This window comes from Oncorhynchus clarkii, chromosome 7 (assembly GCF_045791955.1).
Source record: "Oncorhynchus clarkii lewisi isolate Uvic-CL-2024 chromosome 7, UVic_Ocla_1.0, whole genome shotgun sequence".
In the NCBI taxonomy this organism is placed as follows: Eukaryota; Metazoa; Chordata; class Actinopteri; order Salmoniformes; family Salmonidae; genus Oncorhynchus; species Oncorhynchus clarkii.
Genome location: NC_092153.1, coordinates 55,240,423 through 55,384,601, shown reverse-complemented (window position 1 = coordinate 55,384,601; position 144,179 = coordinate 55,240,423). Strand labels below are relative to the sequence as shown.

The following is a 144,179-nucleotide window of genomic DNA, read 5'->3' as shown; positions in this document are numbered from 1 at the left end:
CCCCCTCTACTGCTGCAGGCCGGCATGGAGGAACGCTACATGACCATGGTGCTGGGTGAGGCAACACTCTATGACCATATTGTCATTCTTGAATGACTGTAGTGTGAACACTGTATGACCATGGTTTGAATAAATTATTTGTTCTTCAGCTCTGAAGTAGATCTCCTTCTCTTCCTTCCTGTTCTCTCTCTCTCTCTCTCTCTCTCTCTGTCTCTCTCTCTCTCTCTCTCTCTCACTCACTCACTCACTCACTCACTCACTCACTCACTCACTCACTCACTCACTCACTCACTCAGGAGTGGGTCCAGTTCTGGGTTTGATCTTCGTGCCCATGATCGGTTTGTATAGTGACTCGTGGCGTGGACGTTTCGGGCGGCGGCGGCCATTCATCTGGCTCCTTTGTGTGGGGATTCTGCTGGGCCTGCAGGTGATGCCCCAGGCCTCTCACCTAGCTGCCTTGCTCTACCCACAGCACCCCCGCTGGCTGGAGAGGGTCCTGCTGGCAGGGTCAGCCTGTCTGCTGGAGTTCTCTGGGCAGGTAGAGCAGAAAATATATTGTTAAATAGTATAAATACACTAGTGCTGTATCTGTATCTGGGTTAGGCCATTATTGTAAATATAAATTTGTTCTTAACTGACTTGCCTAGTTAAAAAAAGGTTAAATAAAAAAAACAAATCTGATTGAGTTGGAGTGAAGTAGTTTATGGGCTTGTAATTGCTGTAGTTTACCTGAATTTTGCTTAGATAGCATTGTGATATAGATGTTTCTGACTATATTTGAATTCTTTATTTGAATTCAAACGGTCTTTTTTGCTCCTTACTGTGTGTGTGTGTGTGTGTGTGTGTGTGTGTGTGTGACTGCGTGCGTGCGTGCGTGCATGCAGTGTTTATAGAAGCTAAATGACTGTTGTGATCCACAGGCCTGTTTCACTCCACTGGAAGCTCTGATCTCAGACCAGTTCCCAGGAGAGGAGGAGAGCAGAAGGGCCTTCTCTGTCTACTCACTGATGATCAGCCTGGGAGGATGCCTGGGGTAAGGGACCTCTCTGTCTCTATCTATTGCTCTCACTCGCTCTCTCTCTCTATTCCCTAAAGATCAGCCCCAGGTGATGCCTGGGGCAGGGTAACTCTCTCCATCTCTCTGAGATAGTGAATTGGACAGAGATCATATCATAAAAGAGACCAAGTCCTCCTGTGATATCCCTCTCTCTCTCATCCTAGGTACCTGCTGCCAGCCCTGGACTGGAGCCATGCCCCGACAGCAGCCTACCTGGGCGGCCAGGAGGCCTTCATCTATGCCCTGCTCACCCTCATCTTCCTCACCTGCCTCCTCAGCACAGTCTTCATCTCAGAGGAAAGATACACCAGAGGGGGAGAGACAACTAGGAAGGATCTTAGTGTTAGCTCCAGCCTGAGCCGATACTGTGCACACTCCTTGCTGCCGCGGCCTCAGTGTGTGCGGCTGGCGGTGGGGCGGAGTGTGTCGCTGTGTGTGTCGGCGCTGCCACGCATGTACAGTGTGTGTATGCACGTGCCGGCAGTCATACGCAGGCTGTTTGTAGCCGAACTGTTCAGCTGGATGGCTCTGATGAGCTTCATGCTGTTCTACACAGACTTTATGGGAGTGGGGCTGTACCGGGGAGTACCCAACGCTACACCTGGAACACAGGAGAGACTACGATACGATGAAGGTAGGATGGACAGACTTTTACTTGATTATTATCTTTTCATTTACAGCAATGTTTGCAGCAAATTTGTCTTCTCCTTTTTTCCTTTTCACTCCTTATCTTAAACCCTTTTAACATTTTCATATTAGATTGTCAATGCATCCATTTCAATACACTCATACACCTACTTTCCCCCGTATCTCCCCAGGTGTGCGCATGGCGAGTGTGGGTCTATTCCTGCAGTGCCTGACCTCAGTGGTCTGCTCCATCCTGATGGAGCGTTGGATAGTGTTGCTAGGCACCCGGGCTGTGTATGTTAGCAGTGTGGTCCTGCTAGCGTTAGCTACAGCTGTGATGAGTTTCTCAAAGAGTGTAGTGATGATCACTGTCATGGCCGCAGCTACTGGATATACCTTCTGTGTGCTGCAGGTCCTGCCCTACACCCTGCTGTGTCTGTACCACTCTGACAGACAGGTGAGACAGATTACCACTACATGTTCTGACAGGGAAGTGATCACAGTAGATAAACCCAATCCCACCCTCTTCTCTCTATCGCTCTCTCTTCTCCATCTCTCTGTCTTTTACTCCCATCTCTCTCTTTCTTTCTTTCTTTCTTTCTTTCTTTCTTTCTTCCTTCCTTTCAGGTCTTCTTCTCCAGTTCCAAATCCAGACCTTCTCACCCAGGAGATAGTGATGACCACATCCACTCCAAGCCCCTTGTTCCCCCTGACTCCGTCCACATCCATGGCAACAGGTATCCAGAGGGGGTCAATCTCCCCGGGGCTCCCCTTCTCTCTTCCTCCTCCACCTCCCCCCACGTGTCCCACATACCCCTGCCTCAGAGAGGGATGTGTCTAGACATGGCTATCCTAGACAGTGCCTACCTGCTTTCACAGGTAAACACTAAAGCTAGGTTCTACAGGTCAGACCAGTTGACCAGTGAACAGACGAGTGTGTGTTATTTGCCTCAACAATAATGGTTATTCTATTGTGTTCTGTTCTCTGGCCAGGTGCTGCCTGCTCTGTGTCTGGGCTCCATAGTGCAGCAGTCTCACAATGTCAGTGCCTATATGGCCTCTGCCTGCTCCCTCAGCATCATGGCCATGCTCTGCTCCACCTGTGTCGTCTTCACACGCAGTGACCTCCACAAGCTCACAGGGTCAAAGGACAGCGCTCCAACACTGACGGGGCTAAAGAGTTAACCCATTGTGGATGTATCTGTGTTGTGGAATTGCAGATTTCTATTGGATTTTGTCTTTCCATTATCATTGAATGGAATCCGGAATCCTGTAGAATCCGGTATGGAATCCTGTAGATTGCAAAATATGCCATCTGACTCCTCAAATGCATCAGGGGTTAAAGAGCCAAGGGTGGATGATTGCAGTCCTGATATCAGCACCTCTAAGACTGACTGAAAGGACAGGTACTTCTTGTTTAGTGTGCTGGCACAACCTAGAGAGTAGGTAAATCCTGGGAAACACTGTAATGGACAGTAAAATAGTTTTCCTTCCTAGATTGGTCACCACAGATGCTTCAAGATATCAGGGGGAATACTGAGACAGGCTACTATTCCTCTGACACAATAAAGGAGGATAAAGTGATACTGCTTATTGCCATGTCTGAAATGTATTATGTTTGCTATTGGTTACTGCAATCTAACATGTTTCAAAGTACACTTTGTTCACTGCTATAACTAAAATGTTGCATGATTGCTATCTAAGGCCATGAAAGTATTCTGAAGTCTGTTGTGCATTTGTGTACAGTAAGTTTACTAGATGTATATATGAACGTATGTATTTATGTGAGCCCCAGGGCCGGAGGGAAAGTTGGGGTATGACTCCCACTCTGCTATTTGCATTGGGGTTGAGGGGTAAGGAGGAGAGGTGATGTGTTTTTGTGTGTGTTTTCTCCCTCATGTTTCCATGGTAATGATAAATCCTAGTGTGTGTGTGTTTGGGGGGTCAGGGGACTCCGCTCAGTGTGTCTGATCCAATGACGTATATAAATCCTCGACTGACGATGCTATGTATTGGCCATTGAGAGGCTTTGAAGCCAGTAGGCCATATTGGCATTCCCCAGTAGGAGCAGTCCTCCATAGAAATGAATGGAATTCTACAGTATTTCAATTAAATGTTTCAAGGACAAAATTACATTACATTTAAGTATTTTGTTGTCGTACTGGGGACAGTAATATTAGTACCAAAAAAAACTTTACGGTAAATGTTTTATATATTTTTTCATTTTTTATCTTTGTTTAGTGCACATAATATATTTAAAAGTATGCATTCAGGTGTCTGTAATAGAATAAACATGTCAATTGAGGAGTGCCATGATGGCTGCCCGGTGGCTTCTATACAGCACCAGGGTTTTTAAACATCATTGGTCTGATCTGATCCTGCTGTGCTCTGTTGCTAGGGAAACTATCTGGATCCACTCTCATAAGGAGTGCCATATGTAACATAGTACAGTTAAATACAGTACAATATGAAGATAGGCTAAATCTGCTTCTCTAATAGAAATCACCAATCACACTTGTAGGTGACTTTGGCTAGCGTAAAAACAAGTCATCGGGTCTAACGGTTGTCTCGCACCGAACTGTGCATGAAAACTCGTCAGTTTGTCACTTTTATGAGGTTGGAGGAATAACGTGTAACTATTTAAGACATTGGCTCGACTCTGTTGTGGCTTTAGATTTTTTTTAAATGAACAACTAAGAAATTACCTCTACCTTTTCAAACCCCTGCCTAGTCTCTTGTCTGTTTTGCAAGTGTTCCCGGAAGTCTCTTGATGTTGAGCTTCTGGGTTTAAAATCTCTGTGGTACAGTACTAGCAGAGACTCCTCTTCAATCTCACTTGTCTGTCATGTACAGTTGAAGTCATACATACACCTTATCCAAATACATTTAAACTCAGTTTTTCACAATTTCTGACATTTAATCCTAGAAAACAATACCTGTCTTAGGTCAGTCACCACTTTATTTTAAGAATGTGAAATGTCAGAATAATAGTAGAGAGATTGATTTATTTCAGCTTCTATTTCTTTCATCACATTCCCAGTGGGTCAAAAGTTTACATACACTGTAACGGTCGTTGGTGGAAGAAGGTGAGGACCAAGGTGCAGCGTGGTATGTGTCCATATTTATTCAAATGAACACAGAAATAACAAAAATATCAAAGAGAAACGACCGAAAACAGAAAATAATCACCCACCAAACACAATAGCAAACAGGCTACCTAAATATGGTTCTCAATCAGGGACAACGATTGACAGCTGCCTCTGATTGAGAACCATACCAGGCCAAACACAGAAATAGCAAACCATAGAAAAACTAACATAGACAACCCACCCAACTCACGCCCTGACCATACTAAAACAAAGACATAACAAAAGAACTAAGGTCAGAACGTGACAGTACCCCCCCCCCCCCCCCCCAAAGGTGCGGACTCCGGCCGCAAAACCTGAACTTATAGGGGAGGGTCTGGGTGGGTGTCTGGACCCCAATCCACCATAGTCTTTCTCCGCCTCTTTACCCGCCTCCATGGCCTCTTAAGAGTGACGACCCTCGCCGCCGACCTCGGACTGGGGACCCAAGCCACGGGTCCCGACTGGAGGGGAGACTCCGGCAGCACCAGACAGGCGGGAGACTCCGGCAGCTCCGGAGAGAAGGGCAATTCCGGCAGCTCCTGGCTGACTGACGGCTCTGGCAGCTCCTGACTGACTGACAACTCTGGCAGCTCCTGGCTGACGGGAGACTCTGGCAGCTCCTGGCTGACGGGAGACTGGCAGCTCCGGACAGACGGGAGCTCCGGACAGATTTTCTACTGAGTTAGGCCTCTCTTCCTTTTCCTCTCTGCTGTCATTCAGAAACTCATTCCAGAGTCTGCCCGCCAGCTGGAAATCTTTGCCAATGGGTGTACGTGTGTGTGTAGGTTACCTGCCACCCCCATCTGAAGCATAGGTTACTGTAGCCTACTGATGACATTACAAGTGTAGACAAAATCAGAAATTAGGGAAAGATGTTTAAATAGAATGGATTGACCTTATCGACGCTAGGTAAGGATGGGTATCATGTTTCATATTCGATTTTTTAACTACAAAAATATATTTTTTTTTATTCTAGTGCTGCTCTGCACACACAAGCTTCCCAGCTAGCACAGAACGTTATTGTAACATTACCTAAAGGTTCTTCTTTGCATTTTTGAAAAATAAGCCCCCCAACAATAAACCAAAATTCTGGGAAAGTTATTTTTACTAAGAACCAAAGGAGAAACTTAAGGGAATGTTGCTTTTTTGGTAAGTTAGTAACAAATTGTTTTCTGAGAAAGTTCAAATAACCTCATTAAATAACGTTATTATTCATGTGAATTAGAACTTTTATGTAGGTCAAATGTAATTTGTGGTTCCCGTTTGATCTTTGGAAGAAAAAAAGTTCTGGGAACGTTCTGGGAATGTTCCGTATCGAAGTTCCATTGGATCAAACTGCTGAAAGAGGAGATAAAGTGTGTGGAGGTGAGTGTCCATCATTTCGTAAATAGCTTGCTAGTTTTCCCCCCCCCCCCCAAAAAAAAAACATGATTTGAACTCTACTTTACAATTTATTTACAATACAAACGGTCATGTGACACCTTGGTCACCATAGCAAATGTTGACGGTTGGGGAAATGGCTGCTAGGCAGTTGAGCTTGTTTCAAGTACTGCTAATATTAGTATTTGTACAGATAAGGAGTCAGAGAAACATACAAATCTACCACGTGTTTATATTAACATGTTAGGGGATAATACAGTTATTTTTGAACGTGTATGTAGATTTCTTTTTTTTATGCATAAGTTAGCTAGCTTAGCTAGCATGTTCTCCAGCTGCATTGGCTGCTAGCTAGGTCTGACCATAAAACTATTTTCAAAACTTATTTCCATGGAGAGTGACAATTGAGGTCTGATAAACCTCTTGCTATGTCATAAATTGGGTTATAATTTGAGTATTTTGAAACGGATGGCGATAGATTTGACCTGTTGATTGACTAGGCTACATGGCTAGTACCTGACGATGGTAACCAAGTCACATGACCCATCATGTAAATACAGTGCATTTGGAGAGTATTCAGACCCCTTGATTTTTTCCACATTTTGTAACGTTACAGCCTTATTCTAAAATGTATTACATTGTTTTTTTCCCTATTAATCTACATACAATACCCCATAGTGAGAAAAGCAAAAACAAGTTTTATACATTTTGCCAATTTATTTTAAAATAAAACTGAAATTTGTTCCTACAATCCGGTCTTTATAACTACCCTTATGTATGTTTTCTACAGAAGAGTGCCAACTTAACTTTTAAAAAGTTAATACAAATCAAATCTAATGGATTTGTTGCATGCGCCGAATACAACAAGTGTGTAGATTGTACCGTAAAATGCTTACTTATGAGCCCATTCCCGGCAATGCAGTTAAAAAGTAAGATAATTAACAATAAATATTAAGTAAAATAGTTAGACAATAAAATAACAATAACAAGGCTATATACAGGCTATATACAAGGAGTACCGGTAATGAGTTAGTGTACTGAAGTAAGAGGTACTTGTGTTAATTTATTGAGGTAATATGTACATGTAGGTTTGGTTAGGTGATTGAAGTACTATGGACATCTAGCTATGGGTAAAAAGCAGAATGTCTGGGTAGCCGTTTGATTAACTGCTTGGCAGTTTTATGGCTTTGGGGTAGAATCTGTTCAAAAGCACTTAGGTCCCAGATTTGGGACTCGGGTACCAGTACCGCTTATACCGCTGATTGAGTGTAGTCTGGCCCAGGAGTGTGAAGGTGAACGGAAAGGCACTGGAGCGACGACCCGCCCTTGCTGTCTCTGCCTGGCCAGTTCCCCTCTCGCCACAGGGATTCTCTGCCTCTAACACTAATACAGAGTCTGAGTCACTGATTTACTGGTGCTCTTCCATGCTGTCCCCAGGAGGGGTGCGTCACTTGAGTAGGTTGACTCCTGTACGGATTGGCGCCCCCCCTTGGGTTGTGCCGTGGCGGAGATCTTTGTGGGCTATACTCGGCCTTGTCTCAGGATGGTAAGGTGGTGGTTAAAGATATCCCTCTAGTGGTGTGGGGGCTGTGCGTTGGCAAAGTGGGTGGGGTTATATCCTGACTGTTTGGCCCTGTCCGGGGGTATCGTCGGACGGGGCCACGGTGTCTCCCGACCCTTCCTGTCTCAGCCTCCAGTGTTTATGCTGCAGTAGTTTATGTGTCGGGGAGCTAGGGTCAGTCTGTTATATCTGGAGTATTTCTCCTGTCTTATCCGGTGTCCTGTGTGAATTTAAGTAGGCTCTCTCTAATTCTTTCTCTCTGTCTTTCTATCTTTCTTTCTCTCTCTCTCTCAGAGGACCTGAGCCCTAGGGCCATGCCTCACGACTACCTGGCCTGATGACTCCTTGCTGTCCCCAGTCCACCTGGCCGTGCTGATGCTCCAATTTCAACTGTTCTGCTTGCGGCTATGGAACTCTGACCTGTTCACCGGACGTGCTACCTGTCCCAGACCTGTTGTTTTCAACTCTCTAGAGACAGCAGGAGCAGTAGAGATACTCTGAATGATCGGCTATGAAAAGCCAACTGATATGTACTCCTGATGTGCTGAACTGTTGCACCCTCAACAACCACTGTGATTATTATTATTTGACCCTGCTGGTCATCTATGAATATTTGAACATCTTGGCCATGTTCTGTTATAATCTCCACCTGGCACAGCCAGAAAAGGACTGGCCACCCCTCATAGCCTGGTTCCTCTCTAGGTTTCTTCCTAAGTTCTGGCCTTTCTAGTGATTTTTTCCTAGTAACTGTGCTTCTACACCTCCATTGCTTGCTGTTTGGGTTTTATGCTGGGTTTCTGTATAGCACTTTGTGACATCAGATGACGTAAGAAGGGCTTTATAAATACATTTGATTGATTGATTGCTTACCGTGCAGAAGCAGAGAGAACAGACTGTAACTTGGATGGCTGGAGTCTTCCTCTGACACCGCCTGGTATAGAGGTCCTGGATGACAGGGAGCTCGTGCCCCAGTAATGTACTGAGCCGTATGCACTACCCTCTGTAGTGCCTTGCTGTTGGATGCGAGCAGTTGCCATACCAAGCGGTGATGCAGCCATTCAAGATGCTCTCAATGGTGCCGACAGGGCAGGAGATGCTGTGTGGATAAAGTTGAAGTCAGGTCAAAGGAAGGGAGGGCATTGATGAATGAGAAACAAACCGGGTGGTCTCGAGCACATCTCTGTCCCTTAGGTAATAGTTACAAGAGAGAGAAATAATTAATGGCAGCACATCCAAGATCACAAAGTACATCAGCTACAGTATTCTAAACCTGGCACTTAAAAAAAATTATAATTGTGAGATTTGATAGTCAGGAGTCTGTGTCGACTCCAAACTGCCTTTGTTCCATTAATCTGTACTTTCTCCTGAAGTGTTCATTCAGCACTCCAACTGAAGATGGGCACTCAAACTGAAGATGGCGCCGAAAGACATGGTAGCTTTGCTTCTAGCTCCTAAGCAACTTTGAAGTTTTTAACCTAGAACATTTTTTATTTCACAGAGTAATGGCTCTCTCTGGATATACTGTCCCCGTGCATACAGCCAGCTGGGTTCTCAGGACATTGCGCAGACAGGAATAAGGAACTCTCTGGGAAGAAGTAAGGCGGTGGTGTATGTTTCATGATCACCTACTCATGGTGTGATTGTGATAATCTACAGGAACTCAAGTCCTTTTGTTCACCCGAATATCTCACAATAAAATGTTGATCGTATTACCTACCAAGAGAATTCTCTTTGGTAATAGTCACAGCCGTGTGTATTCCCCCTCAAGCCGATTCCACGACGGCCCTCAAGGAACTACACTGGACTTTGTTCAAACTGGAAACCATGTATCCTGAGGCCGCATTTATTGTAACTGGGGATTTTAACAAAGCAAATTTTGGGAAAACACTACCGAAGTTCTATCAAGACATTGCCTGTAGCACTCGCACTACAAAAACTCTCAAACATTGTTACTCTCCCTTCCAGGACAGCTACAAGGCCCACCACCGCCCTCTCTTCGGCAAATCAGATCACAACTCCATTCTGCTCCTCCCTTCCTATAGGAAGAAACTCAAACAGGAAGTACCCTTGCTAAGGTATATTTAGAATCCATGCTTCAAGATTGTTTCAATCACATGGACTAGGATATGTTCTGGGTTGCCTCAGAGAATAACACTGACGTATACACAGACACAGTGACTGAGTTCATCAGGATGTGTATAGGGGATGTTGTGTCCACTGTGACTATTAAAACCTACCCAAACCAAAAAACGTGGATAGATGGCAGCACTCGCGCAAAACTGAAAGCACGAACCACTGCATTTAACCACGGCAAGGTGACTGGAAATATGGTCAGATACAAACAGTGTAATCATTCCCTCTGTAAGGCAATCAAACAGGCAAAACGTTAGTACAGAGACAAAATGGAGTTGCAATTCAACGGCTCAGACAAGAGATGTATGTGGCAGGGTCTACAGACAATCACGGATTACAAGGGAAAACCAGCCAAGTCGCAGACACCGACGTCTTGCTCCCGGACAAGCTAAACACCTTTGCCCGCTTTGAGGATAGCACAGTGCCACCAACACGGTCCGCTCCCAAGGACTGTGGGCTCTCGTTCTCCATGGCCAATGTAAGTAAGACATTTAAGCGTGTTAACCTTCGCAAGGCTGCAGGTCCAGATGGCATCCCTAGCCACGTCCTCAGAGCATCCACAGACCAGCGGGCTGGAGTGTTTACGGACATATTCAATCTCTCCCTATTGTATTCTGCTGTCCCCACTTGCTTCAAGGTGTCCACCATTGTTTCTATACCCAAGAAGGCAAAGACAACTGAACTAAATGACTATCGCTCTGTAGCACTCGTGTCATCATAAAGTGCTTTGAGAGGCTAGTTAAGGATCATAACACCTCCACCTTACCTGACAGCCTAGACCAGGCCTGGGCAATTCCAGTCCTCAGGGGCCTGATTGGTGTCATGCTTTTCCCCCATCGCTAGCAAACCCAGCTGATTTAAACTAATTGCATTCTAAACTGAATATCATGATTAGTTGATCATTGGAGTCAGGTGTGTTAGCTGGGGCTGGGGCAAAAGTGTGACACCAATCAGGCCCCCGAGGACAGGAGTTGCCCAGGCCTGCCCTGCCCTAGACCCACTTCAATTTGCATACCGCCCCAATAGATCCACAGATGATGCAATCGCCATTGCACTGCACACTGCCCTCTCCCATCTGGACAAGAGGAATACCTATGTAAGAATGCTGTTCATTGATTATAGCTCAGCCTTCAACAGCATAGTACCCTCCAAGCTCATCATTAAGTTTGGGGCCCTGGGTCTGAACCCCGCTCTCTGCAACTGTGACCTGGACTTCCTGACAGGCCACCCTCAGGTGGTGAAGGTAGGAAACAACACCTCCACTACACTGATCCTCAACACAGGGGCCTCACAAGGGTGCGTGCTCAGCCCCCTCCTGTACTCCCTGTTAACCGATGCGAGAGTGGCCACTCATTCCTCCAACTCAATCATCAAGTTTGCAGATAACACAACAGTAATAGGTCTGATTAGCAATGATGAGACAGCCTACAGGGAGGAGGTGATGGCCCTGGTGTAGTGGTGTCAGGAAAATTACCTCTACCTCAACGTCAACAAAATTAAGGAGACAACCGAGAGAGCAGGCCGCTATTCAGATCGACGGGACCGCAGTGGAAAAGGTGAAAACGTTAAAGTTTCTCGGCATATACATCAATGATAATCTGAAATGGTCCACCCACACCGACAGTGTGGTGAAGAAGGCACAACAGCGCTTCTCAACCTTAGGAGGCTGAAGAAATTTGGCTTTGTCCCTAAGACCCTTACAAACTTTTACAGATGTACAATTGAGAGCATCCTGTCGGGCTGTATCACCACCTGGTACGGCAACTGCACCACCCGCAACCACAGATCTCTCCAGAGGGTGGACAGTTTAATAATAAAATGTGTGTAATTTTACCCCCTTTTTTGTGATCTTGTCTCATCGCTGCAACTCCCCAACGGGCTCGGGGGAGGCAAGGATCGAGTCATCCGTCCGAAACATGACCCGCCAAGCTGCACTTCTTAACACCACTCTCGCTTAACTTCTTATGGCTGCAGGGGCAGTATTGAGTAGCTTGGATGAAAGGTGCCCATATCAAACGGCCTGCTCCTCAGTCATAGTTGCTAATATTTGCATATTATTGTTAGAATTGGATAGAAAACACTCTAAAGTTTCTAAAACTGTTTGAATTATGTCTGTGAGTATAACATAACTCATATAGCAGGCAAAAACCTGAGAAATTCCACTTCCTGATTTTTTTTTCTGGAGGTGGCAGATTTTCAACCAAGCTCTCATTGAACTTACAGTGAGATATGTATGAGTTTTCACTTCCTACGCCTTCCACTAGATGTCAACAGTCAATAGAACTTTGTCTGATGACTCTAATGTGAAGGGGGGTCGAATGAGACAGGAAATCATCACCACTGCCATGGACCATGTTTCACCAGGTGCGTTCACAGGGGAAGGACTTGCGTTCCACCGCTCATCTGAAGTCATTCTAATTCTCCGGTTGGAACATTATTCAAGATATATGTAAACAACATTCTAAAGATTGATTCAGTACATCGTTTGACATGTTTCTACTGACTATTACGGAACTATTTGACATATCGTCACGTTATAGTGGACGCGCTTTGTGACTTTGGAATTGTTTACCAAACGCGCTAACCAAAGTAGCTAATTGGACAAAAATAACGGACATTTTCGAACAAATCAAGCATTTATTGTGGACCTGGGATTTCTAGGAATGCATTCTGATGAAGTTCATCAAAGGTAAGGAAACATTTATCATGTATTTTCTGGTTTTTGTTGACTCCAACGTGGAGGCTAATTTGGCTACTGTTCTCAGTGCCGTCTCAGATTATTGCATGGGTTGCTTTTTCCGTAAATCTGAAATCTGACACAGCGGTTGCATTAAGGAGAGGTATATCTATAATTCCATGTGTATAACTTGTATTAACATCTTATGATGAGTATTTCTGTTGAAACGATGTGGCTATGCAAAATCACTTGATGTTTTTGGAACTAGTGAATCTAACGCGCCAATGTAAACTCAGATTTTTTTATATGAATATTAAACAAAAATATCAAACAAAACATGTATGTATTGTGTAACATGAAGTCCTATGAGTGTCATCTGATGAAGATAATTCAAGGTTAGTGATTAATATTATCTTTATTTCTGCTTTTTGTGAATGCTATATTTTCCTGGAAAATGGCTGTGCTTATTGTGGTTTGGTGGAGACCTAACACAATCATTTGTAGTGCTTTCGCTGAAAAGCCTATTTGTATTCGGACACTTTGGTGGGATTAACAACGAGAATAGCTTTACAATTATATGTTTTAGGAAGTGTAATTATGAGATTTCTGTGGTTTGAATTTGGTGCCCTCTATTTTCACTGGTAGTTGTCATATTGATCCCGGTATTGGGATTGCAGCCATAACAAGTTAACCCAGAAGCACCAATGTGTCAGAGGAAACACTGCTCAACTGACGACGGAAGTCAAACTACAGGCACCCAGCCCGCCATGAGTCGCTAGAGCTAGGTAAGGCACCCCCGGCCAAACCCTCCCCTAACTTAGACAATGCTGGATCAATTGTGCGCCTCCCTATGAGACTCCTGGTCACGGCTGGTTGTGACACAGTCTGGGTTTGAACCCCAGGCTTTAGTGACACCCCAAGAATGCGATGCAGTGCCTGAGTTCGCTGCGCCACTTGGGGATGCCCAAGATTCTACCTTTATTTGTATGAGTTCCCGATATGTTTGTATGTTAAGACCTACTGCATAAAAGTATCATGGACACTATTTAACTTGGATAATCACAGATCAAAGCCAAATTTCGCAGTGTATTTTGGTGATGTAATGCTGAGATTATTATTCACTAAGAATAGAAAACATTTAAATAAATGTTACTGTTAACTATACCCTTTGTACTCGACATAAAGTTATTACAGTATTCCAAACAACCGTGCTGATGAAGCTGGAAACAATAATCTAGAACCAAGTGGAACTACTGGCAATTCAGCGACAGCTGCTAGCCGCTGGAGCGCAAGACCTGCAAAACGGAGTCCTGCATAGATCTTGTAGGACCAAGGAGGAGGTAGAGGACCTTGCAAGAGTCTGAAAGAGGCCATCACAAGACATAAAGAGATGGTATATATCTTAATCTTTGAAAATGTTCCAAGAACTTCCCACAGCAATCTGTTGTAAATCACAGTATTCAGGATGATGGGATAACTGCCTCTCAATTTAGTCTGTCATTTTAGATCCATTACTTCCATTCCCTGGGGAGAAGGAGAGAGAAGCGTTTTTTTTCCCAGGACCTGGTGATTTGCGGGTTAATAACCAGTAGAATCAATACTAACCTAAACTGAGTATACAAAACATTAAGAACTTCTTCCTAATATTAAGCTGAACCCTGCCCCCCCCCCCCCCCCCCCCCCTCTCAACCCCTTTTGCCCCCAGGACAGCCTCAATCCATCAGGGCATGAACTCTACAAGGTGTCAAAAGCTTTCCACGTAGATTCTGGTCTATCTTTCCACAGGGATGCTGGTCCATGTTGACTCCAATGCTTCTTTCCCACAGTTGTATCAAGTTGGCTCGATGTCCTTGGGGTGGGGGACTATTCTTGATACAAACAGGAAACTGTTGAGCGTGGAAAAACCCAGCGTTGCAGTTCCTGATACAAACCGGTGTACCTAGCATCTACTACCATACCCCGTTCAAAGGCACTTACATTTTCTGTCTTGCCCATTCACCCTCTGAATGGCGCACGTACACAATCCATGTCTCAAGGCTTAAAAATCCTTCTTTAACCCATCTCCTCCCCTTCATCTACACTGATTTGAGTGATATCAATAAAACACTGAAATATCACAGGATTCAGACCCTTTCAGTACTTTGTTGAAGCACCTTTGGCAGCGATTATAGCCATGAGTCTTCTTGGGTATGACGCTACAAGCTTGGCACACCTGTATTTGGGGAGTTCTCTCATTCTTCTCTGCATATCCCCTCAAGCTCTGTCAGGTTGGACGGAGAGTGTTGCTGCAAAGCTTTTTTCACGTCTCTCCAGAGATGTTCGATCGGGTTCAAGTCCGGGCTCTGGCTGGGCCATTCAAGGTTTTCAGAGACTTGTCCCGAAGCCACTCCTGCGTTGTCTTGGCTGTGTGCTTATGGTTGTTGTCCTGTTGGAAGGTGAACCTTTGCCCCAGTCTGAGGCCCTGTGTGCTCTGGAACAGTTTTTCATCGAGGATATCTCTTTACTTTGCTACGTTCATCTTTGCCTTGATCCTGACTAGTCTCCCAGTCCCTGCAGCTGAAAAACATCCCCACTGCATGATGCTGCCACCACGATGCTTCACTGTAGGGATGGTGCCAGGTTTCCTCTAGACATGGTGCTTGGCAATCAGGCCAAAGATAATCTAGTTTCTCATGGTCTGAGAGTCTTTTGGTGCCTTTTGGCAAAGCGGGCTGTCATGTGCCTTTTACTGAGGAGTGGCTTCTGTCTGGCCACTCTGCCATAAAGGCCCAATTGGTGATGTGCTGCAGAGATGACTGTCCTTCTGGAAGGTTCTCCCATCTCCGCAGAGGAACTCTAGAGCTCAGTCAGAGTGACCATAGGGTTTTTGGTCACCTCCCTGACCAAGGCCCTTCTCCCCCGATTGCTCAGTTTGGCCGGGCTGCCAACTCTAAGAAGAGTCTTGGTGGTTCCAAACTTCTTCCTGAATGATGGAGGCCATTGTGTTCTTGGGGATCTTCAATGCTGCAGAAATGTTTTGGTACTCTTCCCCAGATCTGTGCCTCGACACAATCCTGTCTCGGTGCTCTACGGGCAATTCCTTCGACCTCATGGCTTGTTTTTTGCTCTGACATGCACTGTCAACTGTGGGACATTATATAGACAGGTGTGTGCCTTTCCAAAACATGTCCAATCAATTGAATTTTACCTAAGGCTCAAACGTTTTTGATAATATATTGGATTGTTTTATTTATTTTATGATTTTAAACCGTTTGTAATTGTATCAAGGGAAAGGTTAAATTGTTACACAAGGTAATAGCAGGTTGTAGTGCCTTACATAATTTCATTTTTATTTGCAAGCTTCTCTCTCCTTCCTTTTATCTTGTGAATAAAATATTTTAAACATCAAACATTCGTTTTCATATGTAAACTAAATTATTTGAGTTTGATTGTCCGTTATGTTTGATACAGAAGTTATTCATAAGGACTCGGCTGGAATCAGATTACACCCCCCAAATCCACACCAACACAATGAAGGGATTAAAAACACAGCAGACTGGATCATTGTGGCCAATATCCTGAATCTCCAGCAGAGGTCCCCGTTGTATCGCTAAAACACTCCCAAACATGATAATGGGAGTAGGCTCTTGTCTTGCAATGTGGTCTCAGTGCATTTCATATTATTCTGTACGTATATCCGTTAGTATGATCTATTTAGTATGATCTGTTATGTTTGATGTGGTATGTATTAATGTGTGGATGTCCATCATCCATTTCATATGATATGTTATGAATTACAATTCGTATATGTTTGAATTGTAATTTGTACAATTTGCTAGGGATTTGAAAAAGTTAAATATGTTACAAATAGGAAACAATTATGATATGTTATGAATTCCAATTTGTTGTGGCTAACGTTAGCTAGGTGACTAATGCTAACATTAGCTAGCGCTAATCAAATCCAATGTATTGGTCACATACATGGTTAGCAGATATTAATGCGAGTGTATCGAAATGCTTGTGCTTCTAGTTCCGACCGTGCAGTAATATCTAACAAGTAATCTAACAATTTCACAACTACCTTATACACACAAGTGTAAAGGAATGAATAAGAATATGTAACTATAAATATATGGATTAGCGATGGATATGTGGCATAGGCAAGACGCAGTAGATGGTATAGAGTACAGTATATACATATGAGATGAGTAACGAAGGCCATGTAAACATTATATAAAGTGGCATTGTTTAAAGTGACTAGTGATACATTTATTACATCCCATTTTTAATCATTAAAGTGGCTAGAGATTTGAGTCATTATTTTGGCAGCAGCCACTCAATGTTAGTGATGGCTGTTTAACAGTCTGATGGCCTTCAGATAGAAGCTGTTTTTCCCTCTCTTGGTCCCAGCTTTGATGCACCTGTACTGACCTCGCCTTCTGGATGATAGCGGGGTGAACAGGTAGTGGCTTGGGTGGTTGTTGTCCTTGATGATATTTTTGGCCTTCCTGAGACATCGGGTGGTGTAGATGTCCTGGAGAGCAGGTATTTTGCACCCGGTGATGCGTTGTGTAGACCTCATTACCCTCTGGAGAGCCTTACGGTTGTGGGCAGAGCAGCTGCCGTACCAGTTGATTATACAGCCCGACAGGATGCTCTCGATTGTGCATCTGTAAAAGTTTGTGAGTGTTTTTGGTGACAAGTCGAATATCTTCAGCCTCCTGAGGTTGAAGAAGCGCTGTTGCTCCTTCTTCACCACGCTGTCTGTGTGGGTGGACCATTTCAGTTTGTCTGTGATGTGTACGCCGAGGAACCTAAAACGTTCCACATTCTCCACTACTGTCCCGTTGATGTGGATAGAGGGGTGCTCCCTCTGCTGTTTCCTGAAGTCCACGATCATCTCCTTTGTTTTGTTGACGTTGAGTGTCGGGTTATATTCCACACTCCGAGGGCCCTCACCTCCTCCCTGTAGGCCGTCTCGTCTTGTTGGAAATCAAGCCTACCACTGTAGTATCGTCTGCAAACTTGATGATTGAGTTGGATGCGTGCATGGCCAAGCAGTCATGGGTGAACAGGGAGTACAGGAGAGGGCTGAGAACGCACCCTTGTGGGGTCCCAGTGTTGAGGATTCACGGGTGGAGATGTTGTTTCCTACCCTCACCACCTGGGGCGGCCCGTCAGAAAGTCCAGGACCCAGTTGCACAGGGCGTGGTTCAGACCCAGGGTCTCGAGCTTAATGATGAGTTTGGAGGGTACTATTGCGATTGCGTCGTCTGTGGACCTATTGGTCGCAGTAAGCAAATTGGAGTGGGTCTAGGGTGTCAGGTAGGGTGGAGGTGATATGACACTTGACTAGTCTCTCAATGCACTTCATGATGACGAAAGTGAGTGCTAGTTGAATTGATAGTCATTTAGCTCAGTTACCTTAGCTTTCTTGGGAACAGGAACAAATGTGGCCCTCTTGAAGTATGTGGGAACAGCAGACTGGGATAGGGATTGATTGAATATGTCCATAACACACCAGCCAGCTGGTCTGTGCATGCTCTGAGGACTCGGCTAGGGATGCCGTCTGGGTCGGCAGCCTTGAGAGGGTTAACACATTTAAATGTTTTACTCACGTTGGCTGTGGTGAAGGAGAGCCCGCAGGTTTTGGTAGTGGGCCATGTCAGTGGCACTGTGTTGTCCTCAAAGCAAGCAAAGAAGTTGTTTAGGTTGTCTGGGAGCAAGACGTCGGTGTCTACGACGGGGCTGGTTTTCTTTTTGTAATCCATGATTGACTGTAGACCCTGCCACATATGTCTCGTGTCTGAGCCGTTGAATTGCAACTCTACTTTGTCTCTATACTGATGCTTAGCTTGTTTGATTGCCTTGCGGAGGGAATAGCTACACTGTTTGTATTCCGTCATGTTTCCGGTCGCCTTGCCATGATTAAAAGCAGTGGTTTGCGCTTTCAGTTTTGCGTGAATGCTGCCATCCATCCACTGTTTCTGGTTGGGGAAGGTTTTAATAGTCACCGTGGTTACAACATCACCGATGCACTTGCTAATAAACTCGCTCACCGAATCAGCGGAAACATCAATGTTGTTGTCTGGGGCCATCCGGAACATATCCCAGTCCACGTGATCGAAGTAGTCTTGAAGCATGGAATCATATTGGTCGGACCAGCGTTGAACAGACCTGAGCATGGGCGTTTCCTGTTTTAGTTTCTGTCTATAGTCTGGGAGCAACAAAATGGAGTCGTGGTCAGATTTGCCAAAAGGAGGGCGAGATAAAATTTAGGGAGCCTTGTTTTCAGATTAGCTTTGTTAAAATCCCCAGCTACAATAAATGCAGCCTCAGGATATGTGGTTTCCAGTTTACATAGAGTCCAATGAAGTTCTTTCAGGGCCGTTGAGGTGTCTGCTTGGGGGGATATACACGGCTGTGATTATAATTAAAGAGAATTCTCTTGGTAGATAATGCAGTCGGCATTTGATTGTAAGGACTTCAGTTCCTGTATGTTGTTGTGATCACACCACGACTCGTTAATCATAAGGCATACATCCCCGCCCTTCTTCTTACCAGAGTGATGTTTGTTTCTGTCCGTGTGATGCGTGAAGAAACCGGGTGGCTTTACCGACTCTGATAACATATCCCGAGTGAGCCATGTTCCGTGAAACAGAGAATGTTACAATCTCTGATGTCTCTCTGGAAGGCAACCCTTGCTCGAATTACGTCTACCTTGTTGTCAAGGGACTGGACATTGGCGAGTAGTATACTCGGGAGTGGTGAGCGATGTGCCCGTCTACGGAGCCTGTCCAGAAGACCGCTCCGTCTGCGCCGCCATTGTTTTGGGTCGCCTACTGGGATCCGATCCATTGTCCTGGGTGGTGGTCCAAACTGAGGATCCGCTTTGGGAAAGTCGTATTCCTGGTCGTAATTTTGGTAAGTTGATGTTGCTCTTATATCCAATAGGTCTTCCCGGCTGTATGTAATAAGACTTAAGATTTCCTGGGGTAACAGTGTAAGAAATAATTCATAAAAAAACTAAATACTGCATAGTTTCCTAATGTAACAGTATAACTTTAGTCCGTCCCCTCGCCGGGCTCGAACCAGGGACCCCCCGCACACATCAACAACAGTTACCCATCACTCCACAAAAGCCGCAGCCCTTGCAGAGCAAGGGGAACCACTACTTCAAGGTCTCAAAGCGAGTGATGTCACCTGATTGAAACGCTATTAGCGCGCACCACCGCTAACTATCTAGCCATTTCACATCGGTTACACTCACCCCCCTTTTCCGCAGCAACCAGTGATCCGGGTCATGGCACCAATGTAACAGTATAACTTTAGTCCGTCCCCTCGCCGGGCTCGAACCAGGGACCCTCTGCACACATCAACAACAGTCACCCACAAAGCAGCGTTACCCATCACTCCACAAAAGCCACGGCCCTTGCAGAGCAAGGGGAACCACTACTTCAAGGTCTCAAAGCGAGTGATGTCACCCGAATGAAATGCTATTAGCGCGCACCACCGCTAACTATCTAGCCATCTCACATCGCGATTGAAACGCACCACCGCTAACTAGCTAGAACGTGAAGCGAGGCGACCATCTCTGTCGGCGCCGTGTTGGCTCTAGGAGTTAGGGTTAGGGGACGGGTTAGATAAAAGGGTTATGGTTATGTGAAGGGTTAGCTAACAGCTAATTGAATTGCAAAGTAGCAAAAAGGTAGTAAGTAGCTGCAAAGTTGCTAATTAGCTAAAATGCTAAAATTGTCTGTGATGAGATTTGAACATGCAATCTTTGGCATGCTAGTCATTTGCTTTATACACCCCCACCCACCCCGAGGGTTTCTAGATGTTTGCTTCATACACCCACCCACTCACACCAACCAACCACCCTCCTTTCCTTTATACCTAAGTAACCTTCTTATTTATGTAACCATACCAAACGTGACATATAATAATTTGAGTATCCCGGATTTACATTAACTATGTTATGTCTAGTCTATGAGACCAGTCTGAGTCTAATGTTTATACATGTGCTCCCCGCAGGGCTGACAGACACTCCAACATTTGGTTAACCATGAAAAAGGCTATAATTCTTAATCCTAATTAAGCAATGCATAGGCTATAATTTAACAAAATGTCCATCGTACCACCTGCTGCAGTTCAAAACTCTGCCATCTTGTCAGTTCATGACACATGGTTTCTGAATGAGCCACGTTGTATGTACGATTTCATTTTGAAAACACTGGATACATAACTGTGGTGGCGTTAATTCTAATTTTCCCGGTGCCATAGGGACAGTCGGCCTCGATTAATGACGTTTCCAAAATATTGGGGGAAAAACAGCGTCCATCAAGCGGAAACCAATTAAATCTCTTGTTTTAGGGCGAGCCTCCGTAACCTTAGCCAACCAAACAGCCGGAATTGGATCCTTGCCTCTGAGCGTACAGAAATGCAGTCATGTGATGGGCTCATTAAGAATGCCAACATGGAGCCTTGGCAATGACGGGATCTCTCTCTCTGCAACAATAACACGACGGACAAAAACTTCGAGGACGGTGTATTTCGAAAACTCTTAATATATTTCATGATAATAGACGGTAAGTTCGCCATTACTAATGTTAGTTGTTCTTTTCGTTTGCGCTGGATGCTTAGATTTGTATTTATAGAACCCTCCGAACTTGAGACTCGTGAATTCCTGTCTGGCTGTTGCAGTCAGGTGGCTTGCCATGCGCCTCGCCTGCCCATGCGCTGAGTTTAAAAGCAGTTGAAGTTTTAAATAATACTGTTTGCTGACGCCGAATAACGTTTATCGATTGTATAACATGATTCACTTTGGTGTAATTACGCACTTATTACAGTCCTGCACCATGTTGTTTAGCGCCTGAGACACATATGGGCGTCATGTGGGAAGTGTTTACGCTGGAGGCGTCATTGTGCACAATGTATCCATTTAATTATCCCGCGTGTTGCTTTATTATTATGATGGTCGAATTAATGAAATCAAATGACACATTAGGTTTATTATTTTTAATTTGATGATAGATATATTTGCTCTGTTTTAGCACATGTGTTTAGGCCTTGATACCATTCGGATTAGATGTTTGGCCTAATCATTTGTTGATTGTTAGCTTTCAGCCTATTATTACCTAGCTCTGGAGAACCCAATGGGGGTATACACATTTTACAGCCGGCCCCACTTTTGAGTTCTCAGTTGATGGTATGGACCACAGCTGGCTCCGTGTGAACACTACAATCCCAACACTCTGTCTAAACGCAAGTATGCTTCACTTGCAGTATGGTTTTGGAAACCTTTGGAACTTAACGTTAGTATAAACGAGAAATAATCTTTCAAATCCAAAAGATACACGTTTATGCTGTTTTCACACACCACCTTGGCTGACACATCCTCTCACCTTGCACTCGCATTTCCATTGGACCATTCCACATTTCCGCTGTTCCTTCAAATACAGCTAGGTGCAACTTTCCTAAACAGCATATCAGTATTAAATATTGCATTCTTATTCATGTTTAACCGTTCACATTTTTAACTACGCTATCCCTCACATTTTCTGTGCAGGTGTAGTGAGAAGCGTGGTTCTCTGCTCAACTCTCCTGTGTATCTGGACTGTATCAATGGTGTCGTTACGCAGCAGAGCGCTGGTCTCTGATAATGACCTCTTTAGGGACAGTGTTCGTCTGATCTCCCTGGAGCTTGAGGAGGGAGAGGGCAGTGAGGGGAGGAGCGAGGGGGATAGCTTTGCCTCCGGTTACAGCCCAGATGCTGGGGACATTGGTGCTCGGCTCAGCTTCAGCCCTGGAGAGGAGGAAGAGGAGGAGGATGATTTTACCCCCATAGAGCGGGATAGGGAGAAGCGAGAAGAAGGCATGCTGCAGGACCCCAGGCTGCCTGACTTCAGCCCCCGCCTGCCCTCGCCCTTCTCTCCCACCCTTGAGGACATCGAGGAGTTCCTCAGGGAGAAGATGGAGCTAGTGAGAGAGGGGGTTCTCTTCTCTAGTGAACCCATGGAGGAGCCTGCTCCCTCCCCTTCCAGCTCCATTGAACATACTCTCTCCTCCCCAGGAGGACAAAGTGACCCAGGGACCAGCGCTGCCCTGTCACCCCCCAACCCACAAACCCCCAACATCCCTCACACCCACAGCTCAGCAGCCCCGTGCCCCTCCCCGTCCTCCTCTAACCCCTCAGTGCTCCTGGGAGCACCCTTGGTACTCCAGGTCCAGTCACTGCCGCTGGCCCAGCCTCTCCCCCAGACAGGCTCTACTCCTGGGCCGTCCAGTGGGCTGAGACTGGCCCACCTGGTCTTGGGGCTCCACGGAGGGCAGAACTTTACCCTGCTTGCCTCACAGGTGCCCTCTGCCCCAGCCACCCTTCTCAACGTAGCCAGCATGGATGCCGGAGTTCCAGACCAGAAGTACGTGAAGATTGCCCCTCTACCGATCACCGTGAGGATTGCCGGGGGGCTTGCTGGGGCAACGGTGGTTGGGGGTCACAGTGGAGGGGCCGTGGTGAAAGCTGTGGCCCCACATAAGGTGAACAGACCCCCTCCTACAGAGACGCTGAGGGTGCACAAGTGTTCTCATCCAGGCTGTGAGAAGATGTACACCAAGAGCAGCCATCTGAAGGCCCACTTCCGCAGACACACCGGAGAGAAGCCCTACACCTGCAGCTGGCCTGACTGTGGCTGGAGGTGGGTTATATCATAACATTACTAGTCAACATGCAGAAAACACAGGAAGCGTAGGTTTGTTTAGTTCATTATCATATAGGCTAGTTATTAACATGTGATAGGATAATTAAACAGAGAGAAGAAAGCCTGTAATGACTAGTTCAAAATGAAGTGGGTGTAATGATGACAGTAGAAAAAATGCTCTATACCCCTTGTTAGGATGTTGACACAGTATTCCACTGTAATTATTTTGCAAAGCTTAGCATAAAGAAAAATCATATATGTCTGTGGAGGTAGGGAGTAGAGCTTTTATAAGACAATAGAGGCTCTGCAAATATGAGATATTATAACACGCTCACAGTTTCTAATATCCCTATAAGCAACTGCAGTGAGCTTCCTAAGGGAAGTGTTAGGGTTATTGAGGTAGTTGGAGGATGTGAAAGGATATGCTTATAATGTTTGTACACTGAGTTTACAAAACATTAGAAACACCCGGTCTTACCATGACATAGACTGACCAGGTTAATCTAGGTGAAAGCTATGATCCCTTATTTATGTCATTTGTTAAATCCACTTCAATCTGTGTAGATAAAGGGGAGGAGACGTGTTAAAGAAAGATTTTCAAGCCTTGAGACATGGATTGTGTAAGTGTGCCATTTGGAGTGAATGGGCAAGACAATAGATTTATGTGCCTTTGAACATGGTATTTTAGTAGGTGCCAGGCGCACCAGTTTAAGTGTGTCAAGAATTGCAACACTGCTGGATTTTTCACACGCAACAGTTTCCCGTGTGTATTAAGAGTGGTCAGCCACCCAAAGTACATCCAGCCAACTTGACACAACTGTGGGAAGCATTGGAGTCCACATCGGCCAGCATGTTGACTCCCTGTGGAATGCTTTCGACACCTTGTGGAGTCCATGCCCCAATGAACTAAGGCTGTTCTCAGGACATAAGGGGTGCAACTCAATATTAGGAAGGTGTTCCTAATGTTTTGTACACTCAGTGTATATTGTAAATACTGTTTGACCCACCATTTAGTGTTCCTATTTCCCTCAGAGTTGAGTCTGAGCGCTAGTCTGGGGGCTATCAAACAGTGGGAATTACCGGCCTCCTGACACACTTAGCTGTGACCGACTGAATGTTTAACTCAAACATTTCGAATTCAGAGAAATTATCAAAACACCAACTTGTTTTATCGCAGGGCTTTGGGTGTTGACCTGTGCTCCTCTGTCTCTGTAGGTTCTCTCGTTCTGATGAGCTGTCTCGTCACCGGCGCTCCCACTCCGGGGTCAAGCCTTACGAGTGCTCTCTGTGTGAGAAGAAGTTTGCCCGCAGCGACCACCTCTCCAAACACACCAAGGTGCACCGCAGCCCCCGGCCTGGCAAAAACATCAGAACTACCGTCTGACCCAGCCAGCCCAGTCTGGATCCTGATGCCACCCACCCACCTTCACTCATCCTTAACCCTGTTACAGCACTTGACCAGGACGGCAGAATTATAAGAACCTACATCCAGAATTCAGAGCAGCCTGGTCCCCTACCTTTACCCTGGCTGTGCTTGCCCAGCCCAACCCAGCTCAGTACAATCTCAACCTCACCACGGGCTGACAGACTCATGAGACTCATCCACCCAGCCCTACCCCGGGGAGGCCTTGCCAGAGAGTCTGGGTCCTCATCAGGACTCTGGTGCTATAGAAGCAGTCCTGGGCCAGAATGTAGGGCAGGGTTTCCCAAACTTGGTCCTGGGGCCCCCCCTGGGTAGATGTTTTGGTTTTTGCCCTAGCACTACACAGCTGATTAAAATAATCAAAGCTTTATGATGAGTTAGTTAGTTTAATCAGCTGTGTAGTAATAGGGCAATAACCAAAATGTGCACCCAGAGGGGCCCCCAGGACCCTGGAATAGGGCACTGAATCTGATTCAGACCCTAACCGGCCTCTGCCGCCTCCCCTCCCTCCTGCAACCGGAGCGGATGAGGGCTTGTCCTGGTGCTACACAGTGAGCTAACAGGTAAGGGCCATTTCAGGGATGTGATTGTTCAGCTTAAAGAAGAAGTTCACTTTATTTGAACCAAATCTGTATTTTGAATGTAAATGGCATGTTGTAAAAGTGCCCAGACACATGATACTGTGTCATTCTAAACTTTATCCGCAACGTTATATTCAATTTTGTGCGACTGAAGCGGTTTCCCCTCTGCAGATGTGCTGCTTCTCCGTGTGGAGAAGTCTTGTGGGCTACACAGAGAATTATCGCTCGAGTAGCACAAAATGGAATATAATGTTACAGATAAAGTTCTCAATGACACATCTAAAGACCTGCATCACTATACTGAGTGATCACTATACTGAGTTTCTAAAATGATGTATTTTGGTGTTTTTGGAGCCTTTGATCATGTTTAACTGCAGAATGAGCATGAGGAAGTATATCGCTGGTGGTGTAAGTTTCTCAAAAACAATTGATTGTAAAAAAGTGTCTGGGTACTTCTATAACATGCTATTTACACTACAGTTCAGAAGTTTGGGGTCACTTAAATTTCCTTGTTTTTTGTCCATTTTAAAATAACATCAAATTGATCAGAAATACAGTGTAGACATTGTTAATGTTGTAAATGACTATTGTAGCTGGAAATGGCAGATTTTATTTTAATGGAATATCTACATAGGTGTACAGAGGCCCATTATCAGCAACCATCACTCCTGTGTTCCAATGGCACGTTAGGTTAGCTAATCCAAGTTTATAATTTTAAAAGGCTAATTGATCATTAGAAAACCCTTTTGCAATTATGTTAGCACAGCTGAAAAATCTTGTCACGATTTAAAGAAGCAATTAAACTGGCCTTCTTTAGACTAGTTGAGTATCTGGAGCATCAACATTTTGTGGATTCGATTACAGGCTCAAAATGGCCAGAAACAAAGCACCTTCTTCTGAAACTCGTCAGTCTATTCTTGTTCTGAGAAATGAAGGCTATTCCATGTGAGAAATTGCCAAGAAACTGAAGATCTCGTGCAACCCTGTGTACTACTCCCTTCATAGAACAGCACAAACGGGCTCTAGCCAGAATAGAAAGAGGAGTGGGAGTCCTCAACTGTCAGCTTCATTAAATAGTACCCGCTAATGATCAATTAGCCTTTTAAAGTAATAAACTTAGATAAGCTAACACAATGTGCCATTGGAACACAGGAGTGATGGTCGCTGATAATGGGCCTCTGTAAGCCTATGTAGAAATTCCATAAAAAATCTGCCGTTTCCAGCTACAATAGTCATTTATAACATTAACAATGTTGACACTGTATTTCTGATCAATTTGATGTTATTTTAATGGACAAAAAAATGTTTTTCTTTCAAAAACAAGGAAATGTCTAAGTGACCCCAAACTTTTGAATGGTAGTGTACATACAGATTTGGTTAAATAAAGTGAACTTCTCCTTTAAAGCGGATTTCAGGCCTTTAGGCTAAATCGCATCCTGCTCAGCCCCCCCGCCATACATATACACACACCTCGTTACCCTGAGCAGATGACAAATTTGTTACAGGCAGTTGCTCACGGTATAACACTCTTTTAAATGTAATTTAATTGTGTTTAAAACCCTATATTGTCACACATTCTATTCTACATATTTTATTGTTCTATGAATCTGCTTCTTGAGTTACTCTCTTCAAAACAGTTTTAGAGGGCAATGTACCGTAAATAACCCAGCTCATTCTAGCCTGTAATCTGTGCTATTAGCCCAGATGAAAGTACTGTGTTGATATGTGAGTTTAGAGATTCGCTCAGAGAACAGGTGATGAGTCTAAATCTCTTAAATATCCCCTCCTGCTCCCCACGGTGCTAAACTTCTGTCCCAATCACATCCCTACCTGACCCTACAAGGGCCAATCCAGTACTTTTACCACCGCTTCCCTGACCTCGTGCCTCTTCCCACTCCACTAAAGACCTCGGGGCTGCAGACTGGTGTCTGTTGGTTTTCACCATGGTACTTCACTGTTCCATTATGTAATAACTGGTTCGTTAAGAGTCCACTCACACCCACCTGGTTTCCCAGGTTTGCATCAGATGCTGATTGAAGGGTAAGAGAGACTGAGTGAAAACCAGCAGAAATCACAGCCCTCCTGGTCCATGCTCTTAAACGACTGGAATGAGTTAAAAATATATATTGCCAAACCTAAAGTCCTATTTGACTTTTGTCACCTTTTTGTGCTATCTGCTCACACACTGTATGATGTAGAACCTATAAGCTATTTTACTTGATTTCTGTCTTTAAAATCAATGTTGAAATTACAAAAGTGACTCGGCTTTACAATGCAAAGTAACCAATTTTGTAAGGAACTGCTTAGTCATTTACAGTAGTAGAGGTTAGTATGTTAGGCCAGCAAGCAAAGCTAATCATTTACAGTATAGTAGCCTACTGTATCTGAAAAGAGCAGCTGATCTTTGTCCAATCTGTATCCGTCAAATATCACATTTACATGTACAGAACATGTAGGAGCTCCTATCCTGAGACACCCCCCCCCCCCCCTCCCAGTCAGTATATTAAGCTATCCAGGGGTGTCTGTGCTTGATTCTCTCATGTAGCGTATCTTGGTGAACCTGTAGAATGTTATTGAGGGGTTATCAGGTCAACCAGACAGGAATGAATTATGAGACCCACTCTAACATTAATGAGTTAACCCATCACATCCCATCAAGATGAGCCCTTTGTTCTCAAGTGCACTTACTGTATGTTAGCAGGAGGTGCAGCAGGAGGGGGTTTAGCATGGATAAATGCTATGCCAAGGACTGGAGGGCTCTTATGGGTATGTAAGATGTAACTATGGGTTTGAGTTTAAAATTGTAAAAGGTGCTTTTTCAACAGGCTACTGCACTTAGGAAATCATATAGAGAACTATGGACTTTTCAGGGTAGCAGTCTTGGCCAATATCCCTTGAGGGAACTGTACTCACATTTGCCACCCATCACATTGGTTCAGAACTTTTGGTAAAAACACACGTTGTGTTGCCTTTGGATGGGTCAACTCAGAATTGAGCACTTCATCAACAGCATCACTGGTAATCATCACCTTCAAATGGCCTATTAAACAGTTTGTTCTTTGAGCATGACTAGTTCGAATAGATCACAACCACACAATCCCACTCAGAAGTCTGATCCAGCTGTGTGTCCATGGCTGGTCTAGTCCCTCTGATTCAGTCCTGTTGTGTGTTCCCCTTCCTGCCTTACCTTTAACCATGGGGTTCTCTCTCCCAATAACTATATCATCCAAAGTATACACACACTCAAATGTACTGTATATTTGCTGAAATACAGGTTCTATTTTTTCAAATACCAGAAAAGCTATTTTCCTATGTATGATAATAAAGGATAAGAAAATTGAAGCATCATCCTCGTCGTTATTTGAGTCATCATGGCTTATGTTTTGTGGATTTCAAGACACAAAATGATCTATGCTTTCATTGGAAAGATCCAAAGATTGTAAAAGTGTTTATTTTTCTTTTCTCCAAACAATGGTGAGGATTGTGGCAGTGGGTAGGTGTTGGCAAAGCAACCACAGCGGTAGGCCATTCCTACAAGACTGCCTGGGAAGAGAATGCCGTAGGCTCCAGTACTGTGAATGATGGCATATTTCTACCATTGATTCCGCTGTTACAGTGTGAAGGAATGTGGGTGTTCAATATTAGAGAGAGAGAGGAATTCTCTCTGCACTTCAGAAGCCAGCCTGCCTGTAAAACTGGAATGTCTGGCTCTGTGTGGAGCTGAGTTGTTCTGGGAATGTCTGGGTTGCATTTCATTTTTTCTTTTTTAAATAGCATCCCCTGCCCTTTTTCATTCCCCTTTACAAACCTGATATATCTGGGTAGCTGTAAGCCTCCATCACTCACCCTAGGGCTTTTGTCAATTGGTTTTGCTTAACTCATGCGTCCTCTCTCCTCCGTCCTCTGGCCTCTTTTTGGAAAAAGGTCAAAAAGTCGAGGAGAGGGAAAGTATGTGAAAATGCGCTTGAATGAAATGAGACTCCTCCAACACAATAGCCATCATTAGCCAAATTATGTTTACAGGGTGGAATCCCAAATTTATGGTTATCAAAACAAATGCAGCTAATTGTGCATTTTTGTTTTGATATTAGGATAAGTAGCATATCATTTTTAAATGTTAGCATGTTTTTCTACTTCGAGAAACAATAGTTGATTGAAAAGTGGGTCAGAGAGGAAGTCCCAACTCTGCCAAAAGTCTGTATTTTCCAGCAGGTGCCATTTATTTTCCTTTGCTAACCAAGCGAGGAGTTTTTGTATAGCGGTCAATAAGTGTCGAATTTGGTCAACAAGAAATGTAATGGCTTATTTGCTCGAATATAAGTTTCGTAATGCTTAGGTTGTTAAGAGTGTACTGATATATGTAGGACATGTGGCCAGGGGCACAACTTTGGTTTTAAAAGTGGGGGGTGGGCATAACCTGGCGGGGAGTTTGGGGATCCTCGCTCAGACTTTCCTTGGACATCTAATGCTAATTTCCTGCACTTCTACACAATCTAATATGACCCTTTTGCGGTCATTTTTGTTGTAAACAAGAATATAATATGTTTTTCTAAACACATACATAAATGTGGATGCTACCATGATTACAGTACCTTCGGAAAGTATTCAGACAACTTACAGCCTTATTTTATTCTAAAATCATTTTTTTTAAAACATCCTCAGTAATCTACACACAATACCCCATAATGACAAAGCGAAAAAAGATTGTTTGAAATTTTTGCTAATTTATGACTAATAAAAAACAGAAATACCTTATTTACATAAACTGTTCAAAAGTTTGGGGCCACTTAGAAATTAACTTGTTTTTGAAAGAAAAGCCTTTTTATGTTCCTTAAAATAACATCAAATTGATCAGAAATACAGTGTAGACATTGTTAATGTTGTAAATTACTGTTGTAGGGAAGGGTACAAAAAAATGTCTGCAGCATTGAAGGTCCCCAAGAACACAGTGCCTCCATCATTCTTAAATGGAAGAAGTTTGGAACCACCAAGTCTCTTCCTAGAGCTGGCTAAAACTGAGCAATCGGGGGAGAAGGGCCTTGGCCAGGGAAGTGACCAAGAACCCAATGGTCAGTCTGACAGAGCTTTGGAGTTCCTCTGTGGAGATGGAAGAACCTTCCAGAAGGACAACCATCTCTGCAGCACTCCACCAATCAGGTCTTTATGTTAGAGTGGCCAGATGGAAGCTACTGCTCAGTAAAAGGCACATGATAGCCCATTTTGAGTTTGCCAAAAAGCACCTAAAGACTCTTAGACCATGAGAAACAAGATTCTCTGGTCTGATGAAAAACAGATTTGGCCTGAATGCCAAGCGACACATCTGGAGGAAACCTGGCACCATTCCTATGGTGAAGCATGGTGGTGGCAGCATCATGCTGTGGAGATGTTTTTCAGTGGCAGGTACTGGGAGACTAGTCAGGATCGAGGCAAAGATGAATATAGCAAATTATAGAGAGATCCTTGATGAAAACCTGCTCCAGAGCGTTCAGGACCTCAGACTGAACCCAATCTAACATCTTTGGAGAGACCTGAAAATATGTACAGGAACGCTCCCCATCCAAATTGACAGAGCTTGAGAGGATCTGCAGAGAAGAATGGAAGAAACTCCCCAAATTCAGGTGTTCTAAGCTTGTAGTGTCATAACCAAGAAGACTCAATGCTCTAATCGCTGGCAAAGGTGTTTCAACAAATTACTGAGTAAAGGGTCTGAATACTTATGTTAATGTGTTAACCTGTTTTTGCTTTGTCTTTATGGGGTGTTGTGTGTAGATTGATGAAGAAAAATAATATTGAATATATTTTAGAATAAGGCTGTAATGTAATGTAATGTGGAAAAAGTCCAGGGGTCTGAATACTTTCCGAAGGCACTGTTTAGACAATCCTGAATAAATCATGAGTGCGAAAGTTCTAGTTCTAGACGCACAAATGTCATACCCCATCAAAAATGCTATCCTCCCCTGTTATTGTAATGGTGATAGGTTAGCATGTCTTGGGGATATGATATTTGTGCGTCTAACTTTCTCACTGATTATCATTCAGGATTATCCATAATCATGGTAGGATCCACATTAATGTAGAAGTGTTTAGAAAAATATGATATTCTTATTTACAATAAATGTGACTCCAAAATGACAATACATTATTTACCATTCATTTCTACTGGGCACAAAATAACCAAAAAAACAAACAGCAAATGCATCCAACAAATGTGTGGAGTCTCAAGCTTGATGTAGTCATTGTGTGCTATGAATGTGGGACCAAATACTTTTTACTACTTTTAATACACATACAAGTGAATTTGGCCCAATACTTTTGGTCCCTTAAAATGGGCGGGGACTATTTACAACAAGTGCTCTAATTTCTAAACGGTTCACCCAATATGGATAAAAATACTCCCTCAAATTTAAGCTGACAGTCTGAACTTAAACTTCATTGTCATTGTTCGATTTAAAATCCAAACTTAGACTATCGAGCCAAAATAATTTTAAAAATCCCAATAATTATGGAGGGCACTGTAATTCATATAGGCCTAATAGTACTGTATAGCTTTTTTAAAACTTGTGCACACTATATAGCTGGATTGCCCTGTCCTGCCCCTAGGGATCCACCACCCTGCAGCGCCCCAACTCAGCACACCCCACTCAGCTATAGGATCTTAGAGAAATATTCATTTCAGGATTCAGGTGTATTAGGCCAAGGCCAGAGTGACAACAAACAGTATGGCAGACCCCCAAAGCCAGGACCGAGTAGCCCAGCAGCTAGGGATTGCCTAAATAGGCATCACCCCTGATGTAGGCATGTTTTCAAAACAGACTCCTTTTGTTGTACAGTATTCCATATATGGCATCCAGACCAGTGGAGGCTGCTGGGGGGAGAACGGCTCACAATAATGGCTGGAATGGAGTAAATGGAATGGCATCAAGCACACGGAAACCATGTATTTGATACTGTTCCACCTATTTCCCTCAGGCCATTACCACGAGCCCGTCCTCCCCAATTAAGGTGCCACCAACCCCCTATAAATGCTAGGTTACACAGTTTCTTCTGATAAGTCTCCAGCATCAACATTTACAAGCAAACACAAATAGGAAGAAGGGAGAATCTGTAGACGTGCTGCGATAAAATAACATAGAACATGTGTAACATACTCTACCAGAATTCAGCCAGCCTTCACAAGAGCATAACATACGTATGCAAATATGTCCCCTTTTGTGTTTTACACCTCCTGCAGAGGAATTACATTTCTGAGTCCATGATATTCATATTATCTTCTATGGATGGTCTTAAACTGCAGTAATTTATGTCTGAGATTATATGAACATAACTGAGCATTCCAACATACAGTGGGGCAAAAAAGTATTTAGTCAGCCACTAATTGTGGCTGACTAAAGATTGCAGATTCAGTCTTCCCAGCCTGGTGCAGGTCTACAATTTTGTTTCTGGTGTCCTTTGACAGCTCCTTGGTCTTGGCCATAGTGGAGTTTGGAGTGTGACTGTTTGAGGTTGTGGACAGGTGTCTTTTATACTGATAACAAGTTCAAACAGGTGCCATTAATACAGGTAACGAGTGGAGGACTCTTAAATAAGAAGTAACAGGTCTGTGAGAGCCAGAAATCTTGCTTGTTTGTAGGTGACCAAATACTTATTTTCCACCATAATTTGCAAATAAATTCATTAAAAATCCTACAATGTGATTTTCTGATTTTTTTTTCTCATTTTGTCTGTCATAGTTGAAGTGTACCTATGATGAAAATTACAGGCCTATCTCATCTTTTTAAGTGGGAGAACTTGCACAATTGGTGGCTGACTAAATACTTTTTTGCCCCACTGTATCTGTATCCATTCAGTATCCTCAACTGTCTCCCAGGTCTTCCTCACATTTTTTGTTTTACATGTTTTGTGTCATTGGGAAAAGCCTCTATCAACGCTTTATACAGTTTGGAAATCAACTTTTGTCAGACTGCCTTAAAACATTTTCAATCTTTGAAGCTTCTGGCTTGTTCAGTGTTTGCTGCACAGAGAGAATAAAGTGTTGCACCTGCAAAAGTTCACCTCAGCGCCATCACAGACTGGTATTTCCTGGTTGCCTGACCCTGCTGAGTTCCCTGTCACCATCTGATCCTGCTCAGATGAGGCATGCCAAAGAATTTTCTTGGTGTACATTTATACTAGCTAACGTTAGCCAACTTTTGGCTAGCTCTATTGGTACATCAATTGGCTAAAATTAGTCAAGTTCATTTACTTCTGTTGAAACAGGACAAAACATTTCCATACACACAGTTGTTAGATACTGCTACCTGACATATAGCTAGAGGCTAGAGCTGAACTGGCTGTGGTAGCTACTAGCTAGCAAACTAGTTAATTCACTTCATACAAAACTTCAGTCGACAGGGGATAAAACATGCAACACATTAGCTAATGTTACATGTCAGTTACACTACTAACTTAGCACTGGGAATAAAACTTTTTTTTTCTGTTATGTCAAACAGCAATTACCTTGCCAGCTACATCAGTCAAATAAAAGTGGCCAGTTTTTTTCTGCTTGCTTTTGCAAGTCAGAGAAAAGCACAACACACACAGACAACAGCTGCCATTCGCACGGTCTGCACAACGCATCACCAGGGGCAAAGTACCTGCCCTCCAGGACACCCACAACACCCGATGTCACAGGAAGGCCAAAAAGATCATCAAGGACAACAACCACCCAAGCCACTACCTGTTCACCCCGCTACCATCCAGAAGGTGAGGTCAGTACAGGTGCATCAAAGCTGGGACCGAGAGAGTGAAAAACAGCTTCTATCTCAAGGCCATCATAATCAAATCAAATTAGTCACATTTCTTGTTACTTTTATTTTTTATTCTTATCCGTATTTATTTTTAACTGCGTTGTTGGTTAGGGGCCCATAAGTAAGCATTTCACTGTAAGGACTACACCTGTTGTATTTGGCGCATGTGACTAATACAGCAGCGCCGAATACAACAGTGAAATGCTTACTTACGAGCCCCTAACCAATAAATGCAGTTTAAAAGAATACGGATAAGAATAAGAAATAAAAGTAGCAGGTAATTTAAGAGCATCAGACTGTTAAACAGCCATCACTAGCACAGAGAGGCTGCTGTCTACATGCAAACTTTAAGTCGTTGGCCACTTAAATACTGCTCTACCAAGCAAAAAGGCAGTAACTGCTCATTTGGCCAAAACTGAATACATGCTTGATCATGTGGACAAGTATCCTGCCTCTGTTGTATTGTGTTTTGGAGAAAATTGGGGTCATGTTAGCAGTAACTGCATAAAGTTAGTGTGAAACTAAGGTAAATAAAATACATTTTTCTCAGTTCCACACTATGAGCAGTTACTGCCTTTTTGCTTGGTAGGGCAGAATAAATGGAACACTAGTCACTTTAATAATTACACTTTAATAATGTTTACATATATTGCATTACTCATCTCATATGTATATACTGTATTCTTACTATCTATTGCATCTTAGCTTCATGAATGGGGCTCAGGTCCTCCGAGAGAGAGAAAGAAAGAGAGAATTAGAGAGAGCATATGTGGGATGGCCAGTCCTCTTCTGGCTGTGCCGGGTGGAGATTATAACAGAACATGGCCAAGATGTTCAAATGTTCATAAATTACCAGCATGGTCAAATAATATTAAGGCAGAACAGTTGAAACTGGAGCAGCAGCACAGCCAGGTGGACTGGGGACAGCAAGGAGTCATCATGTCAGGTAGTCCTGGGGCATGGTCCTAGGGCTCAGGTCCTCCGAGAGAGAGAAAGCGAGAAGGAGAGAATTAGAGAACGCACACCTAGATTCACACAGGACACCGAATAGGACAGGAGAAGTACTCCAGATATAACAAACTGACCCTAGCCCCCGACACATAAACTACTACTGCAGCATAAATACTGGAGGCTGAGACAGGAGGGGTCAGGAGACACTGTGGCCCATTCCGATGACATCCCCGGACAGGGCCAAACAGGAAGGATATAACCCCACCCACTTTGCCAAAGCACAGCCCCCACACCACTAGAGGGATATCTTCAACCACCAACTTACCATCCTGAGACAAGGCTGAGTATAGCCCACAAAGACCTCCGCCACGGCACAACCCAAAGGGGGGGGGGGGGTGCCAACCCAGACAGGATGACCACATCAGTGACTCAACCCACTCAGGTGACGCACCCCCTCCAGGGACGGCATGAGAGAGCCCCAGTAATACCTGCCTCTGTCCTCGTGGTCCAAGATCCAGCCGGCTGATACCGCCAAACAGCCTCACCGCTCTGAGGTGGCCGCATTTTTTTTAACACAGTGCAATGACAAAACTGGGTGGGGGAACAAAATACAATTTCAGAATGTGGTGGGGTCATGTCCCCCTTGTCCCCAGTGAAAGTTGTGCCCCTGCAAATGACAGCTTTGTGAAAAAGCACTTTATATCAGAGTTGTCTTGAGATGACTATGCATATTTATGACACAAGGCAAGTAGTAAGCATCTCTCTCCATTGATTGCAGGTGGTTGACGTCAACAACCCACATCAAATATTGAAAATGTATTACAATAATTAGAGGTAGCCTATCCACCAATCCAAAGAGAGAAATAGGTAGGAGCTTGACAGCCCACCGTGCTGCTTTGTTGACAACGGCTCACATTGTTAGGGTGGAGAGACAAGTATCTTGTCAGTATACCCATGATCTTTGAGGGGGTGTGGCAAATTTCAAAACTCTTCCCCGAAAGACCACTTAACTGTGGAGGAGGATGAAACCAAGATTTGGAGGGGGCAGAGCACAGACTTTTGTCTAAATTGACAAAATGCCCTAGTTCCCGGCATATTGCTCTCACCTATCCAGTCTTTTCACATCTGTGAAGGGAAGTGAACAAGAGTAATTCCAGTTACCAAAAACCTGCACATCTTTAAAGGCCCAGTGCAGTCAAAAATGTGATTTCCTATGGTTTATATATATTTCCACTATGAGGTTGGTACAATAGTGTGAAATTGTGAAAATGATGATAATGGAGCATCTATTAGCAACATGGTGACATTCAACCATACGTTTCAACCGGAATATAGCAAAGAGGATTCAAAACAAAGCGATTTAGCTAACGTTAGAAACTCAGCTACAGCTGATGCCAGCACCAAGAGGGCAGATGACAAATATGTCATGACTGGAGTTGGGCAGTTAGTTAGCCTGGCGCCTGCTAACTTGTTCGCAAACATGTGTAACATCAGCAGCTGTGACTAATTTGACTAGCTAGCTATTCAACATCATTGACGAGGGTTGACATTGATTATGACCATGGACGAATTTCAATCTCACAGAATTATAGGCATGATGCAAGATAGGATTCCCAACAGATGTAAATAACAAGTATTGGCATACCTTTTCTTTGACATAAAGTAATCCAACAATATGTGCACCGCCATCATGTCTATTTCCAGTCTTCTCACTCATCGATTGAGACAGGTCTCTGTCATTATGACATGCAACACTTTGGGATGGACACCCAGCTGTCTCGATCAATGAGAGAAGACTTGAAATAGACAAGATGTCAGCAAAGATCTTTGGGTAAATCAAACGATCTGGTGTAACAATCAGTAGCTACAGTTCTCTGCACTTGTGTGTCTCTACACCTGAGACACAATCGGACACACTGAAGTACACTTTTCATATTACACTAAACAAAAATATAAACTCAACATGTAAAGTGTTGGTCCCATGTTTCATGAGCTGAAATTAAAGAACTCAGAAATGTTCCTTATGTTCAAAAAGCTAATTTCTCTCAAATTTTGTGCACAAGTTGGTTTACATTACTGTTAGTGAACATTTCTCCTTTGTGAAGATAATCCATCCACCTGACAGGTGTGGCATATCAAGAAGCAGATTAAACAGCATGATCATTACACAGGTGCACCTTTTGCTGGGGGCAGGCATACGCTACGGACAATGAACACAATTGTATTTTATCGGTGGCAATTTGAATGCACAGAAATACTATGACGAGATCCTGAGACCCATTGTGAGGCCCATTTTTTAAAGATATCTGTGACCAACAGATGCTTATCTGTATAGTCAGTCATGTGAAATCCATAGATTAGGGCCTAATTGACTGACGTCCTCATATGAATTGCAACTCAGTAAAATCTTTGAAATTGTTACATGTTGCATTTATATTTTTGTTCAGTATTGTCACGCACTGGCCATAGAGAGGCTTTTTATTCTCTATTTTGGTTAGGCCAGGGTGTGACTAGGGTGGGCGTTCTATGTTCTTTTTTCTATGTTTTTGTATTTCTTTGTTTTTGGCCGGGTATGGTTCTCAATCAGGGACAGCTGTCGGTTGTTGTCTCTGATTGAGAACCATACTTAGGTAGCTCTTGCCCACATGGGTTTTGTGGGTAGTTGTTTTGTGTTTCTGCACCTGTTTTGGTTCATTCGCTTGTTATTTTGTTTTGTGTTCAGTTGAAATAAAAATAACATGAACACTTACCACACTGCGCATTGGTCCGATCCTTCATACTCCTCGTCAGAAGAGGAGGAAAATCGTTATTTTTGCATCTTACTTTTACCATATAACATTCATGTTGAATACCCAGTTCTCTTGAGTTAGCATTAAATATGTACACTTCCCTGTATTTTAGAATTTGATAAACATTCCTTGGATATCAGAATGTCTAGCATCTGTTTGACGCTACAGAACCCTGTACAGCTTACATAAATATATTCTGTGAATAGTGCAGACAAATTTTTAAGATTGACATTAAAGATCCATATTTATTTTATGGTGGTTCTAAATCATGTCTCTCCAATCCTGTTCCTGGAGAGCTACCTTCCTGTGTGTTTTCACTCCAACCCTAAGGTAGCACACCAGATTCTAATAATTAGCAAGTTAGTTACAACAGGCGTTGGAGTGAGGGGCAAAGCAAATAGTCTGGGTAGCCATTTTACTAGATGTTCAAGAGTCTTATGGCTTGGGGGTAGAAGCTGTTCAGAAGCATCTTAGATCTAGACTTGGCGCTCCGGTACCGCTTGCCGTGCGGTAGCAGAGAGAACAGTCTATGACTAGAGTGGCTGGAGTCTCTGACAATTTTTAGGGCCTTCCTCTGACACCGCCTGGTATAGAGGTCCTGGATGGCAGGAAGCTTGGCCCCAGTGATGTACTGGGCCGTACACACTACGCTCTGTAGTGCCTTGCGGTCGGAGGCCGAGCAGTTGCCATACCAGGCAGTGATGCAACCAGTCAGGATGCTCTCGATGGTGAAGCTGTAGAACTTTTTGAGGATCTGAGGACCCATGTCAAATCTTTTCAGTCTCCTGAGGGGGGATAGGTTTTGTCGTGCCCGCTTCACTACTGTCTTGGTGTGCTTGGACCATGTTAGTTTGTTGGACACAAGGAATCAGACGCTCTCAACCTGCTCCACTGCAGCCCCGTTGATGAGAATGGAGGCGTGCTCGGTCCTCTTTTTCCTGTAGTCCACAATCATCTCCTTTGTCTTGATCACATTGAGGGAGAGGTTGTTGTCCTGGCACCCCACGGCCAGGTCTCTGACCTCCTCCCTATAGGCTGTCTCGTTGTTGTCGTGATCAGGCCTACCACTGTTATGTCAACGGCAAATTGAATGATGGTGTTGGAGTCGTGCCTGGCCGTGCAGTCATGAGTGAACAGGGAGTACAGGAGGGGGCTGAGCACACACCCCTGAGGGGCCCGTGTTGAGGATCAGCGTGGCGGATGTCTTGTTACCTACCCTTACTACCTGGGGGTGGCCCGTCAGGAAGTCCCGGATCCAGTTGCAGAGGGAGATGTTTAGTCCCAGGGTCCTTAGCTTCTTGATGAGCTTAGAGGGCACTATGGTGTTGAACGCTGAGCTGTAGTCAATTAATAGCATTCTCACATAGGTTTTTCCTTTTGTCCAGGTGGGAAATGGCAGTATGGAGTGCAATAGAGACTGCATCATCTATGGATCTGTTGGGACGGTATGCAAATAGGAGTGGGTCTAGGGTTACTGGGATGATGGTGTTGATGTGAGCCATGACCAGCCTTTCAAGCACTTCATGGCTACAGATGTGAGTGCTATGGGTTGGTAGTCATTTAGGCAGGTTATCTTAGTGTTCTTGGGCACAGGCACTATGGTGGTCTGCTTAAAACATGTTGGTATTACAGACTCGGACAGGGAGAGGTTGAAAATGTCAGTGAAGACACTTGCTAGTTGGTCAGCGCATGTTCGCACTACACGTCCTGGTAATCTGCCTGGTCCTGCGGCCTTGTGAACGTCAACCTGTCTAAAGGTCTTACTCACATCGGCTGCGGAGAGCGTGAACACACAGTCTTCCAGTACAGCTGGTGCTCTCATGCATGTTTCAGTGTTATTTGCCTCGGAGCGAACATAGAAGTAGTTTAGCTTTTCTGCTAGGCTCGTGTCACTGGGCAGGTCTCAGCTGTGCTTCCCTTTGTAGTCTGTAATGTTTTGCAAATCCTGCCACATCCGACGAGCGTCGACGACATTTACAGTGTTAGGCAATTAATATTAGGCAATAATGCCTTCTCTTGTGCACCAGAGGCATGGAATAGTCTACAATCCATGCTTCATCTAGATATGTTAAGTGCCCCCCCCCATGAAATCTACTGCGCAGCCTAGTAACACCTGAAAAACCTGGTGATAAATCATATGATGAAATTGTGGCTAACTTTAAAGGGCATTATTCTCCCAAACCACTGATAATCGCAGAGAGATTTCAATGGAAATGGCAAATAAAGACGCACAACAGCTAAGTTTCATCGACCCAAGTGCATAACAAGGCAGGAGTTGGCAAGCCATGCTATCGCTGTGGGAAACCAGGTCACCAAGCAGAGGAGTGTTGGTGCAAAGACTTAGACTGCAGAAGTTGTGGAAAAAAGGGTCACATCGAACGTGCATGTAAAAACAAAGGGACAATCAAACAAAAGTACTGAACAAAGGAAAAGCGACTTCAGGGAGTACAAAAAGAAAGTGCATAAAATGGAGCACACAGAGGATGAACAAAGTGATACCCTGTCTGAAGGGGAAGAATCATTGCATGTTTTGTCCATTTCAGACAATGGATACGGATACTGGGTGACACCACTACTGGATGGAAACGCAGTACGGATGCAAGTGGACACTGGAGCAGCCATATCTTTGTTGTCACCTCACACTACAGCCCACAAAGATGAGCTGAAAACATACACCGGTGAGATTGTTCCAGTGAGAGGAAGCATGATTGTTACAGTGGAGCTCAACAAAGAGAAGGTAAAGCTGCCACTCTACATTGTGAAAGGCAACCATCCAGCATTGCTAGGATGCACATGGCTGGAAAAGATCAAACTAAACTGGCAGGAAATTCACATGGTTGCAAAAGAGGACACAAGCCTACAGGGGATATTGAGGAAACACGCGGATGTGTTCAAAGGAGAACTTGGCAGTATGAAGGACATAACCGTTAAACTGACCATGAAACCAGACAGACAGCAAGCCAAAATGCTTCAAAGACAGACCTGTCCCATACGCCATAAAACCAAAAGTTGATATTGAGCTAAACAGACTAGTGGAGAGTGGAGTATTGGACCCAGTGAATGTTAGTGAATGGGCTACACCCATTGTTCCAGTCATAAAAAAAGATGGACCACTCAGACTCTGTGGTGGTTTCAAAGACACAATTAACCCAGTCTTGACTGCTGACGACTTCTTTTCGGGTTTAGCTGGAGGACAAGAATTCAGTAAGATAGACTTATGTCAGGCCTATCTACAGATGCATATGGACCAAGAGTCACAAGAACTGTTGACTATAGTGACTCCCAAAGGACTGTACAGGTACCGGAGGTGTCACGGCAGATCTCCTCCTCTTCCTCTGAAGAGGTGAAACAAGGATCGGACCAATATGCAGCGTGGTAGGTGTCCATGTTTTAATAGGGAAAACTGAACATGAACACAAATACAAACTAACCAAGTGAACTGGCAACGAAACAGTCCCGTGGCGCACAGACACAGGAAACAATCACCCAGAAAATACCCAAAGAACATGGCTGCCTAAATATGGTTCACAATCAGAGACAACGATAAACACCTGCCTCTAATTGAGAACCAATCTAGGCAACCATAGACTTACATAAACACCTAGACTAGAAAACACCCCATAAACATACAAAACCCTTAGACCAGACAAAACACATAAATCCCCCATGTCACACCCTGACCTAACCAAAATAATAAAGAAAACAAAGATAACTAAGGCCAGGGCGTGACAGGAGGCTTCCTTTTGGAATCACCTCAGCTCCGGCCTTGTTTCAGAGAGCTATGGACCAGATACTGAGCGGGCTCACTGGGGTCCAATGTTACCTCGATGATCTACTCATTACCGGCAAAGACGAGCAGGAGCACCTGAACACTACACTACAGAGATTGGAGGAGTACGGTCTGAAGGACAAATCTGAGTTTTTCCGACCCTCTGTTGAGTACCTGGGCCACGTCATCGACAGTTCGGTGCTCCACAAGGTGCCATCGAAGGTGAAGGCCGTTGCAGAAGCTCCATCCCCACAGAACGTTAGTCAGCTGAGATCATTCTTAGGACTACTGACATACTATGCAATGCTTGTGCCAAACCTACCTAACAAATGTTAAAGCCACTGCATGAACTTTTGAACAAAACCAAACAGTGGAAGTGGACAGACAGATGTGAGGAGGCCTTCAAGAAAGTGAAAACAGCCTTAGCTCAGTCAGAGGCCCTAACCCACTTCAACCTCAACTTGCCATTACAGTTGGCATGTGATGCATCGCCTTATGGTGTTGGTGCGGTTGTCTCACACATCATGCCATCAGGTGAAGTAAGGCCAATTGCTTTTGCATGACGGACCTTAAGTAAAGCCGAGAGCTTATTATCCAGCAGTTATGCAAAGATAAAGCGTGAAGCATTCACCATTGTGTTTGGAATTTAAAAAATTCATCAGTTTCTGTTTGGCCGATTCACACTGCTGACGGACCATAGACCCCTCACCTCCATCTTTGGTCCGCGCACCGGTATTCCGTCGCTTGCAGGCAGCCGCATGCAGCGATGGACATTATTGTTATCTGCTAACCAGTACGATATCAAGTAGAGAAGGTCTGAGCAGCACTGCAATGCAGACGGCCTCTCAAGGCTTCCCTTACCTGTCGCACACACTGAGCACTCCCAGGCTGAAATCTTCTACTTCAAGAAAGTGACTAACGCCCCAGTTACATCTGTCCAAGTGAAAAAGTTCACCCACACTGATCCAGTGATGTCTGAGGTCGTGGACATTGTCACTCTTGGAAAAGAAGGAGAGATGTCGGACAGCCTACAACCTTACCTAGTGAGGAGAAACGAGCTCACGGTTCAGTTTGGATGCTTGCTATGGGGTTTCGAGTCATCATACCGCCACCACTGAGAAGGCAGGTGCTTGAAGAACTCCATTCAGGGCACTGTGGCATGGTACGAATGAAGGAGATTGCACGCAGCTACTTTTGGTGGCAAGGTCGACGCAGCAATCGAAGACAAGGTCAAGTCATGTTCTGCATGTCAAAAGATGAGGAACATGCCACACCTAGCGCCACTACACCCATGGGACTTCCCAGAGGAGTCTTGGCAGCGAGTCCACATAGACTATGCAGGCCCACTGGTGGATCGTATGTTCTTAGTCGTAGTTGACGCACACAGCAAATGGCCTGAGGTCACTGTGATGAAGAGCACCTCAGCGGAGAGAACCATCAAAGAGCTACGGTCAATTTTCAGTCGCTTCGGCTTGCTAACGCAACTCGTTAGTGATAATGGCCCCCAACTGGTGTCTGAAAAGTTCTGGTCATTCATGGAAGCAAATGGATTTCAGCACATCAAGTCAGCGCCATATCACCCTGCAACGAACGGCCTCACTGAAAGGTTTGTCCAAACAATGAAGCAAGCTTTAAAGTCATCATAAGGGAACGGCTCCCTCAATAGGCGCCTAAACACCTTCCTGTTAACCTACAGAAACACTCCCCATGCTACAACCAAAGTGGCACCCGCGTCAGCCATGATGAAAAGACAGCTTTCACGCGACTCGACCTCCTGAGACCTCCAAAGACTAAACAGGTTGTACAGACACAACAGAGAGCACAGGTGGAGAGACGGAGCAAAATAAAAGACAGAAGCTTCATAGCTGGAGAGAGAGTTCTTGCTCGGAACTACTGCAAAGTTTCGAAATGGATACCAGCCAGAGTGGTTGCACAAACAGGGCCTGTGTCCGACACAGTTCACACACCGGATAACATCATCTGGAGGAGACACGTGGATCAACTGTTGCCAGGAACCAACCTCAGTGATGACTCCTGTCAAGTGACAAACCAAGATCAGCTACTAGAGACCTACCATGACTACGAGCCATCATCTGAACGTCCATTGCAGCAACCTACAAATGTGGAAAGTGCTCCAGACTCACCTGAACCAGCCAGAGTGCCTACACAGTGTACTGTTGCACCCCAGTCTGGGCATACACCATCACAACTCAAAGACAATGTGACTGTAGACTCACCTGTACGTCGTCATTACCCTGCAAGAGAAAGAAGACCCCCTGACAGGTTGACTATTTAGTTCAGACTAACCTCCACCATTGGGGCATAATACACCCCAGGGTTAAGTCTAGGAACTGAGGCAGTCTTTCCCTAGTTTAAAAAAGGAACCACCAGCTTTCATATGTTCTCATGTTCTGAGCAAGGAACTTAAACGTTAGCTTTCTTACATGGCACATATTGCACTTTTACTTTCTGCTCCAACACTTTGTTTTTGCATTATTTAAACCAAATTGAACATGTTTCATTATTTATTTGAGGCTAAATTGATTTTATTGATGTATTATATTAAGTTAAAATAAGTGTTCATTCAGTATTGTTGTAATTGTCGTTATTACAAATAAATAAATAAAAAATAGTCCGATTAATCGGTATCGGCTTTTTTGGTCCTCCAATAATCGGTATCGGTATCAGCGTTGACAAATCATAATCGGTTGACATCTAGTTCCAACATCTAGTAGATAGACTTCCCAGAAGAGTGGAGGCTGTTATAGCAGCAAAAGGGGGACCAACTCCATATTATTGCCCATGATTTTGGAATGAGATGAATGAAATGTGATGAGATGCTGAGAGATGTTCGACGAGCAGTGTCAACATACTTTTGGTCATGTAGTGTATCTGTAACATAATTACTGCAATTGAATTGGGTACAATGGAAAAACATAGTAGTCACAAACCACAGTACTGGGTCACCTGTTACTGTCCTCCTTTCCATTGGCATACAGTACAGTTATGTTCAGCTTATAACTGTTTACTTTCTCTTTCTGTGGTCTGGTGGTCAAAGTAAAAGTGTGAAAGCAGTATCTCTTTTCCTCTCTCTTTGCCCCTCTCTCACTCTCTTCTCTCTGTCCAGTTAATGTTACCTCTCCCGGCTCTTACTGACACTTCTCCATGATCCCCCTCTCTTCCCATTTACTATAACCAGCATCCTCACCCACTGAGCACCAACGTCCATGATTATTGAAAAGTCTTTACATTTTGGTCAGTCCGCCCTGGCCGTGATTTCGACGTCCACAGACATTCATTTTGGTCCGGTTCAGACTGGCTTTGATTTGGCCCTAACATAGATGTCCAGAACCAAATCTGAACCAATCATAGACATCTATGTTTCAGAAGTTTGGACAGCACAGTAGAGGATAGTTCATTCAGAGCAAATATATAACCAAGCTTTTGGAAAAGGTCACGTGGTTGGATAAAAAACTAAGGGAGATTTTACTGTAATTCTGATACCAAACTTTGCATCTGCACAGTTCTTCAAGTAAATGTGTTTTTGTTAAAATAGTATATATTTGAAATTGTTGTAAGCATAATTCCTTTCCATGGAATTGCCCTGTAGTTCTAGAATAAAGATTCACAATTATTGGACCTGTGGCTGTAGGTCAGGGTGTTGCACACATTCCATTGAGAGCCATAGATGACATCGGAAAGACTAGAAGTGGCTTACTCTCCTTTTCTCCTCTTCTTTTTTTGCATAATAGATTAATGATGATAGATTAAAAGCAACATGGTTGCTCTGATTGGTTAGACGATCCAATCGTTGATGACTTTTTGTACAACACCCCTCATTTTGACGTCCCCTCAAACGACTTCAAAAGATGGCAGTCTCAGAGTGAAGTATGTAGTGATTGATACAGTGGCTTGAGAAAGTATTCCACCCCCTTGGCATTTTTCCTACTTTGTTGCCTTACAACCTGGAATTAAAATAGATTTTTTTGGTGGTTTATATCATTTGATTTACATAACATGCCTACCACTTTGAAGAACCAAAATATTTTTTGTGAAACTTATTAAGACAAAAAAACAGAAAACTTGAGCGTGCATAACTATTCACCCCCTCAATATGAATACTTTGTAGAACCACCTGTTGCAGCAATTACAGCTGCAAGTCTCTTGGGGTATGTCTCTATAAGCTTGGCACATCTAGCCACTGGCATTTTTGCCCATTCTTCAAGGTAAAACTACTCCAGCTTCTTCAAGTTGGATTGGTTCCGCTGGTGTAAAGCAATCTTTAAGTCATACCACAGATTATTGATTGGATTGAGGTCTGGGCTTTGACTAGGCCATTCCAAGACATTTAAATGTTTCCCCTTAAACCACTCGAGTGTTGCTTTAGCGGTATGCTTAGGGCCATTGTCCTGCAGGAAGGTGAACCCCCGTCCCAGTCCCAAATCTCTGGAAGACAAACATGAGGCCATCTATCATTCCTTCAATTCTGACCAGTTTTCCAGTCCCTACTGATGAAAAACTTCCCCACAGCATGATGCTGCCACCACCATGCTTCACTGTGAGGATGGTGTTCTCTGGGTGATGAAAGGTGTTGGGTTTGTGCCAGACATAGCGCTTACCTTGACAGCCAAAAAGCTCAATTTTAGTCTCATCTGACCAGAGTACCTTCTTCCATATGTTAAGGGAGTCTCCCACATGCCTTTTTGTGGACACCAAACGTGTTTGCTTATTTTTTTCTTTAAGCAATGGCTTTTTTCTTGACACTCTTCCGTAAAGCCCAGCTCTGTGGAGTGTATAGCTTAAGGTGGTCCTATGGACAGATAATCCAATCTCCGCTGTGGAGCTTTGCAACTCCTTCAGGGTTATCTTTGTTCTCTTTGTTGCCTCTGATTAATGCCCTCCTTGCCTGAAACGTGAGTTTTGGTGGGCAGCCCTGTCTTGGCAGGTTTGTTGTGGTGCCATATTCTTTCCATTTTTTGATAATGGATTTAATGGTGCTCCGTGGGATGTTCAAAGTTTCGGATATTGTTTAATAACCCAACGCTGATCTGTACTTCTCCACAACTTTGTCCCTGACCTGTTTGGAGAGCTCCTTGGTCTTCATAGTGCCGCTTGCTTAGTGGTGCCGCTTGCTTAGTGTTGCAGACTCTGGGGCCTTTCAGAACAGGTGTATATATACTGAGATCATCATGTTACACTTAGATTGCACACAGGTGGACTTTATTTATCTAATTATGTGACTTCTGAAGGTAATTGGTTGCACCAGATCTTATTTAGGGGATTCATAGCAAAGGGGTGAATACATATGCACGCACCACTTTTACATAAAAAAATATATATTATTATTTGAAACAAGTTATTTTTAAAATTTCACTTCACCAATTTGGACTATTTTTTGTATGTCCTTTACATTAAATCCAAATAAAAATCCATTTAAATTAAAGGTTGTAATGCAACAAAATAGGAAAAACTCCAAGGGGGATGAATACTTTTGCAAGGCACTGTAGAGCTGAATGAACGTAGTCTATGGTATCTTTTAATTTATATTGTGGTGGTGTTCTTCAGATTGTCCTGAATTTTACATGAAGTTTGCAATAGAGAAGGGTTACTACCAGATGCTGGTCTATGAATGGTAAAATACAGTATATGTACTGTATATATAAAATCTCATCACACTGTTGTTTGCAGCCACAGGTAACTTCATGCTTCAGTTCACAGGTTAGTGTTTCCCCCTGTAATGGTTGAGGTTTAGATTGGATAGAGAGGGTAGCCCAACTGATCCTAGATCTGTGCCTAACAGCTATTTCTACTCTGTGTGAGTTCTAGACCCATCTTATTAAAAATATACAGTCCATCTATAGCTCTCCACAACCCTCTCAGAATTTAAAAAGGTGAATAATTTGTCCACAAATTTGATATACTCCAAACAGTGATTCAATGTTGACCATTTGTTCACTCTAGTCTGCGTGTTTTCTGTCCAGTGCCTGAACCAGTGTCATGTGTGTAGCCTGCATTTTATCTTTCATTTAAAACCTCTGTCTACTCTCCTAGTGCCCTCAATATGGCAACCTGTACCAGTAAAACACACTCAGACATTCACTAACCATAACATCACTACAGTATCACATTAGTTACACAGGTTGGTATTACATTACTACTAGCCTGTGTGTCTCATACAAGTTTCCTTTATTTACATTATGCCTGGTATGAGCTGACGATATACTTTGTTTGGGGCTTAGATCATTGTAATCATGAAAAATATCCACTGTATGGAAATTTCAGAATTCACCACTGTCACTGAAGCATCTGATCAATAGAGGTATGACACTCCAATACCACACACCAGATGCCTCCACTGTACAGAAAAGGCTGTTCTTTCATAAGGATAAGGAAAGGAGATCCATAGGTTCATAAGATCCATAGGTTTCTGAGCATGATCTACAGGGGCAACCTACAACCCATCTCGACAGTAGACACTGGTTACTCTGTCTCTGGACATGCTTTGCCCTTTGAATTCCTGATCAAACAAATGTCAATTTTGTGCAAGGCTGCCACAAAGTGGTCAGATGGGGTATTTGTTGAGCAGGTTGTCCCGATTTTATTTTGACCCATCTCTGCTCTGAACAGTAGTGTCAAAAGCAAAATGTGACATAACGCATATTTACACCTGGAAAAAACATATTGGCAGACAACACATTCTAGAAGCACTAAATATGTTTCCAGTTGTTTTAGAATAGCCGTCAGCGATGGATGGTTGCCGCAACATTTCTCACTCCACGTCTCCCACGCACTAATGCTTCATATGCGAGACGAGCATCAGAAGCATGACAATATCTAGTCGCTTATTTCTTAGCAAATTTGCCTTTTATATTGTAACTTGCGAAATTACATTACAGGCCTACACAATATGATTGTGGGTCGACAGCTAACTTATTTTAGCTTGCAGCATCATTTAATATATATCATTTTTGTGAAGACAGGAAGACAAATGTAACGAGCTGAAAGTAAAATTGGTTGGCGCGACGACACTTCAAACCACAGTAGCAGTCGGCGGTGACAAAAAACAATGCGTTTATGGAACGCAAACATAACAAGGAAGTGATCTCAGCATGGTTTTAATTTCCTGTTCTTAAATATTCGCACTGTATTTTTATTGCCAAAAACGTATACGGCAATTTATAGTTTTTACTTAAATCACGTAGTTACTCATTTGCTACTCGGCTTGCTGAACAGAGCAAGCTCATTTTCTGTCATGTTTTGGGACTTTTATCGACACTTCTGGACGGCTCATATTTTAAGCGAGCTATACTAGCAAGGTAAGCTACCGACGTACCGTAACTAACGCTAGCGTAGTTCGCTAGTTACAATACTGTAAACCAGCTAGCTTGGTGACAAAGGGTATGACAGTACATGCTAGCTAGCTAATTGCAATATGGGTAAATACATCGTTACATCCAATCTCAGCGTTAGGTTAGCTAAATTAGCGTTGGTTAACTACTAACGTTAGCGAAATGGCCATGTTGTAGCCAACAGCTAGCTGTCTGAATTTCAAGGTAGTTAAATTAGTAACTAAAATGTCAACTATCACATTAACACCGTATTTTAGTGATTTGTTATACGGTATTATTGTTTTGGTGGACAAACTAAAACACCACTAACATATTGCAAGTGACATCTCACTCTTTTCTCTGTGGGTCCTAGCTGTGTGTGTGAGTGCTGTGTCGTTACATAGTCGGATAAACTCTACTCGTATATATATTTATATATAAATAATATTGTCTTTTGGCGGCCGCACTGAGAGCCAGTTGGTCCCTTTTTGACCCATTTTACATGGTCAGATTGTGAGTAGGGGGTGTGTCCCAGCTGGCCTGGATGAGTAAAGGCAGATTTACTTATCTAAGCCTCTTAGACGCACACGCATTAGGTAGGCAGTGTTCAGTACACAACCCTATCAGGCCTTCTTGCCCCATAAACCCATTTCCTATGCAGAGAGCAAGCAGTCAGATGTACCACATCAAACCGAGGTACAATTAGTTTTATATTAGATACTCGGTAGATATTGCGATTTCTAATCATCAATAACTTATGCAAAGAATGCCATTATGATAATGATACAGTGCATTCAGAAAGTATTCCGACCCCATGACTTATTCCACATTGTTATGTTAGCCTTATTCTAAAATTGATTCCCCTCAATCTACACACACAATGGCGATAGTGAACCTTCCTGAGGTCCTGAGCGCTCTGGAGCAGGTTTTCATCAGTACTCCGTTAATCTTTCCCTTGATCCTGACTAGTCTCCCAGTCAGTCACTGCTGCTGAAAAACATCCCAATAGCATGTTGCTGCCACCACACTTTACCGTAGGGATGGTGTCATATTTCCTCCAGACGTGACGCTTGGCATTCAGGCCAAGTAGTTCAATCCTGGTTTCATCAGACCAGAGAACCATGTTTCCCATGCTCAGAGGCCTTTAAGTGCCTTTTGGCAAACTCAAAGCTGGCTGTCGTGCCTTTTACTGAGGAGTGGCTTCCATCTGGCCACTCTACCGTAATTGGTGGAGTGTGGCTGAGGTTGTTGTCCTTCTGGAAGGTTCTCCCATCGCCACAGAGTAACTCTGTCAGAGTGACCATCGGGTTATTGGTTCCCTCCCTTCTTCCCTGATTGCTCAGTTTGGTTGGGCGGGCAGCTCTAGGAAGAGTCTTGGTGGTTCCAAAATTCATCCATTTAAGAACGATGGAGGCATTGTGTTCTTGGGGACCTTCAATGCTGCAGACATTTTTTGGGTACCCTTCCCCAGATCTGTCTCGACACAATCCTGTCTCAGAGCTCTATGGACAATTCCTTCAACCTCGTGTTTTTTTTCTCTTTTTTTTCTTTGACATGCACTGTCAACTGTGGGACCTTATATAGACAGGTGTGTGTGCCTTTCCAAATCATGTCCAATCAATAGAATTTACTACAGGTGGACTCCAATCAAGTTGTAGAAACATGTTAAGGATGATCAATGGAAACAGGATGCACCTGAGCTCAATTTCAAGTCTCATAGCAAAGGGTCTGAATAGTTATGTAAATAAGGTATTTTTGTTCTTTTTTATTTTTAATACATTTGCAAACATTTCTAAAAAACCTTTTTCACTTTGTCGTTGGGGGGTATTGTTTGTAGATTGATGGAAAATGTTATATATTTAATCAATTTTAGAATAAGGCTGTAACGTAACAAAATGTGGGAAAAGGGAAGGGGTTCAAATGCACTGTATATTCTGAATTGGACAAAAATCCACAGGTTTTTTTTGCAGGGGGGATGTTTTCTTTTATATTTTCTTTTCTTCTGGCTTTCAATTTTCAGTAGCTCTTACACAAAGTGCCATGACGATGAAAATGATATAGTCTGAATCGGGGAAGGATGGACAAAAATACACATCTTTTTGTATTTTATTAGAATTGTATTTGTATTTTTTCAGCTTTCAATCTTCAATAGCTCTTACACATCGTGCCATGACTATGAACATTATATTTTCTGAATTGGGGGAGGATGGACAAAAATCCACAGGTTTTTTTATTTGATTAATTTTCTTTTAGAATTTGTTTGAAAGCCCCCAATCTTCAGTAACTCTTAGACAAAGCGTCCCATGACTATTAAAGTTCTCAATTGGGGAGGATGGACAAATATCCACAGTTTTTTTTGTTTATTTGTAGGATTTGGGTGCTTTCAATCTTCAATAGATTTTACACAAAGCGTGCCATGACTACAGAATGAGCTCCAAAACATGCTTTATTTATTGATTTTGATTATATAACTAACATTTTTATAAAACATTTGTTATGCCTACTAAATGGAATTCAAGCAATTGAACCGACGCCGGTCAATTAGTTGTTTAATAATCGAGGGATGAAAAAAAATCTTCTGTGTAATCACTCAGCTCTAACAGCAGCTCATCTCTGTAATGCACCACCCCTATTACCCCTACCACCCCTCTCCTTTCATGCAAAATTTCAGCAGGTGTAGTTCACTCCACCCAAAAATGATCTATAACAATAAACCTTAAAGGGATGGTCTTGGCTACTTTCATGTTCACTTCTTAAGAAATTATCTTACCCAAGGTTGTCATCATAGGCCAGTTGTGACACCCGCCATCGTCAGCTTGGAGAGATGCGTGTGCAGGTTGTCATTGTCAGCTTGGAGAGATGCGTGTGCAGGTTGTTTTACGGACGTGACGTCACGCATTGATACTGACCCAAATTTATTTGATTTCGGGATGGATTATGTGTTGATATCCATTTAGAATGAATTACTTAAAAAACATTTTTTTTAAAAATATTATATTAACTATTGACGATTAAAAGCCACAAAAAAAACAAGTGGATTTTTGTCCATCCTCCCCTGATTCAGAATATATATTTTTCATAGTCATGGCATGCTTTGTATAAGAGCAAATGAAGATTGAATGCCAGAAAATACAAAAATCTAAGGCAGGAAAACAGGCAGCCTTATTTAAATTAAGATTCTAAAATGGTGTCTGGCCCAATCTCAGTATAATACTGTTTAGGGGAAGGAGCACATATGTAGGGCTTAATAGCTTTGATGTTTAGGTTGTTTTTGATTAATTTAGTTTAATTGTCTTGTTTAGCATTCATAATCAACCAACCAAAATCAGTTTTTAGCTTTACTAGCCTATTCACCTTTTTGTCATTTTAAAAACTAATGCTGTTCCTCAGTTTGAAAACAACCCAAGTCCTGTTTATAGCCCTATCCTTGTGGTATTTAAATATCTGAAGGAACAGGATAGGTGTGGGCTCCACCTAGCCATTTAATGGGCCTGGACTGGAGTAGAATCCACCTTATTTCCTCCATACGCCAGGCTCATACAGTAGAGCTCTCCTCTGAGCCCCTCTCTGTGTGATCTCTCACTGCCGAGTTCACAGCCGAGTTAAACAGAACGAAGCTAGCTCCCTGCTCCTTTTGTTGTTGTCCATGAAGTGGTGCGTGATGGGGTTATTCAGAGTTGTATGAAAGGCTGCTTTACCGCTGCACCCCCTCTAGTTCCCCTTTAGAGAAGTCCAAACAACACTAATGTCCCCTGCAGCTTTACAATTCAGAAATATAATGTGTCTCTCTCTCTCAAAGCCTTATGAATGAATGTACAGCATTTCTAGAGAACAGGTGAAAAAGTGTTTAAAACATGTTTTCTTCATGACTGATGACATTCAAGATGATATGCCTGACCAAGGAGCTGGGCTGTGCAGAATCACTGATCATCAAATCACCTTGAATTCCAAACAGTAACTCATTGTTACCTGATCACTTAGGTGATCAAGATTAGCAAATGCTGCAACTGACATTAACATTTGATAGCTTTGGTGCCAGACTTTTTGTTGTTGTTGCTTTTGCGTTGTTGAGTGCAGAAAAGGGCAGATACTCTAGGCTTGTTGACTGAGGCTGTAGATTCTGAATGGGGGACTTTACAAGGCTATAAGTAGGAGCAGTTCACCAGTTTGATAAGGGTGATTCAAGTATTATGGACATAACAATTGCATGCAAAATCACAACTTTAGTGTCTCACAGAATGAACAAACAAAATATAGGCTAAATTAAATGTGTGTCTATAGTAGCCCGTGGGGGGAGTGTGTACCCCAAAAAGCAGACTTTTTTCCCCCAATGGTGGCATGTTGAAGAAATAAAGAAAATAAATAGCGTTATGGATGTTTCATGACATAAACAAGCTTTTTGGGGAGATTGAACATATAAGCAAAAGTCTAAGGTGTAGAGTGCATTCGGAAAATATTCAGAACCCTTGACTTTTTTAAACATTTTGTTACGTTACAGTCTTATTGTAAAATGTATTAAATTGTGTGTCCCCCTCATCAATCTACACACAATACCCCATAAGGACAAAGCAAACACTGGTTTTTGAAATGTTGTAAATGTTACATTTACATAAACATTCAGACCCTTTATTAAGTACCTTGTGAAACACCTTTGGCAGCGATTACAGCCTTGATTCTTCTTGGGTATGACGCAACAAGCCTTTTAAAACCAAAATTAAAATCCATTTTAGAATAAGGCTGTAACGTAACAAAATGTGGAAAAAGGGAAGGGGTCTAAATACTTTCCGAATGCACTGTAAATCTCGTATCAAAACATAGCTATCTATTTCGAAGGAAATGCTTGGCTAAACACAAAAACGTATATCTTTTGATATTGTAATTTCCATTTTTACTTTAGAGGGGTACAATGACCGTTATGGATGTTAGTCTGAATTAGACATTCAAATCTTAAAGATTTCTTGATCAAAATCTGTCAACACATTTGTTAGCATTTGGAATGTTTTAAAAATGTCAGCAAAAGGCATAGTGTTTTAGGATTGCGTAATTACCTGAGTAGGGGCGGCAGGTAATTAGAGCGTTGGACTAGTAACCGAAAGGTTGCTAGATTGAATCCCCGGGCTGACAAGGTAAACATCTGTCGTTCTGCCCCTGAACAGGGCAGTTAACCCATTGTTCCTAGGCCGTCATTGAAAATAAGAATTTGTTCTTAACTGACTTGCCTAGTTAAATAAAGGTTACATAAAAACAGTGTATACAAGACCAGGTACCACACCCTAAAATGTATTTTTCTCTCACGCGCATAAATATCATCCCCTACCAGTTGAATGTCGACACAAATATCATCTTTTGGGGTAATTACAATTTTTCTGAAACATTGTAACAAAATATGCAAATGAGACCATATGCATGTGCCTATACTGCCAATCTACTTTTCTGGACACTGGATGAAGTCAGTATATTTTGGAGGGCTTTCATTTGAAACTATTCACATATTATCTAAAAAAAACGGTACTGCCATGTATGAGAAATGCATTTCAGCATATATTCAAGATATTCTTAGCTTGAACCCAACTTTCAAGATATCAACAATTGCTTCAGTAAAAGTCTAAGGGATACATCTCAGAACAAGCACACAAAATCTGGTGAATGCACAAGTCTGTGAAGCTACGATTTGATAAATCAATATCCATCACATTCATAACTTATCAATGTTACGGATATCATCATGCTGAAAAAGGGTATTGACAATGAAAAGAAAGGACCCATTTGTTGACCATATACAATCTTAATGAAAGTTAGCTTTACAGAGAAAGTTTAAATAATCCGATGTAAGGTGTATGGTTTACAATACAAAAACGTTATGGATTATACATTGCCTGTCCCAGTCACTCCCCCTATATTTACAAGACTATAGAACATGCAAACAAAACTCAAGACACTCAATTTGCTCTATTGCTTCATTAACATCTCATCTTCCTCATTAACATTGGGGGACAGGTGTGAGTGGCAAAACAAGCTCTGGGAGACCTTTTCTAATTGCAATGAAATATGAATGACTAAAAGCCTTAGAGAGTTGGCCTCCTACACTGTAATATAAAAGAAATCATGCAATTCCTGCTTTAATTGGTCAAATAAAGCCTGAACTCCAACATATGAATGATAATTTGGAATGTGGTTTCATTAGGAAATGTAACTTTATTTTTACATGCTCAGGTTGACTTTACCATGGAATCACCAATAACTGCCTTTTGGTGACACTGCATGTCTGGTCTGTCATCTTCATCCCCTTTCTCTCTCTCTGTAGCGGGGAGCATGGACAGCTCTGTGACCCTGTGGCAGTTCCTTCTCCAGCTCCTATTGGACCCCACCAATGATCAGCTGATCTGCTGGACCAATGAGGAGGGCGAGTTCAAGCTGCTGCAGGCAGAGGAGGTGGCCAAGCTGTGGGGCACCCGGAAGAACAAACCCAGCATGAACTACGACAAGCTCAGCAGAGCCCTAAGATACTACTACGACAAGGTACGCACACATGCATGCATAGGCTTTATACATTATTTTTCCTAATTCCATTTAGTTTTTTCACAAATTCTGTTTTCTCTTTTGTTTTTCAAGGTTTCTGATTTGTCTAAAATGTTTTCAGGTTTTTGCTCTCAAGATCAGTTTTTAGTAGAAAAATTTAAATTGGATGTTCTAAGTCCACAACAATGCTTTAACCACATCAGCAGACCACTTCTGAGGTCTGGGAAAAATCCAAGATTCAAGTGCACACCAGCAAGTGCACACAGTGTCCTCGGCTCACTTGGTAGAGCATGGTACTTGCAACACCAGGGTTGTTAGTTTGATTCCCAATGGGGGACCAGTATGAAAATGTATGAACTCACTACTGTAAGTCGCTCTGGATAAGAGTGTCTGCTAAATGACAAAAATGTAAGAGCCTTGTTTGGTTAGCGCTGTTTTATGTAGTGCACATGTGATTGCATAGTTTGCTAAACAAATACCCTCTGGAATGATGAAAATAATCATGATATCATTCTGCCAGGTAGGCATAGGCTACTTTGTAGTTAACATTAAATTGCAAAGGTTTTTTGGAAAGCCTTCCCATCTACCAGAATACACAAACGAGCACACAGACGGGATTCACACGTTGCCTCTTCAGAAAGTTGAAGGAAAATAAGAATCACTGATGCATTTTGTTCATGTCCTATGATAATCTTGGGCAAGTCAATACATTTTCAAATAAGTTCATTTTTTTATATTGTTGAATCCTGTTTTAATGTCTGGATTCCGTGATCTCGTCCGCGTTCTCCGCATCACATATTTTAGAGGGCCCTACACACACACACAGAGACACACAGCATGAATTACAACAAACTCAGCAGAATACTGTATATAGCCCATCAATAATTTAGCCCAAACAACTAACTCTTCCCCTAATGTATTTATTTTGCTCCTTTGCACCCCATTATTTCTCTCTACTTTGCACATTCTTCCACTGCAAACCTCCCATTCCAGTGTTTTACTTGCTATATTGCATTTACTTCACCACCATGGCCTTTTTTTTGCCTTTACCTTCCTTTTCTCACCTCATTTGCTCACATTGTATATAGACTTATTTTTCTACTGTATTATTGACTATATGTTTGTTTGACTCCATGTGTAACTCTGTGTTGTTATGTGTCGAACTGCTATGCTTTATCTTGGCCAGCTCGCAATTGTAAATGAGAATTTGTTCTCAACGTGCCTACCTGGTTAAATAAAGTTTAAATAAAATGTTTAAAAAAAATGCTATGACAAGGTACATACACTCAAACTTACACTCCCACACAATGCATTAACTTTGACAAGGGGCCCCTTGATGAGACCTGTTGAAAATGAGTGCAGGGTTTGGTTTAATGCTGAGCTGGGTAGAGCTATGGGCAGGGAAGTTTCTGTTTTGCCATCCTGTGATGTCACCACACCACCCAGAGTACTGCTGGGTTCCCTCACAGTACTGCTGGGTTCCCTCACAGTACTGCTGGGTTTCCTCACAGTACTGCTGGGTTCCCTCACAGTACATCTGGGTTCCCTCACAGTACAGCTGGGTTCCCTCACAGTACAGCTGGGTTCCCTCAGAGTACAGCTGGGTTCCCTCAGAGTACAGCTGGGTTCCCTCAGAGTACAGCTGGGTTCCCTCAGAGTACAGCTGGGTTCCCTCAGAGTACTGCTGGGTTCCCTCACAGTACAGCTGGGTTCATGTGTCGCTGTTTGTCTCGTCCACTCTGCCTGTGGCTTGGCCTAAAGACAGCCTGCCTCTGTCAGTGGGTGGGGTGGTGAGCTGTATTTAACTTGGTACAGACAGGAAGAATGGAACTGTCCCACACAGTGGTTACTCTGTGGGTTGTTTTTGGAAGAGAGAGCGAGAGAGGAGGAGGGGAGGAAAGAGAGAGTAGAGTGTGTCTTCTGTACATATTTTTCCCATTAGCGTAACATTTCTCACTCTCCCCTACTCTCTCTTCTAGAACATCATTAAGAAGGTGAACGGGCAGAAGTTTGTGTACCGTTTCGTCTCCTACCCAGACATCCTGAAAGGGGATGCCTCTGCTCGGCCGGAAGGGGAGGGGGGTGCAGGATGTAGCATGCCCCTGTCCGAGAGGGGCGACAACAACTCCCGAGATGGTGAAGGTGGGGACAGGGGTGGAGGTATGACAGTGACACAGGGGTCCAGTACTAAGCCATCCAACCGTAATGACTACATCCACTCTGGCCTGTACACCTCCTTCACCCTCACCTCGCTGCAAAATGGACGCCAGCTCTTCAAGTCCATTAAGATGGAGAACCCTGCAGACAAGATGGCCGACAGGAAGTCCAATACCCAGGCTCAAGACCCGCCCTCTCAGCAGCCATTGCTGTCGCCGTCAGTTATCAAGTTCGGGACCACCCCTCCCAAGAGAAGCCCTCTGATTTCAATAGAAACACCTAATCCGCCATTGTGCCCTCCCATGGGCGATGTCGTGATGACACACTCTGTCCTCCTGCCTCAGGCTGTGTGTGCGTTTGAGCAAGCCAAGCCCATGGAATCCTCGAGTCTTCGAATCCTGAATAGTTTCAGCCTATCAGAGTTGCCCACTCGGAGCCCCTCCCCCAGCATGGTGCCTGACTCCACCCAGGAGCTAGTAATCGACAGCGACATCGAGTCCATCTCCTCCCAGCCCACAGAGACGCAGATACAGGGGGTAAGGAAAACAAACACACACGCACACACAACCTACTGCGACATGGAGACCATCTCTGTCCAGTCCACAGAGTCGCAGATTACTGAACATGAAGATGGATTTAGCATTCATGTTTTTGCTTTCTGTGATTCAACTGCCCCCCCCCCAGGTGCAGAGTTTTTGCCAGGTGTCAGGTGGTGAGGTGTGTGTAGAGAACAGGGACAAGGGAGGGAATAGGGAGATGAGTTTATCTCCGTTGTGTGTGAGTGGCCATATCACAGGGGGCAAGGCCCGCAAGCCTCCTAAAGTCCTGGAGCTGTCCACTCCTACACTGGTGGTCACCACCTCTGACCTCCCACCTATGAACCTCTACAGCCCCTCCCTTCCCACCGCCTCTCTCACACCTGCATTGCTACAGGTGAGACACACACACACACATTCATTTTTATGCAATCTTATACAGTCCACACTCAGAATTATTTTTTGAGATGTGTTCTTGATTAGGAGAAGATACATTTACAATTAGGGACAAGGCTAAGTGAAATGTCAACACATTTCATTGCTAGTTTTCCCCCAGCAGATGGCAGCAATTTTGTAGTTTTATTGAACACCCAATCTACCAGTCTCTGAACAGAGTTACCATGACAATGAGATGTTGATGTTTGACCACATGACAATGTGTTCCTGTTGTGATCTTAAGATTAGATCAGCAGGACCTGACAATGGTCTCATTATTCTCTCCGATTCTACCTCTATGGTTTAACGTCTATGTTAATGTGGTCATGAGACAGTGCTGTTTGAACCAGCCCCAGGCCAGCTTCTGCTCTGGGTTGACTTTTCCTTGGGCTGCTGCGAAACCCAAAAAAGCCTCCATTATGGATACAGAAGAGCACATCTTTTATCTTCTGGTCTTTATCAAGTCTACATGACTACTTGCACTTAAAGCTGGAATTCTAGTTTTGTGCCATAATTTGAGATCTTCCCAAATGACTACTTATGTGTCCAAATCTATTGCTGACAAGCTCCTTGTTTTGTTTTTTTGTGTGTGTGTATTTACAGACACCCACTCTGTTGCTGACCCCCAGTCCCCTTCTGTCTAACATCCACTTCTGGAGCACGCTCAGCCCGGTGGCTCCCCTCAGCCCTGCCACCCGGCGCCAGCAGGGCACACACACCCTGTTCCAGGTCAGAACACACCCCCACTCTCATCTATCCTCACTCATCCCTCTCTCAGGGATCCCTCCAATCTCCACTGCACTTCAGTCTCTCTTATCCCTCTTTCTATCCTTGTCCTCTCTGTCAGTTTGATATGCATACTAGTGTGCTTCGAGCATGGAACGGTAATCAGAGTACAAGTCCAAATCAAAGTATTTGAAACGGAACATGGATGGTTGTTCGCAGATGCATACTTTGTTTGTACATATTTCTCAGTATTAATCGATTCAAGCTTCAATTGAAATATTCCCAGGAGTGTTGGTATAATATGACGAGCCAAGTAAAAAACCACTCAATATTTCTTAAAAAAAATGGCTGCTGGTTGAGCTGAAGTGAGAGAAAATTACCTCCGACTTTGAAATGAAAAGTTGCCCAATCACATCTCGTGTTGCCTTAGTACGTATTTATTTTTAACGTATCATGTTAATTATGAAATGTTTAACTGCCTAGAATAGCCACTGTAGTGTGCGTAGACCGCAGGCTAATTGATAAAGAATTGGTAGCTAACGTTGGCCATCTACATGACCTTTTCATTACATTAGTTTTAGGTTGTTTTTTACATGTAAAACTAGCTGGCTGGCTAGATTAATACTTTTCACATATACAGTGGGGCAAAAAAGTATTTAGTCAGACACCAATTGTGTAAGTTCTCCCACTTAAAAAGATGAGTGAGGCCTGTCATTTTCATCATAGGTACACTTCAACAATGACAGACAAAATGAGAAAAAAATCCAGAAAATCACATTGTAGGATTTTTAATTAATTAATTTGCAAATTATGGTGGAAAATAAGTATTTGGTCAGTAACAAAAGTTTCTCAATACTTTGTTATATACCCTTTGTTGGCAATGACAGAGGTCAAACGTTTTCTGTAAGTCTTCACACACTGTTGCTGGTATTTTTGCCCATTCCTCCATGCAGATCTCCTCTAGAGCAGTGATGTTTTGGGGCTGTTGCTGGGCAACACAGACTTTCAACTCCCTCCAAAGATTTTCTATGGGGTTGAGATCTGGAGACTGGCTAGGCCACTCCAGGACCTTGAAATGCTTCTTAAGAAGCCACTCCTTCGTTGCCCGGGCGGTTTGTTTGGGATCATTGTCATGCTGAAAGACCCAGCCACGTTTCATCTTCAGTGCCCTTGCTGATGGAAGGAGGTTTTCACTCAAAATCTCACGATACGTGGCCCCATTTATTCTTTCCTTTACACAGATCAGTCGTCCTGGTCCCTTTGCAGAAAAACAGCCCCAAAGCATGATGTTTCCACATCCATGCTTCACAGTAGGTATGGTGTTCTTTGGATGCAACTCAGCATTCTTTGTCCTCCAAACACGACGAGTTGAGTTTACCAAAAAGTTATATTTTGGTTTCATCTGACCATATGACATTCTCCCAATCTTCTTCTGGATCATCCAAATGCTCTCTAGCAAACTTCAGACGGGCCTGGACATGTACTGGCTTAAGCAGGGGGACACGTCTGGCACTGCAGGATTTGAGTCCCTGGCGGCGTAGTGTGTTACTGATGGTAGGCTTTGTTACTTTGGTCCCAGCTCTCTGCAGGTCATTCACTAGGTCCCCCCGTGTGGTTCTGGGATTTTTGCTCACCGTTCTTGTGATCATTTTGACCCCATGGGGTGAGATCTTGCGTGGAGCCCCAGATCGAGGGAGATTATCAGTGGTCTTGTATGTCTTCCATTTCCTAATAATTGCTCCCACAGTTGATTTCTTCAAACCAAGCTGCTTACCTATTGCAGATTCAGTCTTCCCAGTCTGGTGCAGGTCTACAATTTTTTTTTCTGGTGTCCTTTGACAGATCTTTGGTCTTGGCCATAGTGGAGTTTGGAGTGTGACTGTTTGAGGTTGTGGACAGGTGTCTTTTATACTGATAACAAGTTCAAACAGGTGCCATTAATACAGGTAACGAGTGGAGGACAGAGGAGCCTCTTAAAGAAGAAGTTACAGGTCTGTGAGAGCCAGAAATCTTGCTTGTTTGAGGTGACCAAATACTTATTTTCCACCATAATTTGCAAATAAATTCATTAAAAATCCTACAATATGATTTTCTGAATTTTTTCTAATTTTGTCTGTCATATTTGAAGTGTACCTATGATAAATTACAGGCCTCATCTTTTTAAGTGGGAGAACTTGCACAATTGGTGGCTGACTAAATACTTTTTTGCCCCACTGTAGGTGGCTGATAATTGAAGTTACATGCTTGCATTTACTTTATGTAGTTGTTTTGCCTGTATTGGTTAAAGGTAATGCAATAGTAGGGGAGTGCTTCTCAAAATGTACATTTTTATGCATTCTCCACACTCTAGCATCCTCTGAGAACGAACTCTGAGCATGAGTGTGGTGCACGGTAGTATGCATATTGAGAAACACCCTGTGTTTCTACTCCTTACTGTGTCGTCTGTTTCTGTCCTCTATTCTATGGACCCAAATTCTGTTCTTTATGACCCATTTGAAGCAGTTCTGTGTTCTCATGTGTTCTCTTATGTGTTCTCTTCCAGTTCCCCTCGGTGCTCACCCCTCATTTCCATATCCCCACACACAGCCTCGATGGGACCAACACCCCTGGACCCCTCACCCCAGACCCTCATAAGACATAAGAGACCTTATCCTTGGAACCTGTGCAGCCACCAGACAATGAGGCCCTGCTTCAGCTCCCCCCACACCCCCCAAACAGACACAAGACACGGTGGTTCACAACTCCCCTAAAGAGGGCGTAGCCAGACTTTTTAGGAATTGCCATAGTAATGGGTGCTGCAAAGTTCATGGATTGGATGCTGAGCAGTCACAAATGTGCATCTCTACCTGGAACAGGCAATTGTGTCTCTTCTTGAGACCAATGGTATTACAGATTATTATTTTTTTTTACATGAACCTTCATATTATTTCCTTCTTCTATTCTGTTTGATGCTGTGTTGTCAATTCCAATGCAGTTTTTTTAGATGTTTTCATGGGTAATGTTCCTGCTATTTGTTGTATGTTTTAAACCAGGGGTCTCCAACAGGTCAATCACGAGATACCAGTAACTGGCAATTTTCACGTGTTTCACTGCAAACTGTCATAAACAATCTCACAAGTATCGGACACCGCAAGCTCCCAGCTACTATCTAACCAACTCAACATTGACATTATCCCACCCCTGGTTAGCCACTATTGGCTTAAAAAGCCAAACCTAACACAATAGCACTACAGAACCATCGCTAGACGGCACACGAGATGCGCAATTAAATATGAAAAAATGGGAATTTCACTCAAATCTAAATGTTTGTTCTTTTTAAGCATTGACATTGATTCAGAACATCCAGTTTGGTTGTTTCTCTGTGAACAATTGTAATTTGAGTGACAAACTAAAAAATCTAAAACCAGGAAAAATAAAATGGAGAGAACAGAATTTGGGAAAAGATTAAACCAAATTTGGGGATTTATACTTTATTTTTGTAGGGCCCTCAGTTTTTTATTAACCATTTTACCAGGTATATTGACAGAAAAGAGTGCACTACTTTCTCTTGTACACAAAGGATCCGGAGAGGAAAATAATGTGTATATTTGAAAGCTAGAAAATAATTTGTAGCTTGTGACATGCTACATTTGTTAAAAGTTGGAGACCACCTCAGATGGGAAATGCTTCAACTGGCCTCACACTTGGTGTTGGCAAGCAGAAACTGTTGCCATAACAGATTAAGTCCTTACTGTAACGCCTTCACTTAGACCAGTAGGGAGGCCACATCAGAACAAAACCAAAACACCTCACACCCACCATTTATACCAGAGACAAATGGGCATATGTGACCTATGGGTTGGTAATGCTTGAATTTGTGTGAAAAAGCCCCTATACCTCTAGGTACATTTATGAGAAGCCATAACCATTACCTTTGTCCCAACCTTAAACCTGGCCTTAACCATATTCCTAACCTACAAAGGAAATCTAAACCAACCTGTGGCCTCAGGTAGTACAATGGACGATTATTATCACCTCCTTTGACAAATAGCCACAAACCTTGTGGAGATTGAGCAAATAATGATCCTCACCCTAAACTAACCCTAAGGCTATGCACTTCTGTTGATATAAAGCCATAAGAAAAACATTTAAATGTGTGAAGCAAAATCACATCTTGATTCCGAATATAGAATTGATAAGTGAGGAGTACTTTCGCTGGCGCTAGTGTTGGATGGCATATTGCCACTAACCCACAGCATTGCTCCATAAGACCATTCTAATGTGGTGCCTTAACCCCCAAGCCAAACATGAAGAGGAGGAACAACCATCCCTCCTCTCCACCTTATCCTACTCCCTCTGCCCTGGTCTCCAGTGCCTATACGCTCTCCCTGGGAGCAAACCTCAGCTTCTACAGAGCACTAACAGTATTTGGTTTATAACGTGAATTGATAAAGTAGACTACATAATGTAAGTATTATAGATTTCTACCGGTCCTTTACTCGTCTAAAGTTGGCTCTCCTATGGGTTTCTCTCCCAGGTGTGGGTAAAATGACCCGTGTGTAAAAACGGCCCTTGCCATGACATGGCCAGTGAATAGCCTGGGTGGTGCCAGTCTGTTTCTGCATTGCAAACATGTCACCTTGTCAAGACTGTTTAGAAAATGGCAATGATGTGGCACGGTTGAAGGCAGAAGCAGGCTGTCAGAATACCCACACAGGGTGTTCACAAAGCCTGTCACAATAGCGTTTTTTACTTATTCTCATGACGTAATGTGACATAACATTTACATTTTGGTGTATATGATTCATGTTTTAGAACAGGTTTGCATTGGTATTGTGATTTGAATGACAGTCATCTTTAGTATGGAATATCGTCACCCACATTTGCAAGTCCTGTGAATGAGGAACATGAGCTTTTAATGTACCATAAATAATTTCTAGGGAGATTCTGCTAAACTTGATTTTGCACGAGCTAAAACATGTACAGTACACATGTATATGATTTATCAGTATACCTTCAAACCTGTCTTAATCCCTCTTCTTTCCCTCTCTGTCTGTTATCTGCTTATGAGGTGTCAGATACTATTTTCTCTGTCATATGATTGTGATGTGAACTTCAGCTGACATGTATTTTCAATGAATTCCGTCTCCCCCTCCCCTATCACCCTAACAATCTGAATTGTAATCTGTGGTTTTGTTACACGGCCAGATGCGAGGCTCCATGCTGTTCTGTAGTCTGTTTTTAATGGTGATGTCTTTGGTTTTTACACCGTTTTCTATACTCATTGTTGGACTAATGGCATTGACTATTTGAGCATCAAAGCCTTAAGGAGTGAAACTTAAATCCATGTCTTTGTTAAGTATTTTGATATTGTTAATATTGTCTGTGTAGGTGTCTTAATGTTGGCATTTAGAACAATGGGGTGCCTGTAGTATGAGATTTTACAGCATCGCTTTTCTGTGTTTCAAATTCTACTTTTTCCACAGTGTTCTTTCAAAAAGCTATATTGATCTAATAATAGCTGTAAATTAATTGTGTACATTTATATTTCCCAATCAACAGCAAAACTATGCACAAAGTACTTTATAATGCAAATCTAAGGATTAAATCTTAAATGTTTATATTCTAAGGAAGTGTGTCTGAGGCATAACTTTAAATGAAGCGGAGTCCCTATGTTTAGTTGGGCCTTATAACAGATGTGTATTACCTCTAAACTAAAGAGTTAGATTTATTAACTTGATACAGTAGTCAAAAACAGTTCTATATACATAACTATAGTTCTGATAGACACCCTCTGAATATGTAGGCATATTAATGATTTTGATTCATGTTTCATTCATTAGACCCTGTTGCACAAAACATTACACCTAGTGCATATTTCAGATTTTATTTTATTTTACATTAAACCCCCTAGAGTCGATTGATGCACCTGTTCGTCAATTAAGTTACATGACAAAAAAAAAAATTCTGTCAAGCTAGAGAGTTTTTTGTTGCATTCCACACGTCTCAATCCACCGCATCCGCCAGTGTGACACATCCACATCTGAGGTGAAACGTGGTCTTCTCACATAAACGTCTAGTGTCTGAAGGGTTTCACTGTGGAAAGGGAAGATTACTACACTGTGGAAAGGGAAGATTCTCACGAACACGATGGTGTTCTCTGTTTTGCTCTAGGACCCACACAAGTGTCACGGGACTCATCTGAAGGTTACCTGTATAAAAAAAATGTATTACGGTAGTTTTGTGCCTACCCCAAAAAGGGGTTAAATAAATAAAAATATTTATTTCCTGAGTTTTTTAAATATTTCCTAGATTTAAGACGGGACACTTCAAAGCCTTGTTTCTTATAATGTATTTTGTTCACTGTCCCTTTTACCATTTTATGAATGTTATTCAATGCGTTTCTATGGGCTTTAGAAGTAACGGCCAAAATCAATATTTTATCAGAATATTATTATTTATTTTTTTAAGTTTGATACCTTAAGGTGTCCTAAAATGTAAAATCTAATAGGAAAATTATCCATAGTATGACCATTTTAAAACAATTCCATATGTCAGCTTAGCACCCCCCACCCCCAACACCTTTGACTCTAAAGAATTAAACCACTTTTCCTTGAATCACAATTCCATTATTAAACCGGTACTTTTGCAGTTTAAAATCGTTGTCTATTGGCTCACCCGTAACATATTTTAAAAAATCCCAATCAAAAGCTGTCAGTTTAAGCTAAAGATATTTTTTTTTTGTATGGGCTGCGTCTCAATCCACCTCCTCTGCCTGTCGGGCTTCCGCATCTGCGGTGGAAAGTGTTTGTCAGACAAATTTATGTTGTGCCTGAACAGTTTGGCCTACATACTGTAGACAACTCTATGGAAAGGGGAGACTCACGAATACGATTGTGTTCTGCTCTAGGACCCCCACGAGTGTCATGAGAATCTAGAATCTGAAGGCAACCCATACAAACAAATGGAGGTATTGTGCCAACAAGGTAAGGGGTTAAATGTGTGTAAAAAAATATATATTTCCTGACCTTTCTTATACACAAGCTTGGAACACCTGTATTTGGGAAGTTTCTCACATTCTTCTCTGCAGATCCTCTCAAGCGTTGTCAGGTTGGATGGGGAGCGTTGCTGCACAGCTATTTTCAGGTCTCTCCAAAGCTGTTAGATAGGGTTCAAGTCTGGGCTCTGGCTGGGCCACTCAAGAACATTCAGTCACTCCTGCTTTGTCTTGGCAGTGTGCTTAGGTTTGTTGTCCTGTTAACCGTCACCCCAATCTGAGGTCCGGAGCACTCTGGAGCAGGTTTTCATCAAGGATCTCTGTACTTTGCTCTGTTCCTCTTTGCCTCGATCCTGACTAATCTCCCAGTCCCTGCCTGTGAAAAACATCCCTACAGCATGATGCTGCCATCACCATAGTTCACAGTAGGGATGGTGCCAGGTTTCCTCCAGACATGACACTTGGCATTCAGGCCAAAGAGTTCAATCTTGGTTTCATCAGACCAGAGAATCTTGTTTCACACGGTCTGAGAATCTTTAGGTGACTTTTGGAGCTCTGTCAGAGTGACCATTGTGTTCTTAATCACCTCCCTGACCAAGGCCCTTCTCCCCCGATTGCTCAGTTTGGCCGGGCGGCCAGTTCTAGGAAGAGTCTGGGTAGTTCCAAACTTCTTCCATTTAAGAATGATGGAGGCCAGTGTGTTCTTGGGGACCTTCAATACTGCAGACATTTTTTTGGTACCCTTCCCCAGATCTGTGCCTCGACACAATCATGTCTTGGAGCTCTACAGACCATTCCTTCAACCTCATGGCTTGGTTTTTGCTCTGACATGCATTGTCAGTTGCCATTGCCAGTGACAACAAATCTCAATTTAAAATTCAGGCTAACACAACAAAATGTGGGAGAAGGGTGACGTGTCTAAGCTGGGTTATCACTAGACCAAGGGCTCTGCATGACTTGCATTAATTATTATTAAGGGTATGTTTTGGAACTAGCTGGCCGACTGGCCGGACCTATTTTGCCGGCCGGACCTGCCTGGCTGGTGAATTAGTAGGTCAGGCCAGCAAGATAGGTCTAGCCAGTTGGCCAGCTAGGTCTGCCAGATAAGTCCAGCCAGGTAGGTCTAGCTGGCCAGCCAGCAAGCTAGGTAGGTTGGTCGGGCCAAGTAGGTCCGACCAGCCAAGTTGGTAGGGCTAGCAGGTCGGCCAGGTAGGTCTGGCTAGCCAGATAGTAAGGTCATGCTGGTCGGGCAGCCAGGTAGGTCTGGCTAGTCGGATAGTAAGGTCATGCTGGCCGGGCAGCCAGGTAGGTAGGTTCCAAGTGGGTGGGCATGGCTGCACCTGCCCAGCCACTTGAAATCCATAGAATAGGTCCTAATGAATTAATTTCAACTGACTCATTTCCTTCTGTGAACTGTAACTCAGTAAAATCTTTGCAATTGTTACATGTTGCATTTATATTTTTGTTCACTATATAAGAATATACACTATAACAATTATCCGGCCATGTAAAATCCTAATTCAGCCTACACAGATATTGCACATTTCATTAAAAAACAGACATGCTTGAGAGTAGCACAATCACCAGATGGTGTTGCAAAGTATTGGAAAAGTAGTATGGGTTGCACCTCCATCACTCGGTCACGTCATTGCCATTGTTATCAACACAGGCACATTGATGTCCAAAAGTAGAAAGGGAGCTGATAACTGTTTCGCCCAGTGATGTAGTCGAATCACTAAACCTCAAGTCCGAAATCGAGTTCCAAGTCCCCTGTGTCCGAGTCCAAGTAAGAGTCAACAATTATCGAGTCACATGTCCCTATGGCTGAAGTCCCCGTGCTCAAGTCCTGGTCCAAGTACTGAATTCTGAGTCGTTGGGTCCACATTAACTCACCGTTTTCTCAGAGGAAAAGAGGGAGACTTGGCTAGTTCATTGGTTACAGAACCTCGCTATGACAAGCGGTGGGGAAACTACACAAGCGACAAGCGATAGAGACTACACATTTTTAAACGTTTCTACACTCAAGGGACAGAGACATAGCTAGACTGTTGTTTTACTCTTAAACTTAATGCTATTGTTTTTCATTTCGTAAAACAGCTTGTGTTTCATAACCAGGCTGCTGGTGACTGTTTAGCTACAGGTGAAGCAAGAGAGTCGCCTAAGTAATGTGTATAATAGGAGGCAGAGCCTGTCTGCTCACGCTCATCGCTTGCTCCCCAGCAGCTCACAAGCTGATATAGGCTAGGCTGTGTGTGCCGGGTGTGGCGCGTCCTTCCCACTGCTGAACGGAACTGTGTTGCGCATCTGTGCTGCAAATAATAATTGTGCTTATCACTGGAAAGCTCTCAATCTCTCCAAAAACTATTGTCCTGTCCACTCAGTAGTCAGATTTTAGTCACAGATAATTTAGTCTCCTCCTGTTTAAGTCAAATGAAAGGTTTTTCTGGGTTTATTTAGTCAGTTATAACCTCCTCAATTGCAGCTGAAAAATAGGTGTTTGACATATTTTTGTCACTATTATGTTTACAAAATGAACACTGCCCATAGATCTGGGAATAGTCATATGACACACCATCATCCTGGGCATGGGGCTGCCACACAACACTGACAAGGGAAAAAAACATTGTTACAAACAAAGGTACATAATCCATAAATGTTATAGCTGATATACCTGGAGCAGCAGCACGACCAGGTGGACTGGGGACAGTAAGGAGTCATCAGACCAGGTAGTCCTGAGGCATGGTCCTAGGGCTAAGATCTTCCGAGATAAGGGAAAGAGAGAGCGAGAAAGAGAATTAGAGGGAGCATACTTAAATTCACACAGGACACCGGATAAGACAGGAGAAATACTCCAGATAAAACAGACTGACCCTAGCCCCGGGCACATAAACTGTTGCAGCATAACTACTGGAGGCTGAGACAGGAGGGGTCGGGAGACACTGTGACACTGTCCGACTATAACCCCAGACAGGGCCAACCAGGCAGGATATAACCACACCCACTTTGCCAAAACTTTGGGGGGGGGGGGCCGGCAGGAAGATCACGTCAGAGAATCAACCCACTCAAGTGACGCACCCCTCCTAGGGACGGCATCGAAGAGCAACAGTAAGCCAGTGACTCAGCCCCCGTAATAGGGTTAGAGGCAGAGAATCCCAGTGGAGAGAGGGAGAGGCAGCAAGGGTGCCTTTCCGTTCACCTTCACACTCCTGGGCCAGACTACACTCAATCATAGGACCTACTGAAGAGATGAGTCTTCAGTAAAGACTTAAAAAGGTCGAGACTCTTAACCTACAAAAAATTACATGGGCTTGCTCCTAACTATCTTTCCAATTTGATCGTGCCGTACATACCTACACGTATGCTGCGGTCACAAGATGCAGGCTTCCTTATTGTCCCTAGAATTTCTAAGCAAACAGCTAGAGGCAGGGCTTTCTCCTATAGAGCTCCATTTTTATGGAATGGTCTGCCTATCCATGTGAGAGACGCTGGAGGTAGGGCTTTCTCCTATAGAGCTCCATTTTTATGGAATGGTCTGCCTGTACAACCATCAAGATTAATTGTCAGATCCAGATCCAACCAGTGGTTGTCTTGCAAATAGGTTAGGCCTTAATGTCCTTTGGGACACTCTTTTTAGAACGTTGACATGCTGTATGTTTAACAATATTAACACTGGATGGCGCTGGAGGGGTTAGCTGTCATTTTACAGGCTCCCGACTAAGTGTGGTATTTTGTGTTTTTCGCATTGATTTTATTTTTTTTTGTACATAATGTTTTCTGCCTTTGTTGCCTATGACCAAAAATATCTTCTGGACATCAGAACAGCAAGTACTCACCTCGATCTGGACAAGGATTTTTTCTTCAATGATGCAGATACGAAGGACGTACTGCTCTTCCTGGACCAGGCCCAAATCCCCATCATCAGTAAGTGGGATACCTGACGAGTGGATAATCTGCCTTTCTCTAATATTAGGGAAGTCTCAAGGTTTTGCTCGCCTGAGCTAGAGTACCTCATTAAAGGCAGTAGACAACACTATTTCCCAAGAGAGTTTTCATCAACATTTTTCGTAACTGTTTATTTACCAACCCAAACCGATGCTTGCACTAAGACTGCACACAACGAGCTGTATAGGGCCATAAGCATATAATAAAAAGGGATTTTAAGCAGGAAAACTGAAATCTGTTTGACCTCATTTCTACCAGTGTGCAACTAGAGGGAAAAAACTCTAAATCCATTTTACACAGAGACGCATTTGTAGAATAGTGAAGACGTCAAAACTATGAAATAACACATATGGAATAATGTCGTAACCCAAAAAGTGGTAAGCAAATAAAAATATTTTATATTTAAGATTCCATAAGTAGCCACGCTTTGCCATGACAGCTTTCCACGCTCTTGGCATTCTCTCAACCAGCTTCATGAGGTAGTCACCTGGAATGCTTTTCCAACAGCCTTGAAGGATTTCCCACATATGCTGAGCACTTGTTGGCTGCTTTTCTTTCACTCTACAGTCCAACTCATCCAAAACCATCTCAATTGGGTTGAGGTCAGGCGATTGTGTACTCCGGGTCATCTGATGCAGCACTCCATCACTCACCTTCTTGGTAAAATAGCCCTTACACAGCCTGGAGGTGTGTTTTGGGTCATTGTCCCTCCCCTTCCTTTTATAGGTTAAATGACAAACTGACCATTTGCTTCTACACTTTTGTTCTTGTTTTGTTCACTTCTGTAAATTATTTTAGTTCAACATGCTTTTTACAGGTTTACATGCTACTTGTCTTGGAGTATGTTTGAGAAGTAGGAAACGTTTATAACGTGAGACTATAAAATAAAACAAATATCTCTAGTCACCTTGTCTGTGTTTCCTTAGCCCTGCAAGACTAAGCTTCTCACAAGTCAACAAGAGATTTGGAAGGCTGGCCCTGTGACACAAGTGTTTGAGGTAGCAGGGCCGGCCCTAGCCCTTTGGGGGCCCTAAGCAAGATTTGGTTGGCTAATTGAGTGGCTGACATAAGAGAAACTGCTAATGCATAACCACATTTCAAAATTGCACCTTGTGTATTCATTCTACTAATCTAACTCAACAGTAAATTGAGACCCAGACGGAGTTCCGCCAAAAAATGCACTTTTTATCTAGCGATGGCCCCGTGAGGTAACAACACCCACACCTTGCTCACATAGCAACACCATTTCTCCTCATGTCATTGCTTCACCTGAGTCACAAGGGTCATTGTCTACATTAAAGCTCTTTCTAAGACACTGGGATTAGTCAAGGATCCAGCAGGATACCAGCTGACCTGAGTTTATAGAAGCAGCATGTCAATGGAGGAGGCTTTGGTCTCATAGCTGAGGAGGCTTTACACTGTGTCATGGTCAGACAGCATTTAGAAAGACAAAGACATGAACAAGCACTGCTTTATCAATACACAAACAAGCAAAGTTAACATCTACTCTCCAACTCCTAGTTTAAGAATGCCGCAGTCATTCAGACAGCTACTGCATAACATTTCCCAGTTCTAACATACAAAAATAACTCCAAACAGCTGATTTCTGGGTGGATAGACTATTGTAAGTATCTAAAGTCAGCTAAATCTGAATCAACCATCGGAGTTTGTGTTTGATCTGATCTCAGTCTTCATCTCTCTGTCCCTTGTTTCATCCTCACGGCCTCCATCACTAGCTTGAAGGCTTCTCTGTCATGGCGATTTCCTTACTAGCACCTTTGGCTGTAGAGAGAAATAAATAAGACCGTTTTATTTTACGAAAATAGTTTCCTCATAAACTGTATGTGTGTACCTGCTTGGGAGCTCCTGTGTAGGTGTTGAATGTAGAGTAGGTTGAGGAACACAGTGAATCCGATGCAGGATGAGATCATACTAACCAACAGGAAACTATGACTGCCTATACTGTGGATCAACTGAAGAGAGAAACACATTACACAGTGTACACTAGGGTTCCCCAACTAGTGGCCCGCGGGACAAATTTGGCCTGTGTGTGGTTGTATTTGGCCCGCAAGAGTTCAATCATTATTGAACTTAAAAGACTAAAACCAACAGGAAATCAGCTCTGAGTGATTTTAATTTTGGAAACCTGTTCCTAAGTATTCCCACGCATAATAGAGAAACAAGTGATTGTATTCAGAAATGTAAGAAAAGTTTGAAATTATTGTTTTAGTAAAATATTATACATGATTGGGCTTCATTTGGTCACTTTGCAATCGACAAATGATCTGTCATTATGTTCTGGCCCCCCAACCATCTGCTCAATAAAGAATTGTCCCGTGGCGGAATCTAGTCGATGATCCCTGGTATACACAGTCTATTCATAAAAAGCAGTCAAACACACGCACTCCTGTGTTCCTTACCTGTCCTGTGAGAAGCTGCAGAACCATCTCTCCCATACCAGCACTGGTCACCAGGACTGTATTGACACAACCTGAGACAGGGAGAGGAGACTATCTATATAATCTCAAATATAAGCATTCTTACTGTGTGTGTACCTTTATAGTTGACCATATCTTCTGTGAGGGCCACCAAGCAGGGGAACACACTGCTGATGAAGACGCCCAACACACACGTCCCCATGAAGATGAACACATGGCTGGAGTACAGGATCAACAGCAGACACTGCACCACTATCATCCCCACTTGAAATAGAGGGAAGGGCAGGAGAGCAGGAGAGAGGTACAGATATTTATTTTGGTTATCATATGTTCATGCCCTTCTCTCTAAATACAGTTGTAAGGAGGACATCAGAATATTTACCATGTGTAATCTACCTCTAAATGCTTGTTTGACTTTATTTGAATTCAAACTGGGTTTCGTGCTCTTCACATTGTATGTGTGTGTGTTGTACGAGTGTGCAATAAAGACCTCTATGTAACCACCTGACTGTTTTAAAATATACACCAATCTCAAATATCTGATCATCTCTCCAATAATGTCTTTCTCAGACGCGTCATATAAAGCTGTTTCACTTCAACACTCACAACGAACCGCCCTTGCTGTCTCTGCCTGGCCGGTTCCCCTCTTTCCACTGGGATTCTCTGCCTCTAACCGTATTACAGGGGCTGAGTCACTGGCTTACTGGGGCTCTTTCATACCGTCCCTGGGGGGGGGGTGTCACTTGAGTGGGTTGAGTCACTGATGTGATCTTCCTGTCTGGGTTGCCCCCCCCTCCCTTGGGTTGTGCCGTGGCGGAGATCTTTGTGGGCTATACTCGGCCTTGTCTCACTATGGTAAGTTGGTGGTTGAAGATATCCCTGTAGTGGTGTGGGGGCTGTGCTTTGGCAAAGTGGGTGGGGTTATATCCTTCCTGTTTGGCCCTGTCCGGGGGTGTCCTCGGATGGGGCCACAGTGTCTCCTGACCCCTCCTGTCTCAGCCTCCAGTATTTATGCTGCAGTAGTTTATGTGTCGGGGGGCTAGGGTCAGTTTGTTATATCTGGAGTACTTCTCCTGTCCTATTCGGTGTTCTGTGTGAATTTAAGTGTGCTCTCTCTAATTCTCTCTTTCTTTCTCTCTCTCGGAGGACCTGAGCCCTTGGACCATGCCTCAGAACTACCTGACATGATGACTCCTTGCTGTCCCCAGTCCACCTGGCCGTGCTGCTGCTCCAGTTTCAACTGTTCTTCCTTATTATTATTGGGCCATGCTGGTCATTTATGAACATTTGAACATCTTGACCATGTTCTGTTATAATCTCCACCCGGCACAGCCAGAAGAGGACTGGCCACCCCACATAGCCTGGTTCCTCTCTAAGTTTCTTCCTAGGTTTTGGCCTTTATAGGGAGTTGTTCCTAGCCACCGTGCTTCTACACCTGCATTGCTTGCTGTTTGGGGTTTTAGGCTGGGTTTCTGTACAGCACTTTGAGATATCAGCTGATGTGCGAAGGGCTATATAAATACATTTGATTTGATTCTAGTTTACAAAAACAGAAGTGTGTCTGTACCAGGCTGACATTGATTAGTCGTTGTTGTGTGTATCTGTATGACAGATATATAGATGCCAGTCTGCCCGCGGTGACAGATGCCCAGAACACACTGGTCAGATTGCCACACAAGATGGTTGGCTGAGAGAGGGGAGGAGACACTGCGTAGGTGTAAATGAATCCTGTGTAGGAACCCTGGGTTAAACAAACAGGAATTAGTAGGTTGACAGTGAGCAGTCGTGTGTGTGTGTGTGTGTGTGGCAAAGTTCAGTCTCACAATGATGCCGTCGGTGATGTAAGAGGCGGGGCGATCCTTCATTTCACCATAGTTACAGCAGCCAAGCAAACCACAGTGACCTGGATTTACAGTACAGAATTACATGTTTAGTACAGGGTTATTCAACCCCAGGCCTGGACAGCTACAGAGTGTTCAGGCTTTTATTCTAGCCCAACACTAGCCATGTTTTAGTTGGTGAGACGTTTGGAGTTGGGGCTGTAGTGTCTATGGGGTTCTACCCTGGCAGCTGTTGTGGATATTTTAGGAGGGGGTCTTACATTGGGTTGGGTGAATGTGTGAGGTGTCTTACCCTGTGGTGGTGTGAGGGGAGTATTGTTAGACTTACCCCTGGGTTGGGTGAGAGGTGTCTTATCCTGTGGTGGTGTGAGGGGACTATTGTTAGACTTACCCTTGGGTTGGGTGAGAGGTGTCTTACCCTGTGGTGGTGTGAGGGGAGTATTGTTAGACTTACCCTTGGGTTGGGTGAGAGGTGTCTTACCCTGTGGTGGTGTGAGGGGAGTATTGTTAGACTTACCCTTGGGTTGGGTGAGAGGTGTCTTACCCTGTGGTGGTGTGAGGGGAGTATTGTTAGACTTACCCTTGGGTTGGGTGAGAGGTGTCTTACCCTGTGGTGTGTGAGGGGAATATTGTTAGACTTACCCTTGGGTTGGGTGAGAGGTGTCTTACCCTGTGGTGGTGTGAGGGGAGTATTGTTAGACTTACCCTTGGGTTGGGTGAGAGGTGTCTTACCCTGGATGTTGTGGTCCTGTTCGTTCTTCTCTGAGGTTTTCTCCTTGTCCAGCAGATGAGGGCTTTGGTTGGAGCAGGGAAACAGCCGCTCAAGGTACATCAACAAATACACTGCTACAGGTACAGGCAGCTAGAGAAAGAACATACACAATTGAAAATATTAAATAAAAAAAGCTGTGACTCGCTGGTTATTTGTTATTTAAAAGAGCCATCTATCTCAGTGATCTATAGGAAGCTTGCCCCGTGGTACAATGTCCCTTTGTTTTGTTATTCAAAACAACCAGCCACTACTGCTAACCTGCAGCTACTGTATCAACCTCAGCTACAACGCAACATTCTAACTGCTAACAAAGTGCTTATACACTTACATTAATAAAAAGACATGATCCAGAATGAGTGGGAGATGTTGGTGGTGATGATGATGCCCTCTGTGTGGAGGTGGAAGTGGTGGGATACATTGTGCAGTGGGGTTGTCCCTTTGCCTGCCAGGGAGCTGCAAAGGTGATGGGGGTCAGTGGAGGAGTTGGCTGTCATGTCCCCCCAGAATACAACTCCCCTCAGACAGGAAAGGGTCTGCTACGAGGGGACTCACCAACACACCCAGCCCTATGAAGAAATGCAGGACCTGAGGAGATAGGAGGGGAAAATTTGTGATTAAAATACCATTGACCCCGCTCACTTTCTCCTCCCCTTCCCCTCTCTGACCTGTATCTGAATCTTTCTGGTAGAGTTTCACCAGCTACTGGTTGGCAATGGTGTCAATCACCCCCATTGCCATGCCAGATATTGCCATGGCAATGCCAAGCATCAGCACATGGTGGCATAGTGGGATTATGGCAAAAACCACATCTCACGCCCTGTCATAAATTTAATGAGAAGAGGATTCTCTTTTCCCCTCCAGTATTGGTGAAAGGAATGTCCTTTGTTAACAGACTGAATGGTCAGTGGGGAACTATTGAAAACTAATGTCATGCTGTTTTTTATTTTGACGTCATTAAAAATGATGGACGAAATACTGTAACTTGGAAAGTATATCCCCTTTATCTGTAAAGTTTCCATCCAATACATTGTGCATATAATATGAACAAGGATTCAAGTATTTTTGTTCAGAGATTCTCTTATACCTCCTAAAATCACATTCCTATCTACTATAAACTGTGCATAAGTAAGTAGCCACACCCCAATAAGGTCAGATACCCTGTCAGACTGACAGAACCGCTCCCTTCGGCCAGAGGGCATAAAAGGATTGTCAACAGAAATAAACATTAGACCAGGAAACGTGAGGCAGGAGCTACACATTTCAAATGGGTAGAACTTTGAACCTCAACACAAGGTGAAGAAATACCTCACCTCTGAGACCAGAACATTGCCAGATTGCAGCTGTACGTGTAAAGTGGTCTGAATCCTGAACCCTGAACAATCAACACGAGGCGTAGGCGAGGATCTCAACTCCCAGACAATCACTGGTACGGCTGATTAGCTGTCCTAAGTCAGATTTCGAGGAAAGCGAATCGAAGAGGACCATTCTACAACGCTTCAAACCCTCCCATCCTATTACGAGTCTCAAACGGCAAAGAAATACATTCATGATTTCTTATTCCAAATGGGCACCGGTTTGTGTGCAAAGTATTTGATTAAATGTGAGAATCGTTCTAAAATGTATCCACGATAAGTGTCCCTTTTTATCTCTCCCTCTCTTTCCCCCCCTCTGTAACAAGCCGTCATATTGTCAGTCCGCTAGGGATCTTCTCATGTATTAAGTGTGTATTTTATCCTGTTTTCTTATTTTAGTTAACTAGTAAATAAATAATTAAACCAATTGATATAGTACTGAATCATGAGTAAGGCTGGGGTTTTTGCAGATGTATGAGGTTACGACTGTTCAGAATGATATAATAAAAGGTTCTGATTAATATGTTGACTGTTTTATGGATGTTATAGGTAAAGACCTTATAGAGTTTAATTCGGGAGTTGGTAACTCTTTAAATAACCTCTTCCATGGTGCCCCAAATTTCTAATGAGTTAATTGTTACATCATTAATTTAAAAATTGGGTAACAATTAAACATAGTTAGTGGATTAAATGAATAAACAGTCATCAGATTAATGAAAGTAAAGTTACAACAAGGTAATTGAGCCCCCTTGCTGGCCCTCTCTCCACTTCTAGACACATCTGGTCTCCCATCCAGGAAGTGACTGTGCCCAGGCCTGCTTAGCTCTCCCTCTCTGGCCTTAACCCAGGGCTAGAGGTAGGGTAGCTGAGGGTTTGTTTCTCCAGCTCTACTAGCGTGGGCAGTATTGTAGCAGGAATGTCCCCTTGACCCAATCCCCACTGATAAATGCTACATTCGTATTTACCCTGTTTGTCAGAGTTTCCGACCCCCGAGGCACCTAGTGTCCAGCAAGCCCCGCCTTATCTCCACCACTGCCCTGGCAAATTTCCACTCTCTCGCTCTGTGAGCTGGTTTGAGAACTAACGTTCCATTAGACTGGGTCCCTAATAAACACAGAAAGTTGCAGTTAACACCAGAATATGTACATCTCTTTTTTTCCTCTCTCCCTCCCCAACACCAGAATATGTTCTCTTTCTCTCTTGCTCTCTACCTCTCAATCGCTCTCTCTACCTCTCAATCGCTCTCTCTTCCCATCGCTCACTCTCTCTCCCTTCCTGTTTCTCTCTACTCCCCTTCTCCCTCTGTTTTTATGTTTTCTCTTCAGTGCTCAGCTCTGATACAGGTGATACAGGTGTATGTGTAATTGTTCCCATACCACTTCATTGGTATGGGAACAATATTGGCAGTTCTTAGAGGGCAGTCATTTGTTATGTTCTGGGGTGGTGACAGAAGCAAAATACTCAACTTCCCAATTCATGAGCATCACTGAGACAAATTCACACAAGGCATTGTTGGCATCTTGGCAACCCCTCCCATATCCTGAACACTAATTACACCCTAATGCCATCCAGTCAGCGCTTTGCCTAATGCAAGAACCAATGGAGCACTGGGAATCTCAGATTGCGCTGGTAATTCTCATATAGGAACGTCATTGGGAGGAAAGAGTTTAAACAACTTAAGGATCAGACCCCACCACACACACAATTTTAGCCAAAAATGACATACCCAAATTGAACTACCTGTAGCTCAAGACCCGAAGCAAGGATATGCATATTCTTGATACCATTTGAAAGGAAACACTTTGAAATTTGTGAAAATGTGAAATTAATGTCGGAGAATAACACATTAGATCTGGTAAAAGATAATACGAAGAAATAAAAGTGTTTTCAATTTTTTATGTTCCATCTTTAAAATGCAAGAAAAAGGCCATTATGACTTAGGACTCTATGTGTAATTTAAATGTTGGCCACTCGGTGGCAGCAGTGTATGTGCAACGTTTTAGACTGATCCAATTATCCATTGCATTACTGTTCAAAATGTTGTATCAAGTCTGCCCAAATGTGCCTAATTGGTTTATTGATACAGTTTCAAGTTCATAATTGTGCACTCTCCTCAAACAATAGCATGGTATTCTTTCACTGTAAATAGCTACTGTAAATTGGACAGTGCAGTTAGCTTAAATTCTTGTTAATCTTTCTGCCCATATCAGATAGGTCTATGTCCTGAGAAATGTAATTTTTTACTTAAAACGTCATGCTAATCACATTAGCGCACATTAGCTCAACCGTCCCGTGTGGGGGGAACAACATTTGTCACAAACCTTTCAGAAAATTATGAAATTGGCAATTTTAGGCACTTTTTTAGACCTCTCAACTTTTGGCCGGAGGTAAGACCCTATGATCTGTGAACAGTACAGTCATGGCCAAAAGTTGAGAATGACACAAATATTAATTTTAACAAAGTCTGATGCCTCAGTTTGTATGATGGCAATTTGTGTATACTCCAGAATGTTATGAGGAGTGATCAGATTAATTGCAATTATTTGCAAATTATTTGCAAAGTCCCTCTTTGCCATGCAAATGAACTGAATCCCCCAAAAACATTTCCACTGCATTTCAGCCCTGCCACAAAAGGACCAGCTGACATCATGTCAGTGATTCTCTCGTTAACACAGGTGTGAGTGTTGATGAGGACTAGGCTGGAGATCACTCTGTCATGATGATTGAGTTCAAATAACAGACTGGAAGCTTCAAAAGGAGGGTGGTGCTTGGAGTCATTGTTCTTCCTCTGTCAACCATGATTACCTGCAAGGAAACACATGCCGTCATCATTGCTTTGCACAAAAAGGGCTTCACAGGCAAAGGATATTGCTAACAGTAAGATTGCACCTAAATCAACCATTTATCGGATAATCAAGAACTTCAAGGAGAGCGGTTCAATTGTTGTGAAGAAGGCTTCAGGGCGCCCAAGAAAGTCCAGCAAGCGCCAGGACGCCTCCTAAAGTTGATTCAGCTGCGGGATCGTGGCACCACCAGTACAGAGCTTGCTCAGGAATGACAGCAGGCAGGTGTGAGTGCATCTGCATGCACAGTGAGGCAAAGACTTGGAGGATGGCCTGGTGTCAAGAAGGGCAGCAAAGAAGCCACTTCTCTCCAGGAAAAACATCATGGACAGACTGATATTCTGCAAAAGGTACAGAGATTGGACTGCTGAGGGCTGGGGTAAAGTAATTTTCTCTGATTAATCCCCTTTCCGATTGTTTGGGGCATCCGTAAAAAAGCCTGTCCGGAGAAGACAAGGTGAGTGCTACCATCAGTCTTGTGTCATGCCAACAGTAAAGCATCCTGAGACCATTCATGTGTGGGGTTGCTTCTCAGCCAAGGGAGTGGGCTCACTCAGAAATGTGCCTATGAACACAGCCATGAATAAAGAATGTTACCAACACATCCTCCGAGAGCAACTTCTCCCAACCATCCAGGAACAGTTTGGTGACGAACAATGCCTTTTCCAGCACGATGGAGCACCTTGCCATAAGGCAAGAGTGATAACTAAGTGGCTCGGGGAACAAAACGCTGATAATGTACACATTTTCACGTAAATTGTCTTTCCATCGCATTTTCAACTCTACCGATAGTGATCACAAATAAATAGCTAAATTTGCCTTCTCTGGTCTTGGAAAGTGCGCTCTAGCCAACAGCTTGCTGATACAGTGTGGGTAGGCTGAGCGGGTAAGCTAGTCTACAAGATGGTTATTGTGGATAAGAGCCAGAATATTTGCATTTGTCAAACAGCAGTCAGGCATCGACAATCATGTCGCCAGAATAAGACCCTTGATATTTATTGGAAAGGAGCATCAAGATCACCATCCTGTTTAGTTCATCATAACTTGTTTCAGCTGTAGCCTAATGAACTGCATGGTTTCCCGAGTCATAGAGGGAGGACCACACACCATATTATGACTCCAAGTCTACTTCGATATGATGGATATTAAATCAATATTTGCACATAAGGGAGTTTTCATTGTCATTTCTCGCATAATACAGACACAAGAAGATCCCAGGACCTTGTCCAGTGTATTTTGTTGACATCTGGAAAATTGACAGAAAAAGTTGCTGTTTCCATCAGGCCTGTCATGACATTTGTTTTTATCAGACATGTGGTTGGTTGCGCAACGTTGTCCCTGAGCATTTCGTATTATTCGGTACTTATATCTGAGACACTCCATTTCGTATGCTACGTATTAATTTGTGGCTGTCCATCACATATTTCATATGATATGTTATGAATTACAATTAGTGTTATATGTTACGAATATGTGAAACATACAATATGTTACGAATTTGCTAAATGTATGATATATTACGAATTCTAGCTAGGTGGCTAACGTTAGCTAGTCTTGGGGTTAGGAGTTGGGTTAAGGTTAGGGAAAAGGTTAGCTAAAAGGGTTGAGGTGAGCGTTAGGTGAAGGGTTAGCTAAAGGGTTAAGGTTTGGGTTAGGAAATGGGTCAGCTAACATGGTAAGTAGTAAAGTAGCAAGTAGTTGTAAAGTTGCTAATGAGCAAAAAATGGTCCGTGGTGAGATTAGAACTCGCTAAAATGTTTCAAAGTAGACTATCATGTGGATGTTATGACTGCCAATCCCTCTGCTGCACACCAAAATTAGTGGAGGGGCTGCTGTTAATTGCTGTTGCCGAAAAACAAATCCCAGGTTATAGTTTAAAAATCACTTGAAACAAATTTTACCCCAACCCTGGCTGGTACACATTGGCCACACCAGTAGCCAGACATCTGACACTCACATCTTCTTGAAGATTCCTCCCAGGGCGCTCCCCAGCATGAGGGAGAGCTGTTGGGCGAAGAAGAAGATCTCCTGCAGAGTGGACTGGGTCTGACACCTCAGGTCCAGGATGGTCGGCCCCAGGAACGCAATTACACAGCCCGAAACTAAAGAACACGCTCCAGTAGGTCAGGGTGTGCTGCCAGTGGTGCTTGAACAAAGCCCAGACCAGATCATCTGCTAACATCTCGTTGTCCCCCCCCCCCCCAATATATCACTGTAAACATAACTATGTAATTTCAATAATATTAATAATACGCAATGAAAGCACTTGTGCTGATTATAGACACTTAATAGCGCGTTTTTAAGTTTCAAAAGATTACGACCCCCCCGCCCTTTGCCTCACAATGGTTTGATCCACTGCCAGTTCTTTAGCTGGCAAGGCGATATAGGGTTAGTATCTACTGTCCGAAAGGCACTCAATGCACGTAACTGACGTGAGGTTAATCCAGTCAATCGCGCCAAATCAATGTTTTTTAAATGTTTTAAATGTTGCCAGGGTTCACACACTAGCTGAATTTGCAGAGCTAGCGCGCAAACATTGACTATCAAGCTAGCTAGTACCTATTCCATTTATGTGGCGTTGTCAAAGATGGAATCTTTGCTATCGTCAGTTTATTCCAAGATCAGCATGCAGTGCTTCAAAGTCCCTGTGATAAGGTTAGCGATAAACTGAACAGAACTACACCCTCTTCTACCATTGTCTAAAATATATTTAATGGTCTCGTTGCAAAAGCTAAATTGTCGCCAGGGAACTTTTTAAACATTTATTTCACCTTTATTTAACCAGGCACATACTGGACTGATAAGGAACAGTGCTATACCTATTATTATTAGTAGTAGTATTATAATGATTTAAACATTTGAACAAGTTGGGACAACCCTTCAGTTAACTACTGTACCTATAAATTATCCAGTAGTAGTGATTATGCTTCCTCAATATACATTTAACATATTACAACGTAGGCTGTGTTTCAGCACTACTTTTGGTGTCCCCCTCAGGAATTGCTCTTGAGAAAATTTGATGTAATTGTCCCCTCCAAAGTTGGTATCAGATTTTCGCGCCTGCATCTTCCACGCTAGATTTGACTGTTTAGCAATAATCTATGTTATGTGAAGTGCTATTGTCGTTATTTTCCGTGTAAAGCATTTTTATGGAATAGTTTTAAGCGTGCTGGGTTTGTCCATTGACTAGTGGTCTGTGTTGCGACTCCTGTTGGTCTTCCTCAATCGCATTATGACCACGAGATTCATGATCTTAATAAATAGGTTATGGTCAATATCTTAAAGTAGATCATGAGTGACGAAATATGGATGATTAAATGTCCAAATTAGTATGAAAGGCCAGATTTGGAATTGTGACACCTATTGAACACTACATTTTCTTGCTTTCTATTTATTTTCCGTCATGATTGAAGACGCTCAGTCATAGACCGTATTGTGTATAAGTACTGAATCAGAGACGGTCATTGTGCTACAGAATTATATAATTTATTAATTTATCAGTTATTTATTATTTGATCACTTTTGGCTTCTTGGCAGTCACAATACATTCAGTTTCTCTTGTTTTAATAAGTGCTGTAGATAAATCACACAAAATATTGAATATCACATTTTATACAAAATCTAAATATACTTTATCTTTTATAAAACATTTAGACATCATCTACAGTCATTTAATACAGTCATCACTTGTATCATCTGGCATAAAATTCACTGAGAAAACAGAAAAACATCTCCTAAAGGTCCAATGTAGATGTTTTTATCAGACATCAAGTCATTTCTGGGTTACAATTAAGTACCTTACTGTGATTGCTGTCTATTCAAAATGTCAATAAGAAATTAATATCTAAATAACCAGATAGCTTCCTTAGCAAAGAGCAATTTCTAATTTTGCTAAGACTATATGGGAGTGGTCTGATTGAGGGGAAAACTGAAAACTAGCTGCTATTGCCAGAGAGGTTTGGAACTCTCTTTCTTATTTGACTATTAACTAATTTACCGCCTGGCAGTAAACAGGTGGTATTTTCAAACAGCTCTCACACTAAAAGGGCATTATCATCATTTTCACATTTTCACAGTATTACTCAAACCTCATAGTGTGGAAATATACATAAAACACAGGAATATCACATTTGACTGCACTGGGCCTTTAAGGTACATATATATGATTTATTTTCATTACAGTACAGTATTTAAAATATCTTTATTTACCACAGCAAAACATATACAGTAGGCTAATACTTCTGCCCCAGAGGTTGCTAAAATAAACAGAGGGGAAGTTTTAAAGTGTAATACACAGATCGCCATCTCTCCCAGTGGGTCCCAATGCTTTTGGCTTCCCATCCTTACCTTATTTCCTTCATGGCCACTGATAGGACTGGATAAGTGTCCACCATATTGCTTTTACCTGTCAGTTTTTTCAGTTAGGTGGTGAGGAAGTAAAGGAGACAAGGAAAGTTATCTCGATAAGATTATTGGCGTTGTCTCCAGTGTGGGGTAGAGAGAACTGCATCTGAGTAGTCTATAGTGGCTCCCTCTCCTTGTTCCCTTTCTTTCATCAGATATAAATGTGCTGGACACACAGAGGTGTAAACAGATTGAATTCTAGTAGGCTTACCCCAAATTGCTTTTCAGTGACCCTGTCTTTTGTATAACAGTTTAGATGAATGAGAGGAGAAGAGGAACCCCCTCAAGACTAGATGCACCCTAGGTTAGGAGAGAGGTAGGTGAGAGGAGGTTAGGCGAGAGGTAAGGGGAGACTATGTTAGAAGACAGGCTCGGTCCAAGCATAAAATGGAGACAGATTAGACAGTGATGTCCAGATTATTTAGGAAGTATCCTATATCTGCTCTGGGAGCCAATTGGAATTCCCAAGCCCATTTCATAGGGGGGGGGGGAAACAACTGCACACTTCAGAGAGAAGTGGGGAGATCAGAATTTGTGTTCCAGTGAATGGAAGTGAATAAACCAATTGGAATAGTCAGTTTCCATTTGCAATTCCGTGTTCATTATGTAATGGTCTTTGTCTAATCCTTCTTCATCTTAATCTAGAGCCAGTCCAGGAATACTCTTCAGAGGTGATTTCAGGCTTGTGCAAATAGGAGACTCAGTGATACGAACACTAACCGTGTGTTATTCACTAATGCAAAGCAAATGCCCATAGGTTTCTTTATATCATATTTTGAAGAAAGAAATCTCAAATACATTTTACTAAGGCCATTTCAAAAACTGTAATACTGATTTGAATGACATCCCCACTAGGTGAAATCAAGGGGTGGTTATGTAGAGGAAGGTTTGCCCAACCATACAGATTTAGTTTGGATTTAGTTTTTTGGTCTCAGATGGTGGTTGTGTTGCAAGGTGCTAACTCTGTGTTATTTTATTACAAGGGGACATGAACAGAAGGAGAGGAGGAAGGGAAAGGGAGAAGTGGAGATCATTGAAACATGCAGAGTGATTGGTTAGCTTGGGTGTCTGCAGGGGGCTGAGTAGGAAGGGGATTGGGTAGGAGAATGGGAGATACTTCCTGGTCAGTCCCAGAATCATGACAGTAGAATTCTCATATAGAGGGAACTCGGCTCCAAGACGTTTGAGGTGTAGTGCTAGTTTATTCTCAGAAACCCTGTCTGTATCCATCCTCTGTTGTGGGGAGGGAGAGGATTAGATGTGTGTGTGTGTAAATTTAACTTGAACCTTTATTTAACCAGGAAATACCTTTTAGGTTAGACTGATGTGACCTGGATGTGTGTTTGCATTTGTATTTCTGTTTGAATGAGGGATTGGAGTGTGTTTGTCTTCAAAGCCGATTCCTCCTTGAGGGTTTCTCTCGCCCTGTCTGCACTCCATCGGCTGGTCGTCCTTTAGAATATGCTCTGCCTTCTGTTCTTCCCCCGACCTGGGTTTGGTAAAGAGAACAGGAGGATCACATGAATGAACTGAACATGTTTCATGGTTTATTTGCAGTAGTTGTTATTCGTGTTATTGTGATTGTTTATGGGAGTAGTACTGTATTTGTTGTACTGTATTGTACCTGGAGGCTGGAACACTGAGCTGCGGTGGCCTGGGTCTTTCTGCAGTTTAATTTCTCTGAGAGAAAACACAGAGGAGGCTAGAGAGAGGTGAGAGAGAGAGATGTGAGAGAGGTGTGAGAGAGAGGTGAGAGAGAGAGGCGAGAGAGGTGTGAGAGAGTGGTGAGAGAGAGGTGAGAGAGAGGTGAGAGAGAGAGGCGAGAGAGAGAGAGGCGAGAGAGAGAGAGGCGAGAGAGAGAGAGGCGAGAGAGAGAGAGGCGAGAGAGAGAGAGGCGAGAGAGAGAGTAGAGGAGAGAGAGGGAGGCGAGAGAGAGGAGAGAGAGCAGAGAGAGAGGTGAGAGAGAGGTGAGAGAGAGAGAGGTGAGAGAGAGAGAGGTGAGAGGTGAGAGAGGTGAGAGGTGAGAGAGGTGAGAGGTGAGAGAGACAGAGAGAGGTGAGAGAGAGGTGAGAGAGGCGAGAGAGAGAGAGGTGAGAGAGAGAGGTGAGAGAGAGAGGTGAGAGAGAGAGGTGAGAGAGAGAGGTGAGAGAGAGAGAGGTGAGAGAGAGAGAGGTGAGAGAGAGAGAGGTGAGAGAGAGAGAGGTGAGAGAGAGAGAGGTGAGAGAGAGAGGTGAGAGAGAGAGAGGTGAGAGAGAGAGGTGAGAGAGAGAGGCGAGAGAGAGGTGAGAGTGAGAGGTGAGAGAGAGAGAGGCGAGAGAGAGAGGCGAGAGAGAGAGGCGAGAGAGAGAGAGGCGAGAGAGAGAGGTGAGAGAGAGAGGCGAGAGAGAGAGGCGAGAGAGAAAGGCGAGAGAGAGAGGCGAGAGGTGGGAGAGAGGTGAGAGAGAGAGGTGAGAGAGGTGAGAGAGAGAGGTGAGAGAGAGGTAAGAGAGAGGTGAGAGAGAGCAGAGAGAGAGGTGAGAGAGAGAGGTGAGAGAGGTGAGAGAGAGAGGTGAGAGAGGGGTGAGAGAGAGAGGTGTGAGAGAGAGAGGAGAGAGAGGTGAGATAGAGAGAGAGGTGAGAGAGAGGTGAGAGAGAGGCGAGAGAGAGAGAGGCGAGAGAGAGAGAGGCGAGAGAGAGAGGAGAGAGAGGCGAGAGAGAGAGGCGAGAGAGAGAGGCGAGAGAGAGAGGCGAGAGAGAGAGGCGAGAGGTGAGAGAGAGAGGCGAGAGAGAGAGGCGAGAGAGAGAGAGGCGAGAGAGAGAGAGGCGAGAGAGAGAGAGGTGAGAGAGAGAGGCGAGAGAGAGAGGCGAGAGAGAGAGGCGAGAGAGAGAGGCGAGAGAGAGAGGTGAGAGAGAAAGGTGAGAGAAAGGTGAGAGAAAGGTGAGAGAGAGGTGAGAGAGAGCAGAGAGAGAGGTGAGAGAGAGAGGTGAGAGAGGGGTGAGAGAGAGAGAGGTGAGAGAGAGAGAGGTGAGAGAGAGAGGAGAGAGAGGTGAGAGAGAGAGAGAGGTGAGAGAGAGGTGAGAGAGAGGCGAGAGAGAGAGAGGCGAGAGAGAGAGAGGCGAGAGAGAGAGGCGAGAGAGAGAGGCGAGAGAGAGAGGCGAGAGAGAGAGGCGAGAGAGAGAGGCGAGAGAGAGGCGAGAGAGAGAGGCGAGAGAGAGGTGGGAGAGAGGTGGGAGAGAGGTGGGAGAGAGGTGGGAGAGAGAGGTGAGAGAGAGAGGTGAGAGAGGTGAGAGAGAGAGGTGAGAGAGAGAGGTGAGAGAGAGATGTGAGAGAGAGAGGTGAGAGAGAGAGAGGTGAGAGAGAGGTGAGAGATGAGAGATGAGAGAGAGAGAGGTGAGAGAGAGAGAGGTGAGAGAGAGAGGTGAGAGAGAGAGAGGCGAGAGAGAGAGGCGAGAGAGAGAGGCGAGAGAGAGAGGCGAGAGAGAGAGGCGAGAGAGAGAGGCGAGAGAGAGAGGTGAGAGAGGTGAGAGAGAGAGGTGAGAGAGGTGAGAGAGAGAGGTGAGAGAGAGGTGAGAGAGAGAGGTGAGAGAGAGCAGAGAGAGAGCAGAGAGAGAGGTGAGAGAGAGAGAGAGAGAGAGAGAGAGAGAGAGAGAGAGAGAGAGCAGAGAGAGAGGAGAGAGAGAGGTGAAAGAGAGGGAGGGAGTGAGATAGAGACAGCATGAAGCACAAAACATAAATTGCAACTTAATACATCATTCTCACCACATGATTGAAGTCAAATACATTTAATGTGTGTGTCTTACTGTCTGCAAGGCTGTGGATGTTCTCTCCCAGCGTGAGGAAGTAGGGGTGTCTAAGAGATGCTTCAGCTGAGACTCTGGTCCTAGTGTCATACTGAAATAACACAGGGAAATACACACAACGTCAGAATAAAGGTTTGGTATTGAACACTATTGGTTACAGGTTGGTGTAAGTGTTTTTCTTACCAGGAGTAAAGCAGTTAGCATGTCAATCCCCTCAGTATCCAGCCTGGAGAGGACAGTAGATTCTGGTTATGTTACTGGGTTGTGGTTTGTGTTACCTGAGCTAGTGGTTGGTGAGTGGTCTTATTGCGGTAATGCTGTGGTTGTGTTACCTAGGCACGTGGTTGATGAGTGGCTGAGGTCTGTACTCGGGGAACATGTAGGATCTGAACTCATCATTATTGGAGATACCTGGCCAGCTGTCTTCTTTTGGGGTACCTGAGAGAGAGCGAGAGAAAGCGAGAGAGAAAGGTTAATGTAAATGCTTCATATTCTATGTCTGTATGTGGGGTTGTCTGTATGTCTTTGAATCTAGTTACCAGCACGATTGCCCAGTGGTATAAATGAAAGAGTAGAATTACCAATGATTCTGAAGACTAAGTGCAGCTCCTCTTTCACTGAGGAGCCGGGGAACATGGGACGACCTGTCGCCATCTCAAATAGAATACAGCCCACGCCCCTTTAACACAGACACAGGAAGCACAGACACAGAGGATTGAAATGGAAAGTAAAGGGTGCGTTTGACATAGCAGATTATTTGTAGATCAGTCAGTCATTCACAATTGACCCATGATACACCACAGTTTTGATGTTCTGGAACATGTCCAAAGTGATCTTGGGAGACTAATGCCTGAAGGGAGGTGGTAATGCTTCACAGTGTGTATGGAAATAACAAACCCCTGGAACCGCACACACACTCACACTGATGGACTCACATCACATGGTCTAGACCACCATGTACACACACCACACACTCACACTGATGGACTCACATCACATGGTCTAGACCACCATGTACACACACCACACACTCACACTGATGGACTCACATCACATGGTCTAGACCACCATGTACACACACCACACACTCACACTGATGGACTCACATCACATGGTCTAGACCACCATGTACACACACCACACACTCACACTGATGGACTCACATCACATGGTCTAGACCACCATGTACACACACCACACACTCACACTGATGGACTCACATCACATGGTCTAGACCACCATGTACACACACCACACACTCACACTGATGGACTCACATCACATGGTCTAGACCACCATGTACACACACCACACACTCACACTGATGGACTCACATCACATGGTCTAGACCACCATGTACACACACCACACACTCACACTGATGGACTCACATCACATGGTCTAGACCACCATGTACACACACCACACACGCACACAGACACATAAGTAAATATTTCACTGTTAGTCTACACCTGTTGTTTACAAAGTATGTGACAAATACAACGTGATTTGACACAGAGCAGGGGATTCGTCAGTAGAACAGAGACACACACACAAATCTAAGAGCAGGCCTGTGTACAAGCCAAGGTGTAAGAGAGTACAACGATGTCCTCTGCTCTGATGGAGACCCATCCACTGATGAAAATAATGTGTTGCAAATTAGTTGAAAGTTGCTGAATTGTGTTGCTGGATAACAGCATTTGAAGATTCAAGGTAAATTCATGTGATGCAGAAATGATCACCATGGTGATTACTCATATCAGGAGTGATGGCTTCTATGTGAGTTAAGTGAAGGAACAGCTTAGCTATGTTGCTGTGATCATGTATAGGGTGGACAAGACATCTGATCAAAACATGGTTTCTATCGTTTAGGTTTCCATTGTTGTTAATGAAGGTTAATCAACGTGACAGACATGTAGAGGTTTTCTGAAAGGATTCTGTCTCTGAGTCAGAATGGAGATCTGTGTGTGTGTGCATTTTTGTGTGTACCTGTGTAGTGTACTACTCACCACATGTCGATGGGTGTAGAGTACTCTGTGGTACCCAGAAGTACTTCAGGGGGGCGGTACCATAGAGTCACCACCTCGTTGGAGTAGGTCTTAGTGGGGACAGACTTGGCCCGTGCCAGACCTGACCAATCAAACAAACAGTCATGAGCTGGATCTCCGAGAGGGAACGTTATCTACTGATCTGGTCATCTACATGCCGAATGGGTGTTGAAAAGGTTACTAAGTTACCAATGTCTGTGTATCTATCTGTATGGGGAGACTATCTGTATGTGTGTGCGTGTGTGCATGTCATACCAAAGTCAGCTAGTTTGAGCTCTCCCTTGTCGTTGATGAGCAGGTTCTGAGGTTTGAGGTCTCTGTGAAGGATCTTCCTCTTATGGCAGTAGGACAGACCACGTAACAACTGGAACATAAAGATCTACAGAGAGAGTGAGAAGAAGAGAAGATTAACTGTTTTCAGTAGGGGTGACAATAACCATATATTTAGAGTTAGGTCATTGAGGTTTCTGCTTTATGATGCATTTACATGATACAATACAATCAAATAATTCCACATGGCAGCCATGTTAGCTCCCCATGAGAAGTATTGACCAATAGCAATTCCTGGAATTTTTCTTAATTTTAAACAATGCTACAGAATGTTACTGAACTTCTAAAATTAGAATCCAAATTCTTGTCATAAATGGATAAATGGACTGCTCATTGGCAACTACATGGCGTCTGTTTCTAAAAGGTGGCCAAACTCTCTATTGCTCTGGGGACTAACCTTGACGTTGTTCATGCTCATCAGGTTTCCACAGTTGTCCAGGTACTGTTTCAGATCACTGTCCTGAGAGACACACAGACAAACACACACACTATTTAAGAACATGAAGCTATGTAAAAAAAAAATGTAAAAAAAGATACTGATTATTAAACTGCTCAAAGTATCTGAAAGATGTTTGAACTACTCACCAGGTACTCAAAGACAAGAGTGAGGGAGCGTTCTGTGTGTATGATGTCATGCAGTGTGACAATGTTGGCGTGTTTTAGGTTCTTCAGTAGAGACACTGCAGAGAGACAGAGAAAATGGTTTGATGTACCTCTGGCTGCATGGATGACATGGTAATTACATTTTAGCTCCACTGGGTGGCGTCACATCCATTTCTATGGGCACAAGCACTGTTCATGACACAAACTGTTCACACACTGTTCTTGTTGGCAGAGAGAAAATGTTGCATGTTTAAACATTAAAGCTTATTTTCTGCAATTCTACACATTTTTGTCATGGGTGCAGAGAAAATGTTGCATTTTAAAGCACATTTCCTGCAATTCTACACACTTTGCCATGTCTTATGTGTGTTCATGTGATATTTGAGTGACTCAAACGTTTATCAAAAAATCCATGGGCTAAAAAACGTTATCTGACATGGGCTAGTTGAGCTGGACATTTTTGACAAATAAATAGATGTATTATCATGTCAGTCATAGTATGCAATGACTGGCATGATGATGCACTACCCAATAACAAACTTGCACCTTGTGCATTCTACTATTCCAACTTTCTAGAGTAAGTTGAAAGCCAAACTGAGTTTCTTACATTTACATTTATTTATTGGGGGGGGGGGGGGGCACTGAGCTACAGTAGTAAATCTCAGCCCTGTTGAAACACGTTTGTGGGTATGTGTGGTGTGATGAGGGGTGAGCAGAGGTTAGGAGAGAGGTTTGATGGCTGTGTGTTACCTTCTCTGATAGCTGTACAGGGCGCTCCCTCCTCGTGCTCTAGCCTAATCTCTTTCAGCGCCACCAGGTTCTCTGTCAGTTTGCTCCGACCCTTAAAAACGGTGGCATACGTCCCCTACACGGGATCAGGAAATAGGAAGGAATAGTCAATGCCAAATGTCTAACCCTGACCCTTTTAACTACTGAGTCTAACCCTATCCCATAACCTTACCCCTAACTATTACCCATTAAGAATAAGGTTAATTTTGCTACCAGGCAGCTTTATGTCATTGCTGTCTCTCTCTTGAAACAATGACTTGTTTCATGGCAGGATGTAAGGTATTTAAAGAGGACCACATTGTTATGTGGAGGAGCAGTCATGGTTGACCATTCATTGGTTCTGTTAGTTTACTGTAAACACATGTTTTAACTCCCCCCTCTGGTTTGAGATGACCTAGACTGCAATACATTCCAGAACACTGCTCCCACCCTGATGCGGCCCATGTTCACTCCCCTTCACAGATCTGGCAGGACTGAATAGGTAGGTGTAAGACATATGAAGAAAACTAAGTAGGGGGATTGCTTACACCTATCCAGCTATTGTAGATTGGTGAAACCCAGTATGTACCCAGAGAATGTGTTGACTCACTTGTTTCCTGTTACTTTCTTAAGGGAGCTAGATGAGGTAAAAGGGAAGGTGAATACCCACACACTGATAAATACCCACACACTGATAATACCCACACGCAGATAATACCTACACGCTGATAATACCCACACGCTGATAATACCCACACGCAGATAGATAATACCCACACGCAGATAATACCCACACGCTGATAATACCCACACGCTGATAATACCCACACGCAGATAATACCCACACGCAGATAATACCCACACGCAGATAATACCCACACACTGATAATACCCACACGCAGATAATACCCACACGCAGATAATACCCACACGCAGATAATACCCACACGCAGATAATACCCACACGCAGATAATACCCACACGCAGATAATACCCACACGCTGATAATACCCACACGCTGATAATACCCACACGCTGATAATACCCACACGCTGATAATACCCACACGCTGATAATACCCACACGCTGATAATACCCACACGCTGATAATACCCACACGCTGATAATACCCACACGCTGATAATACCCACACGCTGATAATACCCACACGCTGATAATACCCACACGCTGATAATACCCACACGCTGATAATACCCACACGCTGATAATACCCACACGCTGATAATACCCACACGCTGATAATACCCACACGCTGATAATACCCACACGCTGATAATACCCACACGCTGATAATACCCACACACCTTTACTTTCAAGTTTCTCCTTTATTTTCACATGTTATTCTCTGTATCCTGCACCTATTCCATCAGCTGGATGTGTGGCTTGAACTGCAGCTGAAAGAGCGTGACCATAGCGACACACACTTACCTCTCCCAGTTTTCCCAGTTTCACGTACGTCTCCAGCTTTCCAAAGCCAATGTCAGACTGCATGGAAAAACACATTAGGTAGCCTACTATGGTTAGGGCAATAGGGTATTATTACAGTATTGGGATATTGGTTAGTTATGTGTAGGGTAACTGTGCTGTAGGGTTATGGATGGTAAAGGGATATATTTATGGTTATGACCATATGATTTAGGGATCATGGTATTGGGATACTGTGATATTGGGTATAGGCGGTAGCCTACTGGGTGTTGTGGTATGGGTATATTAGGCTATTGGGGTATAAGGGGGTACAGGATACTGACCAGTGACGCCCGTAGGGACATGCGTCTGAGTGGTTTGATTTAGTGTATTGGGGTATGGGTGTATTATGGTATATAGTGGTACAGGTATGTGATACTGAACAGTGAAGCCCGTAGGGACATGCGTTTGAGGGGTTTGATTTAGGGTATGGGTGTATTAGGGTATAGGAGTATGAGGTATACAGTAGGGGTACGAGGTATGGGGTACTAACCAGTGAAGCCCGTCGAGACATGCGGCTGAGGGGTTTGCAGGGAGGAGAGTTGTTCTCACTCTCCATCTCTCTCTCCATCTGCAGCTTCTTGAGGAACTCCGGAGGAAGGCGGATGTCCATGGGCAGAGACATACGCTTACTCACGTCCTGCAGACAATCAATAATCCGTCATCAATATGCAACACTCACACATAATCAATCAGTATTCGTCAATATACATACCATCATAAATGGGCAATATTCTCATATTATCAATGACACATTGCACCAGAATGTTCATTGCCAGAGGTGAGGAGGGATTGTGGCTATTTAAAGCTAGGGATGATTAGACAACTATTGGTTTGAGAATGTCATCTTCTCTCTGTGAGTCTATTCTGTATGAATGGGAGAGCTGTTTGAATATAGGCCGAGATTAATCAAACCTCTGTTCAATTAATCTTTTCCCCCAGTCTCTCACCCTCTGACACAGTTTCTCCTGTGAGTGACTATCTCACACTTCCCCCTGTAATACACATCTGGAACTGTCTAAAATAACGTTTTTGTGTGTATGTACATTTCCCCAGGGTGTGTGTGTGTGTGTGTGTGCTCGTTTGTGCGTGCGTACACAAACATATGCATTTGTGACAGTCGCTCTTTGCAGTTATTTTTGTTGAAAAGTAATACGGCTGAATTCTCACTAAAGGTATCTGTCACGGCTGGGTTTAGTGGAAGCAAAACAGAAGAAGAGATAAAGCGAGAGACGGTAAAGAAAGACAGTTCAGATGATGGCTTGTAATTCCCTGTGGGCTGTGTAGCAGCTACTGCTGTTCTGAGGCTGAGAGGAAGTTATGGCCACTCAGCCTGGAGAGGGAGGAGAGGAACCCAGTCACTTATGATATCATAATGGTGTTATGATTGGTTTCATAACGGTTTTATGAATGCCTTATGTATACACCCTTCAAGTAATGTGTTACCTGACTTGTACAGGCTATATTTACTTAGTGTCTCTCTCAGTATAGCAGTTCCTTTCAGATTGGTGTTTTGAGCTATACTATACTAATCGGTCTGTCAATATTAACTTTATCACATCTAAACTCTCTATATTTTATATGCATTTTTTGTTCTTCCCAACTCTCCCTCCCTGTCTCACTTCCATAGAGAAGCGTCGGTGTGGTGCTTTGCTGCGGTACTGGAGCTGGGAGGGGGACTGTGCTCCGGGTATGGCTGGCTCAGGGCTCACTGGACTGGGACTGGCCTCAGGGTGCAGTGACGGCAGAGTCAGGCTGTCTGGAGTCAGTGCTGCAGGTCAGACAGAGAGGGAGACAACATACACTTTAGTGTTATAGAAAACGTAACACATGATACTGATAAATACATATTGTAGCCTCATACACACACACACACACACTTGCTTTAACAATCTATCCTCTTCAGTGTTGTACACAACAGATTGAGTGGACAATTACTCTTTATGAAACAACAACACAGCACTCTTTCAGTCTGGACACTACACAAGGCTGTATCAGCTATACTGTGTGGAAGTGTGTGCATGTGTAACTGTGTCAGGCCATTGAACAGCTCAAGGTGAAGTGTTTCAGCCTTGGTTTGACCCTGTATGTGAATGGATTGTTGGTCTCACTGCTTTTGGATGTGTTTGGAGTGTGTGTCTCTTCCATCACACCGATTGAAACCTCTATGTATGTGTGTCTGTGCATGTGTGCCTATGTGTGTATAGTGATTTGATGTGTGTGTGTGTGTGTGTGTGTGCGTACAGTAGCAACGCGCATAACCCACCCACTTGAGGATCTGTCGTTTTCAGCCATTTATTTTGATGTTTGTTCATTTTTTGTGTAATTGAAAAAAGTAATGATTTAAAACAGTTGAAATGTTTACAAATTAGATGCACTGAAATGAAGGCAAGTTCCGAAAATGAACACTTGGATTATAGTGATATTATAGTATGTCTGATCTCGCAAACAATGTAAAGTTTGTATAGGTACTGTCACGTTCTGACCTTAGTTCCTTTGTTTTAGTATGGTCAGGGCGTGAGTTGGGGTGGGCAGTCTGTTTGTTTTTCTATGTTGGTTTTTGAGTTTGGCCTAGTATGGTTCTCAATCAGAGGCAGCTGTCAATTGTTGTCCCTGATTGAGAATCATACTTAGGTAGCCTGGGTTTCACTTTTGGTTTGTGGGTGTTTGTTTCCGTGTGAGTGTTTGGGCCACACGGTACTGTTTCGGTAAATTCAAGTTGTCATTTATTGTTTAGTGTTCTGAGTTTTAATTAAACATCATCATGAACACTTACCACGCTGCGCTTTGGTCCTCATCTCTTTCTCCCGACGACATCCGTTACAGGTACAGTTGAAGTCAGAAGTTGACATACACCTTAGCCAAATACATTTAAACTCAGTTTTTCACAATTCCTGACATTTAATCTAAGAAAAAATTCCCTGTCGTCGTTTTTTTTAAGAATGTGAAATATCAGAATAATAGCAGAGAATGATTTCAGCTTTTATTTATTTTATCACATTCCCAGTGGGTCAGAAGTTTACATACACTCAATTACTATTTGGTAGCATTGCCTTTAAATTGATTAACTTGGGTCAAACGTTTCGGATAGCCTTCCACAAGCTTCCCACAATAAGTTGGGTGAATATTGGCCCATTCCTCCTGACAGAGCTGGTGTAACTGTATCAGGGTAATAGGCCTCCTTGCTCGCACACACTTTTTCAGTTCTGCCCACAAATGTTCTATAGGATTGAGGTCAGGGCTTTGTGATGGCCACTTCAGTACCTTGACTTTGTTGTCCTTAAGCCATTTTGCCACAACTCTGGAAGTATGCTTGGGGTCATTGTCCATTTGGAAGACCCATTTCCGACCAAGCTTTAACTTCCTGACTGATGTCTTGAGGTGTTGCTTCAATATATCCACATCATTTTCCTGCCTCATGATGCCATCTATTTTGTGAAATGCACCATTCCCTCCTGCAGCCAAGCACCCCCACAACATGATGCTGCCAACCCCATGCTTCATGGTCGGGATGGTGTTCTTCGGCTTGCAAGCCTCCCCCTTTTTCCTCCAAACATAACTATGGTCATTATGGCCAAACAGTTATATTTTTGTTTCATCAGACCAGAGGATATTTCTCCAAAAAGTACGATCTTTGTCCCCATGTGCAGTTGCAAACCGTAGTCTGGCTTTTTTACGGCGGTTTTGGAGCAGCGGCTTCTTCCTTGCTGAGCGGCCTTTCAGGTTATGTCGATTTAGGACTCATTTTACTGTGGATATAGATACTTTGTACCTGCTTCCTCCAGCATCTTCACAATGTTCTTTGCTGTTGTTCTGGGATTGATTTGCACTTTTCGCACCAAAGTACGTTCATCTCTAGGAGACAGAACATGTCTCCTTCCTGAGCGGTAAGACGGCTGTGTGGTCCCATGGTGTTTATACTTGCATACTATTGTTTGTACAGATGAACTTGGTACCTTCAGGTGTTTGGAAATTGCTCCCAAGGATGAACCAGACTTGTGGAGGTCTACAATTTTTTTTTAAATCTGAGGCCCTGGCTGATCTCTTTTGATTTTCCCATGATGTCAAGCAGAGGCATCAAATTTGAAGGTAGGTCTTGAAAAACACCCACAGGTACACCTCCAATTGACTCAAATTATGTAAATTAGCCTACCAGAAGCTTCTAAAACCATGGCATAATTTTTGGGAATTTTCCAATCTGTTTAAAGGCACAGTCAACTTAGTGTATGTAAACTTCTGACCCACTGGAATTGTGATACAGTGAATTATAAGTGAAATAATCTGTCTGTAAACAATTGTTGGAAAAATGACTTGTGTCATGCACAAATTAGATGTCCTAACCGACCTGCCAAAACTATAGTTTGTTTACAAGAAATCTGTGGAATGGTTGAAAAACGAGTTTTAATGACTCCAACCTAAGTGTATGTAAACTTCCGACTTCAACTGTATACTCCACACAGAGACGCATACAAAGTTTTCCCTCGCCCTCAATTTAACAAATCTGACCATAATTCTATCCTCCTGATTCCTGCTTACAATCAACAATTAGAGGGGCGCACCAGTGACAAGATCAATAAAAAGTGATCAGATGAAGCAGATGCTAAGCTACAGGACTGTTTTGCTAGCACAGACTGGAATATGGAGTACACCACAACTGTTATTGGCTTCATCAATAAGTGCATCGATGACATTGTCCCCACAGTGACTGTACATACATACCCCAACCAGAAGCCATGGATTACAGGCAGCATCAACACTGAGCTAAAGGCTAGAGCTGCCACTTTCAAGGAGCAGGACTCTAGCCCGGTAGCTGATAAGAAATCCCGCTATGCCCTCCGACAAACCATCAAACAGGCAAAGCGTCAATACAGGACTAAAGTCGAATTATACCACACCGGCTCTGACGCTCGTCGGATGTGGCAAGGCTTGCAAACCATTACAGACTACAAAGAGAAGCACAGCAGAGAGCTGCCCAGTGACATGAGCCTACCAGACGAGCTAAACTACTTCTATGCTTGCTTCGAGGCAAATACCACTGAAACATGCATGAGAGCACCAGCTGTCCCAGAAGACTGTAATCACGCTCTCCGCAGCCGGTGAGTAAGACCTTTAAACAGGTCAACATTCACAAGGCCACAGGGCCAGACGAATTACCAGGACGAGTACTACGAGCATGCGCAGACCAACTGGCAAGTGTCTACACTGAAATGTTCAACCTCTCCCTGTTCGAGTCTGTAGTACCAACATGTTTTAAGCAGACCACCATAGTGCCTGTGCCCAAGAACACTTAGGTAACATGCCTAAATGACTACCGACCCGTAGCACTCACGTCTGTAGCCATGAAGTGCTTTGAAAGGCTGGCCATGGTTCACATCAACACCATTATCCCAGAAATCCCTAGACCCATTCCAATTTGCATACCACCCCAACAGATCCACACATGATGCAATCTCTATTGCACTCCACACTGCCCTTTCCCAGCTGGACAAAAGGGACACCTATGTGAGAATGCTATTCATTGACTACAGCTCAGCGTTCAACACCATAGTGCCCTCAAAGCTCATCAATAAGATAAAGACCCTTGGACTAAACACCTCCCTCGGCAACTGGATCCTGGACTTCCTGGGTAGGTAACAACACATCCGAAATGCTGATCCTCAACACAAGGGTGCTTGCTCAGTCCCCTCTTGTACTCCATGTTCACTTATTTGACTCCAACACCATCATTCAATTTGCCGATAACACAACAGTGGCAGGCCTGATCACCGACAACAACGAGACAGTCTATAAGGAGGAGGTCAGAGACCTGGCCATGTGGTGCCAGGACAACAACCTCTCCCTCAACGTGACCAAGACAAAAGAGATGATTGTGGACTACAGGAAAAAGAGGACCGAGCACGCCTCCATTCTCATCGACGGGGCTGCAGTTGAGCAGGTTGAGAGCTTCAAGTTCCTTGGTGTCCACATCATCAACAAACTAATATGTTCCAAGCACACCAAGACAGTCGTGAAGAGGGCACGACAAAACCTATTCCCCCTCGGGAGACTGAAAAGATATGGCATGGGTCCTCAGATCTTCAAAAGGTTCTACAGCTGCACCTTCGAGAGCATCCTGACTTGTTGCATCACTGCCTGGTATGGCAACTGCTCAGCCTCCGACCACAAGGTACTACAGAGGGTAGTGTGAACGGCCCAGTACACGGGCCAAACTTCCTGCCATCCAGGACCTCTACTCCTCTACTGCCATTCAGGACCTCTGTTGTCATCTAAGCATAGTCACTTTAACAACTCTACCTACATGTACATACTACCTCAACTAACCGATCTCCTCCTCCTCTGTGCTGGTACCCCCCTGTCTATAATCTCGCTATTGTTGTTTTACTGCTGCTCTTTATTTACTTGTTACTTTTATCTCTTATTTTTGGTTGGGGGCTCGTAAGTAAGCATTTCACTGTAAGGCCTACACCTGTTGTATTTGATAATAATAAAATATATAAAGTACCAGTCAAAAGTTTGGATACACCTATTCATTCAAGGGTTTTTCTTTTTTTTAAAAACTTTTTTCTACATTGTAGAAAGTGAAGACATCAAAACTATGAAATAACACACATGGAATCATGTAGTAACCACAAAAGTGTTAAACAATTCAAAATATATATTTACTATGTAGAAAATAGTAAAAATAAAGAAAAACGCTGTAATGAGTAGGTGTGTGTGTGTGGACAGGTTATGTATGTATGTATGTATAGTTTGAGAAACAGACGCCTCACAATTCCTCAACTGGCAGCTTAATTGAAGAGGTGACTCCGGGCTGCTGGCCTTCTAGGCAGAGTTGCAAAGAAAAAGCCATATCTCAGAATGGCCAATAAATATAAAATATTAATATGTGGAAAAAAAACGACACTGGACAGAGGAACTCTGCCTAGAAGGCCAGCATCCCGGAGTCACCTCTTAACTGTTTGCATTGAGACTGGTGTTTTGCAGGTACTATTTAATGAAGCTGACAGTTGAGGACTTGTGAGGCGTCTGTTTCTCAAAGTAGACATTCTAATGTACTTGTCCTCTTGCTCAGTTGTGCACCTGGGCCACCCACTCCTCTTTCTATTCTGGTTAGGGCCAGTTTGTGCTGTTCTGTGAAGGGAGTACTACTCAGCGTTGTACGAGATCTTCAGTTTCTTGGCAATTTCTCGCATGGAATAGCCTTTATTTCTCAGAACATGAATAGACAGACGAGTTTCAGAAGAAAGTGCTTTGTTTCTAGCCATTATGAGCCTGTAATCTAACCCACAAATGCTGATGCTCCAGATACTCAACTAGTCTAAAGAAGGCCAGTTTTATTGCTTCTTTAAATCAGCACAACAGTTTTCAGCTGTGCTAACATAATTGCAAAAGGGTTTTCTAATGATCAATTAGCCTTTTAAAATGATAAACTTGGATTAGCTAACACAACGTGCCATTGGAACACAGGAGTGATGGTTGCTGATAATGGGCCTCTATACGCCTACGTAGATAATCCATTAAAAAAAAATCTGGTGTTTCCAGCTACAATAGTCATTTACAACATTAACAATGTCTACACTTGTAACGGGTTTCTTCTTCCTCCTCCTCCTCCTCTGAGGAGTAGTAGGATGGATCGGAGGACCAAAGCGCAGCATGGTATGCGTTCATGATGTTAATATTTAATGAATCAAACTGAACACTGAAATACAAAACAACAGTGAACGAACGAAACCGAAACAGTTCTGTCTGGTGCAGAATACAAACACTCAACAGAAAATAATCACCCACAGCTCAAGGGTGAAAACAGGCTACCTAAGTATGGTTCTCAATCAGGGACAACGATTGACAGCTGCCTCTGATTGAGAACCATACCAGGCCAAACACAGAAATCCCAAATCATAGAAAAAAGAACAGACTGCCCACCCCAACTCACGCCCTGACCATACTAAAACTAAGACAAAACAAAGGAACTAAGGTCAGAACGTGACAACACCTTATTTCTGATCAATTTGATGTTATTTTAATGGACAAAAATGTGCTTTTCTTTCAAAAACAAGGACATTTCTAAGTGACCCCAAACTTTTGAACGGTAGTTTATATACACACACAAGTAAAAAATGTTTTGCCATTTGACAATAAATATAATGCCTGAACTCCATTCATAAAAAATTGAAAAATGTAGTGCCATGAGGCTGAATTGGTAGAGCATGGTAATGTCAGGGTTGTGGGTTCGATTCCCACAGAGGACCAGTACGAAAAGGTATGAAAATGTATGCACTCAGTACTGTACGTCACTCTTGATAAGAGTATCTCCTAAAAGACTAAAATGTTTTTTTTTAAAGTGTTCATCCATTGTCCAACTGTTGCATTTGTTAAAATAGTTTTTAAAACCTTTTAACAATTTCAATGACCGTTGCTAGGGTGTTTGTGCTTCTGCGCTTTCTTGTGTGTGTTCAGCCAATTGCCTCCTGAGGTGTTTGATGTAGTCTGCAGTGAGCTCTTTAACTCCTTGTTTCCATGGAGACACTGATTGCTAACAAAAGCATGTGAGGATAGGGCTAAACAGAGGGAAATATTCTCTCTTTGCACCCCTCCCCTCTCTCTCTCGGTCTCCTCTCCCCCCTCTTTCTCTGTTTCCTTCTCTTGTCTCCAGTCTCTCTCTGACAGATAGCTCATCCATTAATATTTATTCCTGCACCCACAGTCTTCCTTTTATTAGTAGATACACTTGTGTCTGCAAACACAGATACCATTTCTGGTGTACATGCACGCAAATGATGATGATGGAAATTTAGATGGTAGATTTTAGTTTAAATAAAAGTTAATCATCCATAGGCAGAAGGCAAGTATCTAACCAGCTCACTTAAGTGTTAGAAAAATAAGGTGAAAAATTGATTGGGCAAAAGAGCGATAGAGAGATGGAATAGAGATCGAGAGATCAACGAAGGTGAGAGAGAGGGAATTGGATGGAATGAAGTAGAGGTCGACCGATTATGATTTTAACGCCGATAATTGGAGGACCAAAAGAAGCCGATACCGATTAATCGGCTGATTTTTAAAAAATTTATTTGTAATAATGACAATTACAACAATACTGAATGAACACTTATTTTAACTTAATATAAAACATCAAAAAAATCAATGTAGCCTCAAATAAATAATGAAACATGTTCAATTTGGTTTTAAATCGTGCAAAAACAAAATGTTGGAGAAGAAAGTAAAAGTGCAATATGTGCCATGTAAAAAAGCTGACGTTTAAGTTCCTTGCTCAGAACATAAGAACATATGAAAGCTGGTGGTTCCTTTCAACATGAGTCTTCCATATTCCCAGGTAAGAAGTTTTAGGTTGTAGTTATTATAGGAATTATAGGACTATTTCTCTCTATACCATTTGTATTTCATTAACCTTCGACTATTGGATGTTCTTATAGGTACTTATAGGTAAAAAACTGTCGTTCTGCCCCTGAACAAGGCAGTTAACCCACCGTTCCTAGGCCGTCATTGAAAATAAGAATGTGTCCTTAACTGACTTGCCTAGTTAAATAAAAATTAAATAGAGGTGTAAATAAATAGGCCAAATCGGTGTCCAAAAATACCGATTTCCGATTGTTATGAAAACTTGAAATCGTCCCTAATTAATCGGCCATTCCGATTAATCGGTCAACCTCTAGTATGAAGTGGAGATAGATTAATGGTCAGAAAGATAGCTATGATGTCATCTTAGTTTGATTAATACTTATGCTATGGGTGGGCACAGAACGAGAGAGCGAGAGGGGAAGAAATAAAGGGAGCAGGCTGGTCATTTAAATATCACAGTTACAGCAACCCTTTGATCTGTCTGCTTGTAATTGGGGTCAGGGCAGGTGAGACGTGTACACACAGACACACACACACACACACACACACAAAGGTATAAGACAGCTTGTTTGGAAAAGGACAATCCAATAAGTGGACCACAAGATGTCTTTATGTAAGGCCATGTCCACAAAGAAGGAGAGTTAGTGAGTGTGAGTTAGTTTTTAGTTGTGTTTTTGTTGGTGTGCGGGTACAGGAGGAAGAAAAGTGTTCATAATAATATTGTTCTTTACGATGAGAGGGTACAGAGTCTTCAGCCTATGTGACTGTGTGTTATAGTCCTATCTAAATTGGGAGATAATATAGACATCTGATGAAGTGAATAATGTATTAAAGGGCAGACTGAAAGGCTCTCACATGGCCAGGTAGGAAACTCAAATTCAAGACAGGAGCTGTCTGCTGACTGTTAGTTTCTCTCAGAGTTGCATTTCTAATGAAGCTTCCTGCTGTAGGCTACTACAATGTTTTCTACCGATGGGGCATCCATTCTTCTCTAGCTGGCTCTGGTAAAATTTTGTATGACAGTGTTTAATGTGATGACCTGAACTAATTCAATTATTTCATTATGTTTATCTTCCAATCAGCATATAAAAGTATTATTTAATATAGTGAAACTATACCCCTTGACTTTTTCCACATTTTGTTATAGCCTTGTTCTAAAATTGACTAAATAAATAATCCTCAGATATCTACACACAATACCCCATAATGCCAAAGCTAAAACAAGTTTTTAGAAATGTTTGCAAATGTATATAAAAAAAACATACCTTATTTACATAATTATTCAGACCCTTTGGTATGAGACTTGAAATTATGCTCAGGTGCATCCTGTTTCCATTGATCATCCTTGAGATGTTATTACAACTTGACTGGAGTCCACCTGTGGTAAATTCAATTGATTGGACATGATTTGGAGAGGCACAGACCTGTCTATATCAGGTCCCACAGTTTACAGTGCATATCAAAGCAAAGACCAAGCCATGAGGTCGAAGGAATTGTCCGTAGAGCGCCGAGACAGGATTGTGTCGAAACACAGATCTGGGGAAGAGTTCTAAAAAATGTCTGCAGCATTGAAGGTCCCCAAGAACACAGTGCCCTCCATCATTCTTAAATGGAACAAGTTTGGAACCACCAAGACTCTTCCTAGAGCTGGCCAAACTGAGAAATCGGGAGAGAAGGGCCTTGGTCAGGGAGGTGGAGAAGGGCCTTGTTCAGGGAGGTGACCAAGAACCTGATGGTCACTCTGACAGTGCTCTAGAGTTCCCCTGTGGAGATGGGAGAACCTTTTAGAAGGAAAAACATCTCTGCAGCACTCAGTCAGGCCTCTATGGTAGAGTGGCCAGATGGAAGCCACTCCTCAGCTCGCTTGGAGTTTGCCAAAAGGCACCTAAAAACTCAGAACATGAGAAACAAGTTTCTCTGGTCTGATGAAAGCAACAATGAACTCTTTGGCCTGAATGCCAAGAATTATGTCTGGAGGAAACCTGGCACCATCCCTACAGTGAAGCATGGTGGTGGCAGCATCATGCTGTGGGGTATTTTTCAGTGGCAGGGAGTGGGAGACTAGTCAGGATCGAGGCAAAGAAGAACGGAGCAAAGGACAGAGAGATCCCTGAGGAAAACCTGCTCCCGAGCCCTCAGGACCTCAAAGTGGGGCGAAGGTTCACCTTCCAACAGGACAACGACCCTAAGCACACAGGCAAGACACCGCAGGAGTGGCTTTGGGACAAATCTCTATGTCATTGAGTGGCCCAGCCAAGGCCCAGACCGGAACACGATCAAACATCTCTGGAGACCTAAAAATAGCTGTGCAGCAACGCTCCCTATCCAACCTGACAGAGCTTCAGAGGATCTGCAGAGAAGAATGGAAGAAACTCCCCAAATACAGGTGTGCCAAGCTTGTAGCGTCATACCCAAGAAGACTCGAAGGCTGTAATCGCTGCCAAAGGTGCTTTAACAAAGTACTGAGTAATGGGTCTGAATACTTGGAAATGCGATACGTTTTTGCTTTGTCATTATGGGGTGTGTAGATTGATGAGGGAAAACAAATATTTAATACATTTTAGAATAAGGCTGTAACCTAACAAATTGTGGAAAAAGTCAAGGGGTCCCAAAGGCACTGTAAACTAGGTTGCTGTATTAGATTGTGTTAAAGATTAGACTGGCAGGCAGAAGGGTGGCCTCCCTGGTACACACACGTTAGCCTGTAAGGTTTGCTAATGAATTAATCTCTCACTCAGACGTGACTAATTGACTTTTTTGCTTACCTACCGAGACAGGCGACTGAAGGATATATTATGTTGATAAAACTGCCTTAAGGATATACACCTACAGTGCCTTGCGAAAGTATTCGGCCCCCTTGAACTTTGCGACCTTTTGCCACATTTCAGGCTTCAAACATAAAGATATAAAACTGTATTTTTTTTGTGAAGAATCAACAACAAGTGGGACACAATCATGAAGTGGAACGACATTTATTGGATATTTCAAACTTTTTAAAACTTTTTTAAAATTGGGCGTGCAAAATTATTCAGCCCCCTTAAGTTAATACTTTGTAGCGCCACCTTTTGCTGCGATTACAGCTGTAAGTCGCTTGGGGTATGTCTCTATCAGTTTTGCACATCGAGAGACTGACATTTTTTCCCATTCCTCCTTGCAAAACAGCTCGAGCTCAGTGAGGTTGGATGGAGAGCATTTGTGAACAGCAGTTTTCAGTTCTTTCCACAGATTCTCGATTGGATTCAGGTCTGGACTTTGACTTGGCCATTCTAACACCTGGATATGTTTATTTTTGAACCATTCCATTGTAGATTTTGCTTTATGTTTTGGATCATTGTCTTGTTGGAAGACAAATCTCCGTCCCAGTCTCAGGTCTTTTGCAGACTCCATCAGGTTTTCTTCCAGAATGGTCCTGTATTTGGCTCCATCCATCTTCCCATCAATTTTAACCATCTTCCCTGTCCATGCTGAAGAAAAGCAGGCCCAAACCATGATGCTGCCACCACCATGTTTGACAGTGGGGATGGTGTGTTCAGTGTGATGAGCTGTGTTGCTTTTACGCCAAACATAACGTTTTGCATTGTTGCCAAAAAGTTCAATTTTGGTTTCATCTGACCAGAGCACCTTCTTCCACATGTTTGGTGTGTCTCCCAGGTGGCTTGTGGCAAACTTTAAACAACACTTTTTATGGATATCTTTAAGAAATGGCTTTCTTCGTGCCACTCTTCCATAAAGGCCAGATTTGTGCAATATACGACTGATTGTTGTCCTATGGACAGAGTCTCCCACCTCAGCTGTAGATCTCTGCAGTTCATCCAGAGTGATCATGGGCCTCTTGGCTGCATCTCTGATCAGTCTTCTCCTTGCATGAGCTGAAAGTTTAGAGGGACGGCCAGGTCTTGGTAGATTTGCAGTGGTCTGATACTCCTTCCATTTCAATATTATCGCTTGCACAGTGCTCCTTGGGATGTTTAAAGCTTAGGAAATCTTTTTGTATCCAAATCCGGCTTTAAACTTCTTCACAACAGTATCTCGGACCTGCCTGGTGTGTTCCTTGTTCTTCATGATGCTCTCTGCGCTTTTAACGGACCTCTGAGACTATCACAGTGCAGGTGCATTTATACGGAGACTTGATTACACACAGGTGGATTGTATTTATCATCATTAGTCATTTAGGTCAACATTGGATCATTCAGAGATCCTCACTGAACTTCTGGAGAGAGTTTGCTGCACTGAAAGTAAAGGGGCTGAATCATTTTGCACGCCCAATTTTTTCAGTTTTTGATTTGTTAAAAAAGTTTGAAATATCCAATAAATGTCGTTCCACTTCATGATTGTGTCCCACTTGTTGTTGATTCTTCACAAAAAAATACAGTTTTATATCTTTATGTTTGAAGCCTGAAATGTGGCAAAAGGTCTCAAAGTTCAAGGGGGCCAAATACTTTCGCAAGGCACTGTATATATAGTCATTCTGATCTGCGAGCTGATTTGTTTGCAATAAAGATCCATTAGAAACAATAAAGACATGACCACTGTAAAGACAGCTGCTCTGATGCATGTGACGAGCTTTTTGTGTGTTCTGGTATTTCAGTGTCAGGGAATATGATTGAGCTGTATCTTGATGTGAAAAAAACATTCTTTGAGAGTCTAGGAAAGGTTGTGTTGCTGATGTTTTATCCCAAACTCATTAGGAGTTGAAAGGAATGTTAGGTTGTGGTTAATAAAAATGTCAGCCAAGTCCGTCACTCCAAACATGGACAGATAGTTGGACAGCATCGCCCTGATTCACTGTTGCAGAAATCAATGATTATTTCATGAAATCTTTGTTCAGTTATTGTCTGAAACAGGCTGTGGTGGAATAAGGGGTTGCGAAGGGTAGAATGTCTGGATTGACAGAGAGCCTAAAGAACACTATGAACACCAGAGCACAATGGTTAAAAGGTTTTCTTTCACTGCTGCAGGGCAGTCTAGTGCCGGATGAGAGGATGGTTGTTGCTCTGACCCAGTGGCCTACAACAAGGGAGATTGGCTTGTAAAAATGTGTCTTGAACACTGCTAATCCCCATCAGCCTCAGCTCCCAGCACCCTGTCTCACTCTTCCACCCCTCTCTCTCTGTCCGTCTTTCTCTCTCTGTCCGTCTTTCTCTCTCCCCCCGTCTTTCTCTCTCTCCCCCCGTCTTTCTCTCTCCCCCTCCGTCTTTCTCTCTCCCCCTCCGTCTTTCTCTCTCCCCCTCCGTCTTTCTCTCTCCCCCTCCGTCTTTCTCTCTCCCCCTCCGTCTTTCTCTCTCCCCCTCCGTCTTTCTCTCTCCCCCTCCGTCTTTCTCTCTCCCCCTCCGTCTTTCTCTCTCCCCCTCCGTCTTTCTCTCTCCCCCTCCGTCTTTCTCTCTCCCTCTCCTGTCCTCTCTTACACACACACACCTCTCTTTCTGCTTCTCCTCTCTTCTATCTCTCCACTCGGAGCTTGTGTAAATGTGTGTCCTAAACTCATCAAACTGCAGCCTTCCCTTAGCTGGAAATCAGTGATATACAGGCTGTGGGGACAGAGTGGGGCTGGTACAGAGATGACTGGGCTGGTGGTTTGATTACAAACGGATCAAAGAATGGCCTGATCCATTAATAAAATGATGAATAAATGAATGCAGGGAGGTATGGAGGAGAAAGTAGTGTAAGATCTGGGATCAGGATTTTGAGCTTCCTGTTTCTAAATATAGTCCCAAAACGCTGTCATCCATTAGCAACACTCATAACAGCAAGACCCACCGAATACAAGGAGGACAGAGGAGATGATTTACTGTGTGTCATTGGACAGTGTTGGACAGGCAGTGCAAGGTAGTTAGAGGTCTTACCCTGAGTGTGTTGGATGTTGAGCTGGTTGATTTGCTCAGTGAACTCATTTTCCTCGATGGTCTCAGTGCGAGGGACAGACAGAGAGAAACGTCGCTTAAAGTTCTTCATCTTGTTCATGGCGCTGAGAGAGAGAGAGAGAGAGAGAGAGAGAACGAACAAGGCATACATGTATGTAAATGACTGGGTATCGAACCCTGTTTATTTTGCTGTATATCCCTCCAGACTCATACTACACCGGCTCCGACGCTCGTCGGATGTGGCAGGGCTTGCAAACTATTACAGACAACAAGGGGAAGCACAGCCGTGAGCTGCCCAGTGACACGAGCCTACCAGACGAGCTAAATCACTTCTATGCTCGCTTCGAGGCATGCAACACTGAGGCATGCATGAGAGCATCAGCTGTTCCGGACGACTGTGTGATTACGCTCTCCGTAGCCAACGTGAGTAAGACCTTTAGCACATTGGCTAACCGGGCTATCTGCATTGTGTCCCACCACCCGCCAACCCCTCTTTTTACGCATCTGCTACTCTCTGTTCATCATATATGCATGTCACTTTAACAATACCTACATGTACATACTACCTCAATAAGCCTGACTAACAGGTGTCTGTATATAGCCCTGCTACTCTTTTTTTCAAATGTCTTTTTACTGTTGTTTTATTTCTTTACTTACCTACACACACACACTTTTTTTTTCTTTTTTCGCACCATTGGTCAGAGCCTGCAAGTAAGCATTTCACTGTAAGGTTTACACCTGTTGTATTCAGCACACATGACAAATCAACTTTGATTTGATGTAAGCCCACTGAGGTAAAAGTCATCCCAGCTTACAATTGGCTCATTCATCCCCCCTCCTCTCCCCTGTAACTATTCCCCAGATCGTTGCTGTAAATGAGAATGGGCTCTCAGTCAAAGTACCTGGTAAAATAAGGGTTAAATAAATAACACAAGTTTTCAGAACCAAGGCAAAGTTACTCAAACAACACCATGTTCTTAACATTTTAAAGGCTACAACCACATTATACAATTTGAACCACTATCCATAATCCCCGGGGTGAAAGAGCATAACGATTGTCTGGACAGAGGGAAGTGAATATGTAACTACCCTCTGCTGAACCAATGTTCTCTAACCTAACTGCACACCCTCCCATGGCACACCAAACAGAACAGCTCCCGTTAGTGATTGGGTTGTGGTCTTTGGTTGAGGTCAGAAACAGAGAGACAGACTCTGTGTGTGGTGCTCCCTGGCTGTTAAAAATGCTAACATCAGATCACTGATTGATGGAATAATGAGGCAGCGAAATAGCAGGAGAGCATTTAATCAATACAGTCACCTCTCTGTCATGGCCCAGACACTGCTTTGTCAATACATCACATAACCATATAACCCTCTCCCTCCACTCATTATATCGTTCTCTCACTCTCAATCACTAAGCAGCAGTGCAGGTTGGTTGATATGGTCTCTTACTTTCTAATTAGTTTCCTTTCAGACTGTGCGTGTGATGTCATTATTTTAAGACCTAAGAGTAGGCAGAACTATGTTCCTCAGTCGTACACATGATTGTGCGTGCATGTGTGTAACGGACATCACACTGCTTGCTTAGAGTACCACTAATTTGGCTCACCCAGAGGCTTGAATCCAGGACCTCTGCATTTCTAGCACACATGACCACCCTCCTGAAGCCTCTTACCAGTCGGTGCCACTAAAAAATGTACAATTCGTCTGTGTAATTTCTTATTCCATTTTTCAATCATTTGAACCTGAAGATGCACACTTCCCTTTAAAGTGACAATCAACCGTAGAAACAATATCAGCTCCTGTTTAGGTAAAAAGGCTGAGGGATGGGCCTGGAGAAATGTAACCACCATCCATGATATCAACATCATAGTTCTGACCATGTTGAGGCTACATAGTGTTTGTTTACATTTACATCGTTTACAAACATTGGAGTAAAACAAGCTTATATTTTGGGTTCTGATGGGGTACAACAGTTGAACTAAGCTCATGAGAATAAAAATTCTGTTCATTGACTACAGCTCAGCATTCAACACCATAGTACCCTCCAAGCTCATCATCAAGCTGGAGGCCCTGGGTCTTAACCCCACCCTGTGCAACTGGGTCCAGGACTTTCTGACCAGCCACCCCAGGTGGTGAAGGTAGGAAACAACATCTCCACTTCGCTGACCCTCAACACTGGGGCCCCACAAGGGTGTGTGCTCAGCCCCCTCCTGTACTCCCTGTTCATCCACGACTGCGTGGCCATGCACATCTCCAACTCAATCATCAGGTTTGCAGATGACACAGCATTAGTGGGCTTGATCACCAACAATGACGAGACAGCCTACAGGAAGGATGTGAGGGCACTCAGAGTGTGGTGTCAGGAAAACAACCTCTCACTCTACGTCAACAAAGCAATGGAGATGATTGTGGACTTCAGGAAACTGCAGAGGGAGCACCCCCCTATCCACATCGAAGGGACAGCAGGGGAAGGTGGAAAGTTAAGTTCATGGGCTTACACATCACAGACAAACTGAAATGGTCCACCCACACAGACAGTGTGGTGAAAAAGGCATAACAGTGCCTCTTCAACCTCAGAAGGCTGAAGAAATTTGGGTTGTTAACCAAAACCTTGACAAACTTTTACAGATGCACAATCAAGATCATCCTGTAGGGCTGTATCACAGCCTGGTACGGCAACTGCACCGCCCTCAACCGCAAGGCTCTCCAGAGGATGGTGCGGTCTGCACAACGCATCACCGGGGGCACACTACCTGCCCTCCATAACACGTATAGCACCCGATGTCACAGGAAGGCCAAAAAGATCATCAAGGACAACAATCATCTGAGCCACTGTCTGTTCACACCGCTATCATACAGAAGGCGAGGTCAGTACAGGTGCATCAAAGCTGGGACCGAGAGATTGAAAAACAAGATCTCTCTCAAGGCCATCAGACTGCTAAACAGCAAACACTAACACAGAGGCTGCTTCTGTATACATTGTGACCCAATTACTATTAGTTTTATTTTACCTTTATTTAACCAGGTAGGCTAGTTACACATGGAATAAACAAACAATACAGTAGAAAAGGTCTATATACAGTGTGTGCAAAGGAGGTAAGATAAGGGAGGTAAGGCAATAAATAGGCCATGGTGGCGAAATAATTACAATATACCAATTAAACACTGGAGTGATAGATGTGCAGAAGATGAATGTGCAAGTAGAGATACTGGGGTGCAAAAGACCAAGATAAATAAATAAATAAATACAGTATGGGGATGAGGTAGTTGGATGGGCTATGTACAGGTGCAGTGATCTGTGAGCTGCTCTGACAGCTGGTGCTTAAAGCTAGTGAGGGAGATATGAGTCTCCAGCTTCAGTGATTTTTGCAGTTCATTCCAGTCATTGGCAGCAGAGAACTGGAAGGAAAGGCGGTCAAAGAAGGAATTGGCTTTGGGGTTGACCAGTGAGATATACCTGCTGGAGGGCGTGCGACAGGTGGGTGCTGCTATGGTGACCAGTGAGCTGAGATAAGGCGGAGCTTAACCTAGCAAAGACTTGTAGATGACCTGGAGCCAGTGGGTTTGGCAACGAATATGAAGCGAGGGCCAGCCAACAAGAGCGTACAGGTCGCAGTGGGGGCTATTATATGGGGCTTTGGTGACAAAACAGATGGCACTGTGATAGACTGCATCCAATTTGTTGAGTAGAGTGTTGGAGGCTATTTTGTAAATGACATTGCCGAAGTCGAGGATCGGTAGGATGGTCAGTTTTGTTTGGCAGAATGAGTGAAGGATGCTTTGTTGTGAAATAGGAAGCCGATTCTAGATTTAATTTTGGATTGGAGATGGTTAATGTGAGTTTGGAAGGAGAGTTTAGTCTAGCCAGACACCTAGGTATTTGTAGTTGTCCACATATTCTAAGTCAGAACCGTCCAGAGTAGTGATGCTGGACGGGCGGGCAGGTGCAGGCAGCGATAGATTTAAGAGCATGCATTTCGTTTTACTTGCATTTAAGAACAGTTGGAGGCCACGGAAGGAGAGTTGTATGTATGGCATTGAAGCTCGTCTGGAGGTTTGTTAACACAGTGCCCAAAGAAGGGCCAGAAGTACACAGAATGGTGTCGTCTGCGTAGAGGTGGATCAAAGAATCACCAGCAGCAAGAGCAACATCATTGATGTATACAGAGAAGAGAGTCGGCCCGAGAATTGAACCCTCTGGCACCCCCATAGAGACTGCCAGAGGTCCGGAACACACGCCCTACAATTTGACACACTGAACTCTATCAGAGAAGTAGTTGGTGAACCAGGCGAGGCAGTCATTTGAGAAACCCAGGATGTTGAGTCTGCCGATAAGAATATGGTGATTGACAGTCGAAAGCCTTGGCCAGGTCGATGAATACGGTTGCACAGTAATGTCTCTTATCGATGGCGGTTATGATGTAATTTAGGACCTTGAGCATGGCTGAGGTGCAACCATGACCAGCTCTGAAACCAGATTGCATAGCGGAGAAGGTACGGTTGGATTCGAAATGGTCGCTAATATGTTTGTTAACTTGGCTTTCGAAGACCTTAGAAAGGCAGGGTAGGATAGATATAGGTCTGTAGCAGTCTGGGTCTAGAATGTCTCCCCCTTTAAAGAGGTGGATGATCGCGGCAGCTTTCCAATCTTTGGGAATCTCAGACGATACGAAAGAGGTTGAGAACAGGCTAGTAATAGGGGTTGCAACAATTTCAGCAGATAATTTTAGAAAGAGAGGGTCCAGATTGTCTAGCCTGGCTGATTTTTAGGGGTCCAGATTTTGCAGCTCTTTCAGAACAACATTCCAATCACTGGACACTTTAATAAATGGATCACTAGTCACTTTAAATAATGCCACTTTAAATCATGTTTACATATCTTACATTACTCATATCACATGTGCAGTATATACTGTATTTTATACAATCTATGCCGCTCGGCCATCGCTCATCCATATACTTACAGTTGAAGTCGGAAGTTTAAATGTATTTGGCTAAGGTATATGTAAACACAGTTTTTCACAATTCCTAACATTTAATCATAGTAAAAATTCAGTTTTAGGTCAGTAAGGATCACCACTTTATTTTAAGAATGTGAAATGTCAGCATAATAGTAGAGAATGATTTATTTCAGCTTTTATTTCTTTCATCACATTCCAATTGGGTCAGAAGTTTACATACAATCAATTAGTATTTGGTGGCATTGCCTTTAAATTGTTTAAGCTTCCCACAATAAGTTGGGTGAACTTTGGCCCATTCCTCCTGACAGAGCTGGTGTAACTGAGTCAGGTTTGTAGGCCTCCTTGCTCACACACAAGGCTTTGTTTTGGCCACTCCAATACCTTGACTTTGTTGTCCTTAGGCTATTTTGCCACAACTTTGGAAGTATGCTTGGGGTCATTGTCCAATTGGAAGACCCATTTGCGACCAAGCTTTAACTTCCTGACTGATGTCGAGATGTTGCTTCAATATACCCACATAATTTTCCTTCCTCATGATGCCATCTATTTTGTGAAGCGCACCAGTCCCTCCTGCAGCCAAGCACCTCCACAACATGATGCTGCCACCCCCGTGCTTCATGGTTGGGATGGTGTTCTTCGGCTTGCAAGCCTCCCCCTTTTTCCTCCAAACATAACAATGGTCATTATGGCCAAACAGTTCTATTTATGTTTCATCAGACCAGGGGACATTTCTCTAAAAAGTATGATCTTTGTCCCCATGTGCAGTTGCAAACCGTAGTCCAGCTTTTTTACAGCGTTTTTGGAGCAGTGGATTCTTCCTTGTTAAGATGAACGTGGTACCTTCAGGCGTTTGGAAATTTCTCCCAAGGATGAACCAGACTTGGAGGTCTACAATTTGTCAAGCAAAGATGCACTGAGTTTAAGGTAGGCCTTGAAATACATCTACAGGTACACCTCCAATTGACTCAAATGATGTTAATTAGCCTATCAGAAGCTTCTAAAGCCATTACATACTTTCCTGGGATTTTCCAAGCTGTTTAAAGGCACTGTCAACTTAGTGTATGTAAACTTCTGACCAACTGGAATTGTGATACAGTGAATTATAAGTGAAATAATCTGTCTAATCTGTCTGTAAAGTAGATGTCATAGAACTATAGTTCTAGCAAGTCGGTTAGGACAAGAAATTTGTGTAGTGGTTGAAAAACGAGTTAACCAATAAAATTAGATTGAGTCATTTATAAACTATATTCTTTAAGAATTAATGGGTATATGCCATTCATTTATAAAAATAGATGTAGCAACTGGTGATTGCCCCTTTAAAAGCAACGTCTGTTAGGCAGATGACCAGCAAACCTGGTGTTGCATTAAATCTTTCCCCTCAAAGGTTGGGAGAGACAAGAGAATGATAGTTCTATGTCCTTTGGATTCAGCCTCTCGATTCATTGCTCTTCTCAGAGATCTGTATTTAATGATGAGATGCTCATGTCTCCATGCCCTAACAAATGGGAGTCATTGTCCCAAAGGCGGGAAGACAGGTGAGAAGCTTAGATCCAAAATAAGCCGATAGAAACACATTTGGCTTATTTTGCAGATTCGGGCAAGAGTGAAACATCTCGCGTCACCTTTTCCTCACCTCCCCTTTTCTCTTTCCAGCACTCCAAAGCAGCTTAATTGTGTGTCGTAACATAAATGTTGTATTTCTTACAGATCCCCATTAGTACCTGCCAAAGCAGCAGCTACTCTTCCTGGGGTTCAAAAAAGACTAAGGTAATTACAAATCACACAACACATTATTACACACTACTTTACCACATCATATTGTAACGGAATTCCTCTTCTTCAGAGGAGGAGTAGCAAGGATCAGACCAATGTGTAGCGTGGTAAGTGTCCATAATGATATATTTAATAAATCAACAGAAGACTGAACAAAAATACAAACAAACAACCGAAACAGTCCCATATGGTGAAAACACTAACACAGGATACAACCACCCACAAAACACAATAGAAAACAGGCTACCTAAATATGGCTCCCAATCAGAGACAACGACTGACACCTGCCTCTGATTGAGAATCATACAAGGCCAAACACATAGAAATATAACAACAGAACAAAACATAGAACAACAACATAGAATGCCCACCCCACCCCACCCCAACTCACGCATGTTATTGATGTTAGCTCTCCATGTACATTTAAGGGCCAGCCGTGCCTCTCTGTTCTGGGCCAACTGTTGTTTGCTTGTCCCTTTTGTGGCACTTGACCATATGACTGGGCAGTAGTTCAGGTGCGACAAACCTAGGGCCTGTAGGACTTGTTTTGTTGATAGCGATACGAAGAGACCTCTCCCCATCTTAGCTACCGTTGTAACAATATGTTTTGACCATGACAGTTTGCAATCCAGGGTTAAATCAAGCAGTTGTCTCCTCAACATGCTTGATTTCCACATTAGTCATCACATGATTTAGTTGAGGTTTAGGGTTTAGTGAATGATATGTCCCAAATACAATGCTTTTAGTTTTTTTAGCTTTTAGTTTCTTTTGCAACACATTCTAAAAATGACTGCAGCTCTTTGTTAAATGTTGCAGTAATTGTATTTGCTGTAGTAGCTGACGTATGTAGTGTTGAGTAATCAGCATACGAAGTGTTCCTGAGCACAGAGTAAGTATGTTTGTGTGTTGTCAGGGAAGTGTTACCAATGGTGGTGTGCTCCAAGTATCTTGTTTACAGACAACATATCCCTCTGTTTGGAGCAGGGTGCATTCTGGGAGCTCTATGCACTGAGGCAATAGGATGGCTTTAACACTGTCAAAGAACATGGCATCAGGCTCAGTAAATGTACAGTATGACTGTGTGTGTGTGTGTGTGTGTGGTCAATGCAGGATACACAACTACAGAAGACCAGAAGATGCATAGAAGACTGAGAAAAATAAGTTATGAGTGTTCTATGTTCAACACATGAAGGCTCAGTGGGGTTTGGTGTATTTGATTGGGAACACAATCCCCCCCACACACATACACAGATAATGAGACGATTAACACACACACACACAAGAGGGCATCTGGTCATGTAGGGGTGCCAGCAAGGCTCAGTCCCGCCATTCATTCCCTCTGATCAGTCCTGGACACAGATAGCCTTAATGGTGCATCTTTCTCCTGAGAGAGAGAGAGAGCACTAATGGTCTCTCTGCTCCACTCCAGCAATACTCTCTCCTGTAAAGTTTAGAATGCATTAGAAGAGTTATAAAAGGAAAGTTGAGTCTATTAGCTGCTTGTTGTGTTTATCACTTCGGTCTTAGATGGATCATGATGATTCATTCAATTAACTATTGTTCAAATAGTCTTTCTAGCAAAAAGGACTTCCATAATAACTCCTGTCATATACTGTAAATCCACAACCCAAATGTCTGTAGAAATCAACCATTGTCCTGGATTAAACTTCTCTCAAGAATACAGCCTACTGAGGTAGATGATGTGTTGCTTGTTCACTTTGGCTTCATGGGTTTATGCAGGTCAGTGCACATCAGGAACATGACACACACACACTCTCCAGCCCACAGAAATATCCCAAAACCACATGAAATAGGCTGAAATGTGTGCCTGGGCTCAATGGTAGGAAAATCCATTACAGTAGGAAGCAGTCTAATCTGACCAGTGTGATTTTCCAATCAGACCTCTAAACCTGGCAGGAGAGGAGACAGCAGTCACAAACAAACAGATACACAGATATTTCAATGGAAAAAGAAAGGATGAGAACATTGAAAAAAAACATTCAAAGTACCATGGCAAATGTGCATCACAATCCTAAATACCAATACCTTGCCCTTGACATGGTTTGATGGATTTTAAAAAGGAAGTTGTGGAAAGCAGATGAGCATGCAGTAAGAATGGCACATGATGTGAGGAGAGGGGGATGTGAGAGGAAGAGAAAGAAAGATTGAGCTGGTGTTTATTTTGTATAAATGGATTTAAGGAAGAACAATGAATGAGTGTGCCTTTGTACTGTGCAGACTTTGTTACTGCTCAGTAGTGAGGCCAACTCTGGGCCTGTGGTCATATTACCTCTCGCCCCAACAGTTCACACGCACCGAAAGACTGCTCATTCAAGCGCTGCCTGTGTAACCGGCGGTAGCTCTCCAAAACACACACAAACATACATACACACACATTGCACATTCTTTCATCCACACAAACTCGTTGTCTACGAATACACACAACACATACACCGTCTCTACACACATCCGACAACATTCTCCTAGAGAGAATGTCCCGACAGGACTACAGACAGAAGGCACACACAGGAACATTGAACATCTGTCCCCCATATACCAGAGTACAGAAGCACCATTGCACACAAGCAGGTACACACAAGCAAATTCACATCCAAACACAGCCGTTGACCAGTCCAGTGCAAAGTTTGTTATTTCCAGGTGCAAGAGACTAAAAGACAAGCTACTTTCAAGACACAAAACAATCCATTATACACAAAGAAAACAGAATTGGAAGCACTTATGTTCTTCAGTGAAATGTTAGAGCTGTAAAGGGCTGTTGTGGTAATTGTGTGTGAGTGACTGCAGATAATATAAGTACAGTACAGTGGTGAAGGACTGTTGTTTCTCCTCTGGTCATGTTCCAAAGGGACTGTTGTCGTGTTCAACATTACAATGACACGTCTCATGGACTCAGACTCACCATGCATGGTGGGAGTTTTCCCCTGATCTGTCCCTCCTCCATCCATCCCTCTCTCCTCATCTGTGGTGAGACAATAATAAAGATAACCTTTTGTATTTTTCCTCGCCAGCAGCAGAGAGATGACTCGTAAGACAACAAATGCTCCTTTCTTTGGGCTCTGTCTTGTCCCCCCTCTCGGTCTCTCCATCTTCGGTGTGTGTGTGTCTGGTGTGTGCATCTCTCTCGCTCTCTCTCTGAACAGAAGGCCGACTGTACATCATGGGCCTAAGTGAAAAACAAATATCTCACTCTGCTGGGTCAACATTAGAGTGCTCCATTGTGTTCCAGGCTTGGCCATGCAGCTTTATGTAATAGGACATTTATGTTAGGCATTCTTATCTTGTTTGGTCATTTTCCTTTTGGTTATAGTCATAATATGACATTGTGCTTGCAATTACAAAGTCTTTGTGTGCACTCAGTGTTAGCAAGTGTATATTGTAAAAAAAAGAAGTGTGTGTGTGTATGCTTGTTAATGTGCTTATGCAGGTGCATGTGATGTGATTGTACCTGGAACATCAGATGTCGACCTTGGCTGTGTTGAACTAAGTGTGCTGGAGAGTGTATGATTGCAGAGTGTCAATTACTATGTACTGTACTCACTCACACAGGTGTTTTTGGCATATATACAGAAAACAGAGCAGGCTGGGCACTTTCCTCTGTCTGTACTTACAGTAAACACCCCTGCACAGTTATTGAATGATAATGTCTGTTTTGTATCTACACATAACCTTTGGACGGTATCTCAGTGAGCTAGATATCTAAAGGAAGAGTGGAGAATCAGGACATATTTAATCTGCTGCTGAGGTCAAGTTATGGTTATGATAAATGTTATTTACATAATGTACAGTCATAGCCGCAGGAAGTCAGGGGGGGAATCATTAAAGTAGTGCACTGGGCCTTTAATAGTCTTGTATAAGCGGAACCACACACCGACAAAACACACACGCACTACCCTCTGTAGTGCCTTGCGGTCGGAGGCAGAGCAGTTGCCATACCAGGCCATACCATACAACCAGTCAGGATGCTCTCGATGGTGCAGTTGTAGAACTTTTTGAGGATCTGAGGACCCATGCCAAATCTTCATAGTCTCCTGAGGGGGAATAGGCTTTGTCGTGCCCTCTTTACAGCTGTCTTGGTGTGTTTGGACCATGATAGTTTGTTGGTGATGTGGACACCAAGGAACTTAAAGCTCTCAATATGCTCCACTACAGCCCCGTCGATGAGAATGGGGGTGTGCTCGGTCCTCCTTTTCCTGTAGTTCACAATCATCTCCTTTGTTTTGATCATGTTGAGGGAAGAGGTTGTTATCTTGGCACCACATGGCCAGGTCTCTGACCTCCTCCCTATAGGCTGTCGCATCGTTGTCGGTAATCAGGCCTTCCACTGTTGCGTCATCGGCAAACTTAATGATGTTGGAGTAGTGCCTGGCCATGCAGTCATGAATGAACATGGAGTACAGGAGGGGGCTGAGCAAGCACCCCTGGGAGGCCTCCGTGTTGAGGATCAGCGTGGCGGATGTGTTGTTACCTACCCTTACTACCTGGGGGCGTCCCGTCACGAAGTCCAGGATCCACTTGTAGTGTTTAGTCCCAGGGTCCTTAGCTTATTGATGAGCTTTGAGGGCACTATGGTGTTGAACGCTGAGCTGTAATCAATGAATAGCATTCTCATATATGTGGTCCTTCTGTGGGAAAGGGCAGTGTGGAGTGCAATAGAGATTGCCTCATCTGTGGATCTGTTGGGGCGGTATGCAAATTGGAGTGGGTCTAGTGTTTCAGGGATAATGATGTTGTGAGCCATGACCAGCCTTTCAAAGCACTTCATGGCTACAGACGTGAGTGCTACGGGTTGGTAGTCATTTAGGCAAGTTACCTTATTGTTCTTGGGCACAGGGACTATGGTGGTCTGCTTGAAACTAGAGGTCGACCAATTATGATTTTTCAACTCTGATACCGATACCGATTTATTGGAGGACCAAAAAAAGCCGATACCGATTAAAAAACAATCGGTCGATTTTTATTTATTTATTTGTAATAATGACAATTACAACAATTCTGAATGAACACTTATTTTTAAATAATGCAAAAATAAAATGTTGAAGAAGAAAGTAAAAGTGCAATATGTGCCATGTAAAAAAAGCTAACATTTAAGTTCCTTGCTCAGAACATGAGAACATATGAAAGCTGCTGGTTCCTTTTAACATGAGACTTCAATATTCCAAGGTAAGAGGTTTAGGATGTAGTTATATAGTATTTATAGGACTATTTCTCTCTATATCATTTATATTTCATATACCTTCGACTATTGGATGTTCTTATAGGCACTTTAGTATTGCCAGTGTAACAGTATAGCTTCCGTCACTATCCTCACCCCTACCTGGGTTCGAACCAGGAACACATCGACAACAGCCACCCTCGAAGCATCGTTACCCATCTCTCCACAAAAACGTTTATTATTTCAGTGAAATACGGAACCGTTCCGTATTTTAACTAACGGATGGCATCCTTAAGTCTAAATATTGCTGTTACATTGCACAACCTTCAATGTTATGTCATAATTTCATAAAATTCTGTCAAATTAGTTCGCAACAAGCCAGTTCGCAACAAGCCAGGCGGCCCAAACTGACTCTGCGTGCAATGAAAGCAAGAAAAGTGACACAATTTCACTTGGTTAATATTGCCTGCTAACCTGGATTTATTTTAGCTAAATATGCAGGTTTAAAAATATACACTTTGTGTATTGATTTTAAGAAAGGCATTGATGTTTATGGTTAGGTACAGTCGTGCAACGATTGTGCTTTTTTCGCAAATGCTTTTTTGTTAAATCATCCCCCGTTTGGCGAAGTTGGCTGTCTTTGTTAGGAAGAAATAGTCTTCACACAGTTCGCAACGAGCTAGGCGGCCCAAACAGCTGCATATACTCTGACTCTGTTGCAAGAGAAGTGACACAATTTACCTAGTTAAAATAAATTCATGTTAGCAGGCAATATTTACTAAATATGCAGGTTTAAAAATGTATACTTGTGTGTTGATTTTAAGAAAGGCATTGATGTTTATGGTTAGGTACACTTTGGAGCAACAACCTTTTTCGCAAATGCGCACCGCATCGATAATATGCAATGCAGGACACGCTAGATAAACTAGTAATATCATCAACCATGTGTAGTTAAACTAGTGATTATGATTGATTCATTGATTGTTTTTTAGAAGATAAGTTTAATGCTAGCTAGCAACTTACCTTGGCTTCTTACTGTATTCGCGTAACAGGCGGGCTCCTCGTGGAGTGCAATGAGAGGCAGGTGGTTACAGTGTTGGACTTGTTAACTGTAAGGTTGCAAGATTGAATCCCCGAGCTGACAAGGTAAAAATCTGTCGCTCTGCCCCTGAACAAGGAAGTTAACCCACCGTTGCTAGGCCGTCATTGAAAATAAGAATGTGTTCTTAACTGACTTGCCTAGTTAAAAAGGTGGATAAAAATGAATACAATTTAAAATATATTTTTTTTAAATGGCCAAATCGGTGTCCAAAAATACAGATTGATTGTTATGAAAACTTGAAATCAACCCTAATTAAATCGGCCATTCTGATTAATCGGTCGACCTCTACTTGAAACATGTTGGTATTACAGACTCAGTCAGGGGCAGGTTGAAAATGTCAGTGAAGACACTTGTCAGTTGGTCAGCGCATGCTCGGAGTACAAACCCTGGTAATCCGGCTGGCCCTGTGGCCTTGTGAATGTTGACCTGTTTAGAGGACTTCCCTTTGTAGTCTGTAATAGTTTGCAAGCCCTGCCACATCTGACGAGCATCTGAACCGGTGGAGTACGATTCAATCTTAGTCATGTATTGATGCTTTGCCTGATTGATGGTTTGTCAGAAGGCATAGCGGAATTTCTTATAAGCTTCGGGGTTAGAGTCCCGCCCATTGAAAGCGGCAGCCTGTAATCCATGGCTTCTGGTTGGGGTATGTACGTACAGTCACTGTGGGGACGACGTCATCTTATGCATTTACATAAGATATTACAGTTTTTTATGTCCTGTTGGTAGGATTATACGTGATCGTAGTTTGTCTATTTTATTATCCAATGACTGTACGTTGGCTAATAGGACCAATGGTTAAAGGCAGATTACCCACTCGCCGTCAGATCCTTACAAGGCACCCCGACCTACGTCCCCGATATCTCAGTCTCTTTCTCCTGCGAATGACAGGGATGAGGGCCTTTTTGGGTGTGTGAAGAAAATACTTTGTGGCCAACTCCTAAAATAAAAAATCTTCTTACAGTACTCGGTGAGTAATCGCTGTCCTGATATCTCAAAGCTCTTTTCGGTTATTAGAGACGGTGGCAGAAACATCATGTACAAAATCAGTTACAAATACTGTGAAAAAAAACACCCAATAGCACAATTGGTTAGGGGACCATAAAACAGCAGCCATCTCCTCCGGCGCCATTAATACTAGTCCCGTGCGAATCTACATCCCTGTGTTTTGAGAAACATTTCTGAGTTTGACAGGTGTTGGTCAAAGTTTGAGCACGAAAACAATAACTGATTCGATAAATTGAACGTTCTGAGCATAGCCTATATATTGTTGTATGTCCTACATGGAGTTGATCAGCCATCTCCTGTTGCTTTACCACAGTTGTTGGCTAATGGTAGCTAGCTACTGTACTGTAGTTTGATCAATGATCCTGGACCCCTGTCAGCTACTCGTTGTTTGGAGGCGTGGAAAGAAGGCCACAACAACATTCTCTCTTTGGGCGTTTTATTACCAACTTGTAAATAATATAATGCACTAGACCAACTATCTCCAACACAAGAACTAGCTTGGTTCCATGATGGGGAAATATGTCAAGACACTTAAACCGGTGTGCAACAAATATAGCTGAATAACTCTCACATGATTGGCTGGTAAGCCATCACTCATACAATAACTATGTAGGCGGGATCTTCACTTACAACACCACCCCCCTCCAGCAGTGCCGAGTCCCTTGGGCACCCACAATAACTAACAATTTTCCCCCTATGAACAAACATACTGGTAAAAGTTAAATGCAAAGTTAAATGCATTTCAAACATTTGAGTGTCATCAGTAGTAACAGCAAACAAGGTAAGTATTTATTTTCTCTTTTTTTTTTACTCAACAAGTGACTACCTTGTTCAGTAAACTAAAGGTGAGTGTTAATGTCCTTTTCACAACTTCACTTTTCAGGATGACAGTAACAGTTCCCTTTCACTGAAAAACATCAGTAACTAGAGTCAATATTTGCTTGTTTGCTTGTTTTTCTTCCAATGTGTCAGTCCTGATAACAAGTGGACTACTCGTCCTCTGTTTTATTCTTGGCTGATGGTGTTTGTGTTTCTTCAGCATGCAGCGACTGCGTGCAGCCGGTCAGAGCTTTTTCTTTTTCAAGTTTGTCCCTCCTCACAGTCATTTTCACTCAGTTCCACAGCTGTGGAAATTGGGTCTTGGTTGTCAGGGGTATCTAGGCTTTGTGTGGGTTCAGTTGAGGTACTCCGGTGTTGTATGGTGACCTGATGTCTGAGTCGTTTCATCCATCCTGGGACCACCTGCCCAGTGTATGGAGACAGGTGGTCATGTTGGAGGACCTTCTTTCCTCGCAGACCACTGATTTCGTACAGGACTGGTCCAAAACATGCACTGATGACAAAGGGGCCTTTCCTATGGTGCTTTTAGCTTAGGGCATAGTCCTTATTTTTTGGTGTTGTCCCGCATGTACACCAAGTCTCCCAGTTGGTAGGTTCTCTCCATAGCACGTGGGTCATGTGCTTTCTTCTGCCGGACCTGTGCTGCGCGAAGATGCACAAAGGTAGGTCTGTCTCTTTGTTTGTTTTGCAGTTCTGCTGTGCGAAGCCAGATGTCCTGTGGTTGATATAGCTCTGCCCAGCATCATTCTGTTGGGTGTGAACCCCATTGTGGAGTGTGGGACGCTGCAGTAGGCAGTACTGAGTAGGGGTAAGTGCTGGTCCAAGTTCTTTTGATTCTCATCAACATAGAGGCGGTTCATCTACAAGAGCGTGCGATTAAACCGCTCTACCATTTGAGGATGGATGGTAAGGTGTGGTACTTGTTTTTGTTATCTGTAGTAGGGGGCACACTTCCTGGAACAGAAAGCTTTGGAAGTTTATTCCTTGATCTGTGTGGAGTTCGAGGGGACTACCGAAGCGAGCAATAAACTCCATGACCAGGGCTTTTGCTGTGCTCTCTGTACCTTGGTCTGGGAGTGGGTAGGCCTCAACTCAGCGTGCAAATTGATCAACCCCATTAACTTAGACTGGGATCTGAAGGCTTGGGCCTCGGCTAGCAGCTCGCCCTATTCTCGGGACTTGTTCATGGTGGTGAGGTCTGGAGTTGGGCGTCTGTCTAGAGTTCTGGATGGGGTGGGGCTAGGAGACCTTGAGCATTGTTTTCTGAAATGCCCCTCCCGACACTGGAAGCAGGTGGTTTTGGCACCTTTGTTTGGGCTTGGGGACTGGAATGTGACTCCGCCTTGGCCGGACCGCCTTCTCTCCCGCTCAGTAGACAGCTCTAGGTAGCTGATGGGGCCGGACATGACAAACTTAGGGGGTGCAGGGGGTTGTTCGAGGCTTCTCGTAACGGTTTAATTTCTTCCAGTAGAGACTCAAACTTATGTGGGCCCTTGAACCATGTATGTCACTGGTTGTTCGTCTGTCAGACCATGATAGGCTTCGAGCCCTGTGCCTTGATTTGCTGTCACGGCCAACAGTTGCCTTTAAGTTGTGCTCATGCACCTCCACAAGTTGCTGTGCTTGAGCCAGGGTCACAGGGGCACAGTTTATCACCTCGTATGCCACCTTTTGTTTTTTGAGTCCATTAAGGAAAGCGTCAGTGGCAAGCTGATCCTGAAGCACCAAGCTAACCCCAGGATAGGCAAGAGAAACCAGGCAATTGACCTCCTCTGCAAACTCAGCAGATGTTTCCATACCCTGCCTAATCTCCCCCAGTTTCCTCCTCACAGTCGAGGGTGATTCGTTCTTACCAAACCTGGTCTGCAGGTGCGCGACCAGCTGGTCATTGTCCTCCCTAACGTACTGTGGGAGGGAGCACACAAAACAGATGGAATGACCCCTCAGGCACTTGTGCAGCCTGTCAAGTTTCTCTGAGTTCCAGTAGTATTTTATGAATGACCACCAATCCTCCTTCCCCTCAAACATAGCCAACTTGGTCTTCAGGCCATCACCTTCATAGAAGCGGCCCTCCTTAAAATCAGTACTCATGGGGGTGCTGTGCATGGGCCTGAGCCTCTCCTCTGTGTTTCCTTCCCCTACCGGATAACTGGCCACGGAAGATCTGGACGTGGGCCTATTGGCAGTTTCATGGGTGTGTCCAGATGTCATGTTCGAAGGCCATGGGAGAATTCTAGACAAGCCTACAACCAGTTTCCCTCGGTCTGACTGGGTGGTTGGGGGACCTGAGCTGTGGGCATACTTGTCAATGACATGAAGTTCTGCTGCAAAGGGTGATGTGTTTGATGGGGCCCCATTGAAAAAGAGACCAGATGCAGAACCATGATAAGTGAGCAGAGCGGAGCAGACTCACATGAGCTTAGGATGACATCTATCTTCCTGTCAATTCTCTTCTCCAGTTGGTCACATCTCTTCTCTGATTTGTCGCTTAGCTGCTGCTGGACCTTGCTTAGCTGCCGCTAAGTAGGAGAACAGCACATGCCTTTAAAATTACACTGTGATTATGAAAAATACTGTATATTCTGAGCTAGAAAATAAAAAACTATATCTCAATCTGTATCCTGATGCACTGGCTCCATGCACTGACAGCGTCCTGCCACAGTGTATCACTTTCCAAAGTTGAAATGGTCCTCCTCAAGATGCAACATCTTATCAGGTATGAAGGTAAGAACCAGATGCAGACCACATTGTTTATTCAATAGTTTAATATTCCAACAGTGGCAGGCAATAGACAGGTCATTGCAGGCAGGGGTCAGTAAACCAGAGGAGTGGAAACGGTACCGGGTAGAAGGCAGGCTCAGAGTCAGGGTAAGGCAGAGGTCGGTAATCCAGAGGGGGGGGCACAGGTACAGGTTGGCAGGCAGGCTCAGGGGCAGGCAGAGTGGTCAAACATGCGGGCTCGGAGTCAGGACAGGCAAGGGTCAAAACCAAGAGGGTGAGAAAAGAGAGACTGGTAAAAACAGGAGCTGAGACACAAAATGCTGGTTGACTTGAACAAACAAGACGAACTGGCAACAGACGAACAGAGCGCACAAGTATAAACACACAGTGGATAATGGGGAAAATGGGCAACACCTGGAGGGGGGTGAATACAATGACAAAAACAGGTGAAACAGATCAGGGTGTGACAGTACCCCCTCTCTATCCCGGGTGGATAGCCATGCCTTCTGCCCGAGACAATACTGGGGAGCTGGGGTCCGATGGCAATCCACTTGTCGTCAATACCTGGAGGTGGTCTTGAGGAGTGCCGACCGGGCTTTCCTACATGTTTGTCCGCCTTTGTCATCGTACATCTGGGCAGAAGGTATGTCGACTTCCTCTTGCTCAGGGAAGAGCGGGGGCTGATACCCCAGGGAACACTCAAACGGTGATAGGCCCATGGCAGAGCAGGGAAGGGTAATGCAGGCATATTCCACCCACACCAGCTGCTGGCTCCAGGTGGTGGGGTTGGAGGAGAACAGGCAGCACAGGGTGGTCTTGAGGTCCTGGTTGGCTCGCTCCGACTGTCTGTTAGACTGGCGGTAGATCCCTGAAGACAGGCTGGCCGACGACCCAATGAGGGTGTAGAACGCCTTCCAGAACCGGGATGAGAACTGAGGGCCGCATTCGGAGACCATGCCCATGGGCCCGGAAGACGTGCTGCACCATGAGCTGGGCCGTCTCCTTGGCAGAGGGTAACTTGGGGAAAGGAATGAAGTGGACGGCCTTGGAAAAGCGATCCGCCACGGTCAATATGGCGGTGTTGCCATCAGAATGGGGGGGGGGGGGCCCTACTTATAGAGTGTCCAACCAACACTCTAATATCCACGAGAATGGAGAGGGGCTGAGTGGGGATGTTCAGCTCGGAAGCCAGCGTGGCATTCAAAAAGCTCTTATCGGCCCCAGAGTCAATGAGCACCCGGAGAGATTTGGACTGGTTTCCCCACAGCAGAATGACATGAAAAATGGTGTGAGTAAGGGAAGGAAAAAAGTTCCCCATATGGCCACCAGAGTACTCGCTCTTATCGGTGAGCCTGGTCTTTTTTCCAGGCACGAGGACACAAAATTACCAAAAGTCCCGCAATACAGACAGCTCCTTGTTCTGATCCGGTGTTGCCGTTCCGCTGGCGACAGCCCAGCCCTGCCTAGTTGCCTGGGCTTGGGAAACAGTGCCTTGGCCATCCTCGGTGACTCTCGAGGAAGGTCGAGAAATCTCGGGTGCTCTAGGTCATGGGACCGTCGGGGACTTCCTGGATGACTCGGAGGCGAGGTGGAATCCCTGGACGTGCTAGTGAAATCGAATTTCCTCTCCAGTCAAAATCTTTGGATCAGGATCAGGGTAAGGCAGAGGGTGGTATTCCAGAGGGGGGCAAAGGTACAGGTCAGCAGGCAGGCTCAGGGGCAGGCGGAGTGGTTAGGCAGGCGGGCTCGGTGTCAGGACAGACAAGGGTCTGGTTGACTTGAACAAACAAGAAGAACTGGCAACAGACGAACAGAGAGGTATAAATACACAGGTGATAATGGGCAAAATGGGCGACACCTGGAGGGGGTGGAGACAATCACAAAGACAGGTGAAACAGATCAGGGTGTGACATCTGGCTTCAGTTGTTTTTACAGTTTTGTCATGGCAATGTGATGATCATCAGCCATAGAGAGATGGGGACGTTGGTTTCGCGCTAGCTAGCTACACCAATTGAGGGGAGTCTAATGTCTGTTTACTTATATAAACAGTCAATAAACTTGTAGCTGGACGGCACAATAATGTCTCTGAGTTTATAGTCGTTTCCGATTACCGTTAGTTGTCCAGAACTAGCTTGACTCTGTTCTGGGGCAATATGTCAAGTCAAAATCCGACACTTAAACCAGAGCCCAACAAATATAACCGAATAACTCTCATGTGATTCGCTGGTAAGCCATCACTCATACAATAACTATGTAGGTGGGATCTCCACTTACAACAATATGAAGGGCCACAGTGAATGATTTTGTTTATATGATATGTGCGATTGAATTGAACATAGGCAATTGTATCATAAAAAATATTTATTTATTGAGCCCTTGCTGTTAATAGATCGCAAAGCAGCATAAAATTGAGCTAAAAGTTTGGAAATGACAACTTCACTTTCTCATTCATAGCTTAGAAATGCATATCAAGTGCACTGTTTAGCTCACATCTGAAGGCTGGAGGGCTTTTAGGACGTCTTCTACTTCAGATTTAACATCAGAAGCCTCCTCCCTAAATTTGCTTTATTCACTGCTTTAGCACACTCCGCCAACCCTGATGTCCTAGCTGTGTATGAATCCTGGTTAAAGAAGGCCACCAACATTTCTGAAATCTCTCCCCAATTACAACATTTTCCGTCAAGATAGAACTGCAATCTTCTGTAGAGATAGCCTGCTGAGTTCTGTAATACTATCCAGGTTTATGTCCAAACAGTTCGAGCTTCTAATTCTAAAAATCCATCTCTCCAGAAATTAGTCCCTCATTGTTGCCACTTGTTATAGACCCCCCTAAGCTCCCAGCTGTGCCCTGGACACCATATGTGAATTGACTGCCCCCATCTATCATCAGAGTTCATGCTGCTAGGTGACCTAAATTGGGATATGATTAACACCCCGGCCATCCTACAATCAAAGCTAGATGCCCTCAATCTCACACAAATTATCAAGGAACCTACCAGGTACAACCCCAAATCCGTAAACATGGGCACCCTCATAGATATTACCCTGACCTACTTGCCCTCCAAATACACCTCTGCTGTTTTCAACCAGGATCTCGGCGATCACTGCCTCATTGCTGGCGTCCGTTATGGGTCCACGGTCAAACGACCACCCCTCATCACTGTCAAACGGTCCCTAAGACACTTCTGTGAGCAGGCCTTTCTAATCAACCTGGCCCGGGTATCCTGGAAGGATATTGACCTCACCTCCTCATTAGAGGATGCCTGGTTATTTAAAAAGCATGTGCTTTCCTCACCATCTTAAATAAGCATGCACCATTCAGAAAATGTAGAACTAAGAACAGATATAGCCCTTGGTTCACTCCAGACTTGACTGCCATTGACAAGCACAAAAACATCCTGTGGCATACTGCACTAGCATCGAATAGTCCCCGCGATATGGAACTTTTCAGGGAAGTCATGAACCAATATACACAGTCAAGTTTAAAAAAGCTAGCCTTTGCTTTCCTAACAGAAATTTGCATCCTGCAGCACTAATTCCAAAAAGGTTCTGGGACACTGTAAAGTCCATGGAGAATAAGAGCACCTCCTCCCAGTTGCCCACTGCACTGAGACTAGGAAACATTGTCACCACCGATAAATCCACGATAATTTCAAAAAGCATTTCTCTATGGCTTTCCACCTGGCTGTGCACCCCCAGCAGCAACTGGCCCAAGCCCCCCCTCTTATCAGCAGACTCAACAGCCTTGGTTTCTCTAATGACTGTCTCACCTGGTTCACCAACTACTTCTCAGATAGAGTTCTGTGTGTCAAATCGGAGGGCCTGTTGTCCGGACCTCTGGCAGTCTCTATGGGGGTGCCACAGGGTTCAATTCTCGGGCTGACTCTTTTCTCTGTATACGTCAATGATGTCGCTCTTGCTGTGGGTGACTCTTTGATCCACCTCTACGCAGATGACACCATTCTGCATACATCTGGCCGCCTTTGGACACTGTGCTAACAAACCTCCAGATGAGCTTCAATGCCATACAACACTCCTTCCATAGCCTCCAACTGCTCTTAAATGCTAGTAAAACAAAATGCATGCTCTTCAACCGATCGCTGTCCCTGCCCGCCCACCTGACTAGCATCACTACTCTGGACAGTTCTGACTTAGAATATGTGGACAACTATAAATACCTAGGTGTCTGGCTAGACTGTAAACTCTCCTTCCAGACGCATATTAAGCATCTCCAATCCAATATTAAATCTAGAATCTGCTTCCTATTTCGCAACAAAGTCTCCTTCACTCATGCTGCCAAACATACCCTCGTAAAACTGACTTCCCTACCGATCCTTGACTTTGGCGATGTAATGTACAAAATAGCTTCCAACACTTTACTCAGCAAATTGGATGCAGTCTATCACAGTGCCATCCGTTTTGTCACCAAAGACCCATATACTACACACCCCCGTGACCTGTACGCTCTCGTTGGCTGGTCCTCGCTACATATTCGTCGCCAAACCCACTGGCTCCAGGTAATCTATAAGTCTTTGCTAGGTAAAGCTCCGCCTTATCTCAGTTCACTAGTCACCATAGCAACACCCACTGGCAGCACATGCTCCAGTAGGTATATTTCACTGGTCAAAGCCAACACCTCTTTTGGCTGCCTTTCCTTCCAGTTCTCTGCTGCCAATGACTGGAACGAATTGCAAAAATCACTCAAGTTGGAGACTTATATCTCCCTCACTAACTTCAAGCGTCAGCTGTCAGAGTAGCTTACCGATCGCTGCAGCTGTACACAGTCCATCTGTAAATAGCCCATCCAACCAACTACCTACCTCATCCCTTATATTTGTTTTTCTGCTCTTTTGCACACCAGTATTTCTACTTGCACATCCTCATCTGCACATATCACTCCAGTGTTTTAAATGCTGAATTGTAATTACGTCGCCACTATGGCCTATTTATTGCCTTACCTCCTTATTTCATTTGCACACAATGTATACTGATTTTTCTATTGCATTATTGACTGTACGTTAATTTATCCCATGTGTAACTCTGTGTTGCTGTTTTTGTCGCACTACTTTACTTTCTTGGCCAGGTCGCAGTTGTAAATGAGAACTTCTCCTCAACTGGCCTACCTGGTTAAATAAAAGGTGAATTATTATTTTATTTTTTAAATATTAAATTACATAACCAAAATTCTTTAGTAATACTAGTCCTGTAAGAATGGGGCTTAAATTAGCATTGTGCAGTGATGTCACTTACTGTACCTTCCTGAGGCAGGAAATATTGTCTCAATGGTATTGAAGGGGACTTCAGAGAAGGGAACTCCTCACAGTTGGTATTAAGAGGTGTCTAGGGGTGGGAGCTAGGTGTTGGTTTGGAATTTGGGACATTTCATGGTGAGCTTCTCTGGTCCTGTGTGATTCTTAGCTCCTGTTTCTCCTATATTTATATACACTGTGTGTACAAAAAATTAAGACCATCTTCTCTTTACATGACATAGACTGATCAGGTGAACCCAGGTAAAAGCTATGATCCCTTACTGATTTAACTTGTTAAATCCACATTAAATCACTGTAGATGAAGGGGAGAAGACAGATTAAAGAAGGATTTTTAAGCCTTAAGACAATTGAGACATAGATAGTGTGTGTGCCATTGAGGGTGAATGGGCAAGACAAAACATTTAAGTTCCTTTGAACGTGCTATGGTAGTAGGTGCCAGGCACACCGGTTTGTGTCAAGAACTGCAATGCTGCTGTTTTCTTTGACGCTCAAATGTTTCCCATTTGCATCAAGAATGGTCCACCACCCAAAGGACATCCAGCCAACTTGACACAACTGCATTGGAGTCAACATGGGCCAGGATCCCTGTGGAATGCTTTCGACAACTTGTAGAGTCCATGCCCAGATGAATTGAGGCTGGCAAAAGGGGGGGATGCAACTCAATATTAGAAAGGTGTTCTTAATGTTTTGTACACTCAGTGTATACTGTTTAAAAATTACATTTAACCCTACAGCCCTGGCATCATACACACTACACTAACTCACTAACATGGAGTAAGTACACACCCTAATGCAATAACAGGATAACACAGGTAAATTCAATCACTCAACACATGATTGCATTAACTAATTACATGCTATTCTACACATTTTGCCATGAGGCTGAGAGAAAGGTTTGCAGTCAGTTTCCTCCTAGATCTGAGGTCTCCATCATATTCCACATAATATCAGTTATCTTCGTTCTCCTGAACTGCACAAAACAGGGTGCTACACATCAGCAAGTTCCCCCATTCAATACAAATCACTATTAGTTCGAGTGAAAGAAGCTTTACAATCGAGACTAGTTGCTTAGCCAGTCAAGTACAGCAAGTTTTAATTCTGGGCAGGTTTGAAATTCTAAAAAGTCAGAGCACCCCATTAACCTTGTAAATGGGTCATTCTTGAAATGTGGTGGCAAATAGTTGCACATCGTCACGTGAAAAAGTAAGTACACCCTTTGGAAAGTGGTCTTATATATATACTGTATATGGAATTGCATTTCTGTCGATTTTTGATGAATAAATTATTGCAAAGTATAAGTACCTTTATCTGTCAAGTGTTGAAGTGAAGGTTACATATTCATCTGTCCAAATAGAAATACTACTTTCCAGGGGGTTTACTTACTTTTTAACATGACTGTTATACATATTTTGTTTATATTGAACTGATTATCAATGATCAAACATAATGCAAGTCATTTATACCACAGAAGTCATTTAAAAATGTTCTGTTTGAACCTTATCCCAAAACTTAAAGACATGCTGTGGAAATTTTTGTGAATAGAAAAGTTTTTTTTAAATCATCCCACTTTGGGCTGGATGTGTCAATGTGTAGTTCATACATGCAGAATCTACATGATCAGAATGACTATTTTACCTCAATTAGCCATGAAATCTCTTGTTTGAAACTAGCTGGGGTTTTTTTTCTGTTTTTTTGCCATTTTCCCTACATTTCCCCCCATGTGGGCCTGCCCCCTAGCAATTTGATTTCTAACCAAGAGCTTCAGTTCAGACCCTCGCCATTTGAGTGATAGCTAGCAAGATGCACACACAGCAGAGCGAGAATAATGACGGGATGCACATATGTGCACATATGACATTTTATGTGATTTTCAGGGACCACGTTTGGCTCGTAACTGCTACTTTTGGAACTACTGGCTAAAAAGTATACAACAGTACCAGAGGATTTCTTTAACCCATTCCTTAACTTGTCTGAATGCCTAAACTTAAACTTGAGTTTTGACGTTCCTCAATTACCTTAAATGTGTAATTGGTGTTACTAATTTTACTGGTGGCACATTGTTATCATAATGGTAAAAATGATTTAAAGTCATTAAACTGCCATATTAGTTGATTTACAATTAGAGATGTATATTTTTTTAATCAAGAAAAATTAACCATGCCCAAATGCCCCCGCAATTCAAGGAGAACCAAAATATAACAATCGGCTGGGAATGCCTTAAGTGAAACATCTGCTTCCAACTCACACTCTCAAACACATAGCTCCCCTGAACGCAGCTCACTCTCTAGATCCCAATCACCTGAATTCTGATCACCTGTTCACACACCTGTATGTCATTTACACACACTATTTAGTTCACTTCTTTGCACCCCATCATTTTGAGGTATTGTTTGTTTTGATACACAATCTAGTGGAAGCTCTGTTTATTTGCGTATTAGTCCTCCTGTGTATCATAGTTTTTGGCCATCCTCACTAACAATGTCTTTTTGCCTATTCCCTGCCTATCAGATTTCCTATCATCAACCTCTTGCCTGATCTCTTGGACTTCGTTATTAGCCTTTTCCCTGCCTGTACTGTTACCTTGTTGGAGTCCCTGTGTATGACCTTCTGCCTGTCCCTGGACCCAGCTACCTGCCTTCTGTGATACCAGCTCTCTGTCTCCCATCGTACTCATTACATTAAGCAAGCTGAACTATTCTCTTTCATAAAGTATTCATGAGCCAGGCCATCTAAATAGTACTGACGATGTCACCATCCCGGACATCTGAGTGGTGATGTATTGACGGCTTCATCTAACCCTGATTTCAGAGTACTCTCAAATTACTCATTGCTGTTTGTCCCCCAGCTCTCTCACAATCAATGCCCCCACACACTGTGTGTGTGTGTGTGTGTGTGTGTATATATACATGAGGCCAGAGAAGGTTGATGATGACTGCTGACCTTTTGCCCATACATCCGTGCCTCAGAGAGCAGAAAATCACCACTACTCATATCATGGTTGAGGAGTGACCGCCACTACAGGTCTCAGGGCTAAGGCTAAGACGATTAAGCGTAAGCTGGCAGAAACAAGCAGACCCCTTCTACATGAGGTACAGAGGAATGTGTCTTATCGTCTCTGTGAGGCAGTGTATCTTTACCAAGGAAAAGGGCTTTTACATTGTGTCAACTAAAGACGCAAACAGAAGCTACAGTCAAACTAAGAGTATCAAAATGTCCTCAGCCAAAAAATATATATTTTCTCAAGAACAGTTGCCTTCTCTCTTCCCTTCCACAGTGTTGTATTTCTCTCCTACGTAATGAAAAACAACTACTGAAATACTAGACAAAACATATTTCATGCAGTAGTGGCTATGTAGAGACTTTTAGGGATTGTGTAGTTTATGCACTACTCAGATACACAATTAGAGTTTTGTGTTCAGTAGGAAAACAGTGTGTCCAGTAGTAAAGTAGTACTCAGGTAGAGATTTTAACTACTTGATGTTGGTTGTAAATAAGCAGTCACTACAGCAGAAGAAGACAAAACAGGAAGTAGATACTTGTTGTTAGCTAGCTAGTAAGTATGTGTTTTTCTATCCAAATGTACAGTATGTTCATATTGGTATACTTACCCATCCTACGTAGTACTTTTGACCTGTTCCCAGGAAGCCCTCGACATAAGACTAGAGGCCGTTGTTTGTAAGAATAACATTGTTTATCAAATGTTTTTCTGTGTAGATGATTGATAATGGCTTATTAAAATGGTTGTTTCTTGTGCTTGTCTTTGTTTTCTAAAAAGTTGTGGTGGAGAAATGTGGCTGCAACAAAAAAGAGGATCTGAATATATATTGAACAATAATATAAACACAACATGTAAAGTGTTGGTCCCATGTTTCATGAGCTGAAATGAAAGATCCCAAGGGTGCTGAGGAATATTTTTGTCTGTAATAACGCCCTTTTTTGAAGAGGAACTCATTCTGATTGGGTGGGCCTGGCTCCCCAGTGGGTGGGCCTGTGCCCTCCAAGGCCCACACATGGCTGCACCCCTGCCCGGTCATGTGAAATCCATAGATTAGGGCCTAATTAATTTAAATTGACTGATTTCCTTATAAGAACTGCAACTAAGTCATATCTTTGAAATTTTTGCATGTGGCGTTTAGATTTTTATATAGTATAGTTAAGTCAAAGCTGAATGAAGACAAAGCCTCAAAGGGATTAACAAAAGTATACATGTAATTTTATAATTAATTTCATTTTAAAAATGCAAGTACGTTTGTATAAGCATACTAGTTCTTGTTTGATGATATAACTACAGTTAGAAACTTAAGGAAATAACATGTGCACTACTCTAGTCCCTCAGTCTTCATGATAGTGTACACATTTTTTATTTATTTAACCTTTATTTTAATTATGGTAATGTAACAACATAATACAAACAGTGCTGATAAAGGCTGTTCGAGTTATTAATAGTTGTCTGTCTGTTTATCTCAGTCTGTCTCCCTCTGCCCTGCTGACAGTCTGCTGCCACTGAGCTTCCACACAACACACTGATGAATATTCAAAATATATATTTTAAAAAAAGGGAGGTTCTATGTTGATTAGGTGATGCATAATTGCGATAATCCCAGTCAGTATTAGAAAACAACCTGGTGTTACCTAGGTTACCCCATTGGCTCACAACAAATAGTTCACGTTTTTCAAAAGCAATTTTGTTGTTGTCTGCTTGTTTTAGTCAAATACAAAACAACATTTAAGAAAAGTACAATATGTCTAATCCTTAACAGTCTATTAACGCACATGTGTGTCAATCTAAGGGTGTGTTTGTAAATTTACTCTGGCTATCTACTCCGATTTCAGAGCACTCTAGTCTGAGTGTGCCAGAGCGCAGAATAACTGGCAACACTTTCCATGACATAGACTGACCAGGTGAATTCAGGTGAATCCAGGTGAAAGCTGTGATCCCTTATTGAGGTCACTTGTTAAATCCACTTCAAATCAGTGCACATGAAGGGAAGGAGACAGGTTAAAGAAGGATTTTTAAACCTTGAGACAATTGAGATATGGATTGTGTATGTGTGCAAGAAAAAAGGTCAAGAAAAAAGATTTTAGTGTCTTTGAATAGGGTATGGTAGTAGGTACAACTCAATATTAGGAAGTGTTCTGCAACAGGGTGATTCAATTAAGATCCTACACCTGTACACACACCCTGTTTCTTTCTCAGTGATTCCATCTTCACTCATTGTGAGACCGTGTTTTTAACTAGCTCTTAAACAGCTATCTTTAGCCTAGTGTCTTTGGAGAACCAAGCTGGCAATTATTTAAAAAAATATATAATAATAATAATTAAATAAAATAAATTGTGCAAGAGTGCCAGAGGTGAATATGTGTCACTGCAAAGGACACAGGGCAAGGCCTTACCGAGCCAGGGTTGGCAGATCTGTAGAAACCTCAAGCTAAAACTTTTAATTTAACTCTAGCATTTTGGATTTGAGATCAAATGTAGCGACAATACAGAATGTCACCTTTTATTTGAGTGTATTCTCATATTTGATCATATCCCCAAGACATGCTACGTTAATGTGTGTGTTACCGTGATTACTTGTTAGATATTGCTGCACTGTCGGAACTAGAAGAACACGCATTTCGCTACACCTGCAATAACATCTGCTAAATACGTGTATGTGACCAATACAATTTGATTTGATTATGGATAATCATGAATGAATCGTGACTATTGATGAGTGAGAAAAGAACACCGGCACATTAACCTCCGCTGTTATTGGTAATGGTGAGAGGTTAGCATTTTTTTTTAGGGGGGGGGGGGGGGGGTATGACACACACAGAGAGAGAGAGAGAGAGAGGGGGGTGGTATGATCTTTCTGCCTGTGTCATTTTCTCACTCATTACATTTTCACGATTTATTCCTCAATATCCATAATCATGGAGGCATTTCACATTAATATAGAGGTGTTCAGAAACATATTTTCTTATTAACAATTTACCATTCTCTTCTATTGGACACAACAATCTGAGACAAAACAAAACAAACTGAAAAATGCATCCAACAAGTTTGTAGATTCACACGCTTGGTGCAGTCATTGCGTGCTAGGAATATGGGTACAACAAAGATTTGATTACTTTAATACACTGTCCAAATACCTATGACACCTTCAAATGGGGGGACTAGATACATAAAGTGCTTCCATTTGCAAACGGTAAAACAGATAGGTATGAAAGATAGAGAGAAAGAGATACAGACAACGTGAGAAGTAACGTTACACACCGCTGCAGAGAGGGAGAGAGAGAGCAGCTGCAGTTGTACTTACAGGGGAGAAGAGGTCGCCCGCGAAGGGAAACAGAAGCCTCTCTCCTTCTGTTTACGGTATCCAGAGATTTCCCAGGTGTGTGTGTGTGTGTGTGTAAAAGTGTAATTCTGTGTTTTAGGCAGATAATCCAGAGCTGCAGGAATGTTATTCCGATGGTAGCAGGCAGAACACAAGCAAGAGAGAGAAATAGAGAGAGCGTAGTAGCAAGAGACAACCACTCCAATCTCCCCCTCTGACAGCGCAGGACTCAGCCACTCCGTCCGCCTGCATGCAATGACCTGCTGACTGAAAAATAATAAACAGAAAAAAACAGAAGCTAACTCGAGATTATGAGAAGAGAGGGAACGCTACAGAAGAGTGTTATCGTCAATCTCTCTCTCCGCCCCCTACAGCATTTACCCCGCCCTCATTGTTATAGCAACGGCCAATCACAGCTCAGCATCGCACAAGCGTTCCACAGCCTGCCCTGCAGTGTTGACATGATTCTCACTTTAACCAGCTAATGCAGGACAGCCATTTTTTGGAAACAGGTTGAAGCAACTGAACAAATCAAATTGTATTTGTCACACGCGCCGAATAAAACCGGTGTACACCGTACAGTGAAATGCTTACTTACAAGCCCTTAACCAACAATCCAGTTTTAAGAAAATACAAAAAAAATGAAGAGATAAGTATAACAAATAATTAAAGAGCAGCAGTAAATAACAATAGTGGGGCTATATACAGGGGTTACCCGTACAGAGTCAGTGTGTCAATGTGCAGGGGCACCGGTGTCGAGGTCATTTATGTAATTATGTACATGTAGGTAGAGTTATTAAAGTGGCTATGCAAAGATAATAACAGAGAGTAGCAGCAGCGTATATGGGGGGGTGGGGGGGTGTAATGCAAAAGTCTGGGTAGCCACTTGATTAGCTGTTCAGGAGTCTTATGGCTTGAGGGTAGAAGCTGTTTTGTAGCCTCTGTGACCTAGACTTGGCGCTCCGGTACCGCTTGCCGTGCAGTTGCAGAGAGAACAGTCTATGACTAGGGTTGCTGGAGTCTTTGACAATTTTTAGGGCCTTCCTCTGACACAGCCTGGTATAGAGGTCCTGGATGGCAGGACGCTTGGCCCCGGTGATGTACTGGGCCATACGCACTACCCTCTGTAGTGCCTTGCAGTTGGAGGTCGAGCAGTTTCCATACCAGGGAGTGATGCAACCCGTCAGGATGCTCTCAACAATCATCTCCTTTACAGCAGTTATGAGAACAACACATGCACCTTTTAGTCTCGTAAACCCGACCCAAGGCAAAAGCAGTGAATACCCAGCAAACCGGGAACATTCCCAGAACATTGGCTAAGATTCCCATTAAGTTCTAGCTAGGGTTTTATCTTGAGAAAATGTTTTGACAAAATATATTTGTTAATACATTTTTTTTTAGATTAAATATCCTTGGAATGTTCTCCTAACATTCACTAAAATGTTGTCCACAACATCTGTAACAACCACCAAAGAACATTCCCCAAATGTTTGTATGTTTGCATAAAACATGTGCCTGATGTTGCAAGAACGTTCCTGTAACACATTTAATCTGTTATTTTAAGTCCACGAATGTTTCATTAGGTTGTGGGAACAGTCTGGTGGAAACATTGTGGGGACATCACAAAATATATGTTCCCAAAACACAAAAACTGTCCGGTTGTGCAGAAGATTCTACAATGTCTCTTTTAGAGTGCAAAAAACATTAATCTGATGTTACAAAAATGTCTCCATAACACATTTTGTCTGTTCTTTAAAGGTTCCCAGAATGTTTCCTTAGGTTGTGGGAACATAGGGTTAACATGACTTGATATACGTTCCCAAAATGCTAAAACTGTCCAGTTGTGCTGACGTTCAGAAAATGTTTGTATCAAAGTGCATATAACTAAAGCGTTCACGGTAAGGTTGTTGTATTCAGTGCATGTGACAAATACAATTTGATTGGATTCCTTTGATGTTGCAAGAATGATAACATAACAGCCTTTATCAGTTCTTTAAAGGTTCCCAGAACATGTAAATACAGTGCATTCAGAAAGCATTCAGACCCATTTGACTTGTTCAAATTTTTGTTACGTTACAAATCAATCTACACACAATACCCCATAATGACATAGTAAAAACAGGTTTTTAGAAATGTGTGCAAATGTATATAAAAAAACAACAACAGAAATATCACATTTACGTAAGTATACAGATCGTTTACTCAGAACTTTGTTGAAGAACCTTTGGCAGTGATTACAGTCTTGAGTCTTCTTGGGTATGACACTACAAGCTTGGCAAACCTGTATTTGGGGAGTTTCTTCCATTCTTCTCTGCAGATCCTCTCAGGCTCTGTCAGGTCGGATGGGGAGCTTCGCTGCACAGCTATTTTCAGGTCTCTCCAGAGATGTTAGATCGGGTTGAAGTCTGGGTTCTGTATAGGCCACTCAATGACATTCAGAGACTTGTCTCGAATGCCACTCCTGCATTGTCTTGGCTGTGTGTTTACTGTAGGGTCGTTGTCCTGTTGGAAGGTGAAACTTTACCCCAGTCTGATGTCCTGAACGCTCTGGAGCAGGTTCTCATCAAGGATCTCTTTGTACTTTGCTCCGTTCATCTTTCCCTCGATCCTGACTAGTCTCCCAATCCCTGCTGCTGAAAAACAACCCTGCAGCATGATGCTGCCACATGAAGCTTGGCATTCAGGCCAAAGAGTTCAATCTTGGTTTCATCAGAACAGAGAATCTTGTTTCTCATGGTCTGTGAGTCCTTTAAGTGCCTTTTGACAAACTCCAAGCGGGCTCTCATGTGCCTTTTACTGAGGAGTGGCTTCCGTCTGGCCACTCTACCATATAGGCTTAATTGGTGGAGTACTGCAGAGATGGTTGTCCTTCTGAAAGGTTCTCCCATCTCTACAGAGGAACTTTGGAGCTCTGTCAGAGTGACCATGTCAGAGTGACCATGCTCAGTTTGGCCGGGTGGCCTGCACTAGGAAGAGTCTTGGCGGTTCCAAATTTCTTCCATTTAAGCATGATGGAGGGCACTGTCTTCTTGGCGACCTTCAATGCTGTAGCTTTCCCCAGATCTGTGCTTCGACACAATCCTGTCTCGGAGCTCTACAGACAATTCTTTCGACCTCATGGCTTGGTTTTTGCTCTGACATGCACTGTCAACTGTGGGACCTTATATAGACAGGTGTGTGCTTTTCCAAATCATGTCCAATCAATTTACCACAGGTGGACTCCAATCAAGTTGTAGAAACATCTCAAGGATGATCAATTTTATTTGTCACATGAGCTCAATTTCAAGTTTCATAGCAAAGGGTCTGAATACTTATGTAAATAAGGTATTTATGTTTATTGTTTTTAATACATTTATAAAAACCTGTTTTCGCTTTGTCTTTAATGTGTGTAGATTGATGAGGAAAAATGTAATTTCATCCATTTTAACATAACAAAATGTGTAAAAAGTCAAGGGGTCTGAATACTTTCTGAATGCACTGTAGGTTGTGGGAACATTGCAAGATGTAGGCTACCAAAACACAAAATATGCTTAGTTGTGATATAATTCATACATTCATGTTTAAGTTACGTTGCACAGAACATTCACCTTAATAGCATATTTGTTTTAGGTTTAAAATAATATTCCATTGATGTTCATGTCTTGGAGGTCCTCCAAACATTTAGAAAATGTTGTATTTAAGTTTGACCTAATATCACCATAACATATCACAGCAACCAAATTAAAGCATATTGGAATACATCCCCATTATGTTTCTCTCAAATCAAATCAAATTTATTTATATAGTCCTTCTTACATCAGCTGATATCTCAGTGCTGTACAGAAACCCAGCCTAAAATCCCAAACAGCAAGCAATGCAGGTGTAGAAGCACAGTGGCTAGGAAAAACTCCCTAGAAAGAAACCTAGGAAGAAAGCTACATTCTTTCTAGATGTAATGTCAATGTGCATTTGAGGACTGTATTGTAGGTGATATAGTATTTTCATTTCATTCATAGGACATTTGAACAGCATTTAATTATGCAAACACACCCATATTTATGTACACTGCATACAGTATATTGACAATCTGCACATGTGGGGTTTGAACCTGCAGTGTTTGGATCCTCTTGGAAGCTCTCTTTCATTGTATTTTTTTCAGTATGTAGACATGGCAGTATGGTCAACTAGGAATTTCATGCTTATTTTTTATCCTTTTTAGACATAACTAATCCAGGAAATTGATGGTAACTGGGTTATTCACCATCATTTCACCCATCTTCTTTATATGCTGAGTACTTCTAGGCCCATATTTACAAGATTTACAAGATCCAAGAGTGCTGATCTAGGATCAGATTCAGATTATGAAAAATTATTGGGGGACCATATCAAGCGTCTTAAAGTAGGAATTATATTGGGTGCTTTAATTTTTTTTTACATAATGTAAAAATATTTTTACAGTTAGTCTAAATTCTGCATTTCTGACTGAATATATTAATATGAAATAAATAAAGAAATCCTCTCTTTTAGTACAGTATATTAGAGCCTCAATTTCGTGGTTACAGAAAATGTGGGATTGAATTTGCAGGACACAACACCATTTCTGAGTTATTCATAGGAAGAACCAGGATGAAAGTAACACTTTTAGTTTTTTTTCTGAATCACTCAGAGATCGATAGATCTAGACACACCATATTTCAAGACAAACAACTCACCAGTCAAAAGTTTGGACACACCTACATTCAAGGGTTTTTCTTTATTTTTTTACTCTTTTATACATTGTAGAATAATAGTCAAAGCATCATAACTATGAAATAATACATATGGATTCATGTAGTAACCAAAAAAGTGTTAAACAAATCTAAATATATTTTATATTTGACATTCTTCAAAGTAGCCACCTTTTGCCTGATGACAGCTTTGCACACTCTTGGCATTCTCTCAACCAGCTTCATGAGGTAGTAACCTGGTATTCATTTCAATTAACAGGTCTGCCTTGTTAAAAGTGAATTTGTGGAATTTCTTTCCTTCTTAATGCGTTTGAGCATATCAATTGTGTACAGAAGATAGCCCTGTTTGGTAAAATACAAAGTCCGTATTATGGCAAGAACAGCTCAAATAAGCAAAGAGAAATGACAGTCCATCATTACTTTAAGAAATGAAGGTCAGTCAACATGGAACAATCCAAGTACTTTTAAAGTTTCTTCAAGTGTATTCACAAAAACCACCAAGCACAATGATGAAACTGGCTCTCATGAGGACAGCCACAGGAAAGGAAGACCCAGAGTAACCTCTGCTGCAGACGATGAGTTAATTAGAATTAACTGCACCTCAGATTGCAGCCCAAATAAATGCTTCACTGAGCTCAAGTAATAGACACATCTCAACATTAACTGTTCATAGGAGACTGCGTGAATCAGGCCTTCATGGTCGAATTGCATGAAAGCAACCACTATTAAAGGACACCAATAAGAAGAAGAGACTTGCTTGGGCCAAGAAACATGAGCAATGGACATTAGCTCGGTGGAATTATGTCCTTTCGTCTGATTCTGTCCTTTGTGCCAAATTTGTGATTTTTGTTTCCAACCGCTGTGTCTTTGTGAGACGCAGAGTATTGAACGGATGATCCCACCGTGAAGCATGGAGTTAGAGGTGTGATGGTGTGGTGGTGCTTTGCTGGTGACACTTGTGATTTATTTAGAATTCAAGGCACACTTAACCAGCATGGCTACAACAGCATTCTGCAGCGATACGCCATCCCATCTGGTTTGCGCCTAGTGGGACTATCATTTGTTTTTCAACAGGATAATGACCCAAAATACACCTCCAGGCTGTGTAAGGGCTATTAGACCAAGAAGGAGAGTGATAGTACTGCGTCAGATGACCTGGTCTCCACAATCACCCGACCTCAACCCACTTGAGATGGTTTGGAATGCGTTGGACTGCAGAGGGAAGGAAAAGAAGCCAACAAGTGCTCAGCATATGCGAGAACTCCTTCAAGACTTTTTGGAAAAGCATTCCTCATGAAGCTGGTTGAAAGAATGCCAGAGTGTGCAAAGCTGTCGTCAAGGCAAAGGGAGGCTGCTTTGAAGAAACTGCTTGCGGGGAGGGAGTAACACAGCCTTGGGACGAAGGTAACATATGGCGAGAAGTGCACAATATCTGTCTTATCTCCGTGTTTCAGGTTTGTAATGCTTGTTACTTTCAAAAAATTTACTATCAGCCATAATTTCATGTTGGTGTCGATTTGAATAATTAATACTATAGTTTAGAAATGTATGAAAATTAACCTTGCATCAACATCGCAATGTTGCCCAACCACAGTATTTTGCCTTACAATATTAATGGGACATAAATGGATGACGTAATAGCTATTTTAACCATCATTTTCTCATCTCACTTAAATGGGAATGTAGTAGGACATGTTTTTCACCATTTTCAATGGTTATTCATGTTTAGCCTTACCAATCAGGAGCGCTCCAGCTGTCCTTGTCATGCCTTAATAGAATACATGTTTTGATTCTTGTCACGTCCTGACCTTAGTTCCTTTTTTTATGTCTCTATTTTAGGTTGGTCAGGGCATGAGTTGGGGTGGGCATTCTATGTTTTGTTCTATGTTTGTATTTCTATGTGTTTGGCCTGGTATGGTTCCCAATCAGAGGCAGCTGTCAATCGTTGTCTCTGATTGAGAACCATACTTAGGCAGCCTGTTTTCACCCTTGAGGGGTGGGAGGTTGTTTTCTGTTTTTGTTTGTCTGCACCAGACAGAACTGTTTCGTTTTTTCTCCCGCTTTGTTTTTTTTAAAAACGTCATATCTTTGAAATTTTTGCATGTGGCGTTTAGATTTTTATATAGTATAGTTAAGTCAAAGCTGAATGAAGACAAAGCCTCAAAGGGATTAACAAAAGTATACATGTAATTTTATAATTAATTTCATTTTAAAAATGCAAGTACGTTTGTATAAGCATACTAGTTCTTGTTTGATGATATAA

The 144,179-nt window shown here is 43.1% G+C and overlaps 4 protein-coding genes and 1 pseudogene across 9 annotated transcripts in view; 3 read left to right on the top strand and 2 right to left on the bottom strand.

The window, feature by feature from the left end:
- Window positions 1–2,869, top strand: part of LOC139412618 (solute carrier family 45 member 3-like) — a 2,956-nt gene extending 87 nt beyond the window's left edge. Inside the window, exons 1-7 of the mRNA XM_071159311.1 lie at window positions 1–55; window positions 297–538; window positions 921–1,033; window positions 1,222–1,691; window positions 1,876–2,141; window positions 2,312–2,563; window positions 2,678–2,869. The exon at window positions 1–55 is cut by the window's left edge and continues 87 nt beyond it. Of these exons, the coding sequence (XP_071015412.1) occupies window positions 1–55; window positions 297–538; window positions 921–1,033; window positions 1,222–1,691; window positions 1,876–2,141; window positions 2,312–2,563; window positions 2,678–2,869 (1,590 nt within the window). The remainder of the gene's footprint in view (window positions 56–296; window positions 539–920; window positions 1,034–1,221; window positions 1,692–1,875; window positions 2,142–2,311; window positions 2,564–2,677) is intronic.
- An 18,134-nt stretch (window positions 2,870–21,003) lies between these two features.
- On the top strand, window positions 21,004–25,860 carry LOC139414328 (Krueppel-like factor 15). Its single transcript, XM_071162245.1, has 3 exons — window positions 21,004–21,127; window positions 22,108–23,236; window positions 24,455–25,860. The coding sequence occupies exons 1-3, from the start codon at window positions 21,115–21,117 to the stop codon at window positions 24,621–24,623; spliced, it is 1,311 nt and encodes a 436-aa protein (XP_071018346.1). The 5' UTR covers window positions 21,004–21,114; the 3' UTR covers window positions 24,624–25,860.
- Window positions 25,861–48,330: 22,470 nt separating this feature from the next.
- On the top strand, window positions 48,331–65,529 carry LOC139413483 (ETS domain-containing protein Elk-4-like). 4 transcript variants are annotated; one of them, XM_071160939.1, is made up of 6 exons: window positions 48,331–48,854; window positions 55,171–55,385; window positions 57,365–58,078; window positions 58,227–58,475; window positions 59,117–59,242; window positions 61,782–65,528. In XM_071160939.1, the coding sequence occupies exons 2-6, from the start codon at window positions 55,179–55,181 to the stop codon at window positions 61,878–61,880; spliced, it is 1,395 nt and encodes a 464-aa protein (XP_071017040.1). In that variant the 5' UTR covers window positions 48,331–48,854; window positions 55,171–55,178; the 3' UTR covers window positions 61,881–65,528. The 4 variants fall into 4 exon arrangements, with proteins under 4 accessions (XP_071017040.1, XP_071017042.1, XP_071017043.1 ...); XM_071160941.1 differs by having other exon boundaries at window positions 48,622–48,854; window positions 61,826–65,529; XM_071160940.1 differs by lacking the exon at window positions 48,331–48,854 and adding an exon at window positions 50,366–50,454.
- Window positions 65,530–71,414: 5,885 nt separating this feature from the next.
- Window positions 71,415–81,585, bottom strand: LOC139412617 (major facilitator superfamily domain-containing protein 4A-like; annotated as a pseudogene).
- Window positions 81,586–82,867: 1,282 nt separating this feature from the next.
- On the bottom strand, window positions 82,868–137,593 carry LOC139413482 (cyclin dependent kinase 18). Of its 3 annotated transcripts, none has more exons than XM_071160937.1 (16): window positions 137,193–137,593; window positions 108,022–108,143; window positions 94,444–94,592; window positions 93,315–93,461; window positions 92,786–92,842; window positions 91,319–91,433; window positions 90,551–90,645; window positions 90,363–90,425; window positions 89,891–90,014; window positions 89,597–89,717; window positions 88,169–88,266; window positions 87,920–88,025; window positions 87,771–87,813; window positions 87,588–87,678; window positions 85,432–85,509; window positions 82,868–85,296 (listed from the first exon to the last, which is right to left on the bottom strand). In XM_071160937.1, the coding sequence occupies exons 2-16, from the start codon at window positions 108,137–108,139 to the stop codon at window positions 85,262–85,264; spliced, it is 1,440 nt and encodes a 479-aa protein (XP_071017038.1). In that variant the 5' UTR covers window positions 108,140–108,143; window positions 137,193–137,593; the 3' UTR covers window positions 82,868–85,261. The 3 variants fall into 3 exon arrangements, with proteins under 3 accessions (XP_071017038.1, XP_071017037.1, XP_071017039.1); XM_071160936.1 differs by lacking the exon at window positions 137,193–137,593 and adding an exon at window positions 114,813–114,895; XM_071160938.1 differs by lacking the exon at window positions 108,022–108,143 and having other exon boundaries at window positions 137,193–137,496.
- Between the last annotated feature and the right edge of the window lie 6,586 nt (window positions 137,594–144,179).

Bases quoted from the DNA above. Each gene is read 5' to 3' on its own strand.
- LOC139413482 (XM_071160936.1), bottom strand. From the start codon at position 114,895: ATGGACACTTACCACGCTACACATTGGTCTGATCCTTGCTACTCCTCC. The intron at 108,144-114,812 runs GTAAAGTAGTGT...TCTCTCTCTCAG, and splicing joins TTCCGTTACAATATGATGTG to CGCCATGAACAAGATGAAGA. The intron at 87,679-87,770 runs GTAAGAAAAACA...GTGTTATTTCAG, and splicing joins TGCTAACTGCTTTACTCCTG to TATGACACTAGGACCAGAGT.
- LOC139414328 (XM_071162245.1), top strand. The intron at 23,237-24,454 runs GTGGGTTATATC...CTGTCTCTGTAG, and splicing joins TGGCCTGACTGTGGCTGGAG to GTTCTCTCGTTCTGATGAGC.
- LOC139413483 (XM_071160939.1), top strand. From the start codon at position 55,179: ATGGACAGCTCTGTGACCCTGTGGCAGTTCCTTCTCCAGCTCCTATTG. The intron at 55,386-57,364 runs GTACGCACACAT...TCTCTCTTCTAG, and splicing joins TAAGATACTACTACGACAAG to AACATCATTAAGAAGGTGAA. The intron at 59,243-61,781 runs GTCAGAACACAC...GTTCTCTTCCAG, and splicing joins GCACACACACCCTGTTCCAG to TTCCCCTCGGTGCTCACCCC.